This window comes from Haemaphysalis longicornis, unplaced genomic scaffold (genome assembly GCF_048455015.1).
Source record: "Haemaphysalis longicornis isolate Haplotype H1 unplaced genomic scaffold, Haemaphysalis longicornis Haplotype H1 scaffold_1, whole genome shotgun sequence".
NCBI lineage: Eukaryota > Metazoa > Arthropoda > Arachnida > Ixodida > Ixodidae > Haemaphysalis > Haemaphysalis longicornis.
The window spans coordinates 330,196,440-330,340,618 of NW_027526203.1; the positions used below are offsets into that span (position 1 = coordinate 330,196,440).

Consider the following 144,179-nt stretch of genomic DNA (forward strand, 5'->3'; position numbering starts at 1 on the left):
TTTAACGCGCCGACGCAACGCAGGCGATGAGGCGCGCCGTAGTGGGGGGCTCCGGATTAATTTCGTCCACCTGGGGATCTTTATCATGCGCCGAAATCTCGTACACACGGGCGTTTTTGCTTTTCGCCTCCATCAGAAAAGCGGCCGCCGCGGCCGGGAATTGAACCCGCGACATCGTGCTCAGCAGCGCAACGCGTAGTAGGAGCCTGCTTTCTGCTTTAATTGGCTTGGTTTCTTTCAAACATTTCAGAAAATAAATCTATCTATAGGATATACTGAAACTGATTCGAAATGGTCAATTTTTTCGAGCCAAGCATTTTGCTCACAAATTTTTTGTCCATTGTTAATTGCATATCTTCGTTCCTGGCTTAAGTAACCACTTGAAACTGTTACTCAGCTTTTTGTCCATATTACTGATTATGGCCAATAACTCATGCTAAATGCTCAGCTGATGATTCAGCTGTATTATTGACGAAATGCCTCAACGCGTCTGATAAAACTACGCCAGTTTTTGGGCAGACCGGCAATTCGTGTCTGCTTCCACACGATCCATGTAACACGCACCTTCCTTAAATAAAACTTGTACTCATCCAACAGCAGTCAGCATATTGGCTGCAGAAGCTTTTTGCGCTGTAACAATGGGCAGACTTGGGTAACATTTTGATGGTCCCACCTTGTCTTCTTGCAAATTTGCGAAGAGAACATGAAAAAGCACTGTTGCAGCTAGAACATTTGGAACAACGTGCTTTAAATTCAGTGGGCAAGAAGCAGCACGCATTTTGTTTCTCAACATCGTTTTATTCGAAAACATCGTGTAAGAACAGAACAGATACTCGTCTGACGCAGCCCACAGTGCACAGCAACCTATCAAGCACAAAAGCCAAACTGTCTTTGACACCGAAGGGGAAATTGGTGGCAAAGTAATGCTGTAGGCAAGAGCACCCATCGCGCACCCAAACCACCACCGCACGCTGAAACGTGTCCTCCCATCTCGTATTCGGTAGCAAGGTGAAAGAGCGCGAGCGATTCAAAGAAAAATATTGCGCCCACACGCATAGTTAAGCTTCTGGGTACGGGGCCAAACTTTTTGCCAGAACAGCACATACTGCACACAAATAAATAAAATAAATAAATAAATAAATAAATAGGGCAGATTAATATGGGATCATGAAACAAAATGCCGCAGGCACCAAGATAAATATATAGTACCAAAAAATGAAGGAGTGAGCTGCCCAAAATGTTGAGTTCAATTGTCTGCAGCCGTCTATAATGAAGCCCTCAAATGACGAAAGAAAGAACGCTTCAAACAATGTTCACATGAGCACACACACACACGCACACACACATACATACATACATACATGCGCACGTTCATACGCAAAGCTATTTACACAGTAAAGCAGGTATAACACTGTTGCTAGTAACAGCCTTCGTTTCATCTTCTATTGGTTGGGATATGTCAAACTTTTTCTGAAGCCGACAGGAAGATAGAAATAAAAATTTTCTGCCAAGAGAACTACTTCTCGATGCGAAAAGGGTAGCTTAGAAACATCATACATTCACGCTATAATTACTCTGCCCACACGAGCACGCTGGTGAGCTCACACCGTGTTTGGGATGAAGTCAGCACAGATCCGTGTACTCTCTCGGCCACTCATGGAGCATACTGTTCGTGAAGTTCTGTTTGTCTGGGCATCTAACGCCCTTATGGGCCGCCTATTTGCAGTCGCCAGTTCTTTTCTCTTTTTGTTTTTGTATTAACAAAATAAGTTCTGTATGGGGCTATGTGAATCCATACTTCAAAACTCTACATACAGTGCAAGCCTTCCCGTGGTTCCATGCTACGTGGTTACATCATCAGGGAACTACGGTTGGGGCACGCAGTCTCAATGCAATGTTTACGTAATTACTGGAGAAAATTGAGTAATCATCCAAATACATGTCAGCCTCCTGCGTGGTTGTGACGTGAATAGGATAGACAGATTTCGCGGTGCAGTGAACTGCTAACTTCCGCAATCGTTTCTGCAACAGTGGCAGCTTTTCCTGGTAGGCGCCGTTGGGACCGATTGAGCCTTTGTTTAGGTGCGAGTTTTGCTCTGATAAACCTCCGTGACAGCGACTCACATGTACGAGGCTTTGGAAGGGGAAGATCACAGCATGCGTTGAACGCCAACAGACAGTGACTATGTGTTAGGAGTAACAAGCACACTCTGCATATGGGTAGTTGTACTTCCCTGAAACCGCATTCTTTGGCTTTATAGAGATATAAAATCAATAGCAACACGTGCGACACTCAGAAAGTTACGTTATGCCCTTGCAGTCGTTATGTTAGTTTGGTGACGGATAAGCGCTGATGGCGCATGGCCTTTGAAGTGTGCTATCCCGTAACGATCATGACGTGGGGAGAAAGTGTGAGTGGCCCAACATGGGCGTATTTGCAAGCGACGCCTTCAAGCATCGAGCTACAAACCCACTGCGCTTGCAAGGTGTGAATATTCCAAATTGGGGTTTGCTGCCTGCAACGTGCGTTGTGTGCAACCCATTTTGTCCTCACCTGGCAGAAGCGACGAGATGAATGTGCCTTAGAACAAATTAAACGGAGCCTTAGAAAAGCTCGGTTCAGTTTGTTGGAACGTAACTAAAGCTACAAAACACACACCCGTCCTTGGCGAGAATGGCTGAAGAATGACATACATCACCGTCATTAGAACTACCACAGCGCAGGGGCCGTGGCAAATCTATTTGCGCTACCGACGTAAAGTAGATGTGGGAAATGCCTGTAATAGACGAGTTTTATTGCAAGGGGATTGCAAAGCTGTCCGTTATCGTTCCGTGAAGCCAGTTTCAGATCCATCATTTAGGTCTAGACTAATAATGCAGTCTATTTTCAATGCGACTTATGCATCCGCTGTCGTTCTGGCGGGAATATGTGTTTAATGACCTACTGCAGGCGCTCGTGACCACTCTAGCTTTCAATTGATGAAGTGAATGGCGAACTATTTTCTAGTGCTCCTTAGGTGTTCACTTTTTTTTAACAGTCACGTATTCAGGGAAATGGGTCGTACAGCGTGCTTTGGCAGCCAGAAGCTGCGTTACGTAGCAGGAAGCCCTCGCTCTGTTACCTTTGCCCGCATTTTCAAATTCTGTCATGAGTGCTCATACTGCTTTCTTCCGACTTTTGCAGCTAAAGCTGAAATGGTGACAGCTGTACGCTGCGAGCTATGTTCTATGCATGTTTTCAGTATTTTCATCCAGGATAAGTCCACAAAAGCTGCTAACCTGCGAAAATCTGCACTTCCTTGTTCGCACTGGTAATTAAAGCGAGTATAAAATCAAATTGTAGGCAGCCAGTGATGCACTTTGTAGGAATAGGGGTCCTGGAAACTCGACAGCCATCTTGCTCATGTTATGGACTTGACTTTTCTCTGTGCTACGAAGTAAGCCACAGTGCAGATGTAGATCACGAGCAATGTCGACGCAGTTATGCTGAGGGCCATAACAGAGTTCTTCGAGGCACACTTGTCCATAAGCTCGACAGTCTCTTGGTAGCTGAGAGATTCTGAAAACGAGAAAGCAAACAAAACATATTGCAGAGGCCGGGGTACAAAAGCACATGGTTCAAGGTATCTGGATCCGTTCTTCAGATTTTTATAGAGCGAACGAGACGTCCACACGTCACAAATCCGACAGGGCATAAGTCTGAACCAGCACGAACCAGCGCCATGGTACTTATCCCCGTTCACTGAGCTAAGGACGATACCGACATTCATGACCGAAGTGCCACGTTCGCTATCCGCCCACTCACCACACTGGGTGTTATCGATCCTTAGAAAGTTTGGAAACAACCCTACAGTGCCACAGGATCATCAAGGAATCGGGAAAACATGCCGCGCTCGTACCGCACGAATTAATTTTGCGCCTCAAGCCCTGAGGATGGTTAGGAAAGTCTTGGCGTGGCTTTTGAAGTAAATTATGGTCCAGCAGTTCTTTTCTGTGTGTGCTTCGGACAGCAGTTTGGGTTTTGTCGTGTGCTCCGGGGTCGGCTGCCGATGAGTACTTTCGGTTTTCGTTTCTCGGAACGAATAAACTCTCCGAAGCCTCGGAACTCGCTGGCAGTGTACGCAAATTTATGCAGCGCAGCAATGCTGTCACTAATTAGGACATGGCACGAGTATTAACTGATAAACACAACCAAGAGTGACCGATTAGGCAAGATAATGGGTTGGTATGACGCGCTATATGGCCTTGTTCACTCTATATAGCTCTGGTCGTTAGTACTAGGATTAAGGAAGGCTGCAGTGGCCAAGATGAAAATTTATTTAAATGAATGCATTTAGAATGCATCTGGCATGTATAGTTGGAGGTAGTGAGGTTCGGTTGATCACAGGGATAGCAAGTTTATTTCTGTAGACAGCCCACTCTCTGGACCTTGAGCAGTCGCTATGACGACTGTAGCACATATGTTGCGTATATTAACAGCAACCAACCGCATGCTTGGTGCACTTTATTGGTGCACTTATTCAAGGTTTAGCTTCAATGAAATAACCCGCGCGACGCTCGCAGAAAAAAAAAAATCGCAGATGCAGGGCTCGCGCCTTGGTGGGCAGTGATTTCAGCTCTCCCAAGCAAGTAATTAGAGCAGTGAACCAGCTTTTTTCAACTTGACATTGGAGCATTGGGAAATCGTGTTAGTAATGGTTGGTACAAAGGCGCGGAAGAGGCGCTGTGCGCTACCATGTGTCAAGTCAAACGAGCACGGCTGCATGACAGCTGCGCAGATTTTACGATGATCAGAAAGAAGGTTAATAAGTGTTCTGGTGTGGCTCGCAAGAATAAACAGTGGAAGGAAAAAATTGTGTGCGTGCGTGTGCGTGTGTGTGTGTGTGTGTGTGTGAGAGAGAGAGAGAGAGAGAGAGAGAGAGAGAGAGAGAGAGAGAGAGAGAGAGAGAGAGAGAGAGAGAGAGAGAGAGAGAGAGAGAGAGAGAGATTCCTTTGATTTAGATGTGGTGTTGCGAAATTGTGACTGCAGTACACTATCTCATCCATCTTAAAATAGATTCAAAGTTATGTGTCACTTGGTTCTGCTTTATTCTTCTCATTCCTTTCAGCGTCATTTTAATCTTGTCTTTCGTGATAATACTCTCGCGCTGGGACTTCAACCTATTGGCGGTGAGATGTTTGAGTGGCGCCCCCTGGCTCCGACGTCAGCTTAGGTACTCACGCCGCTGTCGTCTGCTACACTCGCGCCGGCGTTAAACTCGCGGCGCTGTCGTTCGCTTGTGAGAGACAGCAGTGCATGCGCTAGTAGAAATCACCGGCTTTGATGCTCTGGTGCATTAGAAAGCGTATTTCAAGTATTCAGTTATTTTTTCTAGCTTCTGACACCTGTGAATAATTTCAAACTGTATCCCGCACAAGTTTGCAACACACCAGGAGACAGCGAACCACTTTCTTGGAGCATCGCTCAGAAGATCGTGTGTAACTCGTCCTTTGTAGTTTACTTTCGAGGTTCAGTGCTCAGAGCTCTTCGATAACTATTCAAATGTGGAGGCTTCCCTATAATATTTTTGAGATGCTCTAATGAAGACTCAACAGTATAATGCTACGCACCAAGCAGCGGGTCACATAGCAGGAAACGCATCGCATTGCAGGAAACACGCACATCGCATAGCAGGAACAAAACGGCTGTCTATTATTTATTTCGTTGTTGCTCCTTGTATCAATGATTTTTTCCCCCTGGGGCCCAACGCACTGTTTTTCTGCACCGTCACAAACGTCTCATTTGGGTGTCTGGGGATGTTTGGGAGGCTCACAAAGTTGGTGTGAATATTTTCTTCGGTCTGTAAGGCATAAATTACCTTCTTCAGAAATTGGCTTTCGCTATGGCTGCGTAGATGAAGGTGCCTATCCGCAGGGTGCGTTGTTTATTGACATGCAAATGCAATGAAAAGGTTTGTACTATGCGCCACCGCGAAACCGCGCAATGTTTTCGAGAGTACTCGAAGGCGGGGCTTTTGTGTCCCGAATTTCTATCGTAACCATCGTTATCGTAACGAACTGAACCTCAACCCAAACCGTTATGACATGATTATGGTGTTGAAGGCTTGTTTTATTCGCTAACGAACGCAATAAATAGTATACGTGGCGGTTTTCAGTATAACAAGGATAGAAACCTATGAAGATGTCCACGCAGTTCTTAATTGTTTTCCAACCCGTTCAGGCGTAAAGAACAAAAACTGGCCTACTCGGGATAACGTTTCATGAATTGAAGAAATTTACTCTCTTGTCCTGTACTAAGGAGCCTGCACACTAACCAGCTCAATTTTACTGCTAAATAACTTTTCTCCCTCTCCTCCTACTCCTCCTCTTGGGTGCAGTTTTACTGTAACGCATACCTGAATATTGGGAACATATGGCTGTGGGAAATGTACCGAAATATCCCTCCAGGTCTGAACATAGGGTTACTGTATTTTTACCATACACTGACTTGTTTTGCTCAATAAGCCTCCATGCTGGTTAGAAGCCTAGTATAAAACCAGTACGCGCCTATGCACACTGTAGTTTATTTGGAACTCAACCTACATTTTTTGCGCCCCATAGTGCACGTCGGCATACTTTCATGCCACGACAACGTAAAGTGATGTTATACAATACTTTCGAGTGCTCGGCAAGGTTGCAAAAACTATTTCACCTCACATACTATTACCGGAATCGTAATGCCTTCTGCCAAAGCCGACAGCCCCGAAGGCCTGGAATTTGTTTTGGTCTTGCATTTTCGCTGCTGTTGGTTATTAGACTCTGGCTGTTCCCTTTGTTCGAAAGATTGCTGAATACAGAAGCTGACGCCTAGCTCCGACTCTGCGCGCTCCGCACAGGTCCGGCTTCGCAGGATTGGGGCGACACCGGCAATGTTTCTTCCGGAGCGGTATCAAAAACTATACTTTAAGTCATGCCTTGAGCTAGTGTATGCGACTTTAAGTCGTTTATTATGAAAATGTTGCGCATACGCAAAATCTGGCGCGGACAAGCATCAAAAGTCAACCGCGCGCAAAGAAACAGAAGGGAGAGCGCGCCCGTGTGAAGCAGATGACAAATGCGAGGATCCCTAAGCCGACGTCATGGAGACGCGCTTCGCAGCGCCGCCCGTGGTCGCGCTCACCGCCAATATCACATCTGTTAAGTTAGAAATTACCTCTGACCCCGCATTGCAGTCATACAACTTTGCGTATAGTTCGCTGCTTTGACTACATCATCCAAATTGTTGGTTACATTACCCATTCTCATCATTCAGTAGGTACAGGGTCGTCCACTCTTGGTGCTAACACGGCGCAGCATGGCCGGCGTGGCCGTGCTAAAGTTTTAGCCACCTTAGCCGTGCTCCGCGCAGCGCCATCGCACAAGCCGTGGCCGCGCATCGAAGCTAAAACGGCGCAGGAGCACAGGGGCTTGGAGGCGGGGCTTCATGTCATCTGCTAAAGCGCGGGAAACCGCCCTGCTTGCTTTGCTGTGAAGCACGCCTAAGTCTCGGCATGCTTGTAGCGTCTTATCCCGCTGCAATCGCGTTGCGGGATAGCGCACTTCACTCACTGCGGTGCGTTGCGTATTTTCTGCGTACGACAACTGAGCGCTTCCTCTTTTCAGTGCCACGATCCCACTGAAGCTGCTAGGATGTGCTGCTCCCGTACCTTGTTGGGGGACCATTTCCCGAATATGACTTCATCCTACAGCCATGACAACTCGCCGATACACAAGTCGAAAAAGGTTGCTGCGTTGCTAAAGGGTCGTGTCGTCGCAGTTCTAAAATGGCCTCTACAGTCGTCTGGCCTTATTGTCATAGATTATGCCGGGGGCCACATGAAACTTCCTCTGGCCCACCGACAGCTCCGTGCCCTCTCAGCGGACGCGCTGTGGGCTATAGTCCAGGGGGAGTGGGAGCGGCTTAGATCAAGCAACAACCACTGTCGGTCCTTCTATTGCATGCTCCCTGCGGAACAGAATGCGGGTTGTAATAAATGCTGGTGGGGACGCTCCCGCTACTGAGCTTTGGGTACTTCCGGAAGTGCACCCCACACGCGAAAGAGACTTCGCAGCAGTGACGCCTGAGCGGCCTCAGCGGCAATAAATTTTTTCGCGGTAAAAGTGTTGCTAGTTGGCAGCTGTCCTTGAGGTTCTTTACGCTTGTTGCCTATGTTTTGCACTGAATTCCACCTGACACGAGAAAGAGTTGTGTTGGAGGAAAACTTTCATCGGAAACCAGGAGATTGACTGACCAATTAGCCTGCTTAATATAACAAGCAATACCTTACACATAAACAAACACTGGCGTTATGGACTGAACTCATTGTAATTTTTTTTCTTAATATTTACGACATTTGTTGTCGAGTTTCACGAGTTCGTTTTGTCACATTCGAAGTCGCATCGAGCAACCCGCCAGCGCATCCGAGCTAGCCTGAGCATGTGAACATTGCTATAAAAAAAAGCGAGCCAGACGATATATCCGGGCAGATCGCCGTCTGCTTTAGGGAGCCAATCCAGAAAATGAAGCTTTACTCCGTGATCCTCTTTAGAATGCAGTCAAGTCCTGAGAATGCCCCGCTGCGATGGCTCAGTGGTTAGGGTGCTTGGCTATACAGTTAAACCTGGATATAACGAAGTTGACAAAAATTCGCAAGTTTTCGTTACATGCGGGAAGTTCGTCACATGCAGGTTTCGAGTTAAAGCTCCCGAGAATGAAGAAGAAACGGAATCAGAATGCTGCACGCTGAACTCGCCCTTCAGGGATTTCATTGACAGTGAAAAACAGCGTGATTTGCGCATGCTGCTTTCCCATGAGCATAGCCTCTACACGACGCTCCAAAGAAACAAGGTCCCTTACACCGTGTTCACAAACGTAACTTAAGTATCATACTTTGCCTTTTGACACTTTTTGGTGCCAGAACGCGTTTAAAGGACCAAAGTTATGATAAAAGGGCGCCTTTGTGCGTATTTGATGCTCTTTTCCGCACTCGAAATTGGCTGTACCGGGCGGCGACGACATTTAAAAAAGCGAGCTTGTCTCTTAAAAAGACGATACTTTTCGCTTTGTGGCAACAGAACTCATCACTGACGAGCCGACACTACAGTTAGCAGTGGAGATGTGCTACTACACGCCGACAGGCAGGCCTAGCACCTCAAAACCTTGCTCGGAACCGGCACTGCACTCACATGTGGAAACGCACGGTAGTTTGGGGTGCGGGAAAAATTCACTAAATTAGTGCATTTCTCCAGCCGATTTTTCAGAAGTGGAAAAAACAATGACTCGTCAGCGTAGCTAATTCGTTACATCAAGGTCACCGTCGCTCCGCCCTCGTTACATAGAGGTCGCGAACACGTGGGCTTCAATGGTGCTGACAACTGGGGAATTGAAAAAAAAACGTCGTTAAGTCAAGGAATTCGTTATATAGAGGTTCGCTACATCCAGGTTTAACTGTACTGAGCCTGGAGACCCATTTTCGGTCCTGGTAGCAGGTTCCGCGTTTCAATAGAGGCGAAATTCAAGAAAGCGCGTTTGCTTCGCGATATCTGTGCACGTTAACTAAAGAGCCTCGGGTGGTTATCCGGAGCTCTTCTCTACAGCGTCTTCATAGCCAGAGTCGTTTTGCGGTGTTATACCCCATAACCCGAACCAAACCAGTCCTGAAATGTTTGCAGTGATACATGCATTTAACTGGGATCGTGGGACTGGAAAGAGGAAGCGCTCAGTTGTCGTACGGAGAAACTACACCACGCGCCGCAACGAGCGAAGTGCGCTTTCTCGCAACGCGGCAGCAGCGCGCTAAGACACTACAAGCATGCAAGACTCATGCGTGCTTCACAGCAAAGCACGCATGTCATGCTCCCGCACTTCAGCAGACGACACGAAGCCCCGCCTGCAAGCCCCTGTGCTCCTGCGCCGCTTAGCTTCGATGCGCGGCCGCGGCTTGTGCGCTGGCGCTACGCGGAGCACGGCCATCTTACACGGCCGTGCTACGCCGTGTTCGCACCATGACGACCCTGTACATGTGGTATTCGCAAGTATCTTAGTAACCATCCCCATTCTTTCAGTTACTCTTCAGTTTTAACAGCAGAGCTGTTTAAGCTTTTAGTTCCGCCGTCGAGCGTTACAAGAAAAAAAAATACCAAGAAAAAATACCGAGCGCACGTGAGCGTGCGCCTCGGGAGGAGCGCCCGGCGCCCGTCCGCTCGACCTTCGAGAACACTCTGCCCAGCGTTCGCGGCGTGACCTCTCACGTGCTGTTCTCCTCGCCAGTTCGTATGCGGTCGCGCCTGAAGTGGGGAGCACAGACGCCGAGTTCGCGAAGCCGTTTGTGGCGGGTTCTAGCGCGTGCCAACGCGGTCCACTTTGGGAGATATGCGAAAGCCTGCGGACAGAACAATCCGGGCCTGCCAGTCATGGAAAACTTTCAGCGGCAAGTTCGGAAGTTCTTGTGAGGTGCAACAGCCGGGTCTCCGACGAAGGGAGAAGGGGCGCCAGCTCTGCTGTTTCTCCAGCCTTGCACCACTGGTGCAAGCTGCGCCCATTTTCGCTATGTCGAAGGCTCAAATTCCAATTTCCCTTCTGTTTATTACTTTTAATTTTTCCGCTTAATGTTTAATGTTTAATATTTGGAGTTCGTCAGTTTGAGTGTTTTCTTGATAATAACTCTACCTCCTTGAAGCAATTTTTAAGCTTCTGTTAAATTTTGTACCATTAATATTACCGAATATTCAGATATTACTGAGGCCACCTTGTCGTTTATCCCTATGCTGCCGGCCTCCTGGATTCTTAAAGGAGTGAATGTATTTCCCGAGCGTGGCAATGAACCAGTGTGCCTCCCTTCTACTGACAGCATGTCCCGTCGCTTTCTCGGGATTACCCCTCTCCACGACTGTACCTTTGCCGATCACTTCAACATCCTGCATCACTCATGCTGGTCTTGTCCAAGACTTTGACATTAAAAATAGTAATAATAACAACCGTGGTTTGCACTTAAGATGGAATGTGTGTCATTTTTGTTCGAATATTTTCCATGTGATTTTCCACATTCGATTTTTATCCTTTCTTTAGCAGAAACAAATATTGGTAACTTCAGGTTGCTCATCTCTTCGAACGCAGTATATGTGCATGCTATTCTAATCCGTTCTAAAAGTTCTCATGGCAGATGCCCCTAAACTTCTTTCTTACGTGGTCGTTCAAATCTCCCGGAACCATTACGTAAGGCGGGGTATCACCTTTTTTGCTACCGACTATAAATTCTCGTCGTAACTTTCCGTGGCTTCATCTCTCATGGCTGAACATTGGGGCGTAGACTTGTACGATCTGTAGAATGTATTTTTATGTAGTGTGGTTACGATTGTTGTGACCCTCTCCAAAAAAATGCCTCATTTTCCCCTGCCATCTCATTAAACGTTCTTTTTTTTTCTACCGGAACACACGCGTATAGCTGTGACAGACACACTGGGGTTGATTCATTGGTGCCACGTAGACCACGTACCGTTGACTGCCGGTGGCCTCTCGGTCATAGATCTGGCGGCGGGCTGATCCCCGATGTCCAGCACCAGGATCTCCTGGCTGAGCGTCATCTCCTGGTTTGTCCTCCTGGAGACTCCGGCAGACCGCCTTCGGCGTCCCCAGGACTCGATGTTTTCCCGGCCGTGCGTGCACACAACCTGCAAGAGGTAGACGGGGTGTCGTGCACTTGCACCGGGAGACAACGGCGAGCACCAAAGGTTACCGGTCCAGTTCCAAACAGAAAACAAATAGGAAGCACATCAGCAGCCAACCGTTTGATACATTCGGTTGTTCCAAAGTAAGCAGAGGTATGTAATTGGGTTCGTTGTTTTCTTTGTTACATGAAATGTTGAAAATGTAAACCAGGCTTGGCAAATGTAGATAAGCAAGATGTTCTGCAGAAGCAGCAAACCGCGGCGCTTACTAATGAGACCGTGATTGTCAATTTAATCAAAAAGATTGTGAGAAATCGACAAAAATTCCCATGGTAAAAGGATTGTTCACAATATCTGGTCAGATATGTTCTTTAAGGGCCAGTAAATATGTTTCAGTTGATCTGCCTGTTCTCAGTTAATTATTTTAAGGTTTCGTGGCTAAAGGAAAAAAAAAAACTGGTAACACAGATAAGTCTGTATAATTTGACGTCACGTTCCGTTCCCGAACTTTCAAAGTCAAGTAAATTCTGGCAGTTTTCATGACGCTTAAAATGCACCGGATCAAATTAAAGATGCGAACAAACACGGGTACAGTAAAAAAGTAAAACATAGTTTGCTGGTTTAATCTGTTCACTGTCAATATCGAGCATTCGGTTACTTTGCGGTACCATAAATTTATTAAACATCTAACGTTTATATGTCGCGGCAAGACACACGCTGTTAGGAGAACAACCAATTCAGTAGCTCTGAAACGAGAGCAACTTTTGTCCGCATGGTTCTTCTTATATTGCTCCAGAAAACCTGCAAACTCATTACCTTCTATTCCTCGATTCTCAACGGTTGTAACTTGGGAAAGTAGGAAGTGCTTCGCTGCCTAAAACCGTATTCATTGCTCCCCACGTGCGCCGGTGTGTTGCCATGCTAGATCTACAAATAACCACTGATAAGCAATTGTCTGTGTATCGTAGACCCGAGTCTAATAGATTTTGTTGTTTCTTTAATATCTTCAGTTAGAGTGTGCCAATTGCAATTTTTTCATTCGAAGCGAATGCGAAGTGAATTATGAGATTGACGGAATAGCTTAGAATCAAAGCGAACATAGCGATTTTAAATAAGAAAACTGAAATTTACAAATTATCCGGAAAACTTCAGATACTGCTCTTTATAATATAAAATGGTTGTTTAAAAACGTTCGGAAGATTTTCTACGGCATAAAAAGACACACAGAAGCTATCCTGTTACTCTAGCTATGGGTTTGTTTACGAGATTAAAATTTGTATAGCGGCACGTTCGCCTTATGTGGTCACCTCAACCACACGTGTTCCGGTTTTAGTGTAATGAAAGTATAACTGCATAATATCACAAGCTGTGATTAACACAGTTCCCTTTAAAAAGACGAAAATGGTAGTTCCGCGAATGCTCACGTCAGTCCTGGAAAGGAAGCTTGGCGTATGGGGAAGCGCAAGACATGAAAAGTTTGCCCGCTTTACAGACAAACGTTTGCAAGCGTGCCCTCCAAGATTTTTCGTTTATCTAGAGAGGGCTGAACGGGGCAGCTGGAGCGCCACGACGACGGACGCGAAAAGAGAAGCACCAGGGTTGGTGGCCCAATGCCAAGGTGATAAGAGGCGCTCCAAAGGCCCCCTTTCTTGCTCTTTAGCTGCACATCACCGGTGCATTGCGCGTAAGCCTGCCGCCGCCAACGGACCAAGACTTAAAGAGCGATCCTTCACTAATGCTAACTCGTTGCGAAGAATATATTTCTCATTTGTTTTAGCGGGAATTTCTGGATTTGAACAATGAATAATTGCATGTATCCGAGTTGATTGAAATAATTGTCCACTTCCGTTTTCAAACTTCGAAGTACTTCGACAATATTCGAATTTTTGAAATAGTGTTATTCAATTTGAAACCGAACGGGATATCGTGTTATTCGCTTTTACATTCTAAAGTTCCGAATATTCCCTAATCTTTAAAGTTTCCTAAGGAGGCTTGCGCAAGAATAAATAAAAGCGGCACACTTTTTATTCAATTTGGGAATTTGATATTCGATATAATCCAGTATTCTGTTTTAGTGAAATATTCGGGCGCGCTCAAAATATTAGGACTTGAATTGAGTGCTAAATATTCTGTACTCTACTGCTTAACACCCCGTAACATCAAAACTAAGCTCTCAAGAACAAATGATGTCAATGCCATATTGTGAACGTGGAAACGCAAATACGCGTTCTATTATCGTTTTTCTTTTTCAACGGTCGCTTTTATTGACGCCTGAGAGCACCTATGCTTGTAAACAATGATGCGTGTTTTTAAGAATACGATATAGGGGAAAAATTGTTCCATACTTGATTCGGTATTGCAGGACAGTTTTTTCAATCGAAGATTCGAATTCAATTAAATTTTTAAAATTTTCCATTCCAAAAGATCTGGAATGAGGCTCACTTACCGGCTCGCATCTGCCTACGCAGTACTTGACGTTGCACTGGAAGATGACGCCATATGATTCAGTGAACCTAAATGCCTCGTAGGAACTTTGAAGGCTGCTGTCGATTTGGAGAAAGCCAGGGAAGATTGTAGGGTCCACAGGGCATCTGCAAGGATGAAAGGCAAAATGCAAAGACTAAATGAGGCCCCGGCAGTTGTCTGAAAGACTGAAGGAACAAAAAAAATTGGTCCCGTTCCCGCCCTGCGAAAGTGGATGTCCAGCAAAGCTTTTGTAAACCACTAGAAATCGTGATGGAGGAGGGTATGGAATGTTTCTCGTCGTCTCGGCGGGCTTGCCGCTTGCGCTCGGCTAGTGTCACTAGATAAGTGTGCAGAGTATTGGCACTCATTTCTCCTATTGTTCCGTGCCGCCGCCATGATCATTGGTCAGTTCGCAGTACCTGACACTTGTTTACACTGCGACGGTTCATGGGCGCCGCCATTTTGTTGTTTATGCGTTTTAGTCGGTCAACTCTGGTAGGCTTAGCTTGTCCTCCCTGCTGTGCGGCTGCACGCGACATACGTCGTTCAGAATGCGAATCAAAGATAACGCGTGTAGCAGAATTTCAGCAGCACAAGTGTGTCCAAAGATGCCGTTTTGCTGCATGTACGGTAGTCTTGTTAACAAACGACCCGGTCAAAGTTAACGGCGAAGCCGTGGATGCGGCAATCTCGCAACACTGATGGACGCCAAATTGGCTGCCATTGCTGACTTGCATGCCTCAGTGCAAGTACCTTATCTACTGACTTATCTACTGACACTACGCTCGGCTTCTCCGGCGGCAAATGCTGGATCCTGCCTAGCCTGACGCACGCGCTCGGCCACTTGGGCAAGAACTGCCCTATTTAGTGACACTAGTACTGCCTAGCCTTCAAAGATGATCTGCAAACGTAATCTTTACCAGGAACACAAGGTGGGCGGTTCTATTGTTCACAGACGCCTTATCATCCATAATACGGTTTCGATGCTTGCTTTGTGTTTTCCTTAAACAAATTATGAACTCTATGCTGTATACCTGATTATCCCGACGCATGCGCTCGTCTTAGGCCTTTACGCCTTGGAGTTTTTGCCCACGGAGATGGAACCATTTTTTTTTTTGGGGGGGGGGGTAGAGGTAATCAGCTTTACTGTAAAAATACCAGAGGACACCTAAGCACTTTTGGATGGTGAATGCGAAAGCATGAATGCCCAGCCGGACGCATGAGACGCCTCGTTTCGCCTCGCGCTGCGGAAGGGCTTTGCTGTCTTGCAGTTACAGACGCTTTGCTTTGCGAGCCGCCTTAACGCTTTCGATTGGCTCTTGCGCGTTATGCGTCTGCTCGTTCATGCCGCAGTGTAATGAGAGACTTGACGACGGCGGTCGATTTCGCCGCTTGTTGTTCTGCAGGCACAAACAAAGTTCGTTCCAATCAAATCCAATGTTCTCTTCCCTTCATCTGCGGTATACTGACGGGGACGACTGCCGTGAAACGCCTCGTGATATAGAACGCCTAGTGCAATGGAACGCCTCCAAAAAAGCCGTCTCTCTGATGCGGACGCCGGACTCACGCTTTTTTCGCTCAATGGGTCATTTAAATCTTTTGCCTCGGTTATTGATGGTCATCTGGTAGCTCTTTCGAATGTGTGAGCATCTCTTCCTCCTCCGTCGCGAACTTGAGGAGGCTCAGCCCGATGCGCACTTCGCGCTCCGGCTTCAGAAATCCGTAGCGTGGCGCTTCTCGCCCGCGCCTCGTACACTCAACGAAACTCCTGTCGTCAATCTGGCTGCTTCAGACAGGAGTTATCGTGGTAGATGATATGGATGTATAGAAAAGGTCAGGGGAAGAAAAAAAGGAAAAGCGCAGCGAAATATGAGACGCAAAATAAAGGTTAAAAGAAGTAGAGTAAAGGATAGCGATGCGCACCCTCTTTCGTCGATGATCTCGAACGTGCTTCTCGCATCCTTAGCCATGGCGATGCAACTTCGTGCGAAGATTCCGTACGGAGCTGTAGGATAAAAGAAAAGTCGATTAGAAATCGCGTCCTATTTGACAGTTACAAGGCACCATAGGTAGGTTTTAAATTTACAAGGTAAATTTGGGGTGGGAGACTGTGCTGCCCGTCAGCTGTTAATGGGTGGTTGCCGGCTATCACGTCGTCTGTAGCAAATAAATAAATAAATAAATAAATAAATAAATAAATAAATAAATAAATAAATAAATAAATAAATAAATAAATAAATAAATAAATAAATAAATAAATAAATAAATAAATAAATAAATAAATAAATAAATAAATAAATAAATAAATAAATAAATAAATAAATAAATAAATAAATAAATAAATAAATAAATAAATAAATAAATAAATAAATAAATAAATAAATAAATAAATAAATAAATAAATAAATAAATAAATAAATAAATAAATAAATAAATAAATAGTGTAACGAGAAGTTTTAGTGATCGCGGTGAAAACGTTGGTGGCAGCGCCACAAACAAACTCAAATGCGCGCGATATATGCACAAAATTTGGAACCTAGTTCTAAGGGAGAGTTGAGTAAAGAAATCGAAGCTCCCGTGCTTGCAGATGAGAAGTACTTGCAATTGCGGCGCAGCCGTCGAAGGCAGCGCTTCAGGAAAAGATAGCCTCTGATATGTTTAAACCATCGGGCTCACGCAGGTGTTCAACACACTCAATACAAGAAATATTTTCTCTGAAAATTCTGTTCGCGCCAGCTACTCATGTTACCGACAGAAAAACACGTGGGTCGAATTGTACTGATAGGGTGTCTCTTTTAAAAGGTTAAATTTAAATTAGACGGCTGCCGTGGTAAATGAGGCTGAACTTAGTTAGATTATCTTAAGTCTAGCGAAGTTTGGGATCTTCACAGTTATTTTGAAAACACTGACGTCCGAAATTTCGCTCCCTCAGTTAACTGAATCTCATTTTTTTTTTATATAAAGACGCGCATTCGAATTGGCCCAGTAGTTATGCTATGTAGCTGCAATGCGTTTCCTAAGGCACGCAAGTCTTGGACTCGAGCAAACCTGCAGAAGAAACCTGGTAAGTATCAAATCAGCAAATACGACATATTCTGTTCAAAATTAACATTGCGTACCTTTTAAACGACCCATTTTACATTTCTGTCACGTATACGCTGAAGTTTTCAGCGCCTAAATGCTCACTAGCTACGAACTTTGCGAATGCCATCACTTCCGGGCTTCGCGTCGGAAATCCAGTTCGCTGCTTGGTGCGCAAGCAAATGTTTCTACTAGTCAAGACGTGTCCTTGAAAATATAGTTGTAAACCAACTTATCATGATGATTTGAATACGTGGGAGGGTCGCGGATCGTTCTGAGCGCTGGGATACGTTCCCTGTCATGAACAGCTGAGTGGGAAAGCGACTCGGCCGGGTGCGTTCCCTTGATCCTCGGAACAGTACAACAAACTCGTCAACAGACGTTGCTAGTCCCCTATACGTGCCTTCCGGCCAGAGCTGCGTTTGCAGTGCACACTCACTGGTCTCCGGTATCTCGATCCTGAACGTGAGCCGGTCTCCGATCCTGACGGTGGACGCTTCTCTTCCGTCGATGCCGAATATGACGATCTTGGGGAGCGGCGCCTCGGGCGACGCCGTGATCTGGGTGGTGTCTGGGTCCCTGAAATCGAGATCACTGCTCCGGTTATCGCCACACGTCCGCCAGGGGTGGCCGCGAAGGGCGGCAGGCGCAAGCGCGGGTTCGGTCGCCTACCTCACGGGCATCATGCCGAAGGAGATGTTCTTGGACGAGGTCTCGTAGGTGCATCGCACGTTGTACACCTTGTCTGCCTTGGTGAGCACCACGTTGTGGTGCTGCAGCACCACCGTGTTCGTGTACACGCCGCCCTGGAAGCGAGGGCAACAAAGAAACTCTCGCACGGATGCGTTTCGTTCGCATGGCCAGTGTTAAAAGCCACGTGTGCGCGCTAGGATTTTAACGTGAGGCATTCGCTGGCTACCACAACCACTTTGCGGTGACTGGCTGGCTATGAAACAATCTATCCTCTAACGCTGAGCTATCCATCACAGCCTCTGTTAATCGACACACACACACACCCACATGGACCCACACGCACGCACGCACGCGCACTCAGTGGGGATGAGGAGGAGAGTGACATGGCGAGGAGGAGTAACTGAAATAAGAATGGTTGATGAAGGGTAGATGGAGGAGGAGCCAGAAGAGAGCTTGAGAAGGAAGGCAGGAGGGGTTTTACATGGCAAGGGCACCCGGAACGCCATCGTCTCCCGACGTCACCAGCAGCGAAGCAAGCAGATGGTATAGGCGGCCAATTTTTTATACGAGCAATAGGCGGTCCTATGCACTCAGGGGCCATGCATGGCTTGGAAATGGATCAGCATACGCTTGTCCGTAATCCCTGACCGCACTCATATTCGCATTTGCTAGCCCGAGTTCCGCTCCTCAATTGAAACCCCCGTGGGTCTGCCCTACCCAACGCATCGGACTCTCCAAACGTTGCAAAAAAACGAGCCAAGGAGGTCCAGCGCGCGCTTTAACTCGAAAAAAATGTATTCTGCGCTGTGACAATACGCAATGCGAGCATGGCGTTTTGCATTGCGCAATGTTACGTTTTTTTTAACACGTTTTTTTTTGTTCGAATTGTGTGCAGGGCCTCGTTATTCGTCAAATCTACTCCCCTGGAAGCAGCGCAGCGACCAATCATTCAGGTTCACTGTGGCCACGTGGGCGGACGGAAGTTTCTAAATGGCACTTTAAATCTGTACACGACGCGCAGATGCGGTTTATTCGCGCCCATCGATGTCCTCTGAGTTCTGGGCACAATAAAACTTGTACCCCTTTTATCGTAACTGCTGCCCTCCAAATTTCTGCGGCTTGCAAGACTCGGATACTCCTCACACGTGTATGTGCACATTTATTCATTGATTGGAGGGCTGCCGCTGTAGCTAATTAAATGCTTGCCGTGAACAATCCTACAATCATTTTTTTCCTCGCACTGAACCTCTGTCCTTGCCATAGGCTCCAACCGCGTAGAGGGAGTGCCGCAGGCACCCACGGCAAAACTGCCAGTCGTACGCTGAGAACTCTCGGGCTGTTTCAACAATAGTCAGCGTAAGTTATGCACCGGAAACGCCGCCTGAGTGCCGACATCCGAGCACTTTTTTTCCGGCGCTGTTTTCCTCCACCAGCGTTTAGCGTGGAGAGCAACACTGCTAGCGCTTGGTGATCAAAGAAGGTTGCCACAGGATTTTAAATTGCCGTAATTTCATCTAGCCAACGTTGACGAATGGAATAGCAGGCATTTGAGGCCTATAGCGCGCACGTGAATAGCTTTTTGTCATACGCACCATGGACTGGGTGTTGCAGTCCTGACCGGTGAGCGAGAGGTCCAGCCGAAAAGCCTGGCTGTTCCGGACGCTGGTGTTGCACGTTTCGCTTCGGCCCATGGCGTAGATGCGCCCATGGAACGGCCGGCTCGTCTTCACGTACACCACGATCTTGGCGTCCGTGCACTGAATGGAGACTGCGAAGACAAGAATGCACAACGTGATGCGTCGTGTTCCTCGCAGAACCTATAGCCCTGTTTTAGCTATTTTAGGAGCTTTGTGTGTATTAAAAGTTCTGCTTCGAAGCTGATATGACGAAAACACTGTGTACCGATCACTTTGTCGGTGTTTGTATTCCGCGTGGTAAATCTGCAAAGTGAATAGCTTATCATCATGAGACGATTACCACATCTTCGAGAAACAAATGCACGAAAAAACAATTTGATACGTCATTCTTATTTTTGGGTAAGCTTCGAGTGTTAAAGTGGATGACAGACTTGTGTGACGGGGACGACTTACTCAGCAGCTGTCTTTGCTGACCAACGTCGTTAAACGTATTCATTGTGTGAAGACGTGAAGGTTTCTGACCCCTGAGATGCGCTACTCACTACAGGCTGTGCGCTTGCGAGCAACAATTCGGCCTTTACGATCCAGATGCATTCTGAGTTTTTCTTTTGTTTTGACGGGATGCTTGTGAAAACTGTCTATTCTTTTTGGCAGTTAAGTTATCGTTAACGTAGATGCATTTCTGTCTCGCTGTATTGCGTAGTAAAACCGACAGCGACGGCCATTATTCGCGTATTTGTTTGCCATTTCAGCAAACGCGGTTTTCTTGGCGCGCGAACAAAATGAGGCCATAATATGCGGCCCCTCCACTGCAGGGATAGGGTGGACAATGTCGATAGCGGCATCGTTCAGTGGACAGCTAACTTTCTCGCCCATCTGTTGAAAGATTGCGGTGCAGCACTCGCCCTGTGTACGAGGAACTCCTACTTTGAGGCTGTCGTGTACTGCTCGAATTCAGCCGCACGCAGTGTTAGCTGCTGACCTGCCCGGGTCAACTCCTCGTGTCTTTGCCAGGGGCGGCTTGCTCATTTTTCATTTCATCGTATAAAGCTCATTAAACATGGCGAGGCTTTTCTGCACTTCCTCAACACCGTTGCTCTAACCTTGAACAGTGTTTGAAAGTTCTGCATTCGTTGGCGTCGTGAACTAGCAATACACAATTGGACAGCAGCAAATGGCAGTAACGGCGCGGCGGCCGGAAAGTATACGCGTAGGCTTTGGCGAGCCACAACCATGCTACCGAGGTATAGGAGGATGATGCTTGCACTCTGCAGCAACCACTGCTGCCGAGTGCCGGATGTTTTTTAAAGCCGCCAGGCAAGCGGCAATATTTGCCCCCCACGGTGGAATTTAGCGCACATGATTTGCAAAGTGTTGGCGCTGTAGGCCTTTCGAGACGGGGAAGGTGCAGATGGCCGTGATAAAACGTCACACAGGGCGGGAGACGAAGAAAATGATCGCGTTTCTTCCTGCGCCTCGTGGCAAAGAGTGGTAATGGCAACTTGTTGTGCTTAGCTCCGCAACTATTTCTAACTTTTCTTTTAGGTCATCCCTACGCAATGGAATACTCTTAAAAGACACCCACGCACACGGCAGCTCCTTCGTGGGAATTGAACTAGAACTATCAGCCCGCTTGTAGTGCGGGTTTATTCCCACGGCGGATGTTGCACGTTCGTGCGTTCAGGCATAACACGCCATTTTCCGCTTCCAGCAGAGGAATCACTATTCCGCTGGATCACTACTCGTCACTGCCACTCACGACAAGAGAGCAAAGGTCCCATTCTTCAGGGTGGCAAATGGCGGGTCTTTCTACATTCCACTTATACACTCACCTGCCACGGCTTCTTATGAATGACCCGCCACTATTTATTACGCACAGCGGAATCATTCTATCTACTCTTCACTAGCGTTAGCAGTGGAATTGCGATACCTGGTTAAGGATCCGATCCGCCTTGACGTACGCACGGAACATTTCTCGCTTCAGGCAGGCGTCAAAAACGTCTGATATGCACGAGGTGCGATTAGGCACGTGAGGGGTCGATAAACTGAATTTGGGCTGTTTACGAACCGCGGTTAGGTTTGACTCAGAAATCCGCTGTAGGAAACATCACTATTTGAGACTCTAACTGCGCGAAACACAGCACGAACGATACGATGGCGATAACTTTGAACGAATGGAAACTATCGTATCAACAGGCGGGCCAAAATACATGGTGTTCTATTATAAATTTTCAAAAAGGTTCAATGACCATGAGATGCTGATAACGTAAGTGCCCTACAGAAATAATCCAAATGAAGTAAGAAAAAAAGTGCAGCGTACCAATTGATCATTTTAAACTGGTTTTCCATTTTTTTCCTCCCTCATAAATCTTACCAACATGTGTCCATTTCGCCAAAACTGACCAAGCGCTGCCCCATTCCCAAGCGCGGTGAAGAAGAGCCTATTGAATAAATTTTCAAGTGCAAGGTATCTGCAAAACAAGGCACAATTAATGCGCGCCATCCACACGAACAGACTGCGCCACTTAGTGACTGGTTTATAAAAGCTCTTTCAGACGGCACTGCTTTGCTAGAAGCAACTGCTTTGCTAATCTTTCTCTGTCACTACCACTCCTCAGTACAACAGTCGTATCAAGAAAAAGTATTCAACCGGCTCCTACACAATACCGAAATTCACGCGCTGTTGGGTCTCCGCCCAGATTCGCGGTGGGCACAATAGGAGTTCAAAGCTGTGGTAATATTTTGCGAAGCAGTGGCTTGGCAACTAGATTGTAGCATAGGAAGATTTATAGGCATAGAATGAACATCTCGGGCCCTGTCTCGCTGAACCGTCCGACATGAACTGTATATAGCATATTTAATTATGTATATTTACATATATCATGCCCGCGTCTCTCCCTTATCTTCTGGCTTACTGCGGCCTTCTATGCCCGCCATTTTCCCCTTCTCCCACGCAGAGTATCGGTCCAGAACTTGAACCATCAGGCTCACCTAACTGCGCTTTTTTTTTTTTTTTTAGTAAAATCACCCCACCACTCCTTAATAAATTAGGGTTCGTTAACCTAGAACTATTGGAGCGGATATGATACGCAGTGGTGATGGCAGAGAAATCTTCCCGCTCCGTCGTTCCTAGCATATGGCGCGCAACTCCTACTCGTTAATGAACTAACAGAAGCTTAGTCGGTCAGTCGGTTCGGCATATATTCAGATTGATTGATTGTAGGGTTTAATGCGCCGACGAAACGCAGGCGATGAGGCGCGCCGTAGTGGATGTCTCCGGATCAATTTTGACCACCTGGGGATCTTTAACGTGCGCCGAAATATCGTACACACGGGCGTTTTTGCTTTTCGCCTCCATCTGAAAAGCGGCCACCGCGGCCGGGAATCGAACCCGCGACCTCGTGCTGGCATATATTCAGGCGCGCAAAACGACGAGGACGGTAAGCTCTTGTCGTGCGCTTGTTTTCTCTTCCGTCCTCCTCATTTCATGCCCCTGAAGTGTTCGCTACTGGCGAATCTATCCCGGCGTGTTTATGTTCCGTTAGCGCTTGAGAAGTTCTTGGGGCAGCTTTCTATTTCTTTTTAGCCTAGATTACCCTTCAGATCTGTGTGGCCCGTTTTTACCGTTGTGGGCCACGAAAAAGCGGGTTTTCCAGCAGAGGAGATAAGTATGAACCAGCATGAAATAGAGAGCCTCCTTAACTTAATAACAGCGTACAGGATGTGCACAACGGAGTGCCTCAGTCGCGCCTCCAAAGAAATAGCAGCCGCAGCGGAGTGGCCATGAGTCCTGCTTCGGAATTTGGGGGGCCATTGCTCGATAGGCAGACAAGTCGTCAGTGTTATTTTTATAGTATGCGTTTACTATTCCCGCCCATACGCTGACGTACAGAAATTCGGACATGGGTTGGGTACCACTGAATGCATATTTCAAACGCCTGCGACCCCGCGGCTTCGAATCACCCGCTTCAGATAGCAGCAGCGGAAGGCTTATAGCAGCTCCCCCGTGGCACGAACGAGCCCCCAATACCCACACCTAATTCAGTTTTGTTGGCACAAGCGGACGTGCTTCACTGTGGAGTGGCCACCGAAATTTGGCAGTCTGGCGGGGGGCAACATTGGCATGGATCACCCTGGCAACGGGACAGGAACCCGTTAATGCCGTCCTCCTGTCACGCTTTTCTTCTTCTGCTATTTTTAAAATGGAAATTAGGGCAGCAGACTCCTTGGAGGTCGACGTGGCAATGTAAATTTAGGGGCCACGGTAGCACTTGCTGAAAGGACTACTATAAAATAGCAACTATAAACTTTATTAAGTTCGGCATTAGTTGCTTTCTCGGTAATTGTAAATTAGTTGCGTGCTAAACTACCATTTTGCTGGTCTACCAAGACTGGTCTGAAAATAATCGAAATAAATTTGCGCGGCTTTAAAAGCATCAGTGATGCAGCTTTAGGGAGCAATTTTGATGTTTGAGGCTTGTACCTGCTACCAGATCACCTGCAACAAGAAGTCAGTTCACGTTAATTTTATTTCTGTTCGTGCTCTTCGTTTCCGGACCGGACGTTAACTCCTCAGCTGTGTAGTGAGGTCTACAACGGGCACAGTACAAAGTATACCCGAGGCAAGACACGTTAGGAAGCCAAGACCGTGGTAGTCTGACCGTAATCGTGACCGTGACAGCGTTCGTGCGCTGGGAAGGCGTCAAGCAATGCACGAATGCCGTCACGGTCTCAAATATCTCATGGTACGGCGGCGTCGGTTTACTAACCCTGACGCCTCGGGAATAGCGCACCTCTTTCTAGAAGCAGGTTTACTAGCAAAAACGTGGAACAGAAAAACAAATCGTAATGTTCAATTTAAGCAGTTTTCACACTATTTACAGACACATGCAAGTTTTGTAGCCAGAGGTTAGCCAAGCCCGCGTTCCTGTGACGTCGGTACTCCATTGGCATCTGGGTGCCACTTTCATTAGGAAATAACCTTGATCAGTGCTGCTCCCTTTGTGCGCCACAGTTCCTTCATGTGAATTCACTGCTAATGTATGACACTGGTCACGGCACGGCCTATTTTGCCGCTTGTTAGCAATGGCAAACACTCAATTGTCGGCTCCCAGCTGTTGCACAGCACCTCCAACTTCCATCTTGTGGACGTGCGCGCACGACTTCACTTCTAAATTAATGTGTGGAGTTCGGTGAGACCGGAAGTCTTCCCGCGTGTGTTCATCCACGAAATCGCCCAAGCACTTGGTCCAAGTTATGCCCAGTGTCCATGACGCTCGCGCTTTCCTGCGATGTTATAGTTCCACTCATACTTTGCACCATTGCGCAAACTTCGCGTTCACACTAGAGAATAGAATATAATAAGAGACCCACCCCACTCAGAGCGCACTCACGAAACAGGTGACGAACGTTGCTTGGTGGTTGCGTGGAACGTAACTGCTGGTGGGGCTTTGCATAGAAGTTGGTCTGCCTTCTCAACGGTGTTATTTCTGTTAAATCATACAATCGACGGCACCCTGAGGGTATTTGTCGCAGGCGTGTGCGCAGGAGGACGCTGTTCCCTTTCGCAAAGGGAACGACGACTCCCGTTAAAAGTCCCCCCAAGCTGCGTCGCGTAGCACGGGCGTCATCTGGCGGCCAAATTGCAAAGCAAGACGCGGCCGGCGGCGGAGGCGGAAGAGCGGCAGCACCCAGCAGCGGCGGACAATGGGGGCTGCCGTTAGGGTCGGCGAGCCTCACCTTTCTCCGCCGCCGGCGGGGCCCACACGAGTCTTTGAGAGCGGCCACCGATGCTCGGTCGGCGGTTTCCTGGGACCTTCTCTGGTAGCGGCCGAGCCGCGCCACTGCCCTCCAATGCGATGTCGGTCAAGCGCGTAAACGACTGGCCTTTGTCGACTGCTTCCGTATGCAGCCGCTCTCGTTCACAGCGCCATGATGGATGGTCGGGCACCTCGCAGAACTTTGCAACGCATCCCCCGCTACGCTAGCGTACACAGTTGGGCGCTCCGCATTGTCTGCGGCGCCGGGAGATGGACACTGACAAAGGAATCGAACGGTCTCCCTCCGACCGCGCCGCCGAGCGTGTTCCGGTCGGCGCGCTTTGCTGATCACACGTGCCTGCTGCTGGCGTGCGTGGTGCAACCACTGCCGGCGGAGGAAATCTTATAGGCTCCCGTTGCGTTCTTGCTGGGTGGCGCCGCGTATCGAGAGTCCAGGTGATTACATCCAATCAAGACGAATTCCTGCCGTTGTGCACAGACTCCCCACGGTCGCGCCGCGGCAACAACGAGCTATTCTAGAGGTTCGACGTACCATGGACCCACGTCTATAGTGACGCAGTGACCCAACGCGCGGTCTTTTGTAGACACTCCGCGCCTCATCGCGTAACCGCGAACGATCAGGTCGAGAGCGTTCGCACCGCTGATCTGTGGTTCGCACTGATCGCACGTGCTATAGACGACGCTCGTAGTTTTAGTTGCCTGTTCTGAAATAACGGTTAAATAAATTGAAAAACAACCAATGCCTCACGTAAACAGATTGTACGCAATTAGATATCAACTTCGTGGAGTTTTGCGATTGTGCAAAAATATTTCCTGTGATGAACTGCTTCATTTCACACCGACAGCTGTCTATGTCACTTCCAGTGGGATTTCAACAAAAGCCAGTCTGCAAAAAAAAAAAAAAAAAAGCTAACAAAGCACAGTAAATGTCCTTTCTTTTTTGGTACGACGCAAGCTCGAAATGCACCGTGTGCTGCGGGGACGAGGTTAGTCGTTTTGTGCTAAGAACTAGCACTGCAGGCTGCTCTACTGACGACGACGTCAGCAACGGCAATGCAGCATGGTCAGAGGCTCGAAGTTAAAAAAAATTATTTCATGCTGGATACGTTGATTGATTATGAGGTTTAACGCGCCGACGCTACACAGGCGATTAGGCGTGCCGTAATGGAGGGCTCCGGATTAATTTGGACCACCTGGGGATCTTTAACGTGTGCCGAATTATGAACACGGGCGTTTTCGCTTTTCGTCTCCGCCAGAAAAGCGGCCATTGCGGCCGGGAATCGAACTCGTGTCTTTGGGCTCAGCAGAACAGCGCCTTAGTCACTGAACCATCGCGGCGGGTTCGTGCTGAATACAGCTCATGGTAACGGGTGCAGTGCATCTGTCCCATCATGGAAACACCGTGCAATGAGGCGGATAGTGTCTTGTGGCGTCGTTCAAAGGGTTGATGCGTCACACCAACTCACGCTGATAAATGGCGTTGTACTAATAAATTGCTGTCATGATTGTCGTTATTTATTCATTGCAGACCGTCAGGAAAAGAGAAATTTCTTATATCGCGTTACTGTGAGTCGATACACACCATAGCGTAAAGTGTTGATAATTTTTAACGATAACACAACACGAGGCATTGTTACCCCAGGAAATCTGACAAACGTTTTTTTGTCAATTCGATGGAAACCTAAATGTGGACGGCGTCTTAAAGGTTGCTTAGAGGTTCCAAAGGGCACAGATGTTTATGTACATATAACATGGGACAACTGCAAACAGTTCACCGTTACACTATATTGGGAAGTAAACTGGTTAATGGGGCAACAAGAGAGTGTAGAGATAAAAAATTCCGAGGAAACCTGAGCACTTCTTGTGAGTTATGAATGCGAAAGCATTAATGTCCACTTGAGCGCTCTGGATACTGTGGCGCCGAACATATATATGGGCGCCGCCATGCAGCAGACGCGGCCAAAGCACCGGCGGAGACTACGGTGGTGCGCCGCGCAAGGCGCCCTGGCCCCCTGGTGACTGCTGCGACTCTTGGTGAGGCCAGTGCCTTGCGTGCGCTCTCATCCAGCGGCCGTGCCAGTGCATACCCGCGGCTTCCATATCACTACGCCGCCAGCAGTTCGGCTGGCTTCTTAGCAACGATGTCGTCGTTGCTATAAAGCCACATGAGGCGTCGTAGCCAATGAGGACGTCAGGCCGACGCATACCTGCGTTCGCAGCCAATGGGAATTTAGATGACGTTTCGGTGCTTCCGATGACGCCGACGCCGTCCTTTTCGCTCAATGGGGCATTTAATGCTCCCGCATTAAAAAAATCCAGCTGACTTTCCTGAGAAAGTCGTCGGATGCCTGAAATTAATGTGCTGTTATTTTCCCGAAACTGTCTACGTCGCCGCCCTGCGGCAACTGGACACACTGATCGAGTGAGTACGAAATACGCCGGACCCGGGTGACCACGCGAGAGAAGGCATATACGCTCATCAGTGCGGGCCGCCTCTAAGATGACCGCGGCACCTTCGCTGTCCTGGTCGTGATTAAAATGGTACCAGGTACGCGGTCACGATTCTTTCTTTAAATGTGAGTTCGCATATATCTGTGTTGACCGCACCTATAGAAATTCAGACTAGAGTACTTGTTTGAATTCCTGTTGGATAACTCCTTCGTCTGCATTTCAAGGGACAATGAAGAAAGTTGTCAACATTGTTTATACCTAACAAGATCACATTCCCGAACGTTAACACGCATTTTTGAGAAGAAAAGCGCCTTCGAAAGTGCCGCTTCCGTCGCACCACCTTCCATGCCGACTGGCCGATGTCGAATATGACGGCACCCGGGCAAATGCCGCAGGGCTAAGCTTAGTGGATTGCTGGAGTGTGTAGCTCCTACAATTTGTGCGTAAAGGAACGAAAAGTCAGTGTTAACAATTAATGGGGGAAATCAAAATTTTGAGTACTGCGGTAGCATGAAAACACATTGCAAACAACTGTGACGTCACTGCAGCAGTTGTTGCGGCGCCCGAGAAAGGTGCGTGCTGCCACGCGTTACAGATAAATTGAGACTCCAGACTTCTGCTAAATAGTCAAATAATGAATTACACCGGTTAAACTGTGCCCAGTGCAGCTCCGAATAAGACTTCGGCAAATTCACTTTAGTGTCTCTTTACTAAAGAGACGATGAGGTGCGTTTTTGGGAATTTTGGGGCTGTACTGTGCAGTTTAATTCACATAATCCACAATATAACTGTTTGCAGGGATGTAGAACTTTAGTTGATCTTTAGTGGGCAGCAGAAAAAAAACTGTGGTTGATTCCTGTCATAGGAACCGGTAAAACACGAAAGTGAAATGTGCAGCGAAATCTGCAGCTGAGCATGATTTGCGGGTCGGCGGCTGTCGTGTGGGTGTGTTTGGGGAGCGACGTACTGCTGGCGGGTCGCTTCGGCAAAGGTGTACTGGCGTCATTTCCGTGACGGATATGACTTCAGTGAAATATTGCTGTATCCCGGCATAAAACACTTTCGTGTTAAAATATAAAACCCGAAAACAAACAACCCTAAGTATAACGTACTCTTCAGTACCAAAGGCTGCTTCTCCGCAACAAGACCCTGAGTGCAGGGGTGCACCCTTTACAGGCCGCTTGCTTCGTTGTACTGGTGTCACTTCCGTGACGAACATGACGTAAGCGAATTCTTCGTGAATCCCGGAATAAAACATTTTCGGGTTAAAAAAAACACCGTGCGTCGTTCCCGGCCGTCGCAACAACTACCGCAGTGATGTCATACTGGTTTTGTAATGTGCTTTCATGCTACCACGCCATTCAAAATTTCAATTTTCACTTATTGGACATGGTATTTTAGAGCTGCGCGAATATTCGAAACCTTGACTACTTCGCGAATAGTGTTCGCTACTCTATGCGATTCGCGTCGCAGTTTTATGTCAGTCTATGCAAAAGTGTGTCAGCACGTTTGTTTTACGGTTTTAATGGAACCTGCCTTGCTGTTGCATGCAGAACCGAATTTCAGTTATCTCAACTCGTCATTTTTTGGCTAGGGACCCTTTGGAAGCTGTTTAAGCAGTCTTACACCAGTGCCGTTTTTGTTGACTATTTGTGCAGATTAGACCTTTTCCGACACAATGTAGCACTGCGAATGCTTAATGTAGATTTATAATCTAAACAACACAAGGACAAGCTGACTCTCATTTGTTTATTGCACACCAAAGGTATGTATATATTGAACTTTGGTGGAGACGCAGATGTGCTGCTGAACCTCGAATGATGCCAACCATATCTAGAGGTTCTTTCAGCCACGGCAGCCAATTTTGGAATGAAAGAAAAAAAAACAAAGTGCCGGTACTTCACTACTGCACCCCTCAAGACCAGGTATAGCTTCACGTGTATAACCCCCAACTTGAATTTTTAAAGGCAGATCAACCCTCTCGTCAACCGAAGCAGTGTTCATAATGATAAAAAACTTAAATATGCATGAAAAAACTTCTGACAGATTCAACTAAACAGCAGTGCTGTTCTATTTCTTTACTGTAGTAGTTTTACTGTTCTGTTTCTTCGAAGTGCAAGAACAGTCGTAATTTAGACTGTATGAGCAGTTGGGGTTGGCTCTGCCGCAAGACGTGCATGTTTGTAAGCTTCACCGCATAGCACAAGCATTTTTTTTTGGTTGGCTTTTTTTTGCACAGCGCCAAGGTGTTGCAAAAAAGCCTGACACGTGTAGGTCTTGCACGGAACAAGCGTATGCTATCTCCGGTGTTGGTTAGCTGAAGTGGAACGTTCTGGTGTACAATTTCAAAACCGAAAATAAGGTACCTGTCAATATAGTGGCATGAGTGAGGAATCAAAAATCATTATTTGTTGGCAATGCTTGCAGTAAGGTCAAACATAGCAGCCCCTACCTTGCATGACCTCTTTTCACTGAGCGGAGGGACCAGCCAAATATACTTATCGTATTTTTCTCAACAAGTCGAGGAACCCGCATTTTTTCATTTCAATGTATGTCAAATTTTTGCTCCACTGGTTTGCCGTCTTGCCTTGATTAGTTGTTTTTTTAACACTTCCTTATCAAGCACTATGAACACTCAGATGTGTTAAGTCCTGACTGTCAAAATTATCATTCCTTTAGCTGTCTTTGAGAAGCTCTGTGCACACTAAAGCAAAGACGTTCGTATTCGAAAATGTCAAACTTGATTCTCGGCCAGCTTTTACTGTTTGTATTCGGTTCACAGTGCCAAATTTGATTTTCGCACACCTCTACTTTTTTTTGTATACGTACCATGTACAGGGCTACACATTCCAGTAGTTCGCCAAATTTAGCCCTGTGCGTTGTCAGTGTCGTCACAGCCAACGTAAGCAAATCCGCGGGGGGAGGGGGGGGGGGGGGGGGGCGAGGGAAGTGGCACATTTTTAAGGCTTTTTTCTCACTGAAAAATGCGTGTAAATCTCCAGAGAGAAAACAAACAAACAAACAAACAAAAACAAAAACAGAGCCTTGGCATGCTAAACTTCAATCTGTCAAGGAAACTTACAATGTTTAGTGCTAACTTCAGCGTTTCTTTAATTTCATTTGTTGCCCCTGCATTATGCTACGTAGCAAGCTTCCGTAATTAAAATATGGCATTATTAAACGTGGATGCATGAAAGATTTATGTAAGGCGGATACACATGCTATAATTTCTGTTCGGAGGTTCCAGTCACAACTTGGTTTCAGTGCAGTTTTCTCGAACCCCGGGAGCCGCCGGGACGCTATCGGCAGAGTCATGTCAAGCGATCGTTGTCAGCTGCAGGGAATTAGATTTAACGCCTCGTGGTCATTAACCGTCATAGTTGACATACACGCTATGATTTGTCGAGGAAGCGGGTTACTACTTCTTGTTCCGGTTACGAACGAGAAATTTGCGAAGTTTTTCCGACTTCATTTGGAACTATACCTGTTGCCCACAACGCCGGGAAGCTCAGAATGGTAATAGGGTCGAATTAGGGAACAAGCGTGGCGTAATTTGGTGAAGAAATCTCAGTAATGGCGTCAAATACTTTTGCTTTTTAACGTTTTTCGTGCAAATGCACACGCACGTACGCAAGCACGCAAGTGTAATAAGAATGACCACCAAAGGCACTTAATGCCCTTAAGTTCTAAAACACGGACGCGTACCCACTTGCTGCGCTGAACAACCGACGACACGAGTTTGCGTGTTGCCACAGCGGGGTTCAACGCGGCTACTGTTAAATGTCGACAATCACAACGACGCGCGAAGGAACAAAAAATAAAATAGGTGGCTAAGAATAACACTATTCTGTTAGCTTTTTATATTTCTTAAACTGCAACAGCAACAAAAGATCCGTACAGATCCTCCATCACCGTGTTGCAGCAAGAGTCAAGCATAGCGACAGCCGTACAAGGGCTGCCCTTTCCAATCGTCCCGATACCCGATACCCTGGAGACGGCCCCGTTGCGTTTACCGTTGCGTCGGCCTATGGAGCCCGTGAGTTACCTTGGGGCATCTTATTTTGGACACCACTGAATTTCTTTACAGTCTGTCACTGCGAATGTCATCGGGTCTATGTTGACCGTTGCGAATTTCAAAGAACCGCTATAAACCTCTGCAATGGTTTAAATTACTCCTTTAGGTGCACAGCGCGCCTGTAACTTCTCCGCGTAAAGCCCCTGTTTGAGCTTACGTATTGTGTTCCAAGAAAAGCATGTGTTCAATGTTAACCACCTCCAAAGCTATTTTATCGATATATAATTATCCCAACATGAGCAGCCGTATGTCTCCTATACTCCCAAAAGGCGTGAAGTGCAAGAACTCCCACGTAGGGACATTTCAGAGCTGTTAACAGAAGCAACCTGAGGCGGTCAAAATTAACCTGGAGCCCGGCACAACGGGCACATATCATTTTCAAGGTGCCGCGTCGGCGCGTGACACCCGAAGCGTGATTTCTTCGTCTTTTTTTTTTTTTTTGCACATCGCCTGGCACTGAGACAGTGTTTTTTGACCCCAGCGAAATAATGACCAGGCTGAAACAATTGTCTCGTCCCCATGATCTAGTTCCAACAAGGCTTTTTAGTATCACTGCCACCGATTCGCACGTCGCGATCTCGTGATCTTTCGCGGTCGCCACGAAAAATTGCTCCCCATTATAAGCGAGCGATTTATGTTTTGCCTCGTTCCTCTAGTTACTTTTCAGAGGGCTGAACAAGGCCATTAGAACAGAGGCGCTAATCGCTGGGCGAATAAAAAGGCGCACTCACCGTCGTAGCAGACCCCGTACGCGTCGCATGAAGGGTCAGGCGAGTCTGCGAAGACGGGCGACTTGGTTGACGTCCTCGTTTCGCTTGGCGGACTCTTGAGTGTCCCAGGCTTTGCCGTGTACTGTCTCGTGCTGTCTGCAAACAACACGGGGACATGCGTCAGCCGGTGCCACGTAGGAGCAGCCGCTATCCCTCGGCGTATACACGCGAGCAGGGCTGAGCCTGGAGGTCAGCTTTATGCGTGAGGGGTTGAACGGTGCGCGGCGCACATAAATACGCCGCGCGGAAACGTACGCCGCTTCTCTTTCCCAGGCCTAACTGAAGCGATAACTTGCATTTAGCAAGGCCCCGCAAACTGCAGGGGGGAGTGGGAGATGGGCTCAGTTTAGAGCCCACCTTCTCACTCAGACGTGGCTCCTCACAGAAACTACGCTGACAGTTTAGTGTCCGGCTTACTTTTTATTGGGGGAAAATTATAACTTTTTAAAATTTTTATTTATTGAAACGGTTGAGAGCGCGCGACGTGTTCTGCATTTTAGGGACAAATTGTCGCTTACCAACTCCGAAAACCAAGCTATTGAAGTGAACATGACGTACAGTCGGTAAAACGCTTGTCTATAACAGCGATTTCGACTTCAACGAGCTACATCCGAAAATTGCCGAAACATACTCGTTCCAAACATGTCGGAGGCAAAAGCTAAGGGCTAAGACTTCAGAATTCCGCAGTAGTTTTATTCAAATCCCGCTCCGGCGGGGCAGGATAAGGCTGAGAGTACGAAAGCTGTGTTATAGACAAGCCTTTTACCGGCTGTACCATTCACTTTGCCCAACTTGTTCTAATGTGAAGTTTATTCTGATAGCAAATTGTTCTGCCCACGAATTATAGGCGGATACACACGTGCTTCAGCTACCGAAAAAAAAAACTGGAAGTTTATTTCGTAAACCAGGTAGGCCTAATGCGTAGCCTAACTTTGGTATTTTACATGGCGATGCTTTCAAGTTTTTTTTTTTTTTTGCACAACCAAGTGGGTTGGGTGCGCAGTCTTGTTTAACATGAGATGTTTGATATTAACGTCGATCGCGTGGCCGTCATGCAACTGACGCGGATATGTCACCACTCTGTTCACGTTGACACAATTTCTCCCTTTATACCCAACATACATATACCCCCTCTTTGAGGCAACAGTCTCACTTGCACAATAGTAATTTTAGACGAAACAACTTTGTTTCATTTACCCCGCTGCAACACAAACTGGGAATTTGCGAGGAGCCAGCGAATTAAAGCTGATGTCTTAAAGAAATTGAGAGAGGCAACTAGAAAGGGTGTTCCTCAAATACAATCACTCACGCTCGTGCTCAGTTCTTTCTGATTATTTGCCCCGACCACACTATCAATCGGACCCACTTTTGACTCATGTTGGCCAGCTGAATAGGGTTGCGATATCGTGCAGTGATATATTTTTGCTATTAATCTTTGTGTACAAGTTCCACGAGCGTCAGGTGAGGGGGGGGGGGAAACATCAAGCTATTAGATAATGAAGTTCCATATCTCCTGCCAACCTCCCCTGCAACCCCATCTGGCCGAAAGCCGCACTCAACTGCGCCTGGTAAGGCTCCTGAGGCTAATTGTGGTAAACGAAGCTCGAAATTAATCAAGGCGTTTCTCACTTTTCCCTCCTCTAAAATGCTCCATGAATGCTATATACATCGTTTGTATACAGATAGAAACCAGATCGCGCACACACGTGGTTTCATCTGGTCATCATTTGTGTCATGGCATAAAAACATTTGTATTGAGGTAAACCTAATTATGCGGATATTGGATCTAGGTATAACTCCGAAAAAACGCCGCCCCGCGAGATTCGAGCGAAGCGAGAGCCAAACGCCCGGAGCTTTACAACGATCAGAACTCTCTGCCCCGATGTCGTCGTAGTGAGAGTGAGGGAGGTGCGCGCTCACTGGTGCATCGGGACTCGAGGTAGATGCCCTTGGTCTCTCCGGAGTCGAGCAGCGGCAGCGGCGGACTGGAGCCGGCGAAGGTGGCCGGCCCGTCGGGCAGCATGAGGTGGTCCACGTGGAAGACGGAGCACGAGCCCTGCATGGCGCCGTCCTGGCTCGGCTTGTACAGCACCGAGCGGCACACGAAGTCGTTGTCCACCGTGCACGCACGCAGGCACTCCGACTTGCTGTTCACCTGCGCCACGCGGACGCGTATACGCGCACAGTAAGTACCCACCGCAAGAGGAGACACGCTTGTAGCAAATAACGATGACTGCCGCGTCACTTCCCGCTTCGGCTGGATGGCAAGGAAAAATGAAGCATTTTTAAATTGATAATATACAATGGGAATATAATAAAACAAGCCCAACTAACGGCTACTTTGTTAGGGCAATTAAAAGATTTGCTGCCAACGCGGACTAAATTGCTTCTTTATAACTCACTTTTTTTCTCTCATCTTAATTATTGTCAGCTGGTATGGGGAACTTCAGCGCCCTCTAGTTTGCAGCGCATTTATCTACTGCAGAAAAATTTATTCGTCATGTCTATAACGCATCGTACCGATCCCACACTGCTCAGCTATTCCACAATGCCAGAATAATCAGTATTCACAACTTGTACAAATACCGACTGAGCGCGAAGTTTAAAACAGAGATAGGACACAACCTGACTGCCTTACAAGACCTTGCAAATTTGCAAAAAAAAAGTTCCTCACTACCCAACTAGATATACAGAAAACTGGTTAGTGCATACTGCTCGTCTAAATACCGGTCAACAGCGTTTGTCTTACACTTTACCGTCTCTTTTGAACGCCTACAAAGTAGATGGTTTTGATTTGTTTTCTTGTTCTTACCGGAATCTCCGGCTCATGTATAGCGCCTAAGTTTGATGCCTTCCTGTGATTTCTTGCTATGCCGTGTTTTTATTGTCACTGGAACTTGTTTTTTCTTTTTTTTTATTTTTCTTCTTCTTCTTCTCCCAAGGAATGGAGAGGGTTTTTTTTTTTCTCCAGTGTGTTCAGTTCATTTATACTGCCACGTACATGCACTGTACTGATGTGTAACCGTGAAGCTGCGCTGAACCAAATAAATTAGGGGCTGTGGGCTGGTCAAGCTGCCTGTGAGCAGCTTTTTTCTCGCCGCCCTCCCATCTACTATGTATGATGGTAAAATAAATGATTTGATTTGATTTGATTTGATAGCTACATGATATAAATGGGGTCGACCGAACACGCCGGCGCACGCTTCATATTCAGCATTCGTGATGCGGTTCCGGGTTGTTATTAATGCGTAAGCATTCTTCGCAGAGTGCCTTAGAGCACCAACCATGTAACGCCCTGCATCTACATAAAATGACATAATAGGTGACTCTAACAGATTTAATCGTTATATTAACGTAAATAGAGATTGTTGATAGACGTAAATTTTAATAAAATCAGAGAAGTAATAATAATATTCCAAGATGAATGAACAAAATAAGAAATGAATAATTATCGAAATGAATAGAGAGAGAGAGAGATGTTCTTTATGAAATGAAAGCAGAGAGGCCTGCCGGCATGTTGTCCCCACATGCTACTCTATGGGGAAGGGGACGAGGGAAGGAAGTCACTGTGGGAAGACAGGCGGAAGACAAAAGAAACGAAGAATAACGGAAGGGAAAAAAGGAAGAAAAAGGAGGTTTGAGACCTTGGGGGTGTCACGTGATAGCGACCATATTTATTCCGATATCGTTTCAGTTACACCAATGACGCGGAGGTAGTCAAATAATGCGGCTAGCACATTCCGCTGAGACGAGGGAGATGGCCATGGTCTCAGAAGTGCTTTTAGAGTTGGGAAACTGTGGTCAACATATCTAGTCATCATAATGGTGTTAACATAGATTACCCATAAAAAACTAGAAACATTAATAGCAAAACGAAAGAACAAGTCGCCTAACATAACCCCAAAAGTAGCCCAATTAGGCTGCTCAAAGGCAAATCTGACTATATATATATATATATATATATATATATATATATATATATATATATATATATATATATATATATATATATATATATATATATATATATATATATATATATATATATATATTAAACAATTGTGGTTTCTACCTTATTCGAGGTTTTCTTTTCTTGTGTTCTCTATCATCTTCAAAGTTTTACTGCGTAGACGGTTCTTGTTATTTATTTGCATTATTTTAGTTCTTGGAATTCTCGTTAAGAATATTTTTTACAAGCACATTGTCTTAAGTGACGTGCGAAAGGTACTCCAGGGCAGCCCCGTGTTACAGCTTCGCCACCAATGCACTTGATTTACCAATCCATGGAGCCAGAAATAGAATTTTGGCAAATGACGAAGTCGGGCTACGGTTGTGGCTCAAAAGTTTGGTCTGCGCTGTAGAATCATGGCAATGCAAGCTTGACGGTCTGCATTGCGTGGTGTCACGGCACAGATCAAATTTTCTAGTCAAATTGTATGCACGTTGCTGCCATTCGCTGAATACGATTTGTTGGCACCATAAATTTTTCAAGTGCATTCTGGTGCAGTTAAACCCTGGGATCACTCGAGAGTGTATCTGACAATCCATGCGCACAAACAAAGCAAATTTGGCGGACCAGAGGAACGTTAATCCAACTTGACTAAAAGAATGCGACTTGCACTGTGGCACTGCGCAGTACTTTATGCTTGCGTTGCATGATGCCAAAGCGCAGACCGAACTTTTGAGTCACATCGAAAACCCGACTTTGTGTTTCGGCGAAATTTTATTGTTGGCTGCGTGGATTGGTCAATCGAGTGCAGTGCGGTGAAGCTGAACCACAGGATTGTCTTAACGTTTAAGTAATGCTTGACGAGAAGTTCATACCAGCCATTGGAACGCAGCGATGGCCAATGACACATGAGATCAATCAATCAATCAATCAATCAATCAATCAATCAATCAATCAATCAATCAATCAATCAATCAATCAATCAATCAATCAATCAATCAATCAATCAATCAATCAATCAATCAATCAATCAATCAATCAGAAACGAAAATTCGAAAGCACGTATCAGTCATGTGTACAAAATGCATAAAGAGAAAACAAGGCAGTAAACATTTCGAGGCATTTACGCCAAAATGCGCATGCACCGAGCAGAGAACAAAATAACAGTGCATGCAAGGCATCGAAATCTCTGTTCTCCGCTGTGAGCGAAAAAAGTTTTTTAAACCAGAGCCCACAACCTTCTGTGTTATTTTTTTCATTAGGCATTAATTACCGAAAAGAAATTGGATTGGATTGGATTGGAAAACATTTTTTGACCGAGAAGAAAGAACGTGATAGATTTCTCTTTTGAAGCTTCTCATCGGAATGGCACTGCACAGGTTACGTGCGCCTCAAAACAAAACGCCTTTGAGTGTGATTCACCACAGCACACTGCAACACCAGTCATTGCGATCAAAGGGTCACACCGGGGATAAGTGCTGGCACACAATTTGGTTTGAAAATGAAAAATGGGTTTGGGCATTACGCAGTGTAAGCATGGCGTTTTGCATTGCGCAGATGTCACTGCTTAGATCACATTTTTCAATAAAATCGTACGTTTGGCATCTTCACTCGCCACATTTATTAAATGATATATCAGCAGCTCTCGGTTTAATGGCGAGGTATCATGCGCCGCGACGCTTTTCTGTAGTTTATCAATGCTGCGGGTGGTCCACAGTGTATATACAGCAGAAAGTACCACTTGCGGAAGCAGGATGGATGGCTCATTGCCGCTGGCGATAGCATAGTGCCGGTAATTACACAGCGCGCTGACCGCAGAAAGAAAAGACGTCCGAGCCAAATGGCAGAAGCCGAGAGCTTCGCCACTCTCCGCTCCACTGCGTGCCTCGATGCCCGCCCACGCACCGCCGATCCAAGTGCGCGCTGCCGCTTTGCTCGCCGTTATTTCGCGCTCTCACTTGACCTCAGCGCGTTCGCGGCGGCGCTGATCGGCCGAGCTCTCTGTGGCTGCCTAGTCCCTTTGTGCTCTGCCTGCAGGAAAAGAGTGTGCGGTGAACTGAAGCGGCGTGAGACGTCGTCGGCGGCGGCTAGGAGCCCTTTTGTCCAGCCGTCCCTGACGGTCAAGATCGTCCGTTGTCCCGTGGCCAACCAACACCTAGTCCAGTCCGGAAACACGACCGCACTCACTTTACTCTCGCCTGTGCCCGACGCGTTCGCGCCTCGGATAGCGAGGTGCCAAGAGGCCGGACACTGCGTTGCTGCGCGCTCCTCGCTACAACGGTGCGATGTGAGAGTGTATTTCCAGCTATAGTGTTCGTATGTGTCTGCGCGTTTGTGCTTCCTTTTTATTACCACCTTTAGCCTGCAGTGAGAGGAGAAATGCGGGTAGGCCCATCTCCAAGGATGAACTTGTAGATAAAGAACACGACAATAACGCTATAAATAAGATGAAGGGAGGGTTAGCTGAGGACCAGGTGCATTCAGCTTTACAATACATGGGACATGTTCTCTCAGGTGGCACTGGAGAGTCACGTGGCTGAACTCGGACGAGAAGAGTACGAAGCGGTCTTCGTTGAGACAGGCCGCCAAGCGCGAGTCCCTGTGGCCGTAAAGGGCACCGCCGTGTTGTTTCGGCGAACCATCATATTCGGGAAACGCTCGAACAACCACATCTGGTAGCCGACTAAATTGGGAAAATTCGAGGCGTCTTTTCCAGGACAACTGTGTACCATCCGATATAGACACCATAATACCTCGTACCGAAGAGCATGCATGAATTCTTCTCTGCTTTCTCGCTGCCGACTTAACCCTCGGTAACCTCGAAAGCGTCCCGTCAAGCTTACTTTGGGCGAGCACCCCGCGAATTTTTCTATGCTGTTCGAAGATCGTAGCGTTTGTGTTCAAGTCTTGCGCCTGTGGGAAATTTGAAAATATACTCCCCAATATCATTGAGACTTCCGTTGCACGCCGGCAAAATGGGGCGAACGCAGAAAAAAGGTAAGCTCATAACTTCATTCTGTTGATTGGTTTATTCCGCATGTGAATTACTTAAAAATTGTTTCCACGCTCTTGGTACACTTAACACACCAAGATACACATCGCGGGGCATATAAAGGATGGCGAAGGTAGCAAGCGCCCAGTAAACCATGGCAAAAAGAAACATTGCCTCATAACTGCTTAGATTGCGCCACTCTAGTGTGCCCGCCCACTTCCCTTCGTGCATGGGCGGGAACGCAATAATGTACATTAATAAAAAAATGGTGCACTTAGATAAGATGAAGTAGACAAGCATGCATTTATTCATCGGAACTTCCAAGTCCCGGTGAGGGGATTGATTTCAAGACGACCGTGCCGAAGTCTACTCACCAAGAGTTCCTTGTCTGGGTAGAAGTTCAGGTCCACGTAGTGCGTGACCACGTCTTGAGATACCCCTACTTGAGCGAAGTCGTAAGTCCGCATCCCAGAGCACACCGCACTCGCTGGTCAGGAAAAAGAAAAAAAGGGGGGGGGGGGGTGATATATAACAATTAACAGCTGCCACACATTCCACCTGAAGATGGCTTGCAGCGACGCCTTGGATTTGTGTGTAGACTAGGCGTGCAATCACAGCTCATTTTAGTGAAGACCACGGTACTTCACGCCGCATATATCGACCGATAGATTCTCGGCTGTATATTAAATTGCGGTAGATTTGACAAAATACGCGCACCGTCGCAATGGGAGTGGATAATGCGGGTGTTACTTTATCGTTATTGGATGGGGGGGAGGGTCTAGCGGCCGTGCATTTGCTCATTGGTTTGCTCTTTGCACGGGCTCTGGTCAGCTAAATGCGTAATTACTGCGGGAAAAAGTAACGAACAGAAACGGGAAAAACTCGCCGTAATATTAATGACCCGAAATATTCAGGATAACTAAAAGAAGGCACATAATTTACAGAAAGATAAAAACCATTAATAACGTAACTGCGTTATGTGGTCATCGGCAAAAACTACGCTGTAACTAAGTGATAAAAATGATAAGATAACGTCTACGACTTCTTGCTGAGCATTAAACTGCCCCGAGCTAAGGCACCAGTGGGCTTTCTTGCATTTCGCTACAAGTGGGAAATCGACGAGCACGGGATCGGTAGCGTGGAAGAGCTTAGACATAACGACAACGGAGAGTGAGGATTAAAAAAATGGGCAATACAAGTCCTCACAAATTGAACGTGTTGACGTTACCACGTGAAAATCCCCGCGTGAGGCAGCGTCTCTTTCAGTGCCACAATGTGGCTATACGGCCAAAGTACCGTAACATTTTCCATTCAAGCACTGTCGTTTTTTCCTTCTTTTCAAAATAAGGCCAACGAGGCTAAAGAGGCCGACCTGCCTAACAACCGGTGTTTAGTAAGATAAGTTATCTTACTAAACACCGGTTGTTAGGCAGGTCGGCATCATTAGCATCGTCAGCCAGGACATCCATAGATCAAGAAGTACCTATCTGTCCTTGTTCTGAAAGCTAATACAATGCATGGTGGATGAAACGATTGTCTCTTGTACTGTATACAGCTTCATCGCTATTGTTTGCCGGAACCCAATTTGAGGAAGACGCCCGCGCGTGTGGTCCCCCTTCGCAGCTCTTCATGGGCAGGACTCTTCAGCCGGCGGCTGTGTCCCCTACACCAGGCGATAACTACCGAAGGCAGTAGCTTTAGGGGAGCTAAGCCCCGGTGCATTAAAACGAGCTCCGTCGCAACGGCTTTGGGAATAAGCAACGAGCAAACGGCTTTGGGACGAAGATGAAAATTCTGGTTCTGCTAGCTGCGGTCATTAGGTGTGCACGGTTGGGAAAGAGAGGGAAATACCTTCGAGGCAGGCGTTCTCGAAGTAGTCCACGCCGATGGCGTCCCCGAACTTCTCCTGGACGCCTGCGTAGCGCCGGTCCACGTCGCTAAGGTGACATTGGAGAGTCACGTAGTTGAACTCAGCGGAACGGCACACGAAGCGGTCTTCGTTGAGGCAGGCCGCCAGGCACGAGTCCTTGCTGGCCGTGAAGAGCACCACCGTGTCGTGGCCGCGAACCATCTTGTTCGGGAAACGCTCGAACGACCACAGCCGGTCGCAGATTTTTTCTGCGTGCGCAGCCAGCCCGCATGATCAGCAACGGCTGGCACCCGCGTGGCGCATCTACGGCTATTTGGGGTCTCCTTATCACAGCGGTTCCTTTTCTTTCACGGCAAGCGCCCCCGAGTAAATGACCCATTCCAGAGCTTTGACGGAGAACGTGCAAGAGTTTTGCCCGCTTCAAGTCTGACAACGAGACACAATGGGCAGAGTAGAAGGCACTGCAGCTCACCGGATCGTATGTGGTTCTTGACGAGGTAGTAGAGGTTGACGGCTCTCTGTGGCCTCGCGGTGGGTTTTCGGGCCTGCGTGCTGTTCTGCAGCAGGCAGGTGGTCTCCTGCTGCGGCGCCAGGGGGTTGAGCACGAAGCTGAAGGCAGCCGCCGCGCACTCCTTCTCGTCGCGGCACCAGCCCTGGCACTCGTACAGCGACAGGTTGCGGATAGTGTAGTACGCGCTGCCCGCGAAGTCCAGGTTGGTCAGCTTTTCGAAGCTCACCTTGCCTGCGACCGTGACGTACATTTGCAAAAGGGCACGCCGAGGACAGGACGAGGGAGGGGACGAAGTAAACGCTTGCAAAATTGCTAAAGGGACACCGAAGGGAGGCGTAAGCATTACCTGGTCACCTAACAGACTCTGAAACGTGTAACTCATAACTCATACATGGTGTCGAGTTATGTAAAAGGGCGGAGCCGCTTCGAGCCGCCAATTTCGGCCCTCGTGGGAAGCGGCGCAGTTCCTGTTTTTTCTTTCGGCTCTCGCAGCCTTACAGGACCCCCGAACCAAGGAAAACATCAAAAATTCTTCCGGCACTTAAGTCTTCTTACGTGTTTCAAGGCGAAAGCATAGCAATTATCAAATACATATTTAGGGCTTCATAGTTGTTGTTGTTGTTGTTGTTGCGCCTTTAGGTATGGCACATACCCAATCAGGGGATCGGCCAATCAACAGAGGATGGTTAAAATGAATGGATTTCTTTTCTAATCACGCGACTTTTAGGAAAGATAATTTAGACCGGTTTGAAAAATTTTTGAGAAAAAAGGGGGAAAAAAATCCTGAAAAATCCAAGCGAGGGTGACCAATCGCAATCATAAAGAGAATCGTTTTGAATTTTCAATGTAGCGCAGGAGGGCAGAGCATACATCCCGGCGGCAGAACCCCGTTTCGGAAGCCCCGAACGATAGAATAGCCGGCACTGTTAGGGATACCCCCAAACTGTTAAGTGGCACCTCCAGGGACTGACGTCTGACTCGAGAAAAACGTCGGCATGTCAAAAGGAAGTGATCGACAGACTCGTCTTCGTTGCAATAGCTGCACAGAGCTGTTGGCGCCAGACGAGACCTGTGCAAATACCTATTTAACTTGGGTACTCGACAACGTAAGGCTGTAATAATCACCTCTAAGTTGCGTGAAGGGCACCATTCAGGTTTCCATGAAAATTTAAGATGATTGAAATCCCTTAATGATAATAAAACCGATTCTCGCTGAACTTGGAGTTTCAGCATCCTACGGTACCTAGCTGCTGTTATTAAAGGTGTCGGCTCTACGACGTCTACTACAGGCCCAGAAAGTGCTACCCTTGCTAGAGAGTCGGCAGTCTCGTTGAATGTGATCCCTGCATGTTTGCGGCTCTTTCTTCTTTTTCTTCGTCTTTTGAAACGACAGACAGACTGGCTACACTTGACGCTGCAGCTTCCCCAAAGTCACACTCTTAACAAATATGCTAGTAAAAAGGTAGTAGCGGGTTGTATTTACTAATTTTTTTGCGAACTTTACTACCCCCAGAACGGTACGTAGGTCCTGCCACTAAGTATGGAACCTAAATGATATCGTCACTAAATATAGTCGAGACCGTGCACTTAGTAACTGCTGCTTGTTTGATACTAACATTCACTGATGGTAACAAAATTCTATGAATTATTAAACATAATAATACGGCACTTTCCCACTTCAAATCAAGATTAAAAGGTTTTTGCAAATCCACATGTTGACTTGTATATGCTCACATTAAGATGCATAATTCTACGATTATCGCTAAAATATTTTATTTTTGCGACAACCTCACTGACTCTATCACAGGACTTTCCGCTGCTGGCTTTATTATAAAAGCAAGAAGAGCAGAGGTAATAATAAGGTAGCTAAGTTATACTTGGTTTCCCCGTGCATCCTGTTGGTTTTATTGCTCAATTTATTTGTTACCTAAGTGTGATATGTGCGTGTTGAATGTGTACAGTCTATGCCGTACACATTCGCGCTCAGCCGATCCAAACAGTCACGCGTAGCTCTTTACTAGGTTATGCATAGCCAGTTAGTAAAAGCACTAAGTACCTAGTGGATGCTGTGACAAGTAACTGGTTAGTGTCCTGTTAGTAAGTGCCACTACCAGCTCTCCTCCGCGCGCTCCCGTTCCGCCACGTGCACCTGTCACGGAGCACGCGTCAGGCTAGTTCTTGTGCCTTTCTGCCAGGATGCCCATATCTGTCGCAGAAATCAAGTCAGCAATTGATAATTTAAACCCAGGGAAGTCGCCCGGTCCTGACGGGTTAAGCGCGGCCTTTTATAAGTACTTCAAAGAGGACGTATCACCGGTTTTAACGGCGATGTTTTTAGAAGCATTTCGTCTGAAATACCTTCCACCGTCGTTTTCGTCTTCCCACACGGTTCTGATACCGAAAACAGAAGAAACTGAAAAACTAAAGTTTGTAACGGCGTACCGGTCAATCGCTTTGTCGAACGTTGATTACAAAATATTGATGAAGGTGCTAGCGCAGAGGTTACAAACTGTGATAACACTTCTTGTAGGGCCACACCAGACGTGCGGCATCAAAGGTCGCACAATCACAACGAATATACACACGGCGAGATGTGTGCTTGAGTGCTGCGACGCCGTTGGAGGCGCCGTCGCGCTTCTCCAGCTTGACCTTGAAAAGGCGTTTGATTGCGTGTCCCATGATATTCTGTTTTCTGTTCTTGACCATGTAAATGTGGGATCTGTCATTATTGAGGGTGTTGGCCTGGCGTACCGACGGTGTACCACGCGGTTGATTGTAAATAATTCACTGGGAGCGCCCATTAGCGTGCAACGTTCGGTGCGCCAGGGTTGCCCCCTCAGCCCTCTGCTTCTTTGTATTTACATAGAAACGTTGTGTTTAGCCATTATACAAAACAACCAGGTTCGAGGTTTTCGTGCACACTCTTCTGAAGTGAAGCTTCTCGCTTATGCTGATGACGTTGCAGTTTTCTGTTCAGACAAGGAAAGTGTCACTCTTGTCGTAGAAATCGTGAAACGGTTCGGTGTTGCAACGGGTAGCTTTGTAAACTGGGGAAAGTCTGTGGGATTCTGGCATGGTGATTGGCTGACAACCCCAGGCATTTTCCCCAGTGTCACTTGGGTCACCCATCCAGTGAAATACTTGGGTATTCCACTGGAGTTTTACAGAGACAGCGAGCCCTACTGGCGTGCGCAAGCTCAGGAGCTGCGTGAGAAATCGAATAAATGGAGAGCCAATGGTTTGTCTATGTTTGCTAGGGCAACTGTGTGCAACATTTTTCTGGCTAGCAAATTATGGTATGTTATGCAAGCGCTGCATTGTTCTCGGGTGAATATACAACGACTTCACCGCGTGTTCGCTGTATTTGTGTGGGCTTCTACTTGGGAGAGGACCAGTCGAATGAATTTCTTTCGACGAACCCGCGATGGTGGCTTAGGGCTGACGCACCTTTTTGTAAGACAGCTTGTGAATCGATTTTTGTTTTTGCGGGACGTTCAAGACCCTTTTCTGCGCACAGTACTTCAAGTGCGGCTAATGCGGGCTTTGCCCGAATTCGTAGTTTCTTCTACGAGTAGTATGACAGGGGGCATCTATGGATACTTTAAAGAGATTGTTGTGTCATCCCCTTTTTTGTTTGCTCGATTTTCGATGCACTATTTGGCTAATGTTACGCGGAAAAAATTATATAAGGATGTATGCGATGTGGTCATACCTGTACCAATGTATAGAGTTTTATACTGTGCAGGCCCAGGACAAGATGTTCTAAAAAGGGTTAAAGGAGCCATGAAGAGAAAACAAAAGTTTGTTTTATTCGAAAGATTAGGTGTTTCATAGTACCCCAAGCGCTTTCCCGGAAGCAAATGATGCTTTATTCACTGAGAAATAAGGCAATTTAAGCCAAAATTTTAAATCTCCCGCTAAAATTGAACATTCCGTGACGTGTACAATGGCGTCATAGAGCCGGTCCCTGAAACAGATACTTAGTATGTCGACTCCATATAGCACCCACACGCGGGAGTCGATCGAGACGGCGGCCATTTTAAAAATACTAGTAAAACCTAGTGCACCCGCAGCCCTAGTCATGGAATCGCCTGATCCGGAGAACAAAACTCTCGCCGAGGAGCTCGGGCTTGCATTTAACAACCTCACACCACTAAAACGCTCAATGGTTCTAAGTGCACGAGCGGCAAGAGTTGTGGGATACGCGGTGGACGGGAAAGCGACCATTCCGCGATAGCCACAACAGATGAACGCTTAGCCGTCGGCATCGCTGCCTCGTCAGCCCCGTCGCGACGGACGAATATAGACTGGTACGTATATGCCGTATTTTGATTACGGTTAATAGTAGTTCAATTTCAGTAGCAGTATCGCTTATGCCAGTTGGCCGGTGTCGTGAACGGAAAGCCGTTCGCGCGAGCTCTCTGCTTCGACCAGAAAGATACGAGCGTCAATGCGCGGTGTTTACGGCATTTTTTTCCCCAAGGTCAGAGCGATTTGACGAAGTTGGTGACGAGCGCCAGCATGTCCCAGGAGTGAGCTAACGTAAGGGTCCCTGCCGTAATCACTTCCTCGGAAATGAAGCGAGCACACTCGTACTTCCTTTAGCTCTCTTTCTCCTCCGTTTGCAAAGTTCACAAAACGTACGTAGCCACTTGCTTCGCCTAGGTTCGTCGTTGGGCAGCACATGAAAGGAGATCTCCTCACCGGCGGGGATGTCGCACTCCCTCGACTTTCCCGTACTACATGGGCATTTCAAAACGCAGCAACGAAATTTCATTGTAAAGTACTCGAACAAACTGAAGTTTTCAGTGGTTGTAAACTGGAAACGAGCTCGTAACGACAGCAGCAAGCCAACACCATTCGAAACTTACGCGACGACTGGCACTATCTCGTCGCTTCTTGCTGTTTCTTACTCCCCTCGTTTCTATTTTTACCTTTGCTGGTTGGCGATATGACGGCCAACCTCCTGTGAAGGGATTACGATACGAAGCAAGGTCGCGGCTGTGCGTGCTGGAACGGTTCGTTGGCCCCGAAGAGCCTCGGGGCCCTATTCTCGACTGCACAAATTGCCGGCATTTCGCCCATGTTTTTTTGCGTAAGCACGACGTAAGCAATCAGTGACGTGCTGCACCTATAGCTATGACGACATGTAGTGTAATTTGACGAGTCACTCATAAAGATCGCTACCAAGGCATCAAATATTGTGCAAGAAAGATATAAAAACACTTGGCATGTACTGTAAAAATTAAGACGGTAGCTGAGGCTGACAAGAAAAACACATTTCTGGAGGTCAAATTTGACGCCAACACCACAAGGCGATTGAGTAACGTTGATCCAAAAGCGAGCGAAAGGCGGATGTCGAGCTAAAGAACATCACACAATTTTTTTACCGTAACTATTTATTTCTTTCAATCGTTTTTATTAACATAGCTGGGCTCTCTGCTCCAATGCAAGCTTTGTTGCATTATCACCTTCCCTGCCGCCACCGCCGCCACGCCATCGTCTGCTGCTATGTTACAAGTTTATGGCGTGATCACAGAAAAAGACGGCCGCGACCATCGCTTCTATGACACATAAGAGCAGCGAAGCGCTACGCCTGATAACCGCGGAGCGCACCGATGTCGCCGATTCACTCATTCGTCAAGCTCGACTGCAATCAGCGCTGTAATGAACTAAATAGTCACTTTTCATTGTTATTTTTCTCTTGAGTTCGATCATGTGACCCAACAGCTTACGAGGACAAGTATGGACAAATGCCATGCATTGGGCTCTCTTTGTCATGGAGAGGCTTGTACTGCCCTCTTATGTTGCGGTTACGCCAAACAACTAATTTTTATTTCATTGCCAAACATAAAAGCAAAATACTGCATGTTATTTGTATGTTCCATGATCGCTGACTTGGAAACAGTTGAAACTATAATTTGTTTCGGTAGGAAACATGTCTTAAACAGCGCGCATGCGAAACTGCGCCTGCTGCAAATTGCCGCACATTTCGCGGCGCCGTAAGCCGGGGCAATATTGTGCCCTATTTTGCTTGTATTTTGCGACAAAAACAGCCGCCATTTTCAAGTTGTTACGTAGCATTACGTCACTTTTACGCAGGCTGAAGTTGCCAATGCATGACGTAATCGTTCCCGCCAACTGTTCAAATTACGTCACGTCTTCTCAGCCAATCACAGAGGGGGTGTGTATTACAAGCAGTATTGTTGTTGAATAGCAAAGGCAGGCTTACGTTGTCATGTACGCTGCATTTAGTCTGGTTTTTTATTGCCGGCCAAGAATTATGCGCCTTTAGTAACGAGAAATAAGGCAAACTTTAGAACTGGTGTCCGTAGACGACATTAAACGTCAAAATGACGACAGCACACACAACCGCTTTGTCAACCGGAAGCACGTGACCAAAATTGAAAGCTAATCAGAAAAGACTTCCGGAAAATTGCCTGAATTGCCGGCAATTTGTGCAGTCGAGAATAGGGCCCTCGAACCCGAAAATTCGTCTGCGCGACGGCGAGATGTCGAGCTCGGCCGGCGCTAGTTTCGTACGCATTGGCGCACACGCTTGCGTGTTCGTTCGGACCTTCAACCGTTTACTCCACCGTTCTTTGTCATAAAAAGAATGTGCAGTATGTTTCACGGGCATTTAGCTCGCTATGCAAACTGTAAGCTCTGCCTAACATGCGTTTGCTTTTGCCGGCCTCCGCCAATCGCAGAGCATTCCCAAGTGACATCACAGGTTCTGTTGCGGAAAATGAGCTGGTGGGTCGCATGGTCATTTCCTTTTTTCCTAATTATGTAGCTTATTTGAGCGAAGTTTGCGTTATAAGTGGTGTCGTTATGGTTCTAACGAGGCAATCTTTCGAATGAACCAAACTTGTGTTTTCTCTTCATGGCTCCTTTAAGCGAATGGAAGTATCACCAGGAGCGAAGTCTTTCTTCTTTAAACTACACACGGGCACGCTTTCAGTTGCAACATGGATGGAGGGTAAGGGGATTTCTATGCCATGGGGAACTGACTGCTCTATTTGCAAACAACCGGAAACGGTGGAGCATGTCTTTCTCCATTGTTGGCAGCAGTGTTTCTATGGGATGTCCTCCAAAGGACACTGCGAAAGGACTTTCCACTGAACCCCCATGGAATACGGTTTTTATGTATAGAGAGAGAGGATGAGGTGCCGTACGATCTCGTCATGTTGTTGGGCCTGCACAGTATTTGGCGGTCGCGCATGGCATGGCTCAACTGTGATGTAGACGCGCGGCCGACGCGACAATATTTCCGCGAAACTATTTCCAAGTTTATTGAAATTCAGAGAGCGAAGTTTTCTGTTCCTGAGTGGTCGCCAAGGGTGGAACCCCTCGCCATGCTTAGGGAATTCTAAATGACGCCAGTCCACCATGACATGGCGGCCTTTTTGTATATTGTGTGTTTTCTGTAGTACCTTTATTTTGTGTTGCACTGTCGAAGACCGGCAATAAAGAAAGAAAAAAAAGCCGAATTAGCGCTGTGGTTAGAGCACTTGGGTGCTACTCTGGAGGTCCGGGTTCAAATGCTACACGAAAAGAATTTATTTTCTCTTTTCAGTGGCTGCCATTTTGGTACCACTCGAGCTGTCGCCGCCGCCGACGAAGACAACGATGTTTTTTTTTTTTTTTTTGCGTTTGATGAGCTACCTAGTGCTTTCGCCTTAATAACACGTCATTACCAAATGAAATCGCCATTTTACAAAATTTCCCAATGTTCCAATTTTCTTCGGAAAATTTACGCGCACATCTTCCTGAGAAAAGCGTGCTCAAAAGCGTCGCTTCCCTTGCCCCATTACACCTTGCAAAGGGGGCGGCGTCGGCTGGGACAACACCCGCCAGTCCACGGGACGCCAGTTGAGAGACTGCGAGAAGCCAGTTGATTCGATACAAACTGGGCCGGATAAGCACCAAGGCAGTGTTAACTGCAGATTAGCCTCACGTAAAAATTGGAATGCTGGAGTAGTATCAAACCATTCATTTTTCGAACCAGTGTGACGTAATTGCATGAGGCGGCCGCGGAGGGTGCTTGGCGGGTGTATTTTTTCCAGCTTTGAACTAGGCTACAGGTTCCCTATACATCAGGTTACATTAGTTAAACAAGCTCTGTTGCATTGACGGGTACACTCGCTGTCTATTAAAATAACTGGGCAAGGAAGGAAACGTGGAAACGAGGAAATTAACTAATAGATTAATAAAGAGTACCGATATGCAAAACAAATACAGAGTCTCGTTCATTTGTATTTTGCTTATATTTGTTTAATTTAACACTACTAGTGTTGCTTCGAGCCTGTTGTAAACCGCATGAAAATATCGAATGTTGGGGTCCACTCTTGAAGGCTCCACCTAGCCGCGTTCGAACACCCCATGTTAGCGCTCGCCCCATGTTTAGCGTTTTCGAGCCGGTCGTGCCATTTCTGCGGCCGTTTCCGTAATATCTGAAATTAGTAGTTTTGTGACCGCTTTAAACATACAAAAAGTGTTTAACTTCAGCACTTAGGCATTTAAAACGTTGTATATGAACAAAATAATCCACACCGAACAAAACACTGAATTCCGAGTTGTATAGTCAGTTAGGAATCGCGTTCGAAGAACAGCTGTTAGCAACTGCACTTTACCTTTGCAAATGACCCTTTCCGCCACATCTGAGCGGCTGCGATTGGCGTTTGGCCTTCGAATAAACCCAGCAAAAGATAAATAGTAGTTCTTTTAAGTGTCAAGATTGGGGTACCATTTTCAAGTCTTTATTTGTTTTCATGTTGACAATGCGGCTTGGCCTGGGCCTGTTCCCAGGTACAGGCCAAACAACGCATCCATACAATTCTATTTCACACTTTTAACAAAATCCATAGAGAGTACTTTGTTCAATCCGTTAATGCTGCAAAGGACACGTGAAAATACATGAGGAATGTAGGCAGCAAGCACGGAAAAGGGAAATGAAAATACCCGTAGTAAAGATGCTCCGCTACTAATTTTCAGGCAACTATCTTCGTCGAGTACTTTGGGATCTTAGCAGATGTAGCGCAGCATGACGCAACATTTTGCTACCATACCAAGTACGGCAAAACTAAGTGAGCAGAGATGTTGATCTCCGACGCGAAAATACTATTATCCTTGAGACGTTTAGAAGCTTTAAAAGACCACGAGCTTTGAAGTGTTGAAACAGTACGATGTCTAATAAACTGACTGCAAATATCAGCTTGGTAAATAATGTTAACGCGGTGTTGAGCTTTAACACGAGGGCTGTGCGTACACAGCCCCCTATCTGGACTCTTAACTAGAGATGAGTGCGCAGCTCAAAAAGGGTTGCGGTCAAAAATATCTTCGAGAGGCAGGCACGAACGTCAGGTTGAAACTTGTTGAGGCTTAAAAATGAAGAAAAGAAAAGCAATAGCAAATTTAAACGACAAAAAGTTCTGCAGGAAATAAAGCTAGAGCTGAGAAATATTTTAGCCTTTACAAGCTTAAAACTCAAAATGACAGGGTTGAAGATATAACATATTGAAGATAATACTTTGACATCCAAGCAGAAAAAAAAACGCAGCTCTCAGTTATGCTGAAATTATATAACAAAATATATGAGTAACAAGACGAAGGTCAAAACAATAACGAAGAAGGCATGCTTTCCGTGAGATTTCCAGGTCGTCTTCTTTTAGGTAGCTTAAGGTGGACTCGCCTGTTAACATTCCTATGGGGCACCACTACGAAAAGCTTTACAAATACATAGAAATGTTTACAATGACCCAGTTTGTTAAGTTTAAAAATTCCTCCCTTCTGTACTGGAATAAAGACAAGACACCCAGGCTTACTAGACACCTTCAACTAGCGAAAGCTAGATAAACAAAAATGTGTTTCTTGTTTATTCTTGATTTCATTAAAGAAGGGCTATATTTCAAAAAGAAGCAAACTAGGCCATTAGGCACATTTTAATGGGTTTGTATAAGTTTTCGTATTGGTACACGATGCTTTTGAAGTCCGTGGGTCATGAATTCGTAAGTCCCATAGCAATGTGGTCAGGTGAGTCCCCCTTAAGACGACGTCGATTGCAGCAACGCTAGCCAAATTCCGCACAGTTAACCACACCCTTATGTAAATAACTCGGTTCATTTAGCTTCCTTGTGGGCAGAAATGCCTGAAAACGCAAATGTCACAACTGTTGCGTCTTTTGTCACCTGGCGGCTTTTTTTGTTGTTGTTGTTGTTAGTTACGGCGCGCGTCAGATGGTTTTAGCGCGCCTTGCCCTATAACGCCCGCCACGCACGGCACAGTTTTTTTTTTCGTTAAAACTCTTTGGAACTAAACTTTCGTCATTATGCGAGTGCACCGAAAATAAAGTGGCAGTTGGAAGGCATTCGTATACATATAGTAAGCCTCCAGGGTTGGTCATGTCATGACACTTTCGCAGAATCATTACAGCTATAGCTTTAATGATGGTCAAATTTTTGTAGGAAACGTAAGGTCCCATCGCAGAGCTTTAGCACGTCCGATTGTTATAGGTGCACGAGACTCTGCCTCAGTGCACGCGGTGCAGGTACCTTGGGCGACAACAACTGCAACAAAAATATCGCACCCAGTGAATCATCATTTTTATGGACAAATTTGGCAGCTTCTCTGAGAAGAATGCGACTCCTTACATTGCAGTTTACATCTGAACGCGGCCACTTTGTTTTTAATGCAAATGTGCCGCTCAAAGGGTTTGACGTATGAGTGTTGAAGGTTTGCATTCAGATTAAAAAAAAACCTATTGGTATTATCACATGGGTAATCTTCAAGCAGTAATATTCGTTCGACCTCCTTGTGCAATAAAGCGAAAACGTCTTCAAACAGCACAGCGTTTAAAAATGTTCAGAAATGTTACACCTGACAGGTTTTCACATATTCACAATTAAAAGTCGTTCGGATTCGGTATGCTGTGGTATTGCTCTGATTCGGAGCCATTGTATGCATGAAGCCGCACGCCCCCGCTGGTTTACCCGGCATAGCTTCGGTTCCATCAGTGCTTACGTCCAATAAGTACCTTTCAGCTTAGGTTAAGAGGGCATCATGTACTTTCTTTTGACCACCTCCCTGGTGGCTTGCCGGAAGGACGTCGAATACCGCTTTTCAAGGTCGTGCATCACTTTGAAGTTTTACACGCGTAAAAAATTGAAAGAAACAGCTGAACAGAATCTTTGAGAACTAGGGCTATGCATTTGTCAAAAAATTTAACCCAGCTAATCGGCATGATTTAATCGGTTAATTGATTGATTAATCGGCTGCGCTGCATGGTTTACGAGCAATAATGAACAACATTTCAATAATATTTATAATAATTAAACAATACTATGTTAATGAAATATTATCCGTACGCTCGATGCGGCCGGGACGCGTATTCCCGCGTTCGTTATTCGTACTATATTTCCAGAATCAGGAACATCGACATTCGCTGTATTTGCAGGCGTCGCCGAATAATCTAGGCTTACTTACGCCAGAGTTAGTCGAAACAACTGTAAAACGGTGTGAGTACTCGCTCGCCGTTTTTTGCGCCGAGTATATTTGTATTAAGAATAGCCATTTTGCTGTCTGTCCTAGCTATCAGCTTGTGGTTCTCATCACTATCGTCTCTGAGAATACATAATTTAATCGTTTCCTGCTGTGACGTACAGAGTGAGATATTGGAACACGATTCTACTCCTCGCCTTGCTTGCGCAGAATTTCTCAGTGACACTCTTGGTTCATTCTGCGCACCTGACTTCAACCGATCAACCGGTTAAAAAAATAACCACGAATAAAGCAATAATCTAGTAATCGGAATATGCATCTATCAATCGCCCACCCCTATATAACGCTTCTCTAAGGTCAGGAGAACAGAATGCCGCAAAAGTGATCGCAACTGTTCCGAAGTTCTTTGAAGAGGTCATGTTCTTTGCGCCCATACATTCATGCGCTTTCACGTTTGGTATGGTACGTCTTGAGGAAGCTATACGCTCTAAGATAATCCTGTGGAGCAGCGTTTCCACAGTGCACTGGACTGACCAATCCGTGCAGCCAGCAATAAAATTTCAGCAAATAACGATGCCGAGCACACGATTTGACTCATTCGGTCGGCGGTATACAATCCCGGGGTTTAGCTTCTCCACAATGTACTCGAGCGACCAAGTGTTTCCGCCAAACAAAACGAATTCGTCGAATGACAGCAGTGGGCATACCATCCGGCTTAAAGATCTGGACTTTGGCACTACGCAATGCGGGACGTCACGCTGGCCACAGCCACAGCGCCGACCGATCTTTTAAGTCGAATCATATGCTCGACATCGTCATTTGCTGAAATTTCATTGTTGGCTGCACGGACTGGTTAGCCGAGTGCACTGTGGAGATGCTGTACAACGGGATTGCCCTGTAATCTCTGGCCAATTGATCCTCGGTTTAATTTGATCTTAGCCCTTAATTCGGCGAAGTTTTAATGTACATAACGTTGGGTATATATGCTACGTATTTTTTCTTCGGGTAATTTAATCTTTAGATTAATTCGACAAAATTTTAGGGATCCCATCAGTGTCCAAACAACGAGAACCCGCTGTATACCGGTGCAGGTGAGACTTGTTCAGTTGTGCGCAATGGGAACGACAATGTGAACGACTGGAAACAGGCCGTCCACTGAGATATTTGAAACGAACACCTCTGGTGTTTCAGATACAGGTGTTTGTTTTGCGAGCACGTTTTGTTTTCGGCACCAACGTTTATTAATTGCAGCTGCAACTATCTTCTCTTTTTTACGTGAATTGTATAAACGTTATGCGTATTATTATTGCATAATTTTGTCCAATACTATGTTTATGTGGGAAAATTATATACACTCTTCCCACGTCTGTGCTTCACTTGGGCTGTCCTGGATTGTCCTGTCCTGGAGTGGACTGGAGTGGAGTGTCCTGGAGTGGACTGTCCTGGGCGAAAGAATTCCGCGCCAACAAGAAGAAGAGGTGGCATTTTTTTTTTTTTTTTTTTGCTAGGCGACGCCCAGGCATGTCGCCACCTCCTCGTTCGGTTCTATCCGATGACTTTTGCGAGACGCGCACGTGTGCGAAGTGCGACGACCGTGTCGGCTGCTTGTCCGCCATCACGGGACTATACGCGCTGACTCGGCGCATCGGCGTTAGCTTCATAACATTACGGACCTCAGTTCGATTCCGACCAGCTAATTTTTCTTCACTTTACCCACGCTGATCATCGTCGCCGGAGAAAGTTTGCTTTTCGGCAGTGTGTTTTGGGTGGACTACAGACGACATCAGTGAGAGGCTGAAAGCTTCACTTTAATATCCTGGAGTACGAAGGGGGGAGAAACTGTCAAGTGGCCATTCACGCTAGAATTTTATTGCGTGAAAAGAAACTTGAATGCCTTGAAATACAAGTCGAAAGAGGACGCATGGCGATCCGCTCAATATCTTGACATTGCCGACGTAACTAGATTCCCGCGAATTAGCGAATCACTATTTCTGCCGCGTTATGAGGTACCGCGACTTTGAATTTGCCTCTAGGATTCACACTACAGCGGCATTCGTTTCGCGTTTTTCGGTCCATGCAAATATATACATATATAGAGAGAGGAAATAAACGTTTATTGGCTGAAAAGACTAGCTAGGACTTGGTCCTAGCTAGTCTTTTGGTAGGTCTCTTCAGTCCTGGAAACCTCTGGCGGTGGCTGCCGTCTTCGCCCGGTTCACCAGATTCTTCTGGTTCTCCTCGTACACGAGCAGTGCCTCCCACTTTTCAGCAATGTCGTGTTCACCGGTTGTATGGGCGCTTGCATTGTCTTGTAAAACAGGCAAATTTTTTGTTAAGCTCTGGAGTCCAAGGATAATGACATGCACATAAAAAAGGACAACATGCGCGGTTCGCGCGCATTCCGCTCGTGCGACGTGTAGGGTCTGAAGGGCCGTCTGAAGGGTCGAGATGTGCCGGTCAGCCGGCCCGTGTCGGGGGCCACCGCATCAGGGCGGTGACAGCGCGTGGCCGCCGGGAGGAGGCCGTAATGAGCATTTCGACGGCCGTGTTCCGAGGGCGCTAATGACGCCGACAGGCCTGAGAAAGTTCCGGGTGGCCCACACACCCAGTGCTGGGCGAAGACGGAAGGAGCGCGCCGGGACCGTGTGAATGGACATGGAACGAGGAGTGAAACGGAGCCAGCCGGAAACAATGGCCGCCCAGTCTCAGCCGCCGGTCGTGGGTGACGAGGCAAGGTCGGCGGGGGAGGGCCGCCGGGTCAGCAGGCGACGCGCTCGTCGTCAGGGTCGCCCGCGCTGCTGCCGAACACCTGCCGCGCTCACTTGGACCGATCAATCACCTATATAGGGCACCGGCAACTCGGAAGCCCCCGGCGCTCCTTTTGGTATAAGCTCTTTCAGCCGGATGGAATTTTCGCGAGCGACTTTCCGACTCTTGTCAGCGTCGCGTGCCAAAGCCCGGGTATGAGGCACGCTGTCGTGAAGGGATTGAACCTGGCGATACTTGCGACTAGCACCGCGGAGGGGAACCGAACTCGCGATCTCGTGCTGCAACGCCTTAGCCAACGAGCCCCCACGCGTCGCGCAAGTGAAGGGTTATATTCCACGATTATTGCTGTTCGCGGTCTGTACTTCCTTCCCACCTCAGTGCATAAACAACGCAATCCCGATTTCTGAATATTAGTGGCACCATCGTATAATTTCACTGGCAACTCATTTGTGTAGCGCGGGTGGCTGATGCAATGATTTTAGCACAAAATATCCACGCGGTAGCCAAATACCAGATGGCATACTTCAGTTCATCTTGTAGTCATTCTATTTTCTGCCGCGGTGGGTACAGCTCGATTTTTGTTGTTTTTCCTCGAGCCTGCGGTAATTGACTTCTGACGTGTCTATTTCACAAATGCGTCCGCGGCTATAACTCACGGGCCGGAAATGGATAAAAGCTGTTACGCAGACGAGGCTATTACTGTTCCCGGTAATCGGATAATTTCGCTAGTACGATTTATGACGTCACAAAGTGTAAGCCCGTGTGCCGTTAAAGCCCATTAAAACAAAATTTTATGATCCATTTTTATTGCTTTTATCGATGCTTAATGGTCTGCGGAACCCGACACAGCACTTTAAATACTTCAGCGCGCGATAATTAATTACATTAAACGGCCTGAAAATCGTTTGTTTCAATTTCCCGCGATTTCAGCCAAAAAGGCACAGAATCCCGGCATGACCTCACCGCTTTGTGCGGATGTCAAAACACCGCGGATACTGGTGGGGGCGTTGTTTCGACCGCGTGGACGCTGGAGCTGAACGGCTCAGTTGCCTGAAGGTGCTAGGCTTACCATTGCGGCGGAAATTCGATGACCACTTTCAATAAAAGCCCTGATGGCGGCTTCTAATGCGATTCAGGGCTATATTATCGCTTCCTTTACCGTGTGTGGAACTTTATTTTTGCCAACAGTGCCTTTCTGGGCAGCGGTTATGCCTGTAGCTCTGGCTACATGCACCCGTTCGTGAATGCGCGGTGCCCAGCCGCCGCTCGCGGGGCCGCGCGCGTGAAGTGACGTCACGAGGTTTTGACGAGCGCTGCCCGCGTCACTTCTTTTGGCTACCACGGGGTGATGTCACGCTGATGTCCATTTGCTGAGTGCCGCTCCGAGTGCTGCTCCGTCGGTGAGATAAATGAGATCCAATTAAAGTATGTTCTTCGCGTAGCAGGCCGCCCATATTTCAGTCAGGGCATTCTGTTGAGCAAAGGAAGCGAACTGTGCAATAATATTAACGCCAAAAATTGGTGTCAGTACCCCTCTAAGATGTTACAAAGTGTTCTACTCTGAACACTAAAACATCTTTTTGCAAAGACGTGGACAATGGCAACGCTTTGTAAACAGCTGCAAAGGTTGTTGCTATTGTGTACTACTGCTCCCAATTTCTTATACCTCAGCCACGCCCCACCCCCCATATCAAAGGAAATCAGAGGGAGAACTGCGTCCTTCATTCGTCAATGTATAATTAGAAAAAAAGTTTTGTTTCTGAGAAAAGATCACGAAGTGCCATTAATAGCCGTAATTTTGACTCGGAACCAAAACGTAATTTGCGTTTAGTGCCTGTATGTAGAACATTTTACCATATTCATATTAAAGAATCTGCGCGCCGCGCTCTTAATTGTTGGAGTCGTTTCATTCTTGGGTGAAGTGCGTTTCCAATAGTACATTTAACCCCTTCACCTGGCATGACCAGAATGCCCCCAGCTGTGGATATGAAGTAGCGCAAACAAAGGTTCCGGGGAACTTATCGTCCTCGCATTTCCTGCGAGTTCAGCATTCCTCCACCGTTTCGACAATAACGGCTTACTCCACTCCCGCCACCGAGCGCGTGTATGGTGCGTGTCGTTCGACCATCTTCCATGCTTGGCCGCTCCGCTGCGGAACACTTCAGCGCCGCCCGATGGTGATCCACTCGCGTTTTAACGACATCTCAAACCCGCCGTCCTCCTGCTCAGGTCAACAACTTTGTGATCAAGCTGGACAAACATGGACCGCTAAATTAATTCCCAAGTCCACGAGCTGCAGTTAGATCAATTAATGAAATCGCTGCAGATTATAAGCTTGCTGTATATGGAGAATTTATTTTTTTGTACTTGCAGCATACGGAAGCGGAAAAAGCCAGCAAACGTTTACACCAAAATACGAAGGCGAAATGGGATTAGGGTGCGTGAAATCACGTTTGCTGCGGGGCCGACTTGGCTCCTCCCGTCATCGTTACAACCCCACTTTTGCTTTCACGCGGCATTTCTCGACATCGAGGTGAAGCCGTCTTGCCTGGTTCACACGCGTTTGGTCATTTGCGCGGGTTGGGGCTGCCTGCATGTAAGCGGCACTAAATTCGCGACTTTTTCTGTCCGAGGAAAATTCCAAGCGCAGTGTTTCGGTTACGCTGTTAAAATGTTACACTGTAAGAGTAAGGGTTTTTTTGTAGAGAAGAATTAGTCATTATTCCTTGATTGATTGATTGATTGAGGGTAGGTTTTAACGCGCCGACGCTACACAGGCGATGAGGCGCGCCGTAGTAGGGGGCTCCGGATATAATTTGGACACCTGGGGATCTTTAACGTGCGCCGACTCTCGAACACACGACAGTTTTTGCTTTTCGCCCCCATCAGAAAAGCGGGCGCCGCGGCCGGGAATCGAACCCGCGTCCTTATGCTCAGCATATTCATTATTCCTACGCTTGAGCACGGTACGATGAGAGCACCGCGACCTATTGCACAAAATACTCTTATGATTGGTATGCACCGGTGTATTGTGCCACGCCGTGTTAGGTTACGTGACATGCCCTACTCCGGAAAAAAAAAAAAGGATCACGAAATTGCTAGTGTCGGTGGGGTTCGGAGCATGAGTGTGACCAGCGAAGGAGGCGGATCAGTGCTAGTGATCCCTGCGACAGCAACCGACACTTCACGGTGCTTTCACAGCTGTAGGCATTCCGGCGATGAGCGTGCACAGCTTCCGCCCCCTTTGTTTACAAACACGAGGAAGTGCGTGGCGGCCAACACACGAGCAGCATCTCACAATAGTCACCGGGCTAGACATACGCGTATGCTCTTCGCTGCCTCTCCGGTTCTCGGCTGCTTCAGCTCATGCCCATAGCCTGGCTATGAGCAACCCAGCAAGCTTGAAATCTGTATTGATTTCAATAATTCATCTAACCGCAGCTCGTGGACTTGGAGTTAATACGGCGACTATCGTGAGATGCCGCTCCATGCGTAGGCGGCCACAAGCGTTCCTATGTTGCCGGTAACTGAATGTATATCATCTGCATGCATGCCATTACCCTTGTCGGAAAATAGGTTATTCTTGGGCGTAAAAACAGAAGTCGCTGTCGTATTTCGCTGCCAGGCAAACTTTCTGACTTAAAGTAAAAACGGGGGGGGTACTGTTTTTCACGTTTTGCCGGATGATATTAAGCTATTGGCAACGCTGCTAGATTACAACAGAAAGCTATTGATAGGCTGTCCTGTCAGAGCGTCTATGTGGGCTTGTTGGTTAGGGTTCAGAAACCTTATTACTTAGCACACAAGAGAACAGGACGTGATAGGCTTTCCTGTCAGTGCGTCGACGTGGGCTATATATATATATAGATGGTTAGGGTTCTGAAACCTTATTAGTTAGCGCACAAGAGAACAGGACGTAAGAAGAACACAGGACAAGCGCTAGACTGTCCTGTGTTCTTCTTACGTCCTGTTCTGTCGTGCGCTAATAATGTTGATTGATTTGACTCTGGGGTTTAGTGTCACAAAGCTACACTTGCGCCATGAGGCACGTCATAGTGGCTGTATATATATATATATATATATATATATATATATATATATATATATATATATATATATATATATATATATATATATATATATATATATATATATATATATATATAGGGTGTCCCAGCTATCATGCACCAAGATTTAAAAAAAGAGAAATTGCGCAACTCGAAGAAAACCTAGTCATAATGTTTGCAGTACTGTGAAGAAGCGGAGAGTAATTTTTTTCGTTAATGAGACTGAATGAATTAATTGTAATTAATTATCTAACTCGAAAAATACTGTCCTAATCACTAAAGTGTCAATGAGGCACCTGTAGGTAACCACGAGGGGCATCTAACTGCGCTATTTTCAGCGACGAACTAATTGCGTACTCATTTATTTTGATTGATAAAGGAAACCCGGGAAATATGAAAAATACCACGTGACGACGCTTACTCGCGCATTGTAAAGCAGCGTTCCCAAACAAAGCTGATTGAAAGCAACCGCTTCGCGTGTTACCCGCCCGAAGAGACAGCGCATCGCCTTGATAATAGCATGCATGGAAGGAGCAGCAGCAGCAAGATTCGCGGGACGCGTGTGCAGATAAGGAACAAACTCGGTCGCGATTTCTTCTTTCTTTCTTTTGTCTATTTCATTCAGGCTAAGTCAGAGGCAGCCTGTTTGAGGGCGTTGCTTTACGGTGCGCGCGGAGGCGCCGTCACGTGGTATTTTTCATATTTCGCGGGTTTCCTTTATCAGTCAGAATAAATGTGTACGCCATTAGTTCATCGCTGAAAATACCGCAGTTAGATGCCCCTCGTGGTTACCTTCAAGTGCCTCATTGACGCTTTAGTGATTAGGGGAGTATTTCTCGATTTAGATAATTAATTACAATTAGCTAATTAAGTCTCATTAAAGAAAAAAATACTGTCCGCTTCTTCACAGTACTGCAAACATTATGCACCTGATTTCTTTCGAGTTACGCCTTTACTCTTTTTTTAAATCTTGGTGCATGATAGCTGGGATATATATATATATATATATATATATATATATATATATATATATATATATATATATATATATATATATATATATATATATATATATATATATATATAGCGATGAATAAGTTCCGGGATTCGGTTTCAAAAATACACGAGAGGGTAGACACACGTATGAAAACGATGATCGAACTAACGTTTCGACCGGGGTCCGGTCTTCGTCAGAGTAAACTTCGGTAATTGAGCGCGCTGAATATATAGGCACGAAATGATAAAGGCTGACGAATAGTCTTGCCACTTTGCAGATACAAATCAACAATAATAAAATAAGAAGAGCACACGTGGTGTTTGTACACGTGTGAATTAACATGACGTTTTCAAATACAGAACTTGTACGGAATATCGGAACGGATCAGGGAGGATCAACAACTACCCTTTAGAAAGAAAATGATAACGTTCGGGAATTACAGCTTAGCACTTAATACGCAAACACATCAGGAGCAGTTTGTAGATATATAAAAAAAAAAATGTCATCGTTTCTGGAACATTTCATATCGCTTCCGTTCGCGTAACCACACCGATTCATTTGTGTGGTTACGCGAACGGAAGCGATATGAAATGTTTCCAGAAACGATGACATTTTTTTTTTATATATATCTACAAACTGCTCCTGATGTGTTTGCGTATTAAGTGCTAAGCTGTAATCCCCGAACGTTATCATTTTCTTTCTAAAGGGTAGTTGTTGATCCTCCCTGATCCGTTCCGATATTCCGTACAAGTTCTGTATTTGAAAACGTCATGTTAATTCACACGTGTACAAACACCACGTGTGCTCTTCTTATTTTATTATTGTTGATTTGTATCTGCAAAGTGGCAAGACTATTCGTCAGCCTTTATCATTTCGTGCCTATATATTCAGCGCGCTCAATTACCGAAGTTTACTCTGACGAAGACCGGACCCCGGTCGAAACGTTAGTTCGATCATCGTTTTCATACGTGTGTCTACCCTCTCGTGTATATATATATATATATATATATATATATATATATATATATATATATATATATAAATATAAATATATATATATATATATATATATATATATATATATATATATATATATATATATATATATATATATATATATATATATATATATATATATATATATATATATATATATATATATATATATATAGTGAGGTACAGGCCATTATTAAGTGAGTCTCGCACAGAGCGACAGGCTAGCGAGCTCAGGTAGAGCACAGAGATCCCAGAACACCCACCGATGATGATAGCGTGGACGACGATGTGAGCGGCGAGTGAGGCAGGTGGCACTGGCACAACATAGGCTTCGGCAAGTAAGTGGCACCTAGCCTTTGCAAAGGCTAGGTGCCACTTATGCCATGGCACATAGCCACTAAGGAAAATGTCCACATACGGCTGCTAATGTCTGCCAGTCAGTGCTTGCAACATGTAAATGTATGTATGTATATGTGTATGTACGTATGTATGTATGTATGTATGTATGTATGTATGTATGTATGTATGTATGTATGTATGTATGTATGTATGTATGTATGTATGTATATATATATATATATATATATATATATATATATATATATATATATATATATATATATATATATATATATTTAGAGAGAGAGAGAGAGAGAGAAATATACGCTGTTTGTCGACGTTTCGGTCGAAACAGGTCGGCCCCCGACCGAAACGTTGACGCATTAACTTATTTTTCACCGCGTACAGTTTTTCCTACTTCTTACGGCAACAGCTGACAGCACTTCTCGTAATCTACGAGAACGGCTGTGGTACTAGGATATAATTTTGAAGGAAAATGCGAGACAGTGGACACGTCGGAGTTAGAAGCGTCACTGGTCGGCGGTCAGTGCAGCCCATGTTCTGCGATGAGATGCTGACCATGCAACAGCAAATAAGGAGTGCTGAAAACGTGGTATCGGGATTGCAGGCAAAACACCGTCATAAGGAAACTAGAAAAGCCTACGAAACTGATAATTGCACTTTGGCGTTGATTATAAAAGCTAAATGTATGGATAGGACGTGACGTTGGAGGGGAGCGATTGGAAGTCTACGTGAGGAACCTTCGTCGCCGCCTATTTAGGGAAGTCCAGAGGCATTCCATCACCACAGTCATAAGCAGAAGTAGACTGATGATGATGAAGGTGATGATAGGAGCTAAATCTTTGCCCGCTCTGTATCTGTGCATCTGGCAGAGTTTGTCTAACATTTGTTTATTCATAGTTTTTAATGCACGTTAATTGAATGGTGTGCAAGAATCTATTTATAAGCCACAGTGCTTAGAATAGAAAGTGAAGCGGGAAAGCTGGAATTAGGCGAACGAATGAAAAAGTGACATTATAAATACGTGTTACTCGGGGGCGATGTTGAACATCGAAGTACAACAGGATACCCATGAGGTGTGAGAAACTTTTGACCGTAGCAGCCGTTTAGACTGCTTATTAGACTGAAGTGCGACTTCGAGGCTACCAATTCCTTTCATCGATGAAAGGAAGCGTAATTCCCTTCATCGATGGCTTACATCGATGAAGGTAATTACGCTTTTTTGCTTACAAAGTATTCATAGACTGTCCGTGTGTAAATTCCCTCCAAAGGCTTACAAAATACTCTGTAAGCCTTTGGGCATTATAATATCCGTATAATTTCATGTGAGATAGAAGGGATCACTTATCCACCGATTAATATGCGGACAATACTAACCACTGATCTGCAAACAAATTCAGGTCAATTTCGCAGCTCTAATGCATGTATGCATAGTTCCTATATATACGTGGTCAGCCCAGCGACTTTCGTTCATCGGCGACTTTCGAAGCATTCGAGAGTCATAGGAAGACTCAAGAAAAAACTGCAATAGTTGAAAAAAATTGCGCCAATCCACCCTGTGGATGTGGTTGGAAAGCAAAGCTCTAAAAGGCACCCACAACGATTACCTATGCGACGTCCCTTAAACTCAGTCACGTCGATCTACAAATAGTGAAACCAGAGAGAAGTGAAATGCACTTAACCATACCCTTTATTAATTCGAAGAGATATTCTTGGTAAGGTTCAATCAATGATGATGCATGAATGGTGGTTGGTTGAGTTGTACTGGTGTAGCACATCAGTGGACACTTTCTTTATAAAATTAAAGGTAGCTCAAACCCGGTGTTCGGCGATCTCACTTCTCCATCTCTGCCGCCGCGGACGGAGGCGACGAGATCGGCGGCCAAGACGGTCGAGGAGGACGAGAAGAAGAAGAAGGAGGAGGAGAAGGAGGAGGAGCAGGAGGAGGAGGAGGAGGAGGAAGTACTTCTATTCAGATTTCTGAACGGCCCAGAGTGCGACCCAGGGGAGTGGTTCTTTCTTTACTGGAGCCCATATGCAGTCCGCGCCGCCTGTGCTTTGTCCACCAACCGAATCTGGGTATAGCAGACAGGGGCTGGACAGCAGCATCTCCCATTTCTCTTGTTGTGTAGTTGACGGAAAGAGAGGAGGGTGCTCAGGGCTAAAGTCGCACACCCCGATTATGTGGCGGAGTGTTTCTACTTCTGAGCAATATTTACATTCAGCGTGGTAGCGATTCGGGTGCATCAAGTGAACACGCGTAGGGTGTGGGAAAGAGCCGGATTGTATGTGCTGTAGGGTAGTTTGTTTTTCTCTGGAAAGGTCATGGTAAGGCAAAGGTAGGGTTTTTCTCTGAAGGCGACAATGCTGGTTTTTGTCCCTGAACGAGGCAAGCGGGTGATTGTCCTCGTGCAGCTCCATAGCACGGGAGGTAAAGGCACAGGCTTGTTGGTGGCGTACGTATTCGTTGCCCTCCATGGAAGCGTGAGCGGGTGTCCAGATGAGCTGAATGGAACCGTTTGGGGAGTGCGTTTTTAGCACACGCAGTGCACGTCGGGGCACCCAACCCTACTGGCAATTCCGGTAGGCTTGTTGGGAATCGGTTACTACCTCCCGAACCCCTGGTTGACTGACAGCCAAGGCGATGGCTGCCTCTACTGCTGCCATTATGTCTTGGGTCTTGAGTGAGGCACACGCAAGGAGGTTAGTTTAGGCAGAATCTGAGCTAGTTGGATCATAATTGAAAAAATACTGATCAACCTAAATTTAACTGGGGACAAAGACAATGACGAGAGACGAAGCACAAGCGCTGACTTCTGGAGGTGGCTGGTTCTGGAGGTGGCCACGATGATGGCGTACTACTGCCCTAGATGTTGGGAGGCGTCAGTGTAGATAACTGCATGATTCCCACAGAGGGTGGTGTTGAGCTCTTGAGCCCGTGCTTGCGGCGACCCTCGTCGTGAGAGGGGTTCCTATCTCTAAGCAAAGGGAGCATCTTTAGTTCTTGTCGCCAAGAGTACGGGAGTACATCAAGCGGAGTGACATTCTGTGCTGCCCAGCCAATCTGGGGAAGGATGCGGCGACGCACCGCAGTTCTGCTCATTCGGAGCTTCTGGGCAGAAATATGGCCCTCCATCAGCTCTTCCAACGTGTTGTGGAGGCCCGTGCTAAGCAGCCTCTCTGTGGACGCACTCAAGGGAAGACCAATGGCCTGTTCAACCACCTTTCTAATCATTATATAAAGCATCTTTACGTCCTCCTCGCCGAGAAGAAGACAGGAGGTTGATGTAAGTGATTATCGAGAGGACGAAAGCTTCAATTAATGGAAAAGTATCGAATTCCTTGAGGCTTCGCTTCTTGGTGGCAACTCGCCTGATCATGTGTATGATTTGATTAATACAGTGTTTGAGGCGCTGCAACGATACGTCACTCTTGGTGTTGGCCTGGAGATGTAGGCCCAGGATTTTGATGCTGGGGCTTGGAGTGATGGCCTGGCCATCAAGGAGTATTTGAATGTGTTCCTTGATGTGTCGTTTGGCGTAAGAGCGGACGAGAAGGAGCTGTGATTTTTTACGTGAACACTGGAGGCCAGAGGCTTTAGCACATTGGCGCACTAGAAGTGAGATGTTATGCGTTGGTGTGAGCTTCCTTTAATTTTTGCAATTCCTAGCACACGCGCAAGGCGCGCACAGGGCGCTAGACATGCTGTTGACGGAGCGCACAGCGGCGCGTGAGGTCGCGTGACGCTATCACGTGGCATTCAGCGAGAATGCAGGGGGTAAACCCGTAGATATGCTTGGTGAGTCCACCACCTGTCTTCCCCGTCTCCGCGTGGGCTCGTAGCTAAATCGCTAAGACAACGGGCTCTCGCTTTGTTACGCTATTAGTTCCAGGGTTGATTCCTGGAGGTGCTAGTAAATTTTTTTATTTGTTCGCGGGAGTTTCCTGTTGACACCAACGGTCGCGAAAGAACCCTTGGAGGGTAGAGGTATAAAGTTTTGCTTTAAAACGACTCCACGGTACGGTTGTTCGCTTGCAACACTCAAAAGACATGGCAAATTTGCACTTGATGCAGTCACGCATGCAGCGTGCGACCAGCACAGCAATGTGGTCCCGTAGGCAGCTGTGGCCATCACGCCGCGAAGAGAACAACTGACCAGGAAGGTTGCACCATGCATTCTAAGAACTATCGAATGCTTCATTAGGGTGTTTTAGCTAAATAAGGACCGCGTTGCCGCGACCGTGACCATGGAAGCAACGGCATGACGGCGCACGCTCGGCATGGCACCGATACCCCCTGTGTACGCGCTATCTTACCGACGCGGTCGCAGCGACACGGTCCGCTGAAGCAGCCTATTCTATATGATATTACAACGGGACATCTTGTTATAAACACCGCGCGGCAAACGCTCCACATACTGTAATCGAACTAAAAATCATGCAAAAGACAGTTTCACAGCATTTTGCAATGTGGTAAATCCGTTCACGGCTGTGAGAGTGGCAGAAAGTCGCTGGTCACTGACGCCGTTTGAAGGTGGTGAACCCGTCTCTGGCGCTCCCCGATTTTAAAGCCCAATCGGTGTATGACCGGTGCGTGCGGTTTAAGCTCGAGCGGGTTTTATGATTTGATCACACAGACGCAGTGATCATTATGATTGATTGATTGTGGGGTCGACGCCGACGCCGACGCTACACAGGCAATGAGGCGTTCCTTAGTGGAGAGCTCCGGATTAATTTTGACCACCTGGGGATTAATCCCTAACGTGCGCCGAAATGTTGAACACACGGGTGTTTTCGATTTTTGCCTCCATCAGAAAAGGGGCTGCCGCGGCCGGGAATCGAACTCGCGTCCTTGGGCTCAGCAGCACAACGCCTTCGACAATGAGCCACCGTGGCGGGTCGCCGTGATCATTAGTGGTCAAGTGTGCCTGTACCGTTTGAAAACCCGCTACGCCAAATAATTTTGCTTTGTGGCTGTAAAGCTCGCGGCGGTCATAGGAACCTCCGCGGACCACGGCGCGCGTCTCAGGCCGCCTGCAGCAGATCGAGAGTTCCCGGCGGCCACCCAGGCGCCAGCGAGCATAGCGGGCAGCCTTCGCGGTTGGAACAGCTCTACCACGCTCGTAAGCGCCGTGACAGCGGTTTACGTCAGAGGCACGAGCGGCTGTCGACGGAGTGTCAACCCGGTACTTTGGGAAGCAGAACCACGCGTTCCGGGCCGCTCACGTGGCCCGAGACGGGCAGTTAGCCCCTCATTATTTGTCACTTATGCACTGTTTGCGAGATAAGCGCAGGAGCGCGGGCAGTCCCGGAATCGCAGACATTCGTTTCCGCGTGGGGCGTCTTCGGTCCGTACTGGCTCGGAACGGAGCATCCCTCGGCGGGCCGCTTGAGTGGGTTCGCAAGCGACGCGATGACCCGCGACCGTCCTAAGATGTGACGGCACCGCGCCTAAGCACGCGAATCATTCCCTCTTCCTTCGATCGACCGCTTTGTAATTTCGCCTTGTCTCCACCTGGGTTCGTCTTGTGCTTCTCTTTATTTCCCCGCGGAAGAGCTCGTGTGTGGCGTAGTTTACGCCAGGCACTGCGCGCGTGAATGACCCTGGTCAAACGGCAATGCAAGTGTCGACAACCAGTGGTGCAAAACGCCGTTCGCAGTAGTCGACTCTGCTTTCCAGTGCAATCAAAGCGGAGACGTGCGAAGCAGCATCCACGAATCGCTCCGTTTAGCCATCACGAATGCGTCGCACCACGTATTTCGCCTCGGTGGCGGTCAAATGCGGTCTACCTAGCTGGGTTTTGGCGTATGTATATACGCTGTTACAAAGCCTGTTGTCATGCAGGCGCACGTTATTGACCCTGCTGTTCAATGTCTAATATTATTGCTTCCGCTGCCGTTCCGCGCCCCCCCCCCCCTTTTTTTTTGCATGCGACTTCCAATGTACCGTGTATGAGAGCCTTTTTAGAAAATGAAATAAGGCTGCAATTTATCTCAGAAGAATTTTGTGTTGAGATGAATTCTGCAGCATGGCATCTGAACGAAGTTCGTGGCATTTACCCGCAGAAAAAAAAATGAGGTCATTTTTTTCTTTCTGCTGGCATGTCAAGAACGCACCCGAACATCGTTAAACCTCTTCTATCACGGCACCAAACCCACCACTCAACGATCACGTACCGCAAGAAATGCACGTCATTCCAAAGCAATATAAAAAAAGACTAAATTCCTTCATTATGCTTACATAGGAATGAATTGGTACACATACGTGCATGAGTGAGTGAGTGAGTGAGTGAGTGAGTGAGTGAGTGAGTGAGTGAGTGAGTGAGTGAGTGAGTGAGTGAGTGAGTGAGTGAGTGAGTGAGTGAGTGAGTGAGTGAGCGAGTGAGTGAGTGAGTGAGTGAGTGAGTGAGTGAGCGAATTTAGCACGACGATGTCCGAATGTATTTCTGAGTTACATTTATAGCTCTACATTTCAGACTTTTTTTCTTGCGTATACGCCGAACTGTATTTTATTTTGTAGTTGTGGGCGTCCTTAACGTTTTCGGCAGGGCAACTGGAGCGCAAATAATTTTCTTAGAAACAGGTACAAACAATTATTCGGACGTAAATGAGTATCGGGCCTCACCGAACTGCTCAAAGCAAACTTCCGGACTCTGTGCAAAGACCACACCACGTGGCAAGTTCTCCAGAACACCAATGATTCCAGACGCTTTGTTCGATCTCGGCCATAGAGTTTCTTAGTAAAAAACTCTATGATCTCGGTTACCAGTGCCGCCTTTTGCGTGTAGCTGCGCGCATATTGCAGCAAGACGGTGTACCTTCGCAGGTATTAAGCGTCGAATGCTCGCTTAGTTGGATCAGCTGGTTTATGATAACTTAAAGCTATTTTTTTAATTCCTACAAAAGTTTTAAAATGCACATTCTGGTTAACTGGTGCCTATATTTAACGCTGCCAACTTGCCGTTGTGAAATCGTCTGAAATGTTTCATCAAAGGCGGCTACCGGAGATGGTGGATTGCATTGCGTGTCATTATTTCGCCGCTCTGCGCACCCCCTCCCCCCCCCTCCCCATTTGCGGCGTCAGCTCACCAGACCTTGCAAGTGCGGCCTATATTCGCAAGTGTGGTGCAACCACGAGTGCCCATCATCTCCGTTTACGTGGACCTTCAGTCAGTGCGCCTCCTTTTCTGTTGCGAGGTTTATAAGTGCTAACCCCTTTTGAAAACAACGCAGAGAACAGGGACACCTCGCCTGTATACCCGTAGCCAGTGCCGATTCTTTTCGAAGTATTTGCGTCCCAGTCCGCTGACAGGTGGTCCCAAAGAAAGGCCCCTCAGTGAAGTCACTCGCACTCAATCACTCGGTTCTTACCGACTCACTCGCCCTTAATTCACGAGAAGCGCTGCGCTTACTGGCAACGCATCGGCTGCTTAATGCGGCTCATTAAGAAAGCTGCTTATTCTATATATATATGAAAAAAAGCTTTAACGCTTCTTTTCTTTTTTTTTTTTTTCAACATACACGACTCCTTTTGCACGCCTTCACGGCTGAATATTACATTGAAAAGGCTGCTACCGAAATTATCGCATCAATAGCTCCCCAAATAATAACTAACTACGCCGGCTTCTTAACCCGCCTCCTGCCGAAGAATGAAGTGTGGACACAGGCCCACAGGCGATTCTAGTCATATGCCCGTGGTTATCGCCAATGCGAAGCTGCTGCGGCCGCCAAGTGAAGGATGCTACGCGCGCTGGCGACCCCGTCGCGCCTTGTCCCACTGCAGACGCGTTACGCAAAAACCACTATGTATAGCTCCACTTGTGCTGAGAAGATTGCGCAGCGTAGACGCGCGCAACAGAAGGCGGCCCCTGTCGTAAACGGTTGCTTGTTGCACAGCCGAAAACGACCGGGCCGAGCTGCACGCTTTCCGCGTCCGGCAGGCGGCTTGCGGCGAAAACGTGTCGGCGGCTTGCGGCGCGCTCGCACGCTGACCAAAGGCCGGTAGTAACGGCGCGCCGGCGAGGACAAAGCCGGCGAGCTGCAGGTGCGATACATATACAGCCCCTTATGGACGGCGGCCACGGGGCGCACGTGCACTCACCCGAGATGAGCGTCGTGACGTGGGCCAGTACGAGCAGCGTGACACAGTGCCTCCTCCTCATGCTGATGGCGATCTGCGCTTCCTCCTGGAGTCAGGAATTCCTGCGTGAGAACACGGAGCTTCTTACTCTCCACGCTGACCCTTGCCGCGCTTTCGGGCTGCCCATGCAACCGGAAGCTGTCGGGCAAAACACAATCCCGTCAAAGAAAGAAAAGTTGCCGGCGCTTTCCAAAAAAGGCTGCTGCTTTGGGAACCGTTTTGGGTGTACGCGGCGATATTGAGTGTTGTCTCAAACTGCCACGGGTAACGCCCAGCGGCCCTGCGTGCTCTTTGTTTCGGTGCGCCAATGGGCACTCGTGTAAACCACTGATGGTCCAGAGCTGTAATACGATCTGCCAGCGGCGTCAGCGAAACAACCCGGTTTGTGCAAGGGTTCGTAACTGACCGCCGTGCACGGTGTCTCACCCTATATACATGTCGCGACTCAGCGGGGATAGGAAGTAGGCGACAACACATTTATGCCTTCCGGCCTTCGATGAGGAATTTTAAAGACGACAGTCTTTCTTGGGCTACTTAAACCCAGAAATTTTGGTCTGTCTGTATGTCTGTTTACCGGTCTGTCTGTCTGTGACTCGATTCAGCCACCCGGCCAAAGGGAAATAAAATCTGCGCAATAGTCCGTCTAAGTCCGGTTTATATGTTCATACTTGTCAAGATTGTTATAAAAGAACAACCCATTGCGCAAATATAAGACAGAAAATTAATACACAAGAGATATTTACAGTGTTCCTTTAAAAAAAATTTAGATGGTTGATTTTTGCCTAATGAAATACTACATCCACTGCAGAAAAAAAAAATTCACACTGTCGCCTGCTGTCGCCCGCGCCACTATAGCTTCTGGTGGCATTTTGAGAAATCAAGCGGCAACAGTTACGAAAAATTCCACTAGATAGGTTCCACTAGATAGGTTCCACGTTCTGCTTGGAACGCACGTGGACTAGGGAAACGCTGTTCTGTAGACGTTGAAGTAGGGCGGCTCGTTTCACGCGCGTCTCCGCCGTACGGCAGCGCTGGCATCGAGGCACCCGGCCTGGAGCAGCGGAACGCGGTAAATTTAAATTGACTTGAGCAAACCTTTAGCTTGTTTACCTTGGGAGGGGCGCGGCGCGACGCAAGAAGAACACCATGAGAGGTGAGCGGGAAAGGGAAGGGAGGCATTTACTTGGCAAATGTCGACAATGACTCTCGTCTTTTGTCGACATTTGCAACGAAAGGAGCAGATACGCGGCCATTTTTTGTTTGTGGGCGATGGTTTGAAGCTTGTGGCAGATTGTTATTTGAGTTAACGTATAGCGAAACCGCAACAGCAAAGCAAATGTCACATTGACATTTATTGGTTTCGTACACAGATTCCCACGGGGAGCATTTTAGGACCTCGCAATGAAAGGGTTACGTCATGGGCTGGTACGCCTTCAAAGGTTAATCACAGAAAAGCACGCAAGTGTTCCGCAAAGTTCCCTACACAGTTACACTGAAAGGAGAGGTCTTTTTGTGTCGCATGCTCGGAATCGTGTTTGCGAAATAGTCCCACTCTGTCTGAAAAATGCAGCCGTTCTCTCAGTGTGAGTGTAGTTTGTCGCTACAAGATATCAAGTAATAAGGACAATCACTAACATTGTCGTTATTGTCGTCAATGAGATTCGACATTGTCGTTAATGAGATTCGCATGAACTGTGCATTAGCGTTATTCCTTTCTTCTGCCATGAAAGATAAAAAGATGACGAGTGAAAGCTTCCGTTGGAGGACGAACTCGAATTTTGACCTCCGTTGGCTTTCTGGCAGTTTCCTTTGTTTTATATGCAAGAGAAGAATTTGCGCTTGCCAGCTTCCTTTATGAAGGCAATAAAACTTACGACTTATACGGCGTGGTACAGCTATACGCTGCGTACAAGTCCCTCAGCATGTTCCCGCGCACGTGCGCTTACGCTGCTGTCATTTGGACTTGGGCCGCCCTGTGTGATTAGCTCGTGGAGGGTAGCGAGCCGAAAAGCGGAGAGAACGCAGCAGCCGCCCGTGGCCTGCCCCTCTCCCCGTCCGCGCCCTCGCTCTTTCTTCTTTTGTCCTGCCATTAAACGCGCGAAAGAGTCGAGCAACACGCATCACGAGAGAGCAGCGCCATTGTTGAAGCGTTTGCACCTTTTTTGCGCCTACTAAAATTTGGTGAGATCTCCTCGGAGCGTTATAGAGCCACCGCGGCAGGGTTCTGCCCACATTTTTGTCGTGAGTCCAGTAGCGCGCACGCGAAGGAGCTGCAGGAAAGACAAACACGCGTGCACATACACGAATTCTGGGCAGCCGGTGACCCATTTTGGGCATGTTTTATGACTGGGCGCGTTTGTGTCCATTGGCGTATGCAGGGCGCGGACAGCAGCGCTGGGCGTCATTTTTCTGGCTCGGCTGGCAGACCCCTCAGCCGTGACGACTGCGCGCCTCTGTTATTTCCGGCTCAAAACTATTTCCACCGGCCGAAGAAACGCGCCGACACGAGCGTCCGCGGGTGCCTGTACTGCGTGCGCACCGCGAGCCACTCGACGCAATCTCGCCGGTGACAGCTGGGGGCGGCGCAGTTGGCTGCATCACGAGTCGGTGTACGTCGCCACTCTGATGAACTTGGGTTGCAGCGCAGTAGGAGCCAGATCGTTGAAGTGCTAGCCCTGCCGCTTCACGCGTATACGCCAATTGGGAACAATTGTGACAGCAGTTTGGCGGGCACTTGGTTTTAAACGGTCCTCAATGCGACCATTAAACGATTGCTTAGTGGCGGTTCACAAATGAAACTGTTAGCTCCGTTTCGGATACCCTCAGATGCCTCTCGTCGCTAAGTGTTTAAAAATAATTTTGAGGTTTGAACGGCCTTTTTGGGTCTAAAGCTGGACTGACAGTGAGGCATGATGCGATGGCAAGAAACTCTGTGGTATTTCAGGAAAGCTGGCATTCCTAAAACGCTTCGGTGGTCCCGTAAACTAAGGCCTTCGTATGTGGACTCCTCGAGAAATCTTGCCGCCGAGGCGGGGACCCGTACTTGCAACAACGTGCGTATATAGAAGCGGAGCGCCTTGGTCACTTGTACAGAAGTGGAAATTACCACTTGGAGCTTTGTTTCGTATTTTATTACGCCATCATTCAAGAAGGGAGGAGGCAGGGAGGCGAAATAAAGCGAGATTTAGCTGATGTGTTGACCATGCAGCCGAGGTAAGAACCGGCTACGTTTAAAAAATGAAATAGATAATACACTAAGACGAAACAAAAACCTAGAACCAATGCCTGATGACGAAGAAACCTCCCACAGCGTAAAATAATAATAAAAAAGACAGGCGGTCTCGCTGTGCAAACCAGGAAGCGTCGTACAAAAGTAGCATACATTCCTGCTTGTGCAGCGTCGTCCAGTACCTCACAGCAGGTGTGTGCTACTCAGTTGGCATGCCACTTCGCTTCAGAGTACGCCCACGGGGTTCAGAGAACTGGCGCAGATTTCTTGTGGTCGCCCCTATAGTAGTGCTTGCTCTCAAAGTCATTGATTGACTGATTAGTAATTGCTCGGTGCATGCCCCAACATGCAACAAGCTTGTAAAGCGTTGTCAAATACACCGGGGGGTATGTGCTACTGTGCTGACGTGTATCACTTTGCCATAATAACGGCAGCAACTGTCGGGAGTGCATTGGCCTAAAGTTTTGCTTTACGGTCTTACGACCCCGACCAGTACCCGATACTTGGCGTGCAATGAGTACTTTTTTTTTTCTTTTGGGTACCGGTTGACGGCGTCAGGCATGCATAACACCGTATACGTTTAGGCTTAACGTTATAAATTTTCAAGTAGGGCCTGATGACGTGCCAAGATACGTAATACCAAAATGTACGTCGAGCTGTGGGCAACAACTGACGACGTTAAGACCTCAAAGCGTGACGTTAAGCCTAGGAGAGGTATAAACTGGGGAATTCGGGAGGCTTCGCAAAAGTGGCTTCATCAATGAGGCTTCACGAAACAGTTTTCGCAAATTTTCAGCGAAACTGGCAGACGTGGGCAAATGGCGCTTTCACACTAAGGATGAACTATTCCGAACTACGGTACATTCGCAAGCCGCATGCCACACCTGCGTCATTTAATGCGATTTAAGTGAGCTGTCTCGGTTGAATAACAATTAAATGAACTGGGGAAAAATAAAAAGCAGCAAGCCTAGCCAAATGCTCGCCCACCTACATACCTGGACTTCGATGCCGTCGCAGTTGGGGAAGGATAATTTGGGCCGCCTAAGGTTCTCTCGTCCACATCCTCTTTCGCGTGCGCCGAAATCCATTACAAAAGACAGCTCATGAGAGCATGAGTAGTTCATTTTGTTTGCTTCCGTTGTGCATAGAATGTGCAGCTCTCCAACAGCAGCTTTAAGAGCAACGAATAATTTGACAAATGGATGCTTAAAATAATTACAGCAGTAGCAATAAAAGCAGCCTTACCCTCGGTTGAGCGGCATTGGAGCAGGCTGGGAGGAGGGAGCGCACAAGAGAGGGGTTGGTGACCCCGTTCTATGCGTTTTGTTTCTGTTTCTTTTCATCATTGCGTAAGCATTTTTTGGCAACTTTCCGGCGTAATACGTGCGTCCATCCGTTCATGACGCGTGGCACGATGCGCTCCGTGAGTATACGGGGACCACATGGGATATATAATTAGATGTCGTTAATAAACGGCTCAAGAGCCTAGAGACTTTAAGGCAAGCATACACATATTTGTATGTGCAGAAAAGAGCCAAGGGAAAGGATGCTTACGCATTATCTGACGATTCTCGTTCGGGAGTTTCTACTATATTTTTGTTTCTGTTTTCATTACAATCCCCGTGATCTTTATCCTTTCCAGTCTCTGCTTTTCTCTAGTCCGGACTCCCATGCGCGCGCAGGTCCTTACCCACGCACGCACGCACATGAAACAGAGACGAACCTGTACAGTAGGCTGGGGATACAGCAAATCAATGGAGCCGAAGCGACGGGGGCATCTTGGCGTAGGGCTACGAGGTGCACCGAAGTGGATCGGACTACGAATTAATCCAGACCACCTGAGCATCCTTACCATGCGTCGAAATATCGTGCACAGGGGCGTTTATTTTTTGGTCTCCACCAGAAACACAGCCGCCATCAGCGGGAACCGAATCAGCGCGACCTCGCACTCGGTAGCACCGTAGCGCCATGCCATAGGTAACAAACGCAGTTGTTTCTGACGAAATTATCCGCTTTTACGTACCACAGCGTGGTTCAGTTGCGGTTAATGAATGTCCGTGTACCGACGTAGCCTGCAAAGAGCGTAAGGCGGTGTCTCGTTGCTTCCGAAAGGCATCCGCACTGCCAGGATTCTTCCGGTACCTTGGCTGGCTTCGCGCCCGGCACGAGAAGCCCGAGTGTTCGTGAAAACGGGCAAAGCCTTGTCCGGGTTCTTTTACTGCCGCCCTCGCTTTCCGCGCCGGGAACATCGTGCCAACGCTCGGTCGCAAAAAACAAAACAGCCTCAGGGGCAGGCAGAGTGGGCGTTCAGGCTTCCGTCGTGGCGTCGTCTTGCGTACCGACTACCGAGACGGTCATTCGCGCTCTAAGAAACCGCGAATCACGCGCCGACCGAGTGCGGCGCTCCACCGGAAGGAGAGCAAGTGCGAGAGCTGTCCGTCGACTCGGCGGCGCACATCTGACGTAAGCCGATGAGGAGAGCGGAGCACTGCGAGGCCGCCCGCCCGACGTGTCTAGCCAGCGGCGTGTCTGCCGCCTTGCAGAGTATACAGCAGTCCGAGCTCGCGTGTCGTCGCCAGCGTCGTCGTGGTCGCGTGAGCGCTGCGAGATTTCGGTGAATGACTCGATCCGCTGGGGCGCAGCTCCGCTTGCTGACCCGCAGCCGTCCAACGGCGAGCATCACGTGGAACAAGACCAGCCGCTTCTTTTCTCCGTAGATGTTTTTAAATGCAGAGCATTTCTTTAACTCACATGTAGCGTCCGGCGTCCGTCCGCAACAGCTCAGCGGCAGGTGCACCCTCTCCCCCACTCCTCCTCTCCCGCATCACGCTACCCTCCTCGCTCTCAACAACAGGTTCGCACCCCTCCCCCGTACACTATATAAAAAAAATAATACTTATCGGCGCCAGGTTTCGATCCCACGACCCTGCGGGCGGAACGCAAGGTACATGGTGCTCGTCCCACTGCGCCACAAAGCCGACACAGAATCAAAGGCTACGAACGCGCCTTATATCCTTGACTCATTCAAACTACGTCAAGAAGCTGCTGATACAACGCATTCACTACCTGTGGGCGGAACGCGAGGTACATGGGGCTCTTCCCACTGCGCCACAAAGCCGACACAGAATGGGAGGCTACGAACGCGCCTTATATCCTTGACTCATTCAAACTACGTCAAGAAGCTGCTGATACAACGCATTCACTACCACCAACTCCCCAAACACTAAACGTTAACGCAATACACCCACCCCCTATGCGACGCATTTACTCGAGTCCCCCTCGCGGGGAGATGGGCCCAATTTTTTGTTGTTGTTGTTGTTATTGTTGCGACGTCATTTTGCGCCAAGAGCGCATTCGTTAGCTTTACACACAAGCTTTCTGAATTGCGCTAATAGCACTGCGCGCCTCTTCACAGATTCTAAGCACACGCCTGATCCGGGCTTCTTCAACGATGAGCGCGCGTTGATCCATAGTGATTTACGGGCGAGAAAGAGCGCGGACATTTTCACAAAACACCCACCTGTCTCTCCGCTCTTCCCCGTATTTTTAGCACAATAACATCAGAAAACGTGGCCAAATAACGGCGTTAGAAACGGGAAAGGAGCGCGAGGAAGTTTTAAACACGGGCGCTGACTTGAGATTGGTCTGAAAACCTCCACAGAGTTACCAGGTCGAGTTAACAAGCGTATCTTGAACAGAAATATACTAGGAGGTGACTGAAGAAAGAAAAGGAGGCTAGTGCACCTTTGGGGGCGTCCTCACATATACCCCTCACAGCTGGAAAACAAGGTTATGTGAATGCTCAAATGTTCAGATCGCGTCTAAGAACAATATTCGTGGAAAGCTCGCTCGGAGCATCGAATGGAATTTAGAATTGCTTAATAAAGCTCGCTGCTAGGTTAGTTGGTTTATATTAATGAAAAAAAAAAATGTTTTATTAACGTATTGAATCAGTTAGCGCGTAAGACCAGCACCCACTAAATGAGACGCGTACGTACTTTTTTAATGACGAAAGCCATTCCGAGAGACGGTTCTGCGGACGTCGCGGCTGGTTTTCCTGTATTTGTCATTTTAGAGGACTAAAGTGTGTGCTCGCGGTAAGCTATCCACGTTGTTGGTCACGCTCGGCACCCGTGATTAAGAGGAAAGGCAGGGAAAGCACTAGTCGGGCTTCGTCGCTGCCGGCTTCCCGGGCGGCCTTGAAATACGTGGGTGGCGTTGGGATGTCAAATACGCTAAAATGGCCAAAAACAGGATGCAGGGCTAAAACAGGATACAGAGTGCGCCTTATGTTAAAATGGCTGACACGACAGCAGCGGACGAAGGATGTCGCCCTGCAGGCGCAAGCAACTCTGAGGCATCGTGTTGTTGATACACCGCTTGCTTGGAAAGTGTTCGCGGAGCGATGCGTCGTCGTTTCCAAAACAGCGCAGAACAACGGAACGCGAGGACTAGAGGTTATGCACGTGCTTCTGCGTTATAACTGCACACGTTGTTTGGATATTAGTTTCTTGTAACGGTTTCTCTGAAAACGTGTTCACAGAGTTCACACGAAATAACTCCCTGCCTGTTCGTTGATACTTTGAGCCTATTGCAAAACTGATATCCATAGTTCCGAATGATAGGGGGCCAATCAGTTTTCGCCATTACACTCCCTGAGGTGGTAATACGAAGACCAGTGATGTTTTCTTCTTCTCATTGTGTAACGTCCGTTGAAGCCCTCAGGGGTGTCGTTTTAAGAACACGATCCCCCGCGGTGGCTCAGTATATAGCTAAGCCGTTGTGCTGCCAAGGCCAAGCACGCGGGCTTGATCCCGGCCGCAGCGGCCACTTTTCGGATGGAGGCGAAAAGCAAAAACGCTTGTGCGTCGAGATTTCGGCGGACGTTAAAGATCTCCAGGTGGTGGAAAATGATCCGGAGCGCCCGTATCCTATAGGCCTCGTAGCCTATAGGCGCGCCTCGTAGCCTATAGGTGCAGCTCCGTTGCTTAAAGCCGTCGAAATTCGATTTTCTCCTTGTTTCAAAAACTATTTTGGACTCGGTTGTTTACTGCAGAATGTGTGCTGGCACCCACTCGCCATCGATGCAAACTTGTCACAGAGGGTCGTCGCGTTTTCGGTTCATTGCAAAACCCCAGCATATATGTACTGCACGTAATAGGATGTTAACCATTTAGCTTGCGTGCTTTTGTTATTTTGTAATAGCAGGCATGTGCAAAAATGTGGCAAAGGAACATATTAGACAATCTAGACGGGCAATGTGTACTCCAATGGTATACCCGGGTAAAGGAGCTCATTTTTCGCCAGATCCAACGACAAAATGGAGCGTGGAGACCGCATTCGAGGCAGAGCGCACGGCCGTTTGGACACTTCGGAATTTAAGCGAGGCGGTAAATTAGAAACGAGAGGGGACGCTTGACCGGCACACCATGTTATGCGCCGTCGTCAACTTTATAGGTGTACTCCACAGGCGGCGATTCCGTGATGGCTTTGGCCCGGAGTAGCCGGCCGGCCGCGTGTGTTTCGTGAACCTGAACCACTCACCACAGTAGTGACCGGTAGTTCGGCGCAATATTTATGAGCCAGCAGCTCGTACTACTTACCGAGCTGGAACGGACGAGCTCACGAAAGCAGTTCTGCCGGTTATATGCTTCGCAGCTGACGTGCGGAGCAGTAAATGCCAAAGAAGCGGCGGAGTCCGCTGCGTGGACAGCTCCAAAGCAGTCGTTTTTCCTCCGCGCGAAAATATTTGTAATTGGCCAACGGGCCGGCCCGTCCCGAACAATGGCGCACAAATCACTTTTCTCCACGCGACCGAGCAAACGGAGCATTGTGGGGAAGGCCGCTATCTCGCAAATCCTGGCCCGGCATCGATTGGAATCGCGGTGGCGGCGAACAGGAACCGGGCCCGTCCCACGATCGGAATCCTCCCCCGGCGAGCGGCGCGGCCGTTTTGCGTGCCGCATTTGCGTCCATCGCGGGGCCCGTCCGCGGACACAAGGGTCCCGACTGAGCGGTGTTCTCCGCGTGTCGTTGATAGATGGGCCGTCCGCTAAATCCCGATGTAAAGCGTTTTCCCGAGGGAGCGGCTCGTGTGTGTGGCATGCCGGCGCACGCGCCTGATTAGAAACGGCTGCCGTGCGCACACACGCATCCGAGTCGGCTCATTTGTTTCTTCTCGGCGTTGGCGGGTTTGTTAGCTTCCCCTCCCCCCCTTAGCGCGGGAACAAAAAGCGGGGCTTCCCCCCTGCGCCGGCGTCCGGTGGCTCCTTCAACAACGGCCAGGTCGGCCTTCCGGTCTCGGGGTCACCCGCTTCAAGAAAGCAATCGCACAAAGCGCCGCGCAGAAGAATGCGTGCGCACGCACGCGTGTCACTTAGCCCGGCGCGGTCTATTTCTTCTCGCGCTCGGAATAAGTTTAGCAGCTTCCAGCGGGATTAAAGGAGGCCCGCGCGATCAGAGCGAATGCCGCGCGCACTGTCACGTGTTATGCGGCGCTTGCAACTAGTGGCGTACTGACCCCACGCGTGGCGAACGAACAGTGCAGGAGGAGGAAAACTGAAAGGCCTACCCTATATTGCGCCTACAGCGGAACGCATTATGTACTGCCACGTAGTGCGTGCAGTGTGTTTTCCGGGAAATCAGGAAGCCCGCTCGTCGCATGCATTCGAGGTCGATTTGGCGACCGTCAATGCTAAAGGCGCGCGCATTCCGGTATATTTTTACTTCAAAACGAATTTTACAGGCGCGTTGTTCTTCAGGGTGTACTGTCTACATAATTCTGGCGAAAACGCGTCCACAAATTATTGCTGTTTAATTCACAGGTTTCATGCAGTTTTGACATCCCAAAATCTTTTTTTTTTGTAATGCTCATTACAAATGAAATAAGCTTAGACAGATTTGTTCTACCTATTTGGATATATTAACACAAAAATTTTGTCTAGAAGAAGATATTGTTGCTGACTGATTTCCATCTTATCTTCTTATGGCCTTGATTGCATTAAAAACTCACCTACTCGTGAACGGTTTCTCAAAGAACACTTCGGATCCTGCTTTGACCACACAAACATACGGACTTCCCGCCATTCTTTAATCGTCTAGGTAATCATACACTATTTTGTTGCTTGCCGTCTTTCGAAACGGACGCCTCTTCCCATATGCGACACGCAGAGCTACAGGCTTAAAGTGGTCACTACGAAGTCCCAATAGTTAACTATCACAAACAAGTTCGATAGAACAGCATAAGTTTAAGTATTTAATCGGCTAACTCTTTTAAACAACAATTCCCCGCACAAAGCTTATGTCATTACTTGTAATCAGCTTAATGCGTTATGGAGAAGTAACTAAGGAGAAAGCTCAGCTTGCCGAACAAAGACACTTTTCAGGCTGTTACTCACAGTTACTGGTAGGGCAGACGCTTCAAGCTAGCTCAGAGTAACCAGACCTTAGGTTAATAACATATAGCTGGCAGGACTAGAGCTCTTCTCCGCGTCGAGAAACGCCAGTACTTTTCTTTTCCTATCAGATTTGCAATTACCCATCAGAGAACCCAGGAAAGACCTAGCTCTTAAAAAACATATACGCGGGAAGACTGCTTCAGTTTCTTTTCGAGAGTTCTTTTCCCGGTAAACCGATTAATGTAGCCGATTCGTTCAGCCATTTTTTACCTCGCAACTATGAATGCACTCCGCTCCCTATCATCGCTAGCTGTACCCACGGTAAGGACTTTCTACAAAGACGCCGTAAGGACGGTATCGAAAACTATGATTTTAGTATTGCCAGTAACACTTCGAATTTGAGAGAAGCCTCTTTCTTAAACCATTGTAGTTTTACCGAAAAGTTTCATTTTCTCTAACCGACAGTTCGGTTTTTATTCGGGCAGAGGCAATTAGATATTGCTGTTATGAGAATTTTTACATGGATTAGGCGCCGCTTTAAAGCATAATTCATTCAGTGTATGTCATCTTTTTCTAGACATTACAAAATCTCTGACACAGTTAAGCACGATTTCTGTTTCAGAAGCTCGTGCCAATCACCGGGTCTCGGAGGGCCATTTTAAAATTTTATTGGGAGCAACCTCTGTGGACGAACAAGGGTAGTTGTGTGTCATAGCCATAGTTACAAGCCAGCTGCCACTCAAAGCAAGAGCATACCCCCCTCCCTCCCCACCCCCCAAGGTATGACTTGTTGAAACAATGTTTCGCTGTTTTTATAAATTATCTCTCATCAGCAACTTCAGAGGGTGGTGTGTTTCAGTGCGCAGACGTTTCGGTGTTGCTCACTAAATGTTATTCAGCGAAGTGTTTACGAAAGGATGCAATGGTACTCTGATAACGTCTAGCCATCAATGTAAATAAGATAAAACAGTTTTATTTTATAAACCATTTGAAACAACACTTTGATAAATTTTTTCAGCCGCTTTTTTTTTTTGACCATGGGATTGTTCTCTATGACAGCATTGCTCTATGATTGTTCTCTATGACTGTTATATACCTATAGGTATTCATTTTAACAGTGGTCTGTGATGGCAACCTCTTCTAACGTAGATCTTCCCTTAGAAGTGTGGCGTGGTTACTATACAACTTCAATTAGCTCTGTCTCATTGCCTGTAAAGAAAACTATTTTTCATATTTTTCATATTTTTAATATTTTACAAAACTATTGCTCATACAGAATGTGCAGGATTCTGCACCGTACGGATGAAACATCTTCCATCTTTCGCAATGACCACGAAGACGTGGCTGCCATCGACCGACTCAAGCCCGCTTCTCGGGCCCTATATATAGACCAGCATCCAGCCTTCCGGCACGCAACGGTCCACACTCCTGACACCCGTTTCTCTTCCGTGCATGGTTCGCCTTGCTGTTCACTGGGTTTCGGAACAATCGACTACCGTCAGGGGGGAGGGCAATTTATGGCGGTCAAGCAATTTCTGGCGGTCATGCCGATGACGACGAATCGTGACCTGCACGAGCACCTGGCCAATAAAAACAGCGGTCGTGAGCTCGGTCAGTCACCATCTTGTCTCCGGTGTGAGCGTTCACGTCGTTGCTTCGTCTAGGCGCAACAACGACAATTGTGGTCACGGACGTGATATGAACACACATCTTGACTGGCACCGGCATCGCCTCCGTAGCGTCCTAGAGAACCGTGCTGAAGCAATGTTAATCGCGGGCCATTCTTCGCCGTACCATTCGCCACCATGACTCTGTCTCCCGAAGAATACTGGCCGCCACCACTTGAGCGACCTGAGCCCCGGCGGCTGGCTCAGGTATAGGTCAGATTTTATGTCAAAGGCGTCGCATTTCCCTTCCAGCGATTGCAAGTCCTTAAGGAAACATTGCCCATCGACATTCTTGGCCGGTTGCACCTTCCCCGGAACGTATACACATGCGATGCCGTGCGGCTTGCCTACGCCGATTTTGTAAAGAGATTCCACCATTCTCGGGCATCTAAGCACTCGCGGAAGCGCAGGCTGTGTCTGCTCGAGCTCGTGCCCCCGTGCCCGCGCGGGTGTCTTCACGGCCAGCGGGCCTTGCTCCACATAAGCACCCACCACTCGTCCCGTACACACGGGGTCCTCGCGACGAAGCTTCGCTTCACAGCCAGCTGTCCCCGACGCTTCATCGCCATTGATGCCTCCTTCAGCCCCCGTTGCTCGCAGCTCTCCTGAGTCTCCCGCGATGGTCGTCATGCAACGCTCTCACCGGGCATTTTGCTGAGGCTCCGTCAAGCCCGGGTGACACCTTCGATGCGCAGCGTCGCGTTCACCTCCTTAGCCCGATTTGCCGGGACACCGGCTGCACGGGGCTTCACACACTAAGTCATCCGTCGATACACTTGCTCACACGGAACTTTCTTCAAGCCTGCCCACATACACGGCGCCCCGCAAAGTTCCACCTACCAGCCTTACTCACCCAGAAGAGCATTAGTACATATCAGCTGGTTCATAATTCAGGGTTATGTTCATAGTTACAGTTATGTCATTGCCACAGTTATGCCGTAAAATTCAGAGCAAGCGCCCTCATGTAGGCAAGTCGAGATCACTGGCAAAGTGGAGAGGGAGCGCTATGCTGGAATGGCCCCAAAATTCAGGATGGCGGCGACAAAGATACCCCGCCAGGAAAACAAAAAAACAAAAAAACAACAACAACGGAATGAACATGGACCTAACAGTTTGCTAAAGAATGTTAGTCATCACTCTCAAAGCCATCAAAAGACTCCTCCGAGTCAGTCCCAAAGAAAAGTTGTATAGGGATGCAGGTGTAGGAATGCACAGTATAACCGACACAGCCAAAAGAAAAACGAGAAATGGCACTTATAGATCGGGACATGGAGGAAAGAAAAGCATCTGGCCATCGATCTGCGAACCAGGATTGGGTAATTTTGGATTATAGACTGGCCATGGCACGAAAGTTTTGCCTGGGCGCACTAGATCTTGGGGCGCGAAGCATAGTCCTAGGGGGGTACTTTCCCGTAACGGCGCGGAAGTTTGAAATTAGCAATGGGTTTGGGGGGGGGGGGGGGGGGAGGGGGGGGGGATTATACGAGTTGGAGCGCTTATTCGGAATTTTATGGTATTTATATATATCACAGTTCAACCGGTCCCTGGTGATGTGGCTTACATATTATTAGCCGAGTTACGTACCTAAGGTAAGCTTTCTACCTTGTTTGCAGAAAAAGAAAAAGAACATTCCAAACGGCTCCCATAATTCATCATTGCAGGTCTAAATGTTTTATACTTTTGGGTAACGGCGGTGCTATGAACAATAAATTGAAAAATTGGAAGGAGAAATAAACATTATAGGAACTCGAAAAATAGAAGAAAAGTATTGACCAGAAATATTTAAATCTAATTCAAAGGACGTTCCGGCACCAAGACGGGAGCCTTGTTGCCATGAGGCTCCTGGGTGGGAGAGTAAACGTCCTTTGATTTAATTTAAAAATGTTTGGTCAATGCTTTCCTTCTCTTTGACCATGACCTATCCCGACAAGACGGGCTTTTGCCAAACCCTTGATTTTATACTGGAAAACTAAGGGGACAAATAACGATGTTGGTAATGATTGTGGCCTGGGGTTCAACAACGGCGCCTGTTAAAATATAGAGCACAAAGGTGACGAGCCCGCATCATATTGGAAGGAAGCCTGCGAGCCTAGTGCCCATTCTTTGCGGCTATAGGCGAACGTGAGCTGTTTGGAAGTGAGCGTTAGCAGTGTACGGCCCTTCATGTTCCACTACAGACAAAAAAGCTGGGAACAGCTGATGCTGTTATTGGCGTACTGTTATTGGCATTTGAGGTGACGTGCACATCAATGCGACACGAGCAGTTTTGGATAGAGCACATGAGCAAGAGTGCGTACTCCTAAGCGATATGACTACAGGCACTGCTTCCTTTCCTATCACCTAAAACATACCAGGCACGCTAGCTCCTCCCTGTGAAAATGAAGAGAAAAGCAAGCGAAGGCCATAAATTATACGCGCACGCCAAGAATGACGCGCACTGAAACGTGGTTGCAACAGGAGCACGTGTAGCAGCTGCTATTTGGGCTAGAACGCGCCGTGGAACATGTTTCGGCGGCAGCGCCGGTGCTTACACATATGCAAACCGCACTGAGGCGGCGCTGGCGGGCCCAGCGCCCCTGAATGGAGCGGGTCGCAGTTTTCGGGATCCCCGCAGCGAGACGTGCGGGTCGCCGTGGGTACCGTCCTCGCTCCACAGCGCACGGGGGATGCCGACCCGACGCCGCAGGTGGCGCCTGCATTAGCCCGGCGCATTCGGTGCCCAGCACACGGAGCTTCCATCCGTGTATCGGGAACGCGCGTTGAGCTGTCAAACAGGGCGGATAACCAACTCGATGGCCATTAAACTTGCCCGAAGAGACGCGCCTTCCTTATTCGCGCGATCGGGCCACTTGTGAAAGCCCATTACAGCTGTCCATAACTCGAACACGACGCGCTACCCGTAAACGTTGCGACGGCCGGGCAACTTGGCGGAGGAAATTCACACAGCAGTGATCCTGATCGTTGCGTTCGTGTTTGTTTGTCGATGCAGCCCGCGCATAAGGATATATTGATTTTTATTGAGTCCCGCCCCTGTGTTGTGTTTAATGAGCACTGGACCATCAGTGCAAGGGCAGCGAATGCACATAAAAGGTGCCCAGCCGATAAGTCAGTGTGGGGCGACTGTATTTACCTGCTCCTTTCACACGCCTGGCTCTCCCCTCTGCGGCACGTAAGTCCCGATTCGAACTTCCTGGCCGTAAACGCACCCTTCCAGCACTGCACACGAGCCGTTACACCCCCACGTCGTGTCCGCTTCCGTCACCATTCGAGCAGCGCTTTCTCTATCAACCATCCGAGCCATTTCAGCAGCCTTTGCTGCTGGAGGATACCTGATCAACTGCAGTCATGGGCGTCGGCAGGGTGGTGTGATAGGCCCTCCCCCCCTCCCCAAGCCACACTAGCACTTAACCCCTCCCACCTCTCCCCTTGCCCCCACCCCCTATGCAACGGGTTTGCCCCCCTCAAGACAAAGCCCTGCCGACGCCCGTGACTGGAAAGGTTCTTTACCCTTTCCAAATCAAAAGCCTTATTTTGAACTGAGGCCGCAATCACGCTTGAGCTAGGACGCCGCAGGCAGTCCATTAGGGCAGACGTGTTAACTGGCTATAAAATTCACGATTACGCAATCGTGTACTTGCTGTCCTATGTGACCACGACTCACCCTTAGCTGCACAACAGAAACACACGTGAGCAAGCATGTGGCTTCTGCCGACGCGTTGGCCTAGCCACCTGAGGCAGCGTGACTGCTGTTCGGGTACCTGCTCTCAGGATTGAATTACGTATTTCCCCTTCAGGACAGTAGCAGTTCGCTACCGTCATACCGATGCTTAATTTCAAGAGGAATATGTCGCCCCCTCGTCCTGTAACCCCGTTAGTTTTTTATTATTATGCAATGGCACGATGGGCACCAACATCTTTTTTTTTTCGCTCCGGAGTGTTATTAGCCTCTCTGTACAACGTTTTGTGCTCAAAACAAAGAAAGAGTGGGCTTTCATCCGTGAAAGCTTCAGCTACACTCCAAAACACACCTGAGGTTCAGATTCACCGCAATGCACTTGATCGACCGATCCATGCAGCATAAAATTAAATTTCGGCGAACGACGATATCGAGCATAGGATTTGAGTCCAAGTTCGGTCTGCGTCGTGGCATCACGCAATGCAACCATTCTTCCTTGCGCAGTGTCACAAGGCACATCGCATTTTCGAGTGAAATGGTATGCAAGTTGCTGTCATTCGCCGAATTTCCTTTTTTTGGCCGCATGGATTGGTCACTCGAGGGCATTGTGGTGAAGCTAGACCGCGGGATTACCTTGGAGGGTAGTCGGTGACTAATGGCTTCAGAGCGCGTAGATATAAACAAGAAAATTCTGTGCCCTTCCACTCTGTGAAGAAGGATGACCAGCGCAGCTGTGGTGCTGAGCCTCAACGTGGACAAAATTATGCTTTGACCGGGTCGTAGTCCCAGGGGGGCACGAAGTAAAATACGTTTGTTTGTAATTTGCGATTGAGCATACTTCCTGGTTAAGTACCTGAATGAAACTTTAACGAACTAGAGTTTTATTACAGTGGACAAACATGGAGCTGTTCGTTTCCCTCCGGAAGAAGACCATGTATTGACGGCAGGCGAGAATTCCTCAACATCTGCAACTTCACTCTGAACTGTGTAATTTTGAGAAGTAAATAAAACTCTCATCGTAATGTTGCAGTCGTCTTTGAAGCTAATTTTTACATAATTTATTTCAAGATAGTATCAATAAAACAAACGTTAGAGCCACTTTCTGCAATGATACTCCTTCCGAAGATGGACGTTCTTCACTGTGCGAAACCCAATGTGGGAAAGTCATCTTACAAAGACCAAGCTTACAACGATCCCCTTAAAGCCGGCTTCACCTCTAAACACAAATGCATTGCTCGGGACTTATTGTTTTGAGGCGAATTAAAGCCGTCTTATATCAAAATATGAAGTCCCTAGAACTTTTTTATTCTTTATAATTTTTTTCCATACGCTGTAGGTGTGGCGCACAATTTTACGATCCCGGGGATTTGAGTGGGCGCCGCAACGTGGCGCTACGCTCGCGTGCGGTTCTTGTCTACATCGCTATGTTGCCGGAGACGATCTGCTGGACCCCAGCCATAGACAAGTTTGCTGTAACAGAAGAGGCACACACAACTTTGCTGCGTCACTGCTGTTTCACTGCCGCCTATACCTCAAGCTTTCATAGATAACCCAGTTGGCTATGCCCCAGTGTACATACATACATACATACATGCATACATACATGCATGCATACATTACATACATACATACATACATACATACATACATACATACATGGATGCATATATACATACATACATACATACATACATACATACATACATACATACATACATACATACATACATACATACATACATACATATAAACGGCCAAGGGCGCAGCCTTGCCCGTCCTCCCTTGGTCTTTCCAGTTGGATTTGAGGGGACTATAGGCCTTATCCTTGCACTTCCATCTTTCAGAAAATTCCAAGTTTTTGTTACTACAGCCAGAATATATTAGACGCATCCGTCCACCAATGGTTGCACTGTATCAAAATTTGGAATCGACGTTTGCTCTGTGCCTATAACTGGCGCGAAGTTGGAACTGTTTTCCCGCATACCGACTGGAAAACGGTGCTCGACCGAGGCGCGTTCACTGAAGCGGGGCCACTGAATGGATTGCAGAATTGGACATTGCTTAACATGCGTTTTAAAACTTGTGGTTAAAAGTTTAATAAACAAAGTTCTGATACTTATTGCACTCTGTTCCGCTTGATGGTTAAGCTGCGAACAGTGCGTTTATGTTCCCCCGAACAGCTCGACAACAAGATGGCGCAGCTGGGGTGAAAGTAGCACTGAGCCTCGTCGCCAATGTTCATTTCGCTCTGCGCTCGAGCACAGTCACACCTAGGGCCAGCCGCCAGGAGTGCAGACAGAGCGGGAAACAAAGCCGTCGGTCGGGACCGCCTCGGGCACGGCCCGGGAGCGAAGCGGGACGTGGCGGTGTGCTGCAGCGGGTTAATTGTGCCCGCATTCGTGCCTTGTCTGGCGTTGCCATGCCTGAGGGCGCCCGCGGAACTCAGTCAAGGACTGAGCACGCTGCCTCAGTGCACTACGCGCGCGCAATCAAGGCAGCGGGAAGGGGGCCTCCCCCTCTTGCGGGGCCAGACGAGCGCATCGTGAGCGCCGCGCCATAAATTACGCGGCTGTTACGCGACGCCGGGTAATGGCGCCCGTTAATCGCACAATACGCTACTACGTCCCGGCCGCGTCCAATCCGCGTATCTCGCGCCGCGTACGCACGTCCATTCGGAAACGAGCCGGCTGCTCTGCGCGCGCTGTTCTTGTTGTAACGAGGCAGCAGCGTTTTATTCGAGAAATAGTGCGACCAGCGGCGCTCCTTCCGCCGCGGCGCGCAGTGTCTTTTGTGCGCACCCGTCTCCGATGCACTGCGAAAATTAGAACAAAGCAGCTCTTCTTCAGTGGCTTTTCCCTCTGGCCGCCTAAATAAGTGGCCCTTGATTGCCGTGGTGCATTTTCTGTATTTCCTCCTCGTGAGCTTCGTTCCTCCTTATCTGTGCCAAGGTCGAAGCGGCGCTCCTGTGTTTGGCCTTCTCCGCAGACTATAGAGCCCTTATAAATTGCGCAACCTTCTTCCGCCTCTCCCTCTCTCTCCCTTTCGTAGCCCGGCACACAACCGGGATCGAGAGCATATTTAATGATTGGATACCTTATGATCCACATCAGATGTTGAACATCGTGCGCATGCGAAGAAGCGCTTCCGTTTGTCTTGACGTCAACTGCGGGCAGTATTTTGCCGCAATTGCTGTTCCCGCAGTTTTCAGTAAAATATAGTAACCAGAAGGAACGTTATTTTTACGCCAAAATAATGTGACCGTGTAGCTTACCCCAAAAATAAATCGAACAGGAACTAGACATCACATGCCGTGTTGAACGTGCCGAAGATACTCATGGGCTGCAAGGCCGTGTGCACTGAAGTGCTGCGAGTTAATTCTGATTGAGTAGGGTTGCTTCACGTGCGCGGAAATGTCTTACTTTCGAGCGTTTGGGTAATTCGCGTCCAACAGCCATCGCGGTCGGGAGGGAATCGAACCCGCTATACCGTGTGTAGTACACTAGGACACTCGTGATCCAGCTTCACCACAATGCGCCAAAATTACCAATAATTGAGATAAATTGAGTAAAGCAGGCCAATGGCGGGGCTCATCATGCGATTCTGACCCAGGAAATGAGGTCATAGTGATCGGCCCTGCCCAGGGATCAACCCTGCAAAGTGAAAGCAGAACATTTTGCATCATGTGATGCCACAACGCAGACCTTTCTTTTTTTCTATCAGATCGTACGTCGGGTGGCACCTTTGGACGCAGCAATTAGTAATTCAGGTAAAGCATGACGAAGCAGAGCTGCGGAATTGCTTTAAGATGTGGGCAGTAGATCCATTGGGTCGCCGGGCACGTATTAGAAAAGGAAACGTGAATTCTCGGCGCTTATGAATGCTTACGGATGTACGCACGCAGGTAGGCGCCTCATGGCCAAAGGCAGCTGGGCGGTATATTTTCGATGTATAGCCAAGCGCCATTGCTCGGAGCGTTAACATAGAGCGGCGTAGGCGTAGAAATTTTCGTACGCCAATCAGTTGTCGTCGACTATTACTTTTTCTTAAGTTTTTCCGAATCAGGGCGCCACTGCTGCACAAATGCACGACGGCGCGAGATCTAAACAATTTTTTTGGCCATGCTATTATCTTCTTGTGCAGATCACCAAAAAGCGCCGCGGCGTGTATCGTCTAACTGTTTCAAGTTGAACATGAGAACCAATTTATGCATGGGCTTTATGGTCCAGCGACACGCTTATGTGGCTAAATGCGTACGTGTGACCCATACGCAACAATCGAAACAGTGCAATGGCCTAGTGTTAAGATAAAGACAACTTGTGCTCTTTGGGTTTTTTTCAACCCCAGTCCGGCTCCTTGCACCTTGGACGTTATGGTGAAGTGCCGCGCTCGATCGTTAACAAGGAACTGCATCGCTCCGCAGCACTGCAGTTTTTATGGAGCCCGCGTGCCCTCGGGGCGAGCAGTAAACCGCGCACGAGCAGTTGAGAGCGCCGTAGCCGCTTCGTTCGCAGCTCGACGCATCCCCGCGCGGGTACGCCGTGCCACCGGGCTGGCTGGCAGAGCGTGGGCAAGCAGACGCGTCTAACGAGGACGCCCGCTGCTAGCCGTAAAACGGTTGACCAGGGGCGCAGTGACACCCAGTTATCAAGCCGGACACGCCGCCAGCTTCCGTGTGGCGGATCTGGAGAAGCGTAGATGAAACGGAACAGGGGACACAGTGGTGGCCGTTTAAATGCCCGGTGGCGCGGAAGAGTCGGTCAGATAAATCACGCCGGCGCGCGCGGAACGGACGCGCCTCCAGTCAAGGTCAGTCCGGCAGATGTGCTCGATATACGGGGGCTCCACGGAGCGTCCGTCATGGCCGTGTCAGGCGCGCAATCCATGCGTGGCGTCGGCGAGCAGCGCGTGCGTGCGAGCGCCACCAGGCATCCTCGGCGGCCGGAGGGCCGCTCGGCGGCATCCCTGCTGTCGATCATTCCCGCGCCCCGCAGCCCGGTATGCGCGTAGCGTGTTTGCGCAGCGAACTCCGCGGCCGCGAGCCGGGCAGCGCAAGAGAGAGCTGCGTGGACAATCGCAGATATGGGCGGCAAACAAAGGGCCAACTTGCGCAGGGTACTCATTTGTCGACTGGCTCTGAGAAATAGGTCGATATGTCATTGGGGCTACTAACCAGCCAGCGCCATTTTGCCGGCGCGTGTGATCCGCTGAGTGTACCGTCAACACCGCAGCGAGGAATACGGAAGCGATGCGCTTATTGACAGCCAACGTGGCACAGAGCAAATCGAGCGTGACAAGCCCGCACCGTCAGCGAAGGCGCCCATTGCATCGCGATAAGTACCGGTGTGCTCCGGGTCCCTTCTATGGCTGCACACGACTCGACGTAAACAGAATCCAAATAAGGTTAGATCAGTTGTGCACGCCTCCCCAACCTCACCTCCCTGCTTCCCGCATCCTTGCGTCCGGCTCTGTCGCAAGGTAAGGTCGCCTTTCGAGCTGTGTACACAATAATTACAAAGGACAACCTCTAACGATACAAGGCGTTACGCGGTTGTTGCTACCCAGCAAAGAATGCTCACGCACTAGCACAGACCTGACACACTTGAGCCTTTCAGCCAGCAGAAGCAGTCGGAACCATCGGGATCAGCCACATGGCAAAATTCTTGTCAACACGGGCGCCCGAACGAGACTTTCATTAGTACCACGACTGCGTATGTTTATTCCAACCGCTATATTACCCGGCAGTGTCGCCAACAGCCAGGGCCAACGAGCAGCGTGTGCGGTACCACAACAGGCAGCACAGCGCCAGAAACCGAGGATAGAAATGCAATACCGCTATTGGTAATCAAAATGATACACTGTTATTGATTCACCGCGGCCGCACATGGCGCAGCGCTTCACGCTATACGGAACTCACAACTAACACCGTTCCGCGCTACACGAGCGACATTTGGCGATGGTTCGCTTGGTTGACTGTCTCAAACGAACTCCTTTGCCTCCTGTATGAAAAATAAACACCGACGAGAACGACTGCATCCGTATAACTGTCACCCACCCCCATTGTCTTCCCCTTGTGTCTGGCTCGATACAAGCAATGTCTCTCCCCAGCCCTTCCCGCTGCTCCAAATAACCTTGTGGTAGTATTACAGCGGTTTTCTTTGTCTGTTAGCCATTGGTTGTTTTTTGGCAAACAAGTGGCATCGGAAGGACGACCCAGTACGAAGACTTTTTTCTTTTCTTTGTCAATGTTGGTAAATTAGAGCCAATCAAGCGCGCCTATGCACTCTCCGGCGTGGTCATGAGCCGTCGTTTAATAATTAACTGGAAAATAGAAAGGAATAACCTCCTGTGCCACTGTCAACCGGCTATTTCAACGTACTCAGAAAACAAACAAGCAGGCAAGCAAACTGACAAACCAAATAGAAACAAAAAACATACAAACAGAGAAACACCCAGCGCTATAACAGAAAACAGACAAGAGAGAGAGAGACAGAGAGAGAGAGAGAGTCGCAAGAGGCTATCTCGCTCCTTATATCCTTGGCATCGCGAGAAGCGCCATTCTCCGCTGTTCAGGTTTCCGAATTGCGTACAAGCGAAGGAAGGAATTACGTAGCGGCGAAACAAAGGCATGCTAGAGCAATTGTCAAATGTGTATTCAGTAATGGGCGAACTAAAGCAACCGCGCCAATTGGCTTCAGCGGGAAATCTCTAGTTAAACAAAATTTCGTCATCATCATCATCACCAGCCTATCTACGCCCACTGAAGGGCATAGGCCTCTCCCATGGACCTCCATATCCCGGTCCTGTGCTACCTGCGACCAATTTATCCCCGCAAACGTCTTCATCTCATCTGCCCATCTAACTTTCTGCCGCCCCCTGCAACGCTTGCTTTCTCTAGGGATTAAGTCTGTTACCCTTAATGACCAACGGTTATCTTGCCTTCGTATTACATGCCCTGCCCACGTCCATTTCTTCTTAATTTCTACTAATATGTCCTTAACACGCGTTTGTTCCCTGACCCACTCCCCTTTCTTCTTGTTCCTTAACGTTACATCTATCATCTTCCGTTCCATTGCTCGCTGAGTCGTCCTCAATTTAAGTTGAACCCTCTTAGTGAGCCTCCAAGTTTCTGCTCCGTAGGTGAGTACCGGTAAGATGCAGCTGTCGTACACTTTTTCAAAATTTATTCCCATTTATTCAGTGAATAATTTTATGGGGAATCCGGATATATCGAACCGATATATTTCATATTATTTCTGGTATAGAATATTCTGAAAACGCTCTTGCATTCTTTTTGCATAGATATGTGTTGTGTACATCGAATTATCGATTACAGCGAATTACTTACCGATTCCCTCCAAGTTCGTTCTATAAGTGCTCTACTTTGGGTCTGCTTTGCCACAATGCACCTGGATGACTGACCGCTGACCCCGCGCAGTAAAGAACATTTAGGCGATGACACTGTACTAAAAAAAAGGCTGCAGTCATACGAGCGAGCAGCGAGCGAGAGTTCTTTCGAAATAATTGCCACAAGTCACTGCATATATGAATTGAGCGGACGGCACACTTTTAAGGCTGGCCACATCAGCGCGACATTTGTCGTTTTCATTCCAACACCGATAACACTCGGTGCACCCCGTACCCTTAGCGCTTGCTATAAATAGCGTGGGATCTGCGTGAGTTGTCGCGCTATAAGTACCTATTTTTATTAATGGTATATTGCCGTTACAGTGACTGAATGCGTCTTTGTGTGGTCGAACATTTTAAAGACGATAAATTAAATTCCCGGCCAAACAATAACCAATCATAAATAACGACCGGCAACGTGATACCACAATGAATCACATTGCCGATCACATTCTTTTGAAGGACGAGCACTTCTCTAAGGGGCTATTTCGAGGCAGTGCAATAAAAAATATTTACAACGATGCTATTGACTATTAACACACATCCAGGAGAGCGCGGAGCTAGTGGATTCTGTCGAACTTCCTATCAATGGCCACATGCCTTACGTACCGGTGATTGCCTTCCAGATGTGCCGAACACCCGCAACGATGTGTCACAGCAGAAAGGACTCCTTAATCGCGTGCTGATCTTCTGCCTTCCAGATGTGCCGAACACCCGTAACGATGTGTCACAGCAGAAAGGACTCCTTAATCGCGTGCTGATCTTCCACGATTATGGGTGGTGGAAAATTTCGTACTTAAAAAGGCCATAAAACAGTTTGTCGTAGTGATCCTTTCATTCAACCAAGGTAATTGAGTTCATTCAATGGATGCGGCTCCACACGAGAACATAATGAACTTTTTATACATTGGTTCACATGGAATATGTTTTCCGTGTTGGTTTGGTTTGTGGCCTCTTAAACATGAAAAAGACCTTCAAGTGGGAGATCAATACAAATAAGTTCCGAGTCTCTATCAGGTGTCGTTTTTCATGTCTCCCTTGCATTGGAGGGTCAAGACAGTGGAGTACAAAAGCGCAGCAACGCACCTAAATTCGTTAATTTCATTGCAATGTGACTGACCGCAAACGAAAGGCATTGGCTTTCGGTGAAAGCGAGCCCAATTGCAACTGAAAAGGTCGTTTAAAAGCAACACGTAACGACCTTGCTGCATGAGTCGCAAAGAAAACGTAAAGCCTGCCGTTGGACTTTTAATTTGTTTCGCATAGAGTCACGCATACGTTACGTTAAGCAAGAAAAAAAAAAACCGGCCTGCGCTGAATCCTGCAAAATGGTGTGCGTGTGCGAGTTATCTTCGCTTTCAAAAACAATTGCAATATTTAATTTCATTAACGAAATGTTATCTTGTGGACAAAAAAGCCGTACAGCCGCCAACATGAACTACGAGCTAATCGCCCCATCAACTCGACAAGCCTCCAAGTAACAATCCTTGCCGAAAGGCGCCAGAAAATTAACTTGCCCTCGGTGGATAATGGGGTAAGCAAGTTTTCATTTCCCTTCCTCACTGATCCTGCCGTTTTAGTGAGGGCGCACTCCTACCCTCGATTTTGGGGATGTAATATGAAGCCTAAGCAACGGCTTAGTCTTCATCTGGTCAGCTGAAGAACTGCTGGCGGCGCAGCGCTAGGAATGCGACGCGGGTTTGCGCCGGCCTGACGCCAATCAATTTAACGTTGCTTGGCATGTCGTTAAGACTAACGTCAGGACTGCTAAACGTTAAGCTTAAACATAGGCCTAGCATGGATGTTGGGCAAAGACGTTTAGTCACAGTAACGGAGAGAAGAAGGAAATAACACCACAGTAAAATGATCTTAGGCCACCATGTTAAGCCACATGCCCGTAGATGTCCACTGCAACTCGCATTAAACTCGCCAAAAGTCGCACGTACCCGCAGAGATGTACTGGCCAAGGATCTATAAAACGGCTAATCAACGAAATTATTACAGTTAGTTAAGAAGTTGAATCGAACAGTCAATCCATGAATTACTTAGAGCATTACTCCAACACTACGATGGTAGACCGCAAGAAAACTGTCCGCGTGCTCTCTGAGTCCTGTGGACGTAATCTGAAGCCTGGCAAAGCAGTACATACATACCCACAAAACCGTAGTGATGTACTGGAAAACGCTTAATGAGCAGGGATGTACGCTGCTTTCGCACGACATTCCGTGCATGGTACAGCCAAACCGTTTGTCATTTTTTTTTCATCATTTCGTTGCTCCTACACAAGTAGCACATATATAAAACGCACACATTCAGAAAGAAAGAAGCAAATTTGGCATGTTCGTAAGCTGCAAGAATGGTATGACGCACACTGCGTAAAGGAGATTAACTATGCACATTAGAGATAACGAAACACGGAGCGCAGCTGGTCTGACATCGAACTAGCTCGCAGACTCAGGGCGAGTTGTTTCGGGTTCACCGGAAAAAAGAACACCGACGGTTGTCCCAAGCTGATACAAGCTAGAGCGACAGCTGTCGACGTACGGCTATGCGATTGTAGCGGTTCTTCAAGGACAATACTTCATACAGCACGTCTTGAAGTTGTCGCATAAAAACAAGAGATAAATATCTGCTCCTTCGTTGCAAATGTCGTCAAAAGACGATAGTCTTTGTGGACATTTGCCAAGGAAATGCCCCTCTTTGCTTTCCCGCTCACCTCTCATGCTGTTTCTGTACCGTCGCGCTCATCCCAAGGTAAACACACTAGAGGTTTGCGCAAGGCGATTTGAATTGACCGCGTTCCACTGCTACAGGCCGGGTTCCTCGATGCCAGCGCTGCAGTACGGCGGAGACGAGCCTGAATGGAGGCGGCCGACTACAAGGTTTATAGAACCGCGTGGCCGTGCTCCACGTGCGTTCCAATCAGAACGTGGAACCTAGCTAGTGGAACCTTTCGTTGCTGTTGCCGCGTGATTTTTCATATGCCGCCAGGAGGCGGCGGTTTTCTGCAGTAGATGTAGAATATCATTCGCTATCGAAAAACCAAGCATCCATGAATTTTTTAATAAAGGAATACTGTAAATATCGCTTGTGTATTAATTTCCTGTCTTATATTTGCTTAATGTATTGTTCTTGTTCAACAAAGTTGACAACTATGAACATATAAACCGGGCTTAAACGTTTACATTTGGCTGTGAGTATATAAGACTATTGCGCAATATCAATTTTACTTTGGCCGGGTGGCTGAATCGAGTCACAGACAGACAGACATACAGACAGACCAAAATTTTTGGGTTTAAGTAGCCCAAGAAAGACTATCGTCTTTAAAAATCCCGAGCATGGACACGTCCCATGTCAGAGGTATTTACACACAAAGGTGACCCTCAAGATGTGCTAGTACGGTATTGTTTGTCCTTGCCATCTTTGGACAATCTTGTATGTGGTTATGGGTCATGCGTCTTGTGTGAGCGGGCGTTTGTCTTCAGTAGCAGAGGCATGTATGTTTGGTGTCACTATTTCCAGACGCGGCAAAATCTACAAGCCAAGACTAATTGTTTTTACGCCTCCTAAAGACATGTAAACAGGCCACGAGACTTGGATACATATTCAGCAATGCCAACTTGTTGTCAGCGAGTACTATCGGCCGAGTGATCGTGATTTCAGCTTTGGGGGGAAAAATGGTCTGGGTGCAAGCCCGAGAACTCCGGAACTGGCCAAGGAATTTTGTTTTTAACGTTCGCGCTCAGCCGCGCATACGCCGTGGTACTGGCGATGGACACACGGCGACGGACACACACTGAAAAAAGTAACCTCTACTGACAGCTGTCAGTGCAAAAAAAAAAAAAAAAAGAGTTTTATACACGTAGGAGCCAACCGGGCACGTTGCAGAACTTCGGTAAAAGCAGGGTGGTGCCGAAATAGGACTCTCACCGCGTCCCCCGTCCACTACTATTCCGATGTACCAACTGGTCATGTTGCACTCGTATACACTCCATTTGCCTTGCAGATCCTCAACTTGCCTGAACTAATCGAGTGTAGAAGTAATATTTTGGAGGTGACCATTACGCACCGTGGGCTACATAAAAATGAAGAGGACAGGCCAAGTATAGCTACAGCAGAACGTTTCCAACTTGCTCTGCGTCCAGTTGCCCTTCGGTTCATTCAGCGTAACCACGTAAATTCAGAAAATATTCTCGCACCATGGCTATATCTGCCGCGCTCAAAACGTCCGCAGAAACTGCGTCTGGTGGATGCACGCTTCCAAAAGACACAGCTTCCGCTGGGGTGATGGCAGCACGTTATGTTCTTTCTTGCATTCAGCATCGCTCCTTCGTTAACAGTTGCCGGAGAGGGCCCCGACTACGACTGGAATGAACCTATAACGACAATCGGTAAGCCGTCGGGCCAGCTTTCCGAAGCTTTCGCAGCGTTTTTAAAAACGTCAACGCCAGGAAGTTTCGATCACCCACCTGGACTCGGACTGCGTGGGCGCTTGTTCTGTTCCAAAGGCGGGCGGATTCCGCGTCGGTGGAGTGCGGGGAACAGTCCCGTAACGTGGCTCTGAGCCGAGGTCGGGCACGGGAAGCACGGGTTCTTGGCCGCTTAGGTAAAAGGGCGGCCCACACGCGCGCGGAGAAAGCCGACTCCTCGGGGCGGCCAGCTGATGGGTGCTGCACTCGGGACGCCGGCGTGCGCGGAGGAGCCGGTGGGGCGGCACTGTCTTCCACGGCGCTTCTCAGCGGCAGAGCAAATGGAGCCCCGCTCCGGGCGCCGCTTCTCTTTAAATTGCACGGGTCAGCTGCGTCGGCGCTTCCCCCTTGCGTCTTGCCGCCGCCTCCTCCTCTTCCCGCCTCCTTGCTCGCAAGCGGCCTGGTGATCTGGCTTCCCCGCCGTGCTCCCATTCAAAGCCGTCCTGCCACAGCGACTCGCAGCGGGAACCGCCAGCAGAAGCTTTCACTGTCACGCATCGGGTCCATACCAGCGGTCCCACAAGAAACGGCACACGCTCACGTTTCTCAGGGTTTCAATGCGCGCCGTAGACATCGACCAGCAGTGGGAGTCGGGAACTTTTGAAGGATTATCAAGCTGCTAAAAAAAATTGGTGCCGCTTGCACTAGTGGTGCAAGGGTTGAAGAAACAGCAGAGCTAGCGGCCCCTCTCCCTTCGTCGGAGACCCGGCTGTTGCACCTCGCCTTTATTTCCGAACTTGCCGCTGAAAGTCCTCCATGACTGGCAGGCCTGGATCGCTTCGTCCGCAGGCTTTCACATCTCTCCCGAAGTGCACCGCGTCAGCACGCGCTAGAACCTGCGGCCAAGTCCAAAGCCAATGCCCGTGCTACGAACTCAAAGGCAATGCCGTGCGCCCGGAATGCGATGACAGCTCAATCGGATAGACGCCGGTTTCTTAACGCGAGGGACCCAGGTTGGATTCCGACCACGGGAAGCGTTTTTTTTTTCCTCTCCAATTGGCTGCACATGTTTTTGTTCCCCGCCGCTGCTAACCCCGTGTACCTCGGGCCTTTGGGGTGGCCCGGTAGTTAGGTTCAAATCAAACCAAAATAAATCAAAACAAATCAAACCATTATTTTTCTCTTGAGAGAGGGAGGAAAAGGGAAAAAGCTGCACATTTTCAGCTGGCCAGAGCCCAAGACCCCCCTATGGTTGCTGGTATAATTGCTGGTTATGGTATGATTGCTGGTCCTTATGGTTGCTGGTCCAAGGCCTGACATGGCTGCTGATATGGTTGCTAGTCCAAAAACCCCCTTATGGTTGCTGGTATGGTTGCTGGTTTCACGGCGTAAAGGTCCCGGGTTTGATTCTAGGGACCTCCCTGACCACCTTTTTTTAGGCTTCGAGGTTTTTAGGTGCGGCAAACGGAAAATGCTCGGCCTGCACAGCTCTTCTGCTAAAAAAGAAAAGCTCCATGTTCAGTGTATGTATTTAGCCCCCTGCCGATTTCTCGGCCGACCTGCTTTTTTGGACGTTTTTGCAGGACCATAGCTCTCTGTAGTTTTAATTGACTTTTCAGGCTGCTCTAATATTGGGATGTTTTGCAGCGACAGCTGTCAGCAGGTTACTGTATTGGCCACTCTTACCGCGGGTACTTATTTTAGAACTGCGAGTGTCTGTGGTCGTGTGTGCGTGGACGCATGCACAGTCATGGACAAATGAAACGCGAACATGAAAATGTGAACTGGAACACACAGATAGCGCGATTTCTTTCCACGTAGGGGAAAATGACGCGTAATCACAAAAACAAAGTTGGGAAATGTGCCTCTCCAAGTATACCAATAATGCGCCGTTATTGGACCTACACGAACGGTATTTCAATTTTGCGTGTTGTGATTCATATTTTCGTGTTCGCATTTCGTTTCTCCATGACCGCACACCACCGTGTGGGCGTAACTGTATCTCCGTCACCGGTACGCCGGCGAGTGCGCGGCCTTGAATTGTCTTGAAAAGATTTGGATGTTTGAGGTATCTAACCCAGGGCCCTCTGCTCCTGAAGCAAGAAGCATAAACAATCGGAGTCCTTTTTTTTTTTTTTTTTTTTCGTTAGTCAGGGTAGCAAATGCAGCGAAACCGACCCCAGAAAGACGGAAAAGGAAAACAAGTTATGATTCCGGCTTCTGCGTTGAAGCCCTAGGATGTGATAGAGAACTTCATCATGGCTTGTAGTTTTTTGCGCATTGGTAAACAGGAACCCAGCAATACGTGCCGTTACGGCTCCAGAATCATCCCCCAATGCGCACATGCCGCACATCCACGCGGGGTATTGACCGAAAATGGCGATGCCAGTACCATATATCAGCAGGGTTGTCTGTCCCAGGCCAATGCCCCCATGGATACGTGACCAGTGCGGAAATTAAGGTGAGGGCTGAGGAGGCTGCATGCCCGGGACCACAGCTTTCTGTGCAAGTTTAACCATTAAAAAAAAAAATGTCGCTGAGCGTGCTTGCTGCCCATGTTGGCATCGAAAACCTACTGCAGGGGCCTCAACCTCATCTTACTACAGTATCTGATACACCAGTGAAAGGTAGGGACGAATGAGCAGCCCCGCTCCTTATGATTGGCAGAATTCGATTTCATTTCAGTTCAATTCCGTTATTTTTCACAGATGTATGTGACAAAGCTTTCTGGAACAAAAATACGCTGTACACAGTTTGACGAAGCCCAGGAAGTTACTATAAATAAAATCCCTGTGCTCGGCTCCCGTCTTTTCGTTACAGGGCATTTCGGTACAGTATTTGCAGTGCACGAACCTTCACGTACGCGGACGTTTTATTGTATGGACGTTTCGGTACAAAGATAGGTTCAGGCGTGCGAATAATTGACTAATTTCTGAAGAACATCCTGAAATGTTTAAAACCAATATATGTTCAATGTAATTATTCCCAGCCGAAGCACAGCCTTACGGGCACGGAAGCCTGCGTACCCCAGTCTCTGCCAGAAATTTCAGAGTATAGCGCTTGACAAGGAAGTTCATTGCGGTGACGACATGGTCAATGAAGTTAGATAATTAGTGGAATCGCATGAGGGCGCTATTGACTGGACTTTTCTCGTTGAAGTGGTACAGTTTTTTTCTTTAACTGGGGTATTGCAGATTCCAAGACAGACGCCTGAGCGGTCTGCTCAAAATGTTAGAGCAATTGGCTGTGAGCGCGAACACGGGCGGCGCTGCGAAGCGCGCCTCCGTGACGTCGGCTTAGGGATTCTCGAATTTGTCGTCTGCTTCACACAGGCTCGCTCTCCCTGCTGCTTCTTAGCGCTCGGTCGACGTCTGATGCTTGTCCGTACCAGACTTTTCGTGTGCGGAACTTTTTGTCATAAAAATAGGCTTAAAATCGCATACACTATCTCAAGGTATGAGTTAAAGTATCGTTTTCGATACTGCTGCGGAAGAAACATTGCCGGCGTCGCCCATTCCTGGCGAAGCCGGTCCTGTGCGGAGCGCAGAGTCGGAGCTAGACGTCAGCTTCTGTATTCAGCAATGTTTCTAACAAAGGAAACACACTAATAACCGACAACAGCGAAAGTGCTAGACCAAAACAAATTCTATGCGTTATGGGCTGTCGGCTTTGGCTGAAGGCATTACGATTCCCGGTAACCGTATGTAAAGTAAAATAGTTTTTGCGACCTTGCCGAACGCTCGAAAGTATTGCATCACATCACTTTACGTTGTAATGGCATGATAGTATGCCGACATGCCCTATGGGGCGCAAAAGGTAGGTTGAGTTCCGAATAACCTTTCTGTGGGTATAGGCCCGTGCTGGTCTTAACCAGTATGGGGGCTTATTGAGCAAAACGAGTAATATGTACGGTAAAAATACATAGCACTATGTTTGTTCAGACTTGGAGGGATACCTCTGTACATGTCTTACAGGGATATTGTCCCAATATTCAGATATGCGTTATAGTAAAACTGCACTGAAAAGGAGGAGGAGGAGGAGGAGGAGGAGCAAAAAAATTTATTTCACAGTAAAATAGAGCTGCAGATTAAGAATAATTTTCTTCAATTCATCGAACGTCATCCCGAGTAGGCCAGGATGTGTTCTTTACGCCTGAAGGGGTTGGAAAACAATAAAAAGCTGCTTGGGCTATGCATCGGTTTCCATTCTTGTTATACTGAAAACCGGCACGTATACTATTTATTGCGTTCGTTAACGAGTATATCAACCCTTTAACACTGTACGATGGTTACGATAGAAATTCGGGTCACAAAAGCCGCCTTCGAGTACTGTGAACAACGTTCTCTGCGCCGTTTCGCGTGGTGTAGCACAAATCTCTCCATTGAATTTGCATCTGAATAAACAACACGCACTGGGGATATGCACGTTCTAGCACGCAGCCACAAGGAAAGTCAATTTGTGAAATACTGTATGTCTTACAACCTGAAGAAAATATCCACATGAACTTTGTGAGCCTCCCAAACATCCCCAAACCTCCTAATAAGGCGTTCGTGACGCTGCAGAAAAAAATAATGCGTTGGGCAGAGAAAAAGCATTCATCCGATACAAGTCAACTACAATGAAAGAAATAGAAGACAGCCGTTTTATTTCCTGCTGTGCGATGCCCGTGTAGGGGCCCGCTGCTTGGTGCGTAGCATTAGACTGTTAAGTTTTCATAAGAGCACCTCAAAAAATACTGTAGGGCACCCTCCGCACTTCGAATACTTATCGAGAAGTTCTGAGCAGTGAACCTTGCAAACAAGCTAGAACTTGGACGAGTTACACACGATCATCTGACCGATGCTCTGAAGAAATTTGGTCTCTCGCTACTCGTGTTTTGCAAACTTGAGCGGGATACAGCTTGAAATTATTTAGAGGTGTCAGAAGCTGGCAAAATACCTGAATTACTGGAAATACGCTTTTTAATGCACTAGAGCATCAAAGTGGGCAGTTCTAGCACAGGCACTGCTGCCTCTCACAAGCAGACGACAGCGGCGCGTTCGTATAGCAGCGGCGCGGGTGTAGCAGACGACAGCAGCGCGAGTCCCTAAGCCGACGTCAGAGCCAGGGGGCGCCACTCAAACATCTCACTGCCGATATGGTATATGTTTTTGTAATGTTTCCGTTGCTCTTAGGTGATGCCACACTATTTCTGTAACAGTCTGCGAGGCTTCAAATTCATTTTCAAAACTATCCTTACTTATAGAAACTCCTCGCGCTCTACTATCGGCAAGAAGTTGAATTATCTAGCCACGTCATGGCGATCGAAAGGAACCCGCTGATAAATACCTCTTTTGATGGAGTGATGTGTGAATTAGGGAGTCTGAAAAGCCGACAGAGGCGGATGTAATTGTCATATTTGTTCATGTTTCAGCTTGGTGCTAGTCTCTCTCATTTGCTTATTTGTGGTCATTGTACAGTGTGAAGGAAGCCGTTTGTTCGTCATTATTCTGTAACAAGTTGCTTAGTTTGAGTCTAAATGACTGCTTTTCCGTAATGTATGGCACGTAAGCATTTATTTAAAAGTGAAATCGTCGTCTATATTTCCTATGACTAATTCCATGTTCAAAGGTTATGACTGTACATAGGTCCTGTTGAATTTAATGCGCTTAAATCTTGAGGCTTAAAGGCATAATGTTTCTTTCGACGAAAATGCCCCTTTGTTCTTTTACCTGTGCTACGTGCCGATGTGGCGCTTAAGGAAATATTGTATCTATTTTTTTTTCTTTTCATTTGATTTTGTGATGTGTGCTGCTCCCGGCTTCGGTGCAAGTTACCTTGGGAAGAAGGGCCTCGTCAGGCTGTAGCCTCTTGCCCTCCTCCTGAGGTGTGAATGTACTTTCACCCCTCGAAAACCAATAAATAAAAATAAAAAGAATACTTGTTATTGTGATGGAAAAGCCATTAGGCCATACAAACGTGTGCGTCAGATAATAAATTTAAATAATGTTAGAAATGAAGCCACGATATTGGTTTCCGGAACCCATAACAATTATGTATATTTTATCACTGATCAATCAGTACAACCTGTGGGTTTCGAAAATTTCAGTGTTTTAAACCAGTCGTTACTATACCCATCGTCGTAGTCGTCGTCGTCGTCATTAGGGCCCCGAGGATGTAGTTAGCCGAAGGCCCCAAAATTTCCTAATCCGACACTGTGCATGACACATGCGAATTTCAGTTTTTTCTTCATAAAGATAGACCTACGGAACTTTCCGCATGAAATATTGTCCGTGGGAAATAGTCGTAATCGCATAGCTGTACGTCAATGCATGTCGCTGCAAGTTGTATCACCTTGGGGCGATCGTCTGTGAAAAATAAGACGTCGGCTATATTACTGTCTTTGCTACCATTGCCTCTGTGCAAGTCGACAGCAGTCGATCTGTGCTGAGGTGTATGCCATCGCAGAAGGTAAAGCACGCTCTCCAGTGGGCTCTTTTGGGCACATCTACAAAATGCAGAGAAAGAGACAATATTTTCATTTATTTATTTTTATATAAATGCAGTCACCTTCGCTCCAAGCTACTATTTCTTCAGTACCAGGGTTCTCATGGCTGGGATGCACGTGCTCTCCTCACGCACTGTGTTACGTGAGCATTTCTGTTCGCGGACGTAACTGAAACAAAAAGATACAGTTTTTTTTTAAGTCATAAAGTTGAGATAAACATGCCCGCCGGGTTTGTCTCCACTTCCTTCCTTCCTTCCTTCCTTCCTTCCTTCCTTCCTTCCTTCCTTCCTTCCTTCCTTCCTTCCTTCCTTTCTTTTTTTCTTTCTATCAAAAAACTGTTTGTTTCAAGGATAATAAAATGACCTACCACATTTTCCCCTTTTCTTTCCTTGGCTTTCCTGACTACCTACCCTTATTTCTGTCTTAATTCAACGAGCCCCTCATTTCCCCTTCTGTTTCGCTACATGCAGTCTTGGTGCGTTCAACGCTGGTCGACCGCTCTTGACATGTTGTAGACGCTCGAGTCACGGCCCGGGGGTTAAAAAGAAGGTCCCCTTCACCCCGAGTAGCCGGAGTAGCGCCAGCTACCACCCCCAAGCACAGGACACAATTACCTTTACATAAATACCCTTAACAAGTGGAGGGGGGCACAGCCCCGCCGGTAGCGTAGTGGTCATCGCACCAGACGCGTATTTTGGAGGTCGTGGTTTCAGATCCCACCTGGTGGCATGTTTTTCTCCACTTTATTTCAAAATACTGAATCTGCGTCAAGGATAATAAAGTGACCTACAACATTTCCCCTTTGCCTTCCTTGGCTTTCTTGACTGCCTACCCTTATTTCTTTCTTAATTCAACACACACACACGCACACACACACACACACACACACACATATATATATATATATATATATATATATATATATATATATATATATATATATATATATATATAGCGAATCAGAATAGGAAATGAGGGGCTCGTTGAAAATAACACAGAAATAAGGGTTGGCAGTCGAGAAAACCTCGGAAAGCAAAGGGGAGGATGTGGTAGATCATTGAAACAGATTAAGAATTTGGAAAGAAAGAAAGAAAGTGAAGAAAAAATGCCCGCCAGGTGGGATCCGAACCCACGACCTCCAGAATACCGGTCTGGTGCGATCTTCTTTCTTTCTTTCCAAATTCTTAATCTGTTTCAATGATCTACCACATCCTCCCCTTTGCTTTCCGAGGTTTTCTCGACTGCCAACCCTTATTTCTATATATATATATATATATATATATATATATATATATATATATATATACAGGGTGTCCCAGCTATCATGCACCAAGATTTAAAAAAAGAGAAATTGCGTAACTCGAAAGAAACCGGGTGCATAATGTTTGAAGTACTGTGAAGAAGCGGAGAGTAATTTTTTCGTTAATGAGACTTAATTAATTATTTGTAATTAATTATCTAACTCGAGAAATACTGTCCTAAGCACTAAAGTGTCAATGAGGCACTTGTAGGTAACCATGAGGGGCATCTAACTGCGCTATTTTCAGCGACGAAATAATTGCGTACTCATTTATTTTGACTGATAAAGGAAACCCGCGAAATATGAAAAATACCACGTGACGACGCTTACGTGCGCATTGTAAAGCAGCGTCCCCAAACAAAGCTGATTGAAAGCAACTGCTTCGCGTGTTACCCGCCAGAAGAGACAGCGCATCACCTTGATAATAGCATGCATGGAAGGAGCAGCAGCAGCAAGATTCGCGGGACGCGTGTGCAGATAAGGAACAAACTCGGTCGCGATTTCTTCTTTCTTTTGTCTATTTCATTCTGGCTAACTAAGAGGCAACCTGTTTGAGGGCGTTGCTTTGCGGTTCGCGCGGAGGCGCCGTCACGTGGTATTTTTCATATTTCGCGGGTTTCCTTTATCAGTCAGAATAAATGTGTACGCACTTAGTTCATCGCTGAAAATACCGCAGTTAGATGCCCCTCGTGGTTACCTTCAAGTGCCTCATTGACACTTTAGTGATTAGGAGAGTATTTCACGAGTTAGATAATTAATTACAATTAGTTAATTAAGTCTCATTAAAGAAAAAAATACTGTCCGCTTCTTCACAGTACTGCAAACATTATGCACCTGGTTTCTTTCGAGTTACGCCTTTACTCTTTTTTTAAATCTTGGTGCATGATAGCTGGGACACCCTGTATATATATATATATATATATATATATATATATATATATATATATATATATATATATATATATATATATATATATCAGGGTGTCGAACCGGAACCGAACCGAACCGAAAACCGGAACCGAACCGGTATTTTTTCCGGAACTGAACCCGAACCCGAACCGTTATTTTTTGAGCACGCTGAACCCGAACCGGAACTGAACCGGAAAAAGAAATAACGGTTACCGGTTCATGCCGAAACGGTTCGACCCTCTGTTGTTGATATTGCACAGTCAATGCAATTCAGGCCTTTTTTTCTTTCCCGTACCATCAACTTCGTACTTGCTCGCACACTTTCCCCTCCAGACAATTGAACACTATCACGCTTTATGTAACAACAGGGGAAATGAATGAGCACCAATGTAGCATTGGTCTGTTGCTGCTGGAGGTGCGAGCGTAGTGCAAGCTGACCAAACGAAATGTCATTCTCGGCAGCTTGCAGGTGATATAAAACGACTTTGCCCTTCCCTAGCTGCGACTTCATTGGAGAAATCAGGCTGCAGGAGTGCTCCACTGCGCAACAGCGAAAGCTCACACCCGATGTGTGCAAACTTTTTGCATTTCATAATTTGTTGAAAAGGTCCGACACCTGCAAATTATTAATACTTGACAAGTGTGACCGCAGGAGCTGCTCAGTGGCTAAGCTGTTTGCTAAGCCGTTTGCCCAACTCGCTACATTGCTTCTACTGCTACTCGTTCCGGAGGGGAGTACTGCTGTGGACGAATTAAAGAGCGTCTACCCAAAAAGTCCCATCTCATGCTCCACGTGTCAAATTTCCCTTTCATTTTGTAACCGCATTATCTGTTATAAGATTCCGCAATGTAGCACACGGAACGATGGTAGGGGTTCAGGCGGTACGATGACATACTGATTGTAATGCACACTTTCGGTATCGCAAAAGGAATTGCAGTGGTCAGAGCAATAATGCAGTGACTGAGCGTAACTAAAGCTTACTTTTAACAAAAGTGTGGCTAACTCATTCGATAAGGTGACAGCTAACAAATTATTCAGGGTTACCAAATAATCTAATTCATTGGTAGTATTTATGTGCCTGTTGTAGAATTTTTCTGTTTTGTTACAAATATAAAAAATGTGCGCCATTGTTATTAAGCGCTGGTATTTGAACACGCCCGTACGCAGGATTAAATTTAAGGCCTCAAGGTTAGCGTGATGGGCGATTGCATAGCGACAATTGCGATTTCAACAAAAAAGGAAAGGACAGAAAATATATCCCACCATCATATCTCTTGGCGTTGGCTTTATGAATAGTTGCTAGGACAACAGAAAGTCTGAGCGATAAAGAAGGTGGTAAATCGTCGCCACTTCATGTGTTTTTCTAATATCTCCTAATTGTTTAAAGTTTCCTTTGCAATTGCGCCACTGCCCTTGGGGAGCAGCACCATTTTGAATGTCAGTTTGTGTTTTGATTTGACGGTCGTTTTAAACTAGTAAATGTTTTTTTTTATAATTTTAGTGATAATTCAACTAATCGAACCGGTTCGCGAACCGGTTCAAGCTCCCGAACCGGTTCGCGAACCGGTTCGGTACGTGATTTTGTCGAACCGGAACTGAACCGGAACGAAATTATTTCACCCGAACCCGAACCGTAACCGAACCGGTATTTTTTTCGGTTCGACACCCTGATATATATATATATATATATATATATATATATATATATATATATATATATATATATATATATATATATATATATATATATATAATGTTACGCACACCATCAGTGCCGTATATTCGCGGATGCGTTTATGACATTTCAACGGTCAACCATCTGAGCAAGCTGATTGGAAGAAGAGGAGAAAGAGGTTGCACTCCGGCTTGGCACCATCATTCACAGACCGCTCTACCATCTGCGCTCGTCCTACACCGTCCGACCTCACTGTAAACAAATCCATCTCATAACATATATATATATATATATATATATATATATATATATATATATATATATATATATATATATATATATATATATATATATATATATAGGGAGTAGTAGAACTTAGAAGATGGTAGAGAACACAAGAGAAGAAAAACTTCGAACAAGGTAAAAGCACGATTGTGGCCTACGTTTCAGCAAAGAGAACTTGCTGAGGAAAGAGAACTTGCCCTGAGGAAAGCAAGTTCTCTTTGCTGAAACGTAGGCCACAATCGTGCTTTTACCTTGTTCGAAGTTTTTCTTCTCTTATATATATATATATGGTTTGGAAACGAGGGGCTCGTTAGGAAATACAGAAAGAAATGCCGGCAGTCTACAAGGCCAAAGAAGGCATAGGGGAATGGTTAGACAATTTTTTACCGTTAGTGACGTTACATTTTTTTTATTAATACGTGAGAAAGAAAGAAAGAAAAACACGCGCCCAGAGTGGGGACCGAACCCACGCCTTTCGATTAGATCTCGAATGCCTTACCAATTCGGCTATCTGGGCGACTGTGTTCTCCTTCACTTTCTGGGGTATTTATATTTACCACAACTGTCGCCCAGATAGCCGAATTGGTAAGGCATTCGAGATCTAATCGAAAGGCGTGGGTTCGGTCCCCACTCTGGGCGCGTGTTTTTCTTTCTTTCTTTCTCACGTATTAATAAAAAAAATGTAACGTCACTAACGGTAAAAAATTGTCTAACCATTCCCCTATGCCTTCTTTGGCCTTGTAGACTGCCGGCATTTCTTTCTGTGTATATATATATATATATATATATATATATATATATATATATATATATATACATTGCCGAGAACCATGCATTGTGTTTATTTGTGTTTTGCTTTTACCGCCCGGCTGCGCCGGTCTGTGTTATCTCTGGGCCAAGGGAAGCGCGTGTTCCAGTCTTTCTTGCTGTGCCGCATGTCTTATCTGTTCTGATAGGGAGAGCATTCCGATCTAACGTGAACAGCCCAGAATAATCTTCTTGGATCTACAATGTTCTAGATGTGAATCGACGGTTCGAGAACCACGCGCGCCGAAAGATAAGAAAATTCCCCCGCATTTCCCCGAGGGGGAGAATGTGAAAGTGCGAATGCACGGTTGTCGGCCCGCTTGCGGCGCTTGCGCTCGGCCCCCGCAGCCCACCGCCTCGCCGCCTTCTCTTCCATCTCTTCCATCGGGTTTGTAGTATCACGTGTACACCACGCAGTTATCAAGCCGCTATAACGCCGCTGAGTCGCCAACGCACGCCGCTGACGACGTAGTTTGAATGCGTTAAAGATATAAGGCGCGTTACTAACACTGATATCGGCGTCGCGTCCATGGCTTAGTCGGTAGAGCGTCGCGCTGCGGCCGCAAAGTCCTCGGATCGAAACCTGGCGCCGGAAGCTGTTTTTTTTTATATAGAGAGGAGGACTGCGTTAAAGATATAAGGCGCGTTACTAACACTGATATCAGCGTCGCGTCCGTGGCTTAGTCGGTAGAGCGTCGCGCTGCGGCCGCAAAGTCCTCGGATCGAAACCTGGCGCCGGATGCTGTTTTTTTTTATATATAGAGAGGAGGACTGCGGACGCCGCCGCCGCCGACGCCGCCGCCGCCGCCGCCGGCGGTGGAAGGTTTGGGGTCGCTTATAAAGTGCATTCGCACTTAAAAGCCTGCAGAGCAGACGCCGGGGCAATCGATCGCCGACGCTCGCTTGCGTATACGTCACTTTGCTGACTGCTGCTTCGCCGTTCGCCGCCTGTGTATTCTTTGAGTTGTTAGGGGAGCCCAAATTCCCTCCAATAAACTTGTTTTCCTTCAAAACCACTGCGTCGTTATATATATATATATATATATATATATATATATATATATATATATATATATATATATATATATATATATATATATATATATATATATATATATATATATATATATATATATATATATATATATATATATATATATATATATATATCATCTTATGGGCAGTCGAAGAGCCTGCGCGACGACTTTGCTTGTCACCTCACACCTTTAAAAAGACCGAGTGCTCCACCGCTACGGCGCCCTTAAGGTTTACAGCCGCCCTGAGACTGAAATGCGAAGTGGCATGTACTTCAATTTTTGACAGAGTACCTGAAAGGCAATCTACCCGCGCGTTGGTCCCGCCCCTTTCCTCCGGCCTCCCCCGAGACCGAGAGCGCCGCGTGCCGGGGTGGACAGCACCGGGGAGGATCTCCGGCGGCCCTTCTTGCGCAACGCGTGCCGTGCGGCTTCCTCGTGCGACAGGCCCAGTGGCCCAGCTGGCCGTGCCAGTGTGGCATCTCGGCGCCGCTCCTGCTCCGGTGATGACTTTATGCCGGACTGCGCATGGCATGATCCGTAAGGTGCGCGCTCCTTCGAGCTGCTGCTCTTTTGTCCCTCGCAGCTCTTTTGCTTCCCATTGTCTCTGGGCCGCCGACCGGCCTCTGCGCGGCTTCAACATGTCGCGGCCCATCTCTCTCTCTATCTCTCTCTCCCCTTTCTTCTTTGCTTTGCGGCGCTGCCTCTTGTTTATTATTGTTTTTTGTTCAATTTCAGGCTAATGGAAACAAAGGATTCCCCATGACAATACTCTGCTGCCAGCAGGAAACCACGCCAAGCTGGCCACACACAGGATGCGGACGTGTTTTTCTGTGCGCATGCTGCTCGCGCGCATATAAAAGTAAACTGCATTCTCTGGTAATCGAAAAGTTGTTTAACTGTTACTAACCCTCTGGGGGCATGGTGCAATGTGCATTGTTTTAGAGCTGAGATGGAGAGAGGTCTGGTGGCTCATCTATCTGCTGTCTCTTATATATATATATATATATATATATATATATATATATATATATATATTTGAGAAAATGGTTGACTCCCGATTAAAAACAAAAAAAGCACCCTCGCCATCTCCACTCCGCGGATGATGGCGAGGGTGCGGAGTACGGGGACCCGAAATGACATCCAAGGTGCGCCCCGAGTGTCATCCGATTTGCGCCCCTACCGCCATTCGATTTGAGCCGTGAGTTGCACCTTGATTATTCCCTAAATAAAACTGCAACTCGCGGCTCAAATCAAATTTCGCTTGATTTTCGCATTATGGTGGTGTGCGCACGGATGGACGCGGACGGACATTGGGAGGTCCTAAGGGACTCCAAACCGTTACAGGAGAGGGGGTAAGCCGTTTTAGTGTCGGGTACTAACTCACGGTCGCAGCCCAATGTCTAAGACGACTGACACTAACTCTGTCTGGTCTACCAGACACAGGCTCGAATCCTGCCGGTATCTGTGTGATTTTTTGCGATTGTAAATGCTATGCACACGGACGCGGGCGGACATTGTGCGGTCCTAAGGTACTCCGCACCTAAAACAGTCGTTTACTGACGTTTCGGCTGGAGGACCAGTCAATAAACCACTATTTTTGTTTTTAATCGTGAGTCAACCATTTTGTCAAATATTTCTTCTGGCTCCTCGAGAAGTTTCTGCTACTGTTTATTTATATTATATATACATATCCGTTTGTTGAACCGAAAACATATCGATTCGGTTACGGTTCGGGTTTGGGCGATTTCAATTTGTTCCGGTTCAGTTTCGGTACGGCTAAATCACGTACCGAACCGGTTCACGAACCAGTTCGGAAGTTTTAACTGGTTCGCGAACCGGTTCGATAAGCTGACTTGTCATCGAAGTGAGAAAAAAATGTTTGCCTGCCATAAAAACAAAATACAAGAAAAAAATGCATATACCACTTTTTCCAATACAGTGGTGCACTTTCAAAGACAACTTTAAACAATTGGACCAGATATTATGGAAAAGAAATAAAGTAGTGGCGATTTATCAGCCACTTTCTCCCCGGCCCTTATGGTGTCCTACGGACTAGTTCGGGTGTTTCAACGAGGTGGATCAAATGCGACTGGTCAGCGTTTGTAATTTGGACGACAAATTTTTATATAGCTCCTTGTGCACAGGAAATAAGCTATCTGAAATTAGTTTGCAGGGAGAAAGACTCCTTTATGAAAAATCCCACATCATGCGTCGCAGGTGCGTTGGACAAATGGAGCGAAATTCCGAACTTTTACCTCTGTAAAGCATGAACCATTGCAACTATCTACGCCGATTTTTGTTTCTGTCGAGACTTTGAGTACTTCTTAACGACTTAACGTAATTATATTTTGTTTATCGAAATAATTCTTTTCAATAAAGATAACAAAAATTACACATTTTAAATGCGCCAAAATGTCTGGTTCTGTTTTTCTGCATGTAAACAGGCTAGGCAGTTCCATTTCTGAGTATTTTTTGTGCATAATCTTTAATATTTCGTGCCAATTTTAGTTGACGTTGAAAAAACAGCTCTATTTGAAAAGTACTCTGCATCGCATGTAAGGCCGGCATTTTGCTCGAATGTGAAAGCCGGTATAAAAAAAGGCCATCTTCTATTTTTTAGAACTTTCACAAATCGAAGCCAAAATTGTTCTTAATGACAATCTTCAATAACTTGTTGCATTATTTGTGCACTTTTGCAGTTACAAAGCACATAGATGACCTTGTCAGCCGTACTGCATTGACATACTACAATGTTTCGTAACAAACGTCTGACGCTAAATTCAAGACGAGAAATGTCTGGTACAAATTTTCCGCTCTAAGCTTCCTGAATAACTGAAGATCACACATGTCTTCGCAGTGATGATAGGTTTGGTTTTGTGGAAAGTAGGACAAAGGATGGGGCGTAAAAAATCGAATTCGTGGTTTTGCGTTTATTCGGCAGCCCAAAAGCGCAGAAATTAGTTGTTTATGAACTCTGGGTGGAATAATTTAAACTCGAAAACACTTATGTAAAAAAAAAGTTCGGGCCAGTCACCCCTCTGGTGGTGGTTGGCAAGCGAAGCCTTATACACCACCTAGCACGGATGACTACGGCCCGCTTGCGTTAATCATACGTTACAGTGTACCTGTATCATGTTCTCTATTATTTCAATTCAGCACGACGTTGAGAACGGCCTTATGATCGGTTTGATACACACTCTGACTTTGCGTTTTCACCACAGTTATATTCTTCGTGAACGTTAAGTCAATTCACGTTCCACAGATGGTAGTCGGTTGTTTGGTATCGGTGTTGCCCACGAGTCAAAACTCTTCGAGGTCGAAATGGGTCGAAATGGACGAACCACCGGTTTTGACGTTTCTCAATGTCGACGTTAAAGTCACCGACGACAATCACGGGCATAGCGTGTTTATTGGTGAAGGCCCAGTGCGTTCGCATGAAGCGTTCTATGTCGGTCTTGGGTGTGTTTGGCGTGATGTAGACTGTATAAATAGCGATGCCATCTTTCGTAGTCACGGCGCACACGTCGCCACAGTCGACTTCTTGGTCCGACGTCGTTGCTAACGTCATTTGTTAACGTCGTTGCTAACCTTGCTGACGTCGTTTCAGCTTTCTTTAACTTTCACTAACTCCTTGCGCATGCGCAGGGCGCACACGCGGCCGCTACACGTGCCGTGGCCGGACCGCACAGCGGCGCGACAGGTCGCGTAACGTTATCACGTAGCATTCATCGAGAACGCAGGGGGTAAACCCGCAGCTCCTCCCCCACGACGCTCCTATTTCGCTTTCGGCTCAATTTTTTTGCGTTCCGGAGCTGCAGCATAGTCGTCCGGTTGATTTTTGTGGGCTTCCTGTCGATGAAATGAACCGAACATACCTCCCGAGAACAGAAACGTGCGATAAGAATTGAGCATGAGGGTGAATAAATAGCGCTTCCCAAAGCAGCGTACTACCGTACTTAGCCTGGAAAATTTGCTACGTTCGAAGTTTCCGATTCAGCGCGACGACCCATTCGCGGCGGCACTCAAGGGACGCAGGAAATTTGTGCAGCGAATAGACTCCGCACATGCAGACACTACTTTTTTCGTGGTGCACTTCACACGTTTCTTGCATGAGCACTTTGCCCTTACGCTGATTGTTGATGCAGCCAACAACGGCGTAATCACGCCCGGACGAGTATCTTCTGTACGTCGCTAAGTAGAGGCAATGACGGCAACCTACCCAGAATTAAGAAAATAAACATTAATTGGGGATGAAAAGTTGGATGTCTGCTGGCACGGCGAAACGTAGCCTCACAGGCAACCCCCGTCAGGACAAAGCGCGTGTGGGGTGGCCCGCCGCCTTAACGGTTGGGAACGGAATTTAAAGGCAAACCTGACAGCTCTCGGATCAGTTTGAACGTTCTCCTTAAAGCACCGTTAAATTTGCCGCTGCTGATATACCGAATAAATGACACTTACCGATTTTCTATGCCGCTTGGACGTCTGATATGCACGCACGGCACGGAGCAACAGCGTGGGACTGCGGCGTCGTCTGCTCGCCCCGCAGTCCCCAAGAAATGCCCGCCACGTGGCTTCTCGATCGTTAGAAAATGGCGGCGCACAGTGCACGATGGAAATTCTTGTCTATGAATGAGCATTTAACCCTGGCAATATTTCACACATTGTGCTAAAATTTGTCAATAATTTTTTTAGTTATGCGTTTCAGGCACATATTAAAACGACTGTACTGGATTACTGGTACTGGTCACAAATGTAAAAAAAACTGGTACTGGAGTACTGGTCACAAATGTAAAAAAAAAATACCGAACGTGACCTGTGGCTCGAGACACGCGTCGAGAGACTTTGACCTCCAACGTATTTGTGCTCAGCAGGTCATATATCCGTCACCTCGTAGAGCCGTTGCTAGATATCACCTAGGGCGCCAATGTATAGCCGTGGCCACTCGCGCTGAGCCAGCTGTATGGCAGACGGAAAGCTTCCTGCGAGTTTTTCGCGTCTCCGCTTCTGTTGTTTGTTACCGTGACTGCCTTACTTTTACGCAGCTGTAAACGAAATAGACAATATAACGAGGCGGCTACAATCCGCTTCAACCCAAGGACGTGGGTTCTATTCCGGTCGCCGTGGCTGCTCTTCAGATGGAGGTGAAAAGCGATAACGCCCGTGTTTTGAGATTTCGGCGTGCGTTGAAGACCCGCAGGCGGTCAAAATTAATCCAGAGTCCTCCACTACGGCGCGTCTTATAGCCCAGGTGTAGCTTCGGCGCGCTAAATGAGCATGAAAATTTGAAAATCTGAAAATTTGCTTCAAAAGTATAACAAAGTGCGCGAAGGCAAACTATACGATGCTTGTGGGTGCAGGGGCGAGCGGTAATTAGAAACCTGTTTGTGTTACACCCCGTAATAATTGGTCCATTTTTGCGGTTCTAATCGAGGTGGTAATACGACTAACCAAACGTTTATATTACGTTAGTTTACACTGAGAACGGTAACGGAAATTCTGCAGGCGAAACACTTCTCTGGCACGGAAGTTCCCGTATACGTTCGTGCTGCACATTAACGACGGAAACAACGCAGGACACGATACACAGGGGAAGTACAGTCATGGACAAAGGAAATGCGAACACGAAAATACGAACCAGAACACGCAAAATTGAAAAATACTCTTCGTGGAGGTCTAATAATGGCACGCTATTGGCATATTTGGAAATCCACATTTCCCAACTTTGTTTCTGTAATTAAACCACACGTCATTTTGAGTTGCATGGAAAGAAATCGCGCTGTTTGTGTATTCTGGTTCTAATTTTCGTGTTCGCGTTCCATTTTTCCATGACTGTACAGTCGGCCAAATCTTTAACTAGCGTGCACGAGCTGCGACTTTTCATTCCTGAGCGTCGTATGACGGAAGCCAAGTTGCAAACAGCTCGATATTAAGGGATTCAGAAACCGCGATCAGCTGGCCCTCTCGTCTGCTAGGCTGTTCCTTTTAAGAAGCGTCATCAGATAGAAAAGTCGCCGCTCGCGAGCGCTAGTTAAAGATTTAGCGGATGTACACGGCACCGTATCTGGGTCCTCCTCCATTTTGTCATTGTGCTGTTTGTTCTTTCGCTCACTGAAACGGTTTGTTGGTTGTGTAAAGTGCAACGGAAAAAAAGTGACCATAACTCGCACAGGACTATAGTGCTCTCTTGATCTCAAAAAATTCGGTTTAGATAATTGAGTTGTCACCGCAGCGCTACTTGAATTGCTTCCCAGCTGATATCAAGGGGAAGCAGAGGATCGCAACTATGTAGCCATCATGGAGACGCAAGCGGACGAAGAATACAAGCTGAAGCGGAAGAAGACGTGTGTTCGGCGTGGAGTTTGCGTCAGCGGTTTGGTGGCGCCACCTGCATCTCTAAAAACAGCATTTGGTATCGTCAAGTGAACAGGGGGAAGGAGAAATCGCTCGTGGCATGCCTGTACGACCTGCAGTTGGCTTCAAGCCTAATGCGGTTACATTCCCGCAGGTCGGAGAAAACGCCGAGACAAACTAGTGTTAGCCAGATTTCACAACAGATTCCTGCAGCCAACCGTACAGTTTGCTCCGCGACCACCGCTGCCACGTGTCACGACGATTTCACAATGCGCTAAATTGGAATCTGGGAAAAAATCGCAGTTGAGTATCTCTGTGTCCTTTTGGTCGGTACTATTCACGGCACCATCGCGGAAATTTCGCCTTCAACGCAGAGCAGGATTCAGCTCTTCTCGCTCTCAGATCAGTTCTCCCCACAGCTTTCATCTTTGCTCAGCTCGTTACAGCTCAGCTCTCACTCTTTGCACACCGAGTGTGAAACAGTACGCAAATTTTATGTTTGCACAGTTAGCATAGTTATTTTCCGTTCTGTCGCACTTCAGCAACATCGATCCGAAAATGCCGGGTCGCAAGGAAGTCACGTTGCACTTAAAGGTGCTACCTAATCGTAAACGCAGAACTGCGAACCTGTTTCTAATAGTAGGCACTCAACGTTGAGTGGCATTCTTGCCGCTTCTAGGATTTAGAAAAGCTAAAAATATCAGAGCCCTTCCACACTGGGAAGGGGGAAGTCCAACGAAGACGGCGCTTTGCTGGAATTTGTTATGTTGGGATTTAGATATATATCGGGATTTGATATGTTTAATTACAAGAACAGTGGTGGGATCTGTACGACAATAACTAAGGACACACACGATTGGTGGGTAGAGACAATGACGTTTTATTGTATCAATCAATCAATCAATCAAGAGCTTTATTATCACAAGACAGGAAAAAGGTTTACAGACTATTTGGACCGATAGCCAGGAGGCTAGTTTCCGGTCCAATACAAAAATACACATACAAATGAGTCGCAGGTATCCACCAAGTTTCGAAGATAAAGAAAATGAACAAAACAGTCAAAGAATAAATGAAACACAAAACAGTATAAACATCCACCATAATCACAATCGCATCATTAAACTACTACATTCTGTTTATCCAAATAAAACATCTTGCAAGACAATTTGAAGTTCCTCGCAGTTTTCACTTGAATAGGTACATCGTTCCACACTTTGGCACCGTAGAATTCAATAAGCCTTTCGCCATAAACGTTATGACACATTGGCAAGTTGAAGTTGGCGTTGGATGCTTGCCTAGTGCTCCGAACAGGGATAGAAAAACGTGCTAAGGGTACAGGAAAGTTATGGTTTATAATTGTGTTTACTAAAAGAGATATTTTGTATTCCCGAATAGTTGAAAAAGAAAGTACACGAAATTCCTTAAAAATTGTATTGACAGGACGGTTGAATGCAGAAAATGATATTATTCTTAGTGCTCGTCGTTGTAATCGATATAACGGCGTAAAATATGTTTCATAGGTAAGCCCCCAGGCTTCCGTACAATAAATAATGTGGCACTGAAATAAAGTGAAGTATAAAGATCGTAACATACTACATGGGAAGAAAGACCGCGCTTTGGTTAACGTGAAACAACTAAACGCAAGTTTTTTACACACCTTTTGTATTTGTTCTTTCCAATGTAGGTGTGAATCAAAGACAACACCCAGATATTTGAAGGAAGTTACATTCTCAATTGGTTTGTCGTTTATATACACACTAAAAGAACTATTATCAATTACTTTTCTCCTCGAGTGAAAGATGACACATTTAGTTTTGTCGGTGTTTATGGTTAACTTACTTTTCAAAAACCATGAGTAGATACTGTCCATTTCAGCTAGTATGGTATCTTGCATTTCAGATAGAGAATCACCGCAAAATATAATTGCGGTGTCATCCGCATACATTAGTATTTTGGAGTTCTGTATTGCGAGTGGGAGATCATTTACATACAAGGAAAATAAAATAGGACCTAAAACTGATCCTTGCGGAACACCACATGTTAAGTCACTGTATGAAGAATGGTGATTATCGATTACCACTTTCTGTTTTCTAGATGAAAGATAGCTCGCAAAGAATTTAAGGGAGTTGCCAATTATACCATATTTTTCCGAGGTTGCACCAATCCCAGCGCAGGGCCTACTGCTAGGTGGCCGCCGAAGAGCGCGCGGCATTGCGCAGTGTCAGCGGGGAAGGGGAGAGAGAGAGAGAGAGAGAGAGAGAGAGAGAGAGAGAGAGAGAGAGAGAGAGAGAGAGAGAGAGAGAGAGAGAGAGAGAGAGAGAGAGAGAGAGACGTTTATTTGAAATGAAAGAGACACGCCGCGAGTGGCGAGGAGTATACACCACTCGGGAGAGAGGCGGCGGTGGTGAAGAGGTGGGGCTGTAACAGTGGCACACGTTCCTCTAATACAGGAACACAAACTCGTTCCTCGTTCCTTCCCAACTTCGAAACGGGTTCCTGTTACAAGTTCCTCTAATGCGAAAAGGAACGCGCTCCAGTTACGCTTCGAACATAGGGACGTGTCGTTACATAAACGTTACATTTGATTTTTAAAATTAAAATATGGTGCCGGATAATCCTGAGGCGAAATAAAGGGAAAAATTTAAAACTCGCATCGAACTATGTATACTATACGAATGTGAACACAGCCGGCAGCAGATTATCTGTAGATAAGTAAAAAAACCCAAAGAAGCGCTCCCAGACGAATTTTTTCAGGGAGAACTGGGGATACTCCAGACATGTGCAATTTTTGGTACTCGTCTATTACAAGTGCAACCCATATGAAGTTTTCCACTTCGGTCTTCAAATGCGCAGTCCGGATACTGCGCTTCAGATGTGCAAATTGAAAGTTACTCACATGCACGAACATAATTAAATTTTTTGCACAAGAAACCACGTAGAAAAGAACGATACATAAACGTTTAACGAATGCGGATTTAATGTTACAGTATGAGTGGAAAAAAATGTCCAGTATACATATTCGCTACTAAGTAGAGTCCCTTGTTTAAACTCGGCAAGAGTTGCATCTCGATGCAACTCTTGCTCACGAACTCGTCAGACGAACCCGTTTTTTCGTCAACGTTTCGTTGTCAATGTTGAAGAGCCGTTCCACCGAAGCTCTTGAGGGTACTGCCATGTTGTACTTGAGGAACAGTTGGTTCAGTCCCTCGAAGTTTATCTGCAACTGCGGGTAGTCAACTGGTACCAGCAGGTACCGCGACCGCTTATCCTGCGCCTCGGCTGGAGGGGTTCGGTGCCCGAACGAGAAGAAACCTTCGCTCGCGGACGAGGTGGCAAAATCTGAGCTGGCTGGCATGGTCACCGCAGCCAGCTCTGCCTGTATGTTGGTGGTCGCCTGGTATCGCATGTAATTGCCTGGGATACCTCGGGGTTGAAAAACTGGCGATAACGAGCTTGCGCTTCCCTTTAAGGTGTCCAAGCCTGAGATCCCGAACAATTCATTAGAAAATCAGCATATTCAATCCCAGATGCTGACATCGCTTAGCTCTTTTCGATCCCGGCGAGAACTGCACTTGCCAGAGGGCCACAATATGTCAGTCCCTTCATGACCACGTAGTTAATTCGCTTCACCAGGATGGTCAGGGTCGGAAGCAGGTAACCAAAGAACATGTGTTCCTGTCACTCAAGTACGTTCAGCGCACACGAGAGTGGCTTCATGAACTGTGAATGATAACAAGTTTTGCACTTTGTTAATTCACAATGAAAGAAATAGATGGATGTGGGCAAGAGCATGCAGCAATATCAAGTGCTAAGAACATCAAAGAGACGAACGCATAAATTTGAGGAGCAGTAACCCACGGGAGCTTAAACAGAAGCACAAACCTTACAGCTTTGTTAGCGAGCTCCAATACGTGGTTGAGAGCGAAAGAAATTGGAGGGCGCTTAAGCTTCGCCTGTACGCCATAGCATTATCAGGCCCTGTTCTCATCGCATTTTTTTACTGAGTAGGCTGCGGCCCGCTGCGTGGTTGTTCTTCTGCCATTTAGCTTCGAGGAAACACGTTCCGCGGAAGGGCGGGCAAACTGGGCAGCTTGTGGGAAGAGAAACACAGTAGCGGCCCGTGGCTTTTAACTGCACAGCACTTTAGACGCTCGCCTTTTCGGCCTAGCTCGCTCGCTCGACCAAAGTATATAGAGCACCAAGGCGGCGTCCCGAGGTAACGCTGTTGTTCTCGGCGCACCCCAAAGGCTTCGAAAGCCAAGCGGTTTATATAGTCATTAGCGTTCGAAACTCGTGAAACGCTGGCGCTTGTCATACATCTTCCCGTTGTTAAGCGCAAATAAAACTATAGGTACATTTCAGGAAAAATATACGTAATTAACCGGCAGCGCCCGCGTTCCTTTAGTTAAGGACGCCCGTTGGTTTGGTTTTCTATACGCAAAATGTGGCAGTGCAACTCCCGCCTTTTAGCCATGAAATCTCTTCTGAGAAGGGACACACGTGCCCTAATCCCCCGTGTGTCTGCTCCCTCCCCCCTAATCTTTCCCGGGTGGAGGAAGTTTCTCTGAGGAGGCTTCGGGCTGGGGTGGCTCGCACACCTTCAGTCACCTGGACTTGGAGACCCGCAACAGAAAACCCAGGAACATGTCCCAAATGTCCGGCCTCGGCGGCTGAAGCGGATGTCAATCATCTCTTGTGGACGTGCACAGGAACCAGAACAGCTCGGGACAGTGCGCTAAGAGTGGTTGGTCTTCGGTGGGATAAACCGGGGGACTTCAACCGGTGGGTGCACGAACACCGCTACTGCAGGTTGCTGCTGAACTTTTTACACGAGACCGGACTCCATGCTTACCTTTAGACTTGTACAGGGTCATCAATTTCCTGACTACCTGTGCTTTTGTACCCGTTCTCTTTATTCTACCTAATGTCTTATTTTTGCTTTATATGCCGCATGGCAAAAATGCGAATTAAAAAAAAAAAAAAACGCCGGCACGTGCGGGGAGAAAAGCAGAGAGAGAAGAGAACTCTCGCTGGCGCAGTTTCAGGCAGGGGGCTCGCGAGCACTGCGAATGCGGGAAATTTGAATTGCGTGGGGTGGTAGCAGTAAGCGGATAATGGCAATTGATTGATTGATTGTGGGGTTTACCGCGCCGACGCAACGCATGCGATGAGGCGCGCCGTAGTGGAGGGCTCCGGATTAATTTTGACCACCTGGGGATCTTTAACGTGCGCCGAAACCTCGTACACACGGGCGTTTTTGCTTTTCGCCTCCATTAGAAAAGCGACCGTCGCAGCCGGGAATCGAACCCGCGACTTCGTTAACGGCAATACAGTCCATTATGGCGAATCACTGCTCTGCACTTCCGACAGCTTTCACATTGAGTGGAACGACCATTATGGCGAATCACTGCTCTGCACTTCCGACAGCTTTCACATTGAGTGGAACGACTTTAATTTTTTGTATTATACTTCAGCGCCCTAAAGCCTTGGAATCATAAACAGCCAAATCCTAGCGATGGAACATTTACAGAAGGAAAGCCGTTCCCTCTTCCGTTTTTTCGTAAACCTAACGAGTGACCATTACAGGTCCGCCGACCCTTAACGGAACGGTGGCGTTCCTCCGTTCCTCCCAAAAGAAACTAGTTTCAGGAACGCCGTTCCGCACAACACTGGGCTGTAACCATATTTGCCCCCGTAAATGGCCATGCTCCACCGTGAAACCACAATGTGGGAAAGCCAGCTTACACGGACAAAGCTTACACCGACTCTTCTCTTGAAGTCGGCTTCACCTCTAAACACAAGTACATTGCTGGCAAGATATTTTTTTAAAGGCAATAACAGCCGTTTGTTATCAAATTATGGAGGCCTTTGGACCTTTTTTTATGATTTTTTATACGCTCCGGAGACTATCTACTACATCCTAGCCATAGGCAGCTTCGGGAAAAACTCCGCAAGATATACAACGTATAAGACGGGGCAGCGCTCACGCAAATCGTTGCCAATACGACTTTTGGGTCGCCAACTATTGAAAACTCAGATAGGTAAGTACTTTGCGCAGTTGTGTACAGCTACTACTATTTTACTTTTTAAAATAAGTTTTGCTCTCTACTGTCTCAGCTTTTGCTGCAATAGAATCTTATGCAGTGTGACAACATTGCGAAACAAGAACTAATACCTCCTGCGAACCACTTCTTTGGCTTAGCATTAACCGAAAGAAGAATATTTAAGGCCTGCTTGTAAGCAGTTCCAATTCACTTTGGAGTTTAACGCGAGAACGCACTCCTCATTGGGAGTAAGGCGAGCCGCAGTGAAAGGCTAGAGATTATCTTAAACGGGGTCTTTACGTAAGCAGTGATCCGCTTGCGTGACAGCTAGCTCGAGAGATGTGCTGAAGTAATTTGTACTCGTAGAGCGGCCATAGCTTCGAGAGTTTGATTAACATAGCTGCAATGAACGCATCCTGGCTACATGCCACACACTGGTGGGCATTGTTTAGGGGTAGTTTTGCACCAATACATGGGCCGACAAAAAAAATTGGCGCAGCTTGCACTAGTGGTGCAACGCTGGAGAAACAGCGGAGCTGGGGGCCTACCTAGCTTCTTCCGGCTTTACTGAGTTTCTCTAGGCTTTGCTTAGTTTTGTTAGGTTTTGCGATGTGCTTGCTTGGCTAGGCTAAGTGTTGAGGGGTGAGGCCAAGTTTAGCCGGACCTTACAAGGCCGTACCGGTCGACAGCGGAGGGGGGAGGAAGCCAGGTCGACCCTCAGCTCCGCTGTTTCTCTAGCGTTGCACCACTAGCGCAAGCTGCGCCAATTTTGTTTGCCTTTTAGTTGCACAAGAAAGACTATCACCTTTAAAAAGGTTCACTAAGGCGTGCGTATAAGCATATGTCCCTTGTGCTCAAGTCAATGCAATGACCTAGCCACCACGAACGTGCTGTCGTAAAGTGGTGTTGTACTGTTGAGTTGTGTGCACTTGCATCGCCCACACTACTTGGACCTAGTGTCCGCAGTATGTCATAAATAAAATAAAGAAATAAATCAAGTTGCATCACGCTTCGCCATTCAAAGCAATCTATAAGCCCGGGAATTTTCCGAAAGTTGAAACGGTAGCAGTATGTGTTTACAGTTTGAAATGTCGATTCTTTCGCGTTGGACAATCGCATGGTGGTAAATAGCATGCTCATCAAAAGCAGCGAGACTGGTGATGCGCCCGTAGATAGAAGACTGCTCCCCCCCCCAGGGCAGTGCTATGACAGAAACGGAACATGGGCGTCTCGTTGAGTGCAAAGAAGATGCACGTCTTTCCCGACACAGGGTGGGCTTCGAAATCAAATAGACTGCTGCATGCCAACCGCCCTTACTCCATTCAACACCCTTTTCTTTTCTTACGCGCTACCTAGCAGGACTTACTGCCACTGCGCTGCCACTGCATCGCCCAGAACGTTGTTGCGCCACACTCTGTTTCGCGCAATTCTCTGCGAGCCCGCATACAGCGTAGCCGAGAGGCGCGCAAGTTCGCACCGGCTGCCCGATGCGGATGCGGTGACGCGACCCACATCCAGGCGTGTCGCCTGCACGCGCCACTGGCGTTCCTTGGCCGCCCGGACGTGCCGCCCAGAGCCAGCTGCCGACCGCGTCTCTACACTGGCCTTCTGCGAGCGCACGCGCGATGATGATCCGCCGCCGCCTCGGACCGGCTTCCGTTTGCCCCCACGAGACGGAGGCCACAGGTCTGAGGACGCCAGCGCTAATTTTCATTATTTTCTCCCCTATCGCCGCTAAATAAAGCCTCTTTTTGGAGTGGATTAGAGGCTCGATAGGGGAACCCGGATAAGACCCAGCCCTCACTGACATTGCCATCCAGAGGGTGGACGGACAAGCTGTGGAAAACTGCTCCAGCGATCTGCAGCGCGTGTGCACTTAGCAGTGGGTTGGCCAGGCGAAATTTTGCCTCCGTGAGCGGATGTGCTGCTCCTGTTGGCCAACAGGATGGAGAGCATGGAAGAGGGCTCATTTGATCCGGGGTTGGTAGTATGCGGACTTCTATTGACCTAACGTTAACTGCGCATCCTTCAGTGTTTTTCAGGATTGTATTAAACACAGCTGGATCGATACATATTGCATGATGACTATTAGTGCAGAAAGAGTCCCAAAGTAAATCATTCGGTGGGAGCACGCTCTTTTTGTGACTTGTTGCAGGGACCGTTTTTGTGTGTGTGTGGGGGGGGGGGGGGGGGATTGCATCAACACACAGACACAAAAGCAAGCAGGAACGCACGCACGCACATACACATATTTAGGGCTGGACGTCAAATAAAAGCTACGCCTATCGATCACCAGCTTTGGTATTGTCTTGCGTGCGCGTGCGTGCGTGCGTTCGTGCGCGTGCGTATGCGTGTGTGTGTGTTTGTGTGTGTGTGTGTGTGTGTGTGTGTGTGTGCGTGGGCGTGCGCGCGCGCGCGCGCGTGCGTGCGTGTGTGCGTGTGTGTGCGTGTGTGTGTGTGTGTGGGTGGTTGCTTGAGCGCTTCCGTGACAGACAGACAGACAGACAGACAGACAGACAGATGTTGTAACTGACTTTGACCTGATATGTTCAGGGTGTCCAAACGAACATGTACCCAAAACTCTAATGTAGAAAAAAATTAAAGCCGTTCCACTCAACGTGAAAGCTGCCGGAAGTGCAAAGCAGTGATTCACCATAATGGACTGTAACGCCGTTATCCGCTCACTGCTGCCACCCAATGCAAGTCTAATTTCCCGCCTTCGCACTGCTGGCGTGCCCCCTGCCTGAAACAGCGCCAGCGGGAGTTCTGTTCTTTTTGTGCTTGCTTTTCCTCCCGCACGTGCCGACTTTGCACTGCCACTTTTTTTCGCTTACTATCGTAAGAACTAACTTAACGAGCATTCCGAAGTAAATGGACGCGGTTTTCACCGGTTAATTACATATATTTTGCCTCAAATGTACTATCGGCGTCAAATGAAACGCGAACACGAAAATATGAACCAGAACGTGCAAAATTGAAAAATACTGTTCATAGAGTTCATATAATGGCATGCTATTGTATGTTTGGAAATCCACTTTTCCCAACTTTCTTTTTGTACCTAATCCTCGCGTCATTTTGGCTTACGTGGAAAGAAATCGCGCTATTTGTGTGTTCAGGGTTATATTTTCGTGTTCGCGATTCATTTGACACCGATAGTACCTGCAGTTTTCTTTGCGCTAAACAACGGGGAGATGCATGACAAGCACCAGCGGTTCCTGAGTTTCAAACGGTTATGTCTATTTCAACCGCTTGATTTTCGAAGCCTCTGAGGGACACTACGACGGTACGCCGGGCTCTACTTGGGTCCGTTATCTCACTGCGCTGCCTGATTACGGAAGTCGCTTGACATAGAGCGTTACAGCGAGCTACGACGACAAGGCGAGCCCCTAAAGTGCTCTGCACTTAAAAGTGAAGATCGTTTCATTAATATGAACGCGAGTGGTAGCGCTCGAATTTGGGAGAGCACCCCTTGGTTATGCACGTTAACAGACGACGCGCTTTGAACGCTCCCGGCTGCAGTGCCACACACCGACGCACATGGGTTTTGCCTAGCAAAGCGTCTTCTTGCTCGCGCGGCTTTTTTCCCTCTATGACCTTGATTGAGATGCTTCGCACTCCGAGAGAACTACGTTGTCTATAAACTCTCTTTCTTGGTCGTACGGCATCATTTCGGTATTTGGCCGTGATGTTACCTCGCTTGAGTTATCGCACACGACAGACGCAATTTTACGACGTGGGGCATCTGCGCCATCGCACTAAAAAGAGCGAGGCCAACCAAAAGAACCAAATGAGAGTTTTCGGTAACTGTGGGGACTAACGACTAGTGTTCCTTTTTCGCTTGCGCTGAAGTGCTGCAAACATTGTTTGTAGTGAACAAGCTTCAAATGAACAAGCTTTCAAGGTTTCAAACGTTTGTATAAGCGCTCGTGGAATATTAAAAGTTGTGGGCCATGTTTTAAAACACCCGATTGAGTTTGCAATAGTCTAATTTTTACGCACATTTTTTACATCGTTTAAAAAGATACCCGCACAACTTCGAAACGCACTATGCGCAGCTGCACGCTATCTGCAAGACGAATCCGTACTGAAGGCGTTGTGCGTGGCAGTCGTGATGCATATTTTCTTCCGTGTAGGAGAGATCGCAACACTGGACGGAAAGTGAGGAGGGATGGTGGGCAAGAGCAATTTGAAATAATTTGGAGGGGACCTCATCGAACTGCACAAAGTGGTAGGTTGTTCCGCGCATAATCTGTGGAGAGTCACAGAACGAATGCACACGTGGACGAATCAGAAGCTCCACGTGTCCATCGCCTTTCGTCCGCATCCTTTAGTTCGGCTATTAGTTGTGGACATAAATGTAATCATCATCATCAGCATTACCATAATAATAATCATCATCACCCTGCTCAGGTCCACTGCAGGACGAAAACCTCTCCCATTGACCTTCAACCACTCCTGTCCTGCGCTGCTTGAGTCCACATTTTACCCCTAAATTTGTCTATTGCATCCCTCCATCGGATTAATGGCCTCCCCCTTCTTCTAGACCCATCTCTTGGTATCCACTCTTCTACCCTAATTGTCCACCGGTTGTCGATTCGTCTCACTACATGGCCAGCCCAAGTACATTTCTTTTTCCTGATTTGAGCTATGATATCGTCAACTCTAGTTTGTTCTCTGATCCGGGTAACTCGTTTCTTGTCCCTGAGTGTTATTCCTAACATTATTCGTTCCATGGCCCGTTGAGCCGACCTGAGTTTGCTTTCTAGGTGTTTAGTAAGGCGCCAAGTTCCAGCTCCGAATGTCATCACCGGCAGTACGCACTGGTTGTAGATTTTTCCTTTGAGTGACAGAGGTAGCTTACTTTTCCTTATTTGGGAGTGCTTGCCGAGTGCTCCCCTGCCCATACCTATTCTGCGCCGGATTTCTCTGTCGTCATTGGGGTCAGCACTAACCATCTGTCCGAGGTAGTTATATTCTGTTACTTCTTCTAGCGTTTCTTTTCCTAAGCTGAAGAAGACGTTCTTGGCATGCTTATCCCTCATTACTTTAGATTTATTCATATTTATTTCTGGCTTCACGGCCGCGCTTTCTGATTCTAGTTCCTCAAGCATTGTTTGCATGTGTTCTGCAGTCTCACTCAGCAAGACTATGTAGTCCGCAAACCTCAAATGGCTCAAGTATTCCCCGTTTATCCTTAATCCTATGTTTTCCCAGTCAAGCTTTCTAAATGCCCCCTCCAGACATGCTGTGAATAGTTTTGGAGAGACGTCGTACTTCTTTTCGGATCGGAAAGTTATTGTTTTGCTTGTGGAGGGTAATCCTGCCCGTGCATCCTTTACATGTGTCTTCTATAAGTCTTATGTAGGCTCCCTGTACTCCCTGGTCTTTTAGTGCTTCTAAAACTGCTACGGCGAGTACGGAATCAAACGCTTTCTCGTAATCTATAAATGCCATGTAAAGGGGCTTAGTGTACTCTGCAGATATTTCTATCACTTGGTTGACGACATGGATATGATCCATGGTTGAGCAACTTGAGTACCATTTCCTAAACCCAGCCTGCTCTCTGGGTTGTTGGGAATCGAGGCTGTCACCTATGTGGCTAACTATAACTTTGGTAAACAGCATGTAAACAACTGAGAGTAGGCTGATGGGTCTGTAATTCTTGAGGTCTTTGGGATCTCCCTTCTTATGAATCAGAATAATGTTGGCGTTTTTCCAGGCTATGGACACTTTTTGAGTCTTCAAGCATTCTGAAAATAGTACAGCAAGCTTTTCCAGTGCAATATATCCTCCCTCCTTCAAACGATCTACGGTTATGCCATCGTATCCTGCTGCGTTTCCTATTTTCATGCTTTTAGGAACCTTTCCAACTTCCTCTTTAGTGGGACGTCGCAAGTTGAGCTTGTATTCTCAGTAGCTGGTCTAGCGTCGCTGGCATACAGACTGGTGTGGAATTGTTCTGCTACGTTAATTATCTCGTCCAAGTCGTGCGTAATGTTTCCCTGCTCATCTCTGAGTGCGTACATCCTGTCTTTGCCGATGGCTAGCTTTCTCGTAGTTGATTTCAAGCTTCCCCCTATTTGCTCGTTTCCTCTATCACTGCTATGTTATATGCACGAGTGTAGTTTGTTTTGTTAATCAGTTCTGATAGCTCGGACAATTTAACCCGATCTACCTGACTTGAAAAATTCATGTTCTGACGTTTGACGATTAGTTCATTCGTTTTCTTAGTTTTCCAGTTTGTTCTCCACATGCTGCATCTCCCATGGCTGCTGCTGATTCACTGAGTGCCGATGTTAGGTTGTCATTTAGCCTGTCTACACTGACCTCGTTCTGCTTGTTTAAAAGGCGAGAATCAGTTTTAAAGAGTTGTTTTAAACTCCTGTGATCTGGCTCTGACTGGTTCCATGTGCGGGGTTTCTTATTTGTCATGAGTTTCGCTCTTTCTCTTCCGAAATTCAGCCTTAGCATGCATCTGACCATCCTGTGATCGCTGCTGCGAATCTTCGCATTTCTATACGTCTTACCCGGGTTGCCACTTAGAATGCAGTCAATTTCGTTTTTGGTTGTACCATCGGGACTTTTCCATGTCTATTTCCTATTCTTTCTTTTGTAGAAGAATGTGTTCATTAACCTTAGGTTATTTCTCTCTGCAAATCGTATCTCCTCTACTGCTGCGATTATCTATTCCGAAGTTTCCCCCTGACCTCCCTCCCATTTGCTTCTTACCGACCTTTGCGTTAAAGACTGCCATAATAATCGTGAACACCATTGTTGCCTTCTTCACTGCTGATTCGACGTCCTCGTAGAAGCTATCTACGGCTTCATCATCATAGCTGGTTGTTGGCGCATAGGCCTGCACTATCTTTAACATATACCGCTTGTTAGGTTGATCACAACAGCCGCGACTCTCTCGCTAAGGCTGAAAAACTCCTCCACGTTTTCTGCTATTTTTCTGTGGATTAAAAATCCCACCCCTGTTCTTTCTTCTTTTGGGGTCCACTGTAGCACAGAACATGCCCGCTAGTGAGCTCCATGTAGCCTTTTCCTATCCTTCTAACTTCGCTTAAAAACCCTATAATATCCCACATAATGTCAGAGAGAGAGCTCTAGTAGTACAGCTAAGCTTCCCTCGCTAGACAGAGTGCGTGCATTGAACATTGCCAGGATCAAGCTCCAATGACGGCCTGTCCGGACCCAGAAATTCTTAGCACCCCCTGCTGTATCGCTGTTCTAACCGCCGCTGTGGACAAGTGCTTTACAGCTGCAGGGAACTGAGGGCCGAGCGTTGAGTTGGGTAGTCATGGGAGGTGGCGGCCAACTACTACACCAGGGTGGCCAGATCCTTCTCTGGTGAGGAAGTGCTGTTTATGCCCCTAAGAGCCTTCCTAGCATGGTTGAACCTTCCTAGTGTAGCCTCTTAGGTATCCGGGATGATGGTTACTTCTGGAGCAGCCAGCACTCAATCAATACCTGCATGGATTGGGCATAGAGAGCCAGACCAAAAATAGCGAGAGAGCAAGAGAAGTTTCCCGCCGACGACGTTGTTGCGCACGCCTGCAGTGATATTGGGCCAGCGTTTGTCGGTTTTGCTTTTTTACACGAGGGGTTCTGAAGGAGTAAGCTGTCACGCTGGCCTACTGATGAGATTCACTGACGTCTGGCCGTTGGAAAGGTAAGCTACTGCCATGCTCTAGTGTACAGCTTCTAAAAAAATGGCTAGTTGGAAGCTCAGCTGGCCAAAGAGAAGCCGGTCAAAAGAAACTGAGCTTCTCAGATGACGCTCAGCTCGCGCAGCTCCGTCTAAGCGTGTCCGCCATGAATTGAAGCTTCTCGAACATACAGTGACTGTTTATATTTCGGATTCTGGCTGTAACTTTACCAAAAGTGCACCTAGTGAGCTGATTTAACTTGTCAAACTAACGGAACAGCAACGCGATAACACGAGTATGGCCTTTAAAGAGTCACCTTGTCGCGGAAGTTAGCTAGGTTTGTTTTGCTTGCATGTGACTCAGCGCGCGCGGCCGGCCCGGCGCCGAAGAAAAAGAAAACCTTTATCACTGTAAACTATTGATGCTACGAGGTTCAAATTTGGCACAAAGGTGCTCTTGATCTTTATGGAAGAAAAAGTGCGAAAACATTAAAACTTACATGGGAGATTTCCTGACGATAATGTGAAAATTCGCGCAGCTCTATCTAAACGCGTCCGCCATGAATGGAAGGTTCTCGAAGTTCTCGGACATAGATTTGCCCGCGGATATGAAACGTTCCTGCGCGAGGCGTTGGAAAACAGGTGTCCCGATGTTTTAGTACCGTGAATACATGAGACTACGACGACGACAGGAGACGCCGACAGCCCGAGCCCCTAAAAGGCTTCGCGCCTATACGTTGGCAAAGTTGCGGACATAGTCTTGTCACCGCTCTTTCGTCAAAGGGTGGTGAGGGCCGAGGGAGCGTTTATCACTGTAAACTATTGATGCTACGAGGTTCAAATTTGATACAAAGGTGCTCTTGATCTTTATGAAAGAAAAAGTGCGAAAACATTAAAACTTACATGGGAGGTTTCGTGACGAAAATGTGAAAATTCGCGCAGCTCTATCCTAACGCGTCCGCCATAAATGGAAGGTTCTCGAAGTTCTCGGACATAGATTCTCGAAGGTTCTCGGGCATAAATAACGAAGTGCTTAATGACCCCCCCAAAAAACAGGGCCATCTCCACAAACGTGAAACCTGGGGAAGGGCGAAGCATGATTGTATGAATGTATATTTGGCGCCTTGGCGCTTTTGCTCCCGGAGATGAAACCGTTGGAGGTAGAGGTATACAACTTTGCTGTAAAAATCTCGTGGCTTTGAAGCCCGAAGCCTTCTAGCGCGAGGCGTTGGAAAACGAGTGTCCCGATGTGTTCTTTTAGTACGCGTTTTTGCCCGCGGATATGAAACGTTCCTGCGCGAGGCGTTGGAAAACAGGTGTCCCGATGTTTTAGTGCCGTGAATACAGGAGACGCCGACAGCCCGAGCCCCTAAAAGGCTTCGCGCCCACAATGATACTTTGGCAAAGTTGCGGACATAGTCTTGTAACCGCTCTTTCGTCAAAGGGTGGTGAGGGCCGAGGGAGCATCGATGTGCCAACAAAGAATTGTCGGCTTAGCTATGCAATTGTCTCAGCTATGTAGGCGCTGCCCGCAGAACCTCGCAGCAGACACAAGAGACCACCCGCCGCCCCCTATGCTCCTTTGGGCTTAAATCCTGTCTGCAAGGTACGTAATGTACGCCACAAAGGCAGACCTGCGCTTAACTAGCGCTATCAGCACCAATTTCGACCCGCGACGCGTAGCTGGTCCCCTAAGCGACCATGTTCACGCGCCCCGCTACAGGTGAACAGGTTAATGCCGAGTGCCAATGGTAAGCTGTTCATCTGTAATTGTAGTGAAAAAGTAATACAAGTGGAAAAATGGCTAAAAGGCCCGCCAAACCGGGAAGCTATTCAACATTCTATATGTTATTTCGTACTTTACAAGTTTTTAACAGTTTCTTTTGGTCAGTGTCTCCCTTTCACTACAACAGACACTTTGCATAATGCCGGTAAAATTTTGAGGGAGGCAGAATTGAAGTTTACATGGGACTATTGGCCCCAGTAGCTGAGTCGCATTGGCGTTTCTTTGCTGTTTCCAGACTAATCCGGAGTTGTGGGTGCTTCAGCAGTGTACAAACCCATGCACAGCCGACCCAGCGAGTAATCGGCGTGGGAAACGCGTTTCTGCGTAGCCTCGTCCCTCCAGCAACCGGTGCGCTTATTTTTTTCTTGCTCGACATCCTTCTGCAGTGGTAGTGACGCTTTCTCTTCCCGTGAGAGCGCGTCGTTCGTGTAGGACTTGCTCAAACACAAGGAGAAAGGAGCACGAAATGGACTGTGCGCTTGATGCCCGACGACCACGTGCAGTCACTACAGATGAGTGATTCTAGCTAGTTAGAATAATTGCTGAAATTAACTCAGCTGTTCGAGGGTCACACTCTACAGCCATGGAAAGCCGATGGCATGGTGGTCAGTAGGCAAAGAGTGAACAGAATTTGGAGGTCGGCGCTCGTTCTGTTTACCAGTTTTTCAAAAACAAGGCGACAACTGTGATGTCCACATCGGGCAAAATCTTTATGTCCTCTCACTCCGAAAAACAAACAAACAAACAAACAAACAAACAAACAAACAAACAAACAAACAAACAAACAAACAAACAAATTAATGAACAAAGAAACAAACAAACAAAGTAAGGAATAAAGAAATAAACGACCGAACGAACGAGCAAACAGATTTGCATGAATCGAACGCGCACATTTTTTCACTAAAAGTAGCCTTAAAATTTGCGAGTGCTTTACAGTCAGGCTTCAAACTGAAATTGGCTTTCAACATTGCCGGCTTTCGTCAATGCCAACAGCAGGTGGATAAACAAGTTTATGAAGTACATGGGATTATGCTGCCACAGTTGCGTCAGTCAAATCAAATGGCTTCTGCCAAGTACGTGGTGTCATATGTCTTTTACATCTGCGCGGTAGAATCATCTTCGAATTATTTTTTTCGAATTTTCGTAAGTAAACTTACCTGCGCGTTACAATCGGGGGTGCGTTAGAATCGTGCAAATGCGGTACGTATGAACGAGCGAGGGGAAAAAAGCATTGGTGTCATAAATAATAATAATAATAATCAATCAACCTTTATTATTCAACCTTTATTGAAGTGCCCAGGAACAGCCGAAGCCTTCGTGCTGGCGCACTGAGAGGGGAAAAAAGGCAGCACTGAAATACATCAGCGGCTGACACATAAAGAGCAAATAAAAAAGGTTGGTTAGTGAAGAAAAATAAAAAACTCGAAGTACTACAAAGAAAAAAATTAAAAGTGGCATCCAACCTACATTATACGATTAACAGACTGTAAATTATGGTACATTGCAACACATCGTATATGGTTATTGTACATCGTGCAATAAAAATAGCAGTAGGATGAAGCATCAATTTCACATGAACGTATGAAACAAAATACAGGAAATATTTGTAACTATTGACAGAAAATAATAAATTATAGAAATAGTTCTTACTGTGGCCTTCCCGGGCCCCTTAAAAATGTGTGATAGAACAACAGCAACAACGATGACGACAATCAATCAATCAATCAATCAATCAATCAATCAATCAATCAATCAATCAATCAATCAATCAATCAATCAATCAATCAATCAATCAATATTTTCGGTGCCCAGGAACAACCCTAGGGTCTTGGTACTGGTACACCATATACAAAACATTGATAAAAACAAACTAAAAGTGAGACGACACAACAAAAAAAAACATATGTATGACAGAAACAATAAAGTAAAAATAGTTACAGAAATCAAGCAGCAAAATAATAATAATAATAATAATAATAATAATAATAATAATAATAATAATCTTTATTGTCCTTCTATTCACAAAGCAAAGTAGCAGGCCCGTCGAAGCCAATATAGGCTTGCGTGACTAAGCCTGGCAAGCCGGCGGAGCGAAGAAAAGAAGGCAATATAATACATAAAAAACCAAAGTGAGAACACAATAATTATAAAGTCAATAAACTAAACAGAGCGGCAGTAGGGCGTAAGAAAAAGTATCGCAAAAATATATCATAATCCACATATATACGCACTTCAATAACTACAACACATATATACATACTTGTATATGCCAAATAAATGTCAGGCGTATGAATTGAGCACAAAAGGTCAACATGGCTTTTTTAAGTTGTTGTTTTGATTTCGCGGCAAAGACTTCTTGGGGTAAGTCATTAAGTGATTTTGGCACATAAACACTTCTACGAGCTATACCATACGATGTACGGGAGGGTTGACTAAAATGAGGCTGATTTCTTACAGGCCGGGTAGATTTCACTTCATGCTTAAGATTAGCAGGCAACCAAAAATGTTTAACAACCACTGTTTGAATAAATAGAGCCTCAAATGACGGTAAATTCAACGTCTTGAATATATCCTTCTCATCTGTCAACGGCAATCCATAAGCGATAGACATCAATATATTTTTCAATAAACTTAACACGAAATTTCTGACTGGATGAACAAAAATAAAAGACGGTTATTCCATACCTTATTACACTGTAAGCGCGCGCATATGCAATGCTTTTCTTGACATGAAAGGGAACAAAAGATTTAATGTTATAAAGCACACAAGCCACGCTTCGGAGTTTCCCACAGACATAAGCTAAATGTTTGTGCCAAGACAATGCGGAATCAAAAGTAATGCCTAACAATTTAATGGAATCAACGTAATTTACACTTCGCACTTGCAGGAGGTACACTGGTGATCATGTATGTAAACAGGAGCGTTAATCACAGTAATTTTGAGTGGATTACGGAAACCACCTGCGCCGAATACCATTCTAGGAATTTGTCTAAAACCCCAGGAATCCTGTCCGGAAAGTGCACCTACTCTCCCTTGGTGGCCCGTTTCCCTCCTGGCATGCCTAACTCCTACACTCTTAGTAAAAAAGGTTGTAAAAAGGTAGTAACGGCCGTATTTACTAACTCCTTACGAACCTTACTACCCCGCGGTTTTGTACGTAGGCTCTGCCACTAACAACTGCATGGTTAGTAAATTAACTGAGTGTAGGAAGCAGTATGCACTAGATTAAGGTCGTGCTTATGACTAGGTTGTGCATGGCCAGTTAGTAAACGCATGCAGCTCAGAAGAGTGCTATCGCTGGGACTTTACTAGTGGGGGTAGTGGTGCTTACTGCCTGCTTCGGTTAGTAATTCTGACAAGTGCTACATTTACTACCTCCAGTTACTAAGTGCCTAGTGTATACTGGGACAAGTGACTTGTTAGTATTCCATTAGTGAATTCCTCGACCTTTTTTTAAGAGTGTATGCAAGGCCTTCACCCACGTGGGTGTTCTGCGAGGTCGTGCTCCGCGACGCTATGGAGAGTCGCTGCTCAGAACAAACTACGGGAGATTCGCGGGCGAAACCGCAGGCCTGACTGCTTTAGTACCTCCATGCAACCAGGGCCGCCGTTGGAAACCAGTGCGCCAAAGACTTCGTACTTCGTCCCCCCCCCCTCCGCCCCCCTCTGCGTGGTGCGAATTTACCTGCGAATTTGCTGCTGCGGCGCCTTTCGTGTGGCGAAACGATCTATTGCCACAGCGACAAAAATAGGTCGTTTTGCCGCACGAGCAGCGCCGCAGCAGCGAATTCGCAAGTGAATTCCCGCCATGAAGAACGGGCTTTCTGTATAAATGTACAATTTGTTGCCAGTGACACTTTTGTGGCCCTGATTAAAGTAAAATCCTCTCGCGTTTTTCACCACAACTGTACATTTTGACTTTTTTTGTGTGTGATTAATTTTGGTGCCATTATCCGCAGTACGCGGCGGTTGACAAGCTCCTCCTACGCAATACGTTGGCATAAAAGACAGGGGTGTTAAGATTTGCCCCTCACCGTCGCCTCTGTGCAAAAGAGAAATAAAGGATTCTTGTTTGACAAAGCGACATCAAAATAAAACGTCCACCCACAATTTGTTTGTTCCGTGCTTCTCACGTTTGTAATACCCGCTGCATGCAGTCATTCGTTAGTTTTAAACGGATGTAGTCCTTACTTCTATGTTTTTTTTCTTCCGTGCTTGTCAAGCATATATGTTTTTATTTGTTCCACATTTCCATATTTTTAAGTGCTATTTCGTCTTATGTAAACAAAACAGAAAATTGCAAGCAGTGATAGCAATCCTGCCACAATTATCGGAACACGCGAATAGATTTTTTATGAAATATTTTATTTTCCTTATTCTTGAAAGTTAATACAGTGAAATCTCGTTGATACGTTTCTCACGGGAACCGGAAAATAAAACGTAATTGCGAACAGCGTAATATCCTAAAAGGTTAAAAAATGAAGAAAATATGCATACTCTGTCAGCAACACACTTATATTGAGCAGCATTGAAGTAGCCGGTCAATTTGAGTGCTGCACTTCCTTCTTTTCAACGTCCAGGAGTAAATTCTTCTGAAACGTCAAAAAAAAAAAAAAAACTGCCGGTATTTTTTGTTTCGCCGGACGCTGTTTTGTACGACAATCCATGTCGTTCCTTAAATCGATGAAGCCAGCCGCCGGATGCTTGGAAGTCTTCAATGACCAGGAAGACAGCGATGTTGCCAAATTTTTCGCGTTGGACTGACCCGTCGACGTTCACTCCTGCCAGTCTAACTTGCTTGAGCCATGTAAGCATTACGTGTTCAATTTGCTGATGCTTCGCACCTCGCGTTTGTTTCACACCGGGGCCGAAAACGTGCAGCTTCTTTCGAAGATTCTCTCTGACACTGGCAAACCGAGCTCCCGTGCCACGGTCCACTCGCTTCCTCTTCGGGTTCTCGGGTTCGGGAAAATGCGTACAGAGTTACACAATTTACACTTTTTCTTTTAAACTGTGCGCCTTAAGTTTCCTCAACATTGTTACACGCCTGGCAGTACCATCGCACACAGCAACAAAGCAGCCGGAGGAGAACAAAAGAAAAGAAAAAAGAGGGAACCCTCTGAACCACACAAGCAACACCGAGCAACGCAAAAAGGCAAAAAGAGAACGAAGAACCGCGGGGGGAAACACGTAGCATGGTGAGAAGTTGGGAAGGGAAGTCGCTGCCTGCCGAGAGCATTGCACATCTTTTTTTATTATGATACGTTTTGCGAAATGGCGCGGTGCATCGTCTGGTGTATCATTATCACTGGACGGAGCGGTAACGCCTGGCAGCGATGTTTCCGTCGCAAAACCGGCGCTGCCGCGGCCTCATCGGCTCTGCAACGTGCAGATCGTGGTATGATGGAAGGCGGTTTGAGATAGTATAGCGAAGAATAAACGTAAGGTTTCTATAAATGTAGGTCAGGATCCGCATTCCCAGATGTATTATCCAATTTTCGGCAAAAGTGGGATCGTATTACACAAAGATGTCTTATTTCAAAGGGACATCGGCCGGGAATGAAAATAAAAACGTATTATGCCGAATCCTATCAACGAGATTCCACTGTAGTTATATATTCTCAGTTAATAGTAATAGATTTCATTCAATAGTTTCATTTAATAGTTCAGTATATTATCAGCTAATAGTTATGTATTTATTGTACATATTTTTAATCCCCTGAAAAATCATATTAGGAGGTCAAGATGCAATCACAGCCCCCCTCCTTCCCCCCCTTGTGCGAAATTTCTGGCTACGCCCCTGCCATGTCGTCAATCAAGTGATAGAAAAATCCGCAGGGTATAATAAAGCCCTTTACGGGGCTTTTATAGACTCAGAAAAAGCGTTTGACTCAGTAAGCACCGCAGCAGGGCTAAAAGCATTGAAAGACCAGGGAATAGAGAAGACTTACATAAGACTCCTAGACGACACATATAGAGAGAATGTACTGGCAAGATAATCCTTCCCAAGCAAAGCGACCCGGTCCGGAAGGGAGTGAGACGGGGAGATACCGTCTCGCCAAAATTGTTCGCAGCGTGCCTGGAGGGGCTATCCAGAGGGGCTATTCAGGGGCTATTCAGCAGTGCCGCAGAAGTCGCTACCGAGGCAAGGCGTCGTCCACACCAGAGGGGACGGGAATCTACCGGCCAGCGTGCAACGCCTACTGTCACGGGGTCCAAAATTCGCAGTCGAGCCAAAGAAGTCCCCGGCGGAACTTCTAGGCCTGGTGAGACAGATCTCGAGACTAGCTCCCGAAACAGAAGCAGATAGATGTATATCAGAAGGGGTGGACGTCTTGATGAAACGCGAACCTGTTTCGAGTGTTTCCAGTGTGAAGAAGGCAGTTACTTATTTAAAACAGCATTCCCTTGCCCTCCTGCCAGCCGATAAAGAAGGGGGATTTCTGGTGTTACTCCGAGACTTCTTCCGCTTTATAAAGCGGAAGGAGCCATTCTGTCCGTCTTCAAGCGCCATGATGACGTTGACCTAGCAAAAGTGAAATCCAATGCAAAGAAGTTGTGCACTGACTTAGGCCTGGAGAAACTGGGCAAGTCTGTGAACCAGAGCAAAAGTGTGGGACTGCACCTATTTTTTACGGCCAAAACGCACAAAGATGGTTGCCCGTTTCGTGTTATCGTTTCAGAAAAAGGGTCGTGGTTATATAATGTGTCATCATTTATACAGAAAAAACTGAAATTGCTGCCAATTCGGGATCCTTTCTTGGTACACAACTCCGAAGAAGTAATTAGCTTTCTTCAGGATAACAAGGACCGAGTGTACAAGGCATGCTATTTTGATGTAAAGGACCTATATTACTCGCTACCGCACAGTGACGTTCTTGCTTGCGATGAAGAGTGTATTGATGAGCATGGCAATGTGGCATTTCAGGACGACACAGGCATGTCTATACAGGGTTTCCTTAAGTTGCTCACATCGTGCTTGACCGGGGTCTGTAACGGGGTCTGTATTGTGTCCTTTATTGCGCCGATCCTGAGTGATTTGTTTTTGGTCAGTCGTGACAGACTACTTAAAGGTCACTTACTTGGTTCTAGCATGGCAAAAGTGTTTCGTTTTGTAGACGATTATTTTGTGTTATTCGACACTGACTACGCAAGTTTCCCGTCCGTATTGACTCAGGTCAGGAGCAATTTCGATGCTTGTTTGTCGCCACTGGTTCTGACTCAGGAAGAGCCATCAAATGGCTCCATCAAATTTCTGGATTTGAGACTCCGGCTGCTATCACCACGTATGCTGGCAGCACGACCCGCGTGGCAACAAGCCGATCCTTCCTTATGCGTCAGCTCACACGAAACTCGTGAAAAGAGCAGTTGTCGAGACTTGTATTGGCAACGCACTAAGTAAACCCTGCCCCCATGCCATCCAGAGCAGTTTTGAGGCATAAACACAGCGCCCCCCGCACGGGGCACCTTGAGTAATCTTGGTGACGGTACTGGCGATACCGCGGACCCCGAGCCCCCAAACATAAGCTGGATCCAACCGTGGTGATGTGTTTATAGGTGGAGGGTTAGGAACCATGAACGGTGGCCGTCGGAGCCCAGGTCAAGCTCCGGCGGATGGGCTCCCTGTCTGTCTACCAGGCAGGGAGCTCCGGGACCTCTTTGACTACCAGGGTAAGGTCAAAGAAGAAAGTACCCCCGTCTCCCTGCTTTCCAATGTATCATATGGCATTTTCCAAACCCCCCCTCCCCCCCCAAACGTGATCGGCCCCCGAAAAGGGGCCGCACCGAAGTTTCGTTCCCACCTCTATCAACAACTGTCTTGTCAACAACCGTGAATAACTATGCTCGTTTTCTTGTGATTGAGTCAGCTGACTCAGCAAGACCTGTCGCTTCCATGTCCGTATTCTTGATCTCTAAATTTCTGCAAGGCACCATAGGTGGCAAACACCAAGCTAAAAAGCTCAGGACCGGAGAAATCCTTGTAGAACTCAATGCTGAACAACAAGCCCGCACTCTTCTTGCACAAACCCGCATCCATGATCTGGACATCAGGGTCACGCCCCACAGGAGCCTAAACAGCTCCCAGGGTGTGATTTCTGAGACAGATCTCCTGACGGAAACAGATGCCGACCTTCTCGAAGGTCTAAAGGATCAGGGCGTCACAGCTGTGCGGCGCATCACGATGCGAAGGGATGACAAGATAATCCCCACCAAACACATTATCCTGACCTTTGACCGCTCGGCACTTCCACAATATATAAATGCAGGCTTCATTCGATGCTCCATTCGTCCTTACATTCCGAACCCGCGCCGTTGCTTCAAGTGCCAGCGGTTCGGGCACAGTACAACCTCTTGCCGCGGCAAAACAACGTGTGCGAAATGCGCCACGCAGGACCACCCCACCGACAACTGTAATTCTGACATCCTCACTTGTGCAAACTGCAGGGGCCCACATGCGGCCTACTCCAGGAAATGCGAAAAGTTCCAAATAGAAAAGAAAATAATCAATCTCAAGGTCACAGAAAACATCACCTTCCCAGAGGCGCGGAAGAGGTTCGCCTCTTTCCCTCTGGGGAGGTACGCCGACGCAGCTCGCCGGGGGGCGGAGCGGCGTCTGGTTTCCACAGGGACCCAGTTCAGTGAGTCTGACCTGGTCCCTCCCCCGCCCCCCTGGGTTGCCTCTGGCAGCCCAACCCACCACCACGCCGCTTGCTGAGGCAGCAGCGGTTGTGGTGGCAACCTCTTCCGTCGGGACCGGTGCCGCTCCCGTCCCTGCCTCCCCGTCCTCCAGTGCGTTGGAGAGTGCCATGGACACCACGGGCCCCGCACCGGCTCCCACCGCCACCGCACCGCCCGTGCCACCTCTGGCGCCCCGGACGCCCTCGGCGGTTGCGGCTCAAACGAAGGGCTCCCGAGGGGGGGCCAAGTCCGGGGGGCCCGGTTCGACGGGCACACCCAGGACATCGGACGATGAGATGGATGTCGTGCCGTTCTTGCCTGCGGTGCACCGCAAGGAACACGTCCCGACGTCAAAGCCTCCCGACAAGCCAAAAAAGGCGAGAGTCACAGCCCCGAAAGACGACACATAAACAAACACACACACACACACTCCAGTAGCTCTCACACTAAATAATGGGAAGAGAAAACATAATTCAATGAAACTGTAGAGGCCTTCTTAAAAATCTTGACGATGTGTATGAAATACTGCATGCTAATCAGCCAAGTGTAATGTGTGTTCAGGAAACACATTTGAATTCCAAGCACACAAATTTCTTGAATAGTTACATGGTCTTCAGAAAGGACAGGGATGGCTGCACACACTCTTCTGGCGGTGTGGCCATAATCGTCCGGAAATCCTTAGCATGCCACCCTGTCACTTTAAACACTATCCTTGAGGCTGTAGCAATACGCTTAATAATATTTAATAGGTTGATAACGGTATGCTCCATATACATTCCTCCTGATGTCACACTTTCGAGTTCTGACATCGAGGCGCTGGTTGACCAGCTGCCCGAACCATACATTCTAACAGGCGACCTTAATGCTCACAATTCTCTTTGGGGCTCTTCTCGTACGGATGCCCGGGGTCGCCTGATAGAGAAGTTTCTTACATCCTCTGGAGCATGCCTTTTCAACAATAAACAGCCTACATATCATAACATAGGACACAACACATACTCATGTCTTGACTTGGCTATTGGCTCCGCAGTTCTCTTTCCTCTTCTCGAGTGGGGTGTGGGAACTGACCCATATGGCAGTGACCACTTCCCCACCTCACTTACATAAAGGCCCATGCAGTCCATCTTCTCATAATAGGTTCAATGAAACACGAGCTAACTGGAATACATTTACAGAGACATCCCAACTACACCACACATCCATAGGACACCTACACGTTGAAGAATCTACCCAACTCCTCACGGCGCACATCCTCGACGCCGCCAAAAAGTCCATTCCCCACGCCTCTGGTGCCCCGCGCAACCAGCGGAGGCCGTGGTGGAATGAGGACTGTAGGCGGGCGCGAGAGGCCCATAACAAGGCGTGGGGTATCCTTCGTCGGTACCCCACGTCGGGAAACCTCCTCTTGTTCAAACGGGCCAAGGCGTTAGGAAAACGTGTGCGCCGTGAGGCAAAACGAGAGAGTTGGCGTACATTCATAACATCAATAAACTCCTACACAGACACAAGGAAAGTATGGACACGAATACGCAAACTCAAGGGACAACAAACACACAGCCTGCCTCTGGTCAGCACTACAGGGGACACACTCGAAGACCAGTCTGACACACTCGCACAACACTTCCAACACGTGTCCAGTTCAGCACACTACACAAACACTTTCCTGAAACATAAAGCCTGTTGTGAAAGGAAGTCCCTACGCGACAACAACAAATCACAGACTTCTTACAACTCCCTGTTTTCACTACATGAGCTGAGGGCTGCTCTAAGCACGTGTAAACCCTCAGCTCCAGGCCCAGACAACATTACATATACAATGATACAGCACTTACACGCAGACACTCTTGTAACACTCCTTCACCTTTACAACAAGATATTTCTTTCGGGGCACATTCCAAAGTCTTGGAGGGAGGCCATAGTTGTAGCATTCTTGAAAGAAGGGAAGGACCCTTCCTCTCCTGCTAGCTATCGACCCATTGCCCTGACCAGCTGCCTGTGCAAGCTTCTCGAGAAGATGATAAATCGCAGACTCGTGTACTTCCTTGAGTACAACGGTCTTCTCGAGAGCTGCCAGGCAGGCTTCAGGGCGGGGCGATCAACGAACGATCAACTCGTAACTCTTGAAACATATATAAAGGATGCCTTTGTGCATAAACAATTTTGTCTGACGGTGTTTTTTGACATAGAGAAAGCCTATGACACCGCTTGGCGGCACAGTATCCTCAGTGACCTAAAGTCAATCGGTGTTGCGGGCAACATGTTGAACATCCTTTGTAGTTATATGTCGGAGAGAACCTTTCGCGTCAGAGTTGGTCGTGCACTGTCAAATGTTCACGTGCAAGAAAATGGCGTGCCGCAAGGTGGAGTGTTGAGCTGCACTCTCTTCATAGTAAAAATTACCTCTCTTGGAAAGGCACTGCCACCTACAATCTCTTATTCCATGTATGTAGATGACGTGCAGATATCCTTTAAATCGTGTAACCTGTCCATCTGCGAACGTCAAGTCCAGCTCGGCGTCAAGAAACTTGCCGGCTGGGCTGACAAGAATGGCTTTAATCTTAATCCCGCGAAGAGCTCTTGTGTTCTATTCTCCAGG

The 144,179-nt window shown here is 47.2% G+C and overlaps 1 protein-coding gene across 1 annotated transcript; it reads right to left on the minus strand.

Annotated features, from left to right (window-relative positions):
* Positions 1–806: 806 nt before the first annotated feature.
* Tyn (trynity) lies at positions 807–80,127 on the minus strand. The gene is made up of 14 exons (XM_077683442.1): positions 79,621–80,127; positions 70,750–70,850; positions 41,922–42,191; positions 41,431–41,697; positions 39,954–40,066; positions 34,559–34,793; positions 32,600–32,734; positions 19,518–19,693; positions 17,905–18,038; positions 17,672–17,811; positions 16,075–16,156; positions 14,132–14,276; positions 11,514–11,688; positions 807–3,559 (listed from the first exon to the last, which is right to left on the minus strand). Exons 2-14 carry the CDS (start codon positions 70,808–70,810, stop codon positions 3,402–3,404), a joined length of 2,091 nt encoding a protein of 696 aa, XP_077539568.1. The 5' UTR covers positions 70,811–70,850; positions 79,621–80,127; the 3' UTR covers positions 807–3,401.
* Between the last annotated feature and the right edge of the window lie 64,052 nt (positions 80,128–144,179).

Coding starts and splice junctions, on each gene's coding strand:
- Tyn (XM_077683442.1), bottom strand. CDS start 70,810: ATGAGGAGGAGGCACTGTGTCACGCTGCTCGTACTGGCCCACGTCACG. Junction 41,698..41,921: donor CAAGAACCACATACGATCCG/GTGAGCTGCAGT, acceptor CTGCGCACGCAG/AAAAAATCTGCGACCGGCTG. Junction 40,067..41,430: donor CGAGAACGCCTGCCTCGAAG/GTATTTCCCTCT, acceptor TTTCCTGACCAG/CGAGTGCGGTGTGCTCTGGG.